General features: G+C 33.1%; 7 protein-coding genes, 1 long non-coding RNA gene and 4 pseudogenes across 21 annotated transcripts in view; 6 read left to right on the top strand and 6 right to left on the bottom strand.

Moving 5' to 3' along the window:
* Positions 1-5,788: 5,788 nt before the first annotated feature.
* Positions 5,789-8,229, bottom strand: LOC145960614 (fatty acid synthase-like). The gene is made up of 5 exons (XM_083080210.1): positions 7,590-8,229; positions 7,036-7,502; positions 6,667-6,921; positions 6,037-6,288; positions 5,789-5,946 (listed from the first exon to the last, which is right to left on the bottom strand). Exons 1-5 carry the CDS (start codon positions 7,987-7,989, stop codon positions 5,833-5,835), a joined length of 1,488 nt encoding a protein of 495 aa, XP_082936336.1. The 5' UTR covers positions 7,990-8,229; the 3' UTR covers positions 5,789-5,832.
* Positions 8,230-8,553: 324 nt separating this feature from the next.
* Positions 8,554-9,093, bottom strand: LOC145960146 (fatty acid synthase pseudogene; annotated as a pseudogene).
* A 1,076-nt stretch (positions 9,094-10,169) lies between these two features.
* LOC145960145 (uncharacterized) lies at positions 10,170-14,136 on the top strand (annotated as a pseudogene). The gene is made up of 7 exons (XR_014435267.1): positions 10,170-10,491; positions 10,659-11,659; positions 12,043-12,457; positions 12,545-12,612; positions 13,047-13,301; positions 13,681-13,932; positions 14,023-14,136. The product of XR_014435267.1 is annotated as an uncharacterized LOC145960145 (transcript).
* Positions 14,137-39,510: 25,374 nt separating this feature from the next.
* LOC145960502 (uncharacterized) lies at positions 39,511-50,032 on the top strand. The gene is made up of 4 exons (XM_083080016.1): positions 39,511-39,594; positions 40,207-40,325; positions 47,385-47,777; positions 47,895-50,032. Exons 2-4 carry the CDS (start codon positions 40,311-40,313, stop codon positions 48,156-48,158), a joined length of 672 nt encoding a protein of 223 aa, XP_082936142.1. The 5' UTR covers positions 39,511-39,594; positions 40,207-40,310; the 3' UTR covers positions 48,159-50,032.
* Positions 50,033-50,480: 448 nt separating this feature from the next.
* Positions 50,481-52,320, bottom strand: LOC145960144 (mitochondrial inner membrane protease ATP23 homolog; annotated as a pseudogene). The gene is made up of 5 exons (XR_014435266.1): positions 52,295-52,320; positions 51,545-51,564; positions 51,348-51,418; positions 50,928-51,154; positions 50,481-50,818 (listed from the first exon to the last, which is right to left on the bottom strand). The product of XR_014435266.1 is annotated as a mitochondrial inner membrane protease ATP23 homolog (transcript).
* A 4-nt stretch (positions 52,321-52,324) lies between these two features.
* On the bottom strand, positions 52,325-116,787 carry LOC145960772 (uncharacterized). 7 transcript variants are annotated; one of them, XM_083080470.1, is made up of 7 exons: positions 116,596-116,787; positions 62,227-63,078; positions 62,021-62,060; positions 61,779-61,923; positions 61,544-61,703; positions 61,218-61,449; positions 52,325-53,633 (listed from the first exon to the last, which is right to left on the bottom strand). In XM_083080470.1, exons 2-7 carry the CDS (start codon positions 62,228-62,230, stop codon positions 53,441-53,443), a joined length of 774 nt encoding a protein of 257 aa, XP_082936596.1. In that variant the 5' UTR covers positions 62,231-63,078; positions 116,596-116,787; the 3' UTR covers positions 52,325-53,440. The 7 variants fall into 7 exon arrangements, with proteins under 7 accessions (XP_082936596.1, XP_082936595.1, XP_082936593.1 ...); XM_083080469.1 differs by lacking the exon at positions 116,596-116,787 and adding an exon at positions 89,212-89,761; XM_083080467.1 differs by lacking the exon at positions 116,596-116,787 and adding an exon at positions 63,842-63,964.
* On the top strand, positions 58,812-60,390 carry LOC145960773 (uncharacterized). The gene is made up of 3 exons (XR_014435462.1): positions 58,812-59,138; positions 59,566-59,915; positions 59,988-60,390. It is a non-coding gene; the product is annotated as an uncharacterized LOC145960773 (long non-coding RNA).
* Positions 67,293-81,862, top strand: LOC145960767 (putative cytochrome P450 6a13). 5 transcript variants are annotated; one of them, XR_014435459.1, is made up of 7 exons: positions 67,293-67,395; positions 72,509-72,884; positions 73,144-73,669; positions 73,873-74,094; positions 79,221-79,472; positions 79,592-79,814; positions 80,297-81,862. XR_014435459.1 is itself a non-coding variant. In XM_083080464.1 (7 exons), the coding sequence occupies exons 2-6, from the start codon at positions 72,549-72,551 to the stop codon at positions 79,762-79,764; spliced, it is 1,509 nt and encodes a 502-aa protein (XP_082936590.1). In that variant the 5' UTR covers positions 67,293-67,395; positions 72,509-72,548; the 3' UTR covers positions 79,765-79,804; positions 80,297-81,862. The 5 variants fall into 5 exon arrangements, 3 of the variants coding, with proteins under 3 accessions (XP_082936590.1, XP_082936589.1, XP_082936588.1); XR_014435460.1 differs by having other exon boundaries at positions 80,265-81,862; XM_083080464.1 differs by having other exon boundaries at positions 79,592-79,804.
* Positions 82,726-95,878, bottom strand: LOC145960771 (prostaglandin reductase 1-like; annotated as a pseudogene). Its single transcript, XR_014435461.1, has 4 exons — positions 95,434-95,878; positions 87,252-87,545; positions 86,460-86,730; positions 82,726-86,153 (listed from the first exon to the last, which is right to left on the bottom strand). The product of XR_014435461.1 is annotated as a prostaglandin reductase 1-like (transcript).
* LOC145960770 (uncharacterized) lies at positions 102,244-110,384 on the bottom strand. Its single transcript, XM_083080466.1, has 2 exons — positions 104,602-110,384; positions 102,244-104,161 (listed from the first exon to the last, which is right to left on the bottom strand). The coding sequence occupies exon 1, from the start codon at positions 110,227-110,229 to the stop codon at positions 109,060-109,062; it is 1,170 nt and encodes a 389-aa protein (XP_082936592.1). The 5' UTR covers positions 110,230-110,384; the 3' UTR covers positions 102,244-104,161; positions 104,602-109,059.
* LOC145960768 (putative cytochrome P450 6a13) lies at positions 116,604-126,324 on the top strand. The gene is made up of 6 exons (XM_083080465.1): positions 116,604-116,754; positions 122,014-122,386; positions 122,592-123,117; positions 125,028-125,249; positions 125,431-125,682; positions 125,802-126,324. Exons 2-6 carry the CDS (start codon positions 122,054-122,056, stop codon positions 125,972-125,974), a joined length of 1,506 nt encoding a protein of 501 aa, XP_082936591.1. The 5' UTR covers positions 116,604-116,754; positions 122,014-122,053; the 3' UTR covers positions 125,975-126,324.
* Positions 126,325-140,604: 14,280 nt separating this feature from the next.
* Positions 140,605-144,179, top strand: part of LOC145960204 (putative cytochrome P450 6a13) — a 5,420-nt gene continuing 1,845 nt past the window's right edge. Inside the window, exons 1-3 of the mRNA XM_083079464.1 lie at positions 140,605-140,745; positions 141,908-142,280; positions 142,486-143,011. Of these exons, the coding sequence (XP_082935590.1) occupies positions 141,948-142,280; positions 142,486-143,011 (859 nt within the window). The 5' untranslated portion in view covers positions 140,605-140,745; positions 141,908-141,947. The remainder of the gene's footprint in view (positions 140,746-141,907; positions 142,281-142,485; positions 143,012-144,179) is intronic.

Raw genomic sequence — 144,179 nt, 5'->3', positions numbered from 1 at the left:
AAAATTTCAATTAAAGCCAACATACGTTTTGTCACATATATTATTATTTCTGGTTTCAATATTCATTACTTTTCATTCTGCTTTTAAATAGTTTCCTGAATATTGCTATTGCTATTTGAGTCAAAATCGATAAATCTTCAAACTTCGAAACGACAAACTTCAATTAAATATTACGTGAGATATAGAGGGAAAGGATATATATATATATATATATATATATATATATATATATATATATATATCAAGCGACGCGGTAGCGACGCCAAGTACATAAAAAACTGATAAAAATTGGATTCGAGCATTGAGAGTCACTGTTCTCGACGCGGCGCTACCAAGTAGCTTATCCGAAATTTTACGTTAAATGACGTCACATAAACTTTCGATTTAAATATTTCAGAAACTAAAGCCGTAATTAAAAATCTAACGGCATTTTTCTTGTATAATGTGAATACAAGCTTTCGATTGTGACCAGTTTGAATAAAATCGGTGCAGTCAATTCCGAGAAATGATAATCGCATGTCAGAATTGTGACATTTTTCATTTTCCTTCATAATAAGGTTCAGACTCATGAACGTATCTTCGCACGCACACATTCAAAGCGATTTTGTCCCTCAAGCTGCGTTCATACCGCGCATATATGATTATTCGCTTTAGTGTGCAAAAATGCTTTAAGAAACAAAACCATTTATGTACATGTGTGTGCATACGTGTGATATGTGTATATGTGTGTGTATACGTGTGAGAGATTAATTTATCGCATAACAAGTTTCAAAAACCTCTTGGAGGTAAAATCTAATCTATCTCGAAAACGGTATCACAAAAATATAAAAACTGTGCCGTTAGATAAGACTTCTAAGGAGACTAATTTATCGTATTATAACAATATTCAAAAACCACCCCTTGGGAGTGAACTCTAATATCTAGAAAATGAAACCTTGTAAAAATACGAGACTTATCCTTAGTAAAGATTTTTAAAAATGCGTATATATTTTTTGCAGAAATAATATAAATTTTTACAAAAAAAGGTGGTGATATCCCTCTAGAAACAACCTTATAACGGCAAAATAAAATACGTCAAGCACATAAAAAAATATCTTTAAAAAATCTAACATATATTTCCTGTAGAAATAATATTTTTTACAAAAAGCAGTGAAATCCCCTAAAAAAAACCTTATAAAGGTAAAAAAAGACGCCAAGTACATAAAAAAAATAAAAAAATCTAAAAGAGTGATAAAAATAAAATATTTAAAAACCGATATGAGATCAATACTATTAGCCAAGTACAATAAATTATGTGATATTAATTCGTAATCGATACTAAATGAGTTAAGATTACTTTAATTCCTAAAGCATTTTTTATATGATGTATATAATTTAAAAAAGTTTTACACAAATTCTAAATCGCATAAATGACCTTCAGGTCGAAGTAAGATATAATTTGCAATTAACAATTCCATATTTTTTTTAAAAACAACTGTATGTTTTCTTTACATCAATTGATTTCTCTCATTATTTTGTACATAAAAGTATGAAGGTAAGATAATCGAGAAATGAATATTTTACAAGATATTTTACGGTTTATGTAAAATTAAGAAATGATTTCAAGCCTTATAACTCAAAAAGTACTTCAGGGAAAAATATTTTATTATAGTGTTTTGGAAAGCCCTCGAGATAAGCTACAAGAATATGCAATAAAAAGTAGAGGGTTCCATTTAAGAAATTGAAGGTGACCTTTATGTGACCTTCAAATAACTCTTCAAGGTAAAACCAATGGTACCATGTTATGTCCCCCTAGAATCCATACAACTTTTGTCTGAAACACTTTCTAGTAAAATTTCCTTATCGAGATATTCGACCGTGTCCAGACTTTTTTAACACCCAGTATATATAGAGTGTTCGGAAATTCAAACGCCAAATTTTCAGAGATTGTTGGGAGCACCATAAGAATCATTTTTTGCAAATGAACCTGTAGTCGAAAACGTGTCATTACATCGCTACGGCATACGAAGTGTTCGAAAGAGTCGGGACCTCGAAATATCACAAAACATAGGGTTTACCTACTAAACACTAACACTACCTACAAAAAATTGTTTCAAACAAAAGTTGTAGGGTGTAAAAAGGACTATATACTGTCGCCATGTGTTTGACCTTGGATGGCGTCGCCAAGGTCACGACAAGGCCACCTTGAATTTTTAAAATGGAACCCTCCACTTTTTATTGCATATTCTTGTAGCCCTTCTATATAATATTATATTCTATATAATATATATATATATATATATATATATATATATATATATAATTATATTATATTAACTATTTAATTACTGTTTTTCTTGACATTTAGTTTAAAATAGTTTACATAGTTCACACGAAAAAAATTCGTATAAACATCATAAAAACAATATGTAAACAATTTACATGTAAATGTAATTACAAAATCTACAACACCCTGATGATTTGGAGTAAATTAGTAAAACAAAAATTACATAAAATAAAATAAAAAAGCTTAAAAATAAACATTATCAATTGATAACAATTGTTAATTATTTTGCACATGAATTTTTAAAGCCCGCATTCAGCGGACTCAACAATTGAGCAACATTTCTAGATTTTCCAATGTAATTCGACGCTGATTGGCTGGATCTGAAAGTAGAAACCAATCACGTTCGATTGGTATTTAGCGGTTGAGTCCGCTGAATGCAGCCTCTCTCTCTCTCTCTCTCTCTCTCTCTCTCTCTCTCTCTTTATCTTTCTCTTCTTTCTTTCTCTCCTCTCTCTTTCTCTCTCTGTCAGATTAATCTATTAGGACCATTTCAGAATACGTTGCAAATATCCTGTTGCCAGTTGACAAACCATTGCGATCGAATTAGCGTCAAACTAGCTTGACGTTAATTCGATCGCAATGGTTAAGCAACTGGCAACGGAACATTTGCAACGTATTCTGGAATGGCCCTTAGGGTGCATTTACACCTTGGCAACAAAACAGAAAAGCAGAAAGCCAATTAGAACTTGCGCTGGTAATAAGCAGTGTGTAAGCAACACATTAGGCAAAAAGTAGAAATTGTGACTACCAAAAATATTAAATAGATTTTTCTCAATTGAATGGGTAAATGGGAAATAGCCATTATTGCACGTATTAAAATATTTAGTGTCGAGTGTATGTAAAATAATTGTATATAGATAATCGAGATAAATATTTAATAAGAAACACTAACTAATAGATATTTTTTAAAAGCATTTTTCCTATCTTCCTTAAATATCTTCTTATATTTTTAAAATTTATTTATTAAATTTAAGGCGTTCTGCATTTATAGCAAAACATATTTTAATATTAGAAATACGTTGCACCGTAACATTACTATAATCTTACATTGTAATAATTTAACGTTGCTGCAAGCTTTTAGTAGGGCGTATATTTCAACGTTGCTGCAAGCTTCTAGTAGTGATGCAAAAACATTTCGCAACTTCTATGCAATATTACAATGTTTCAATGTTAGGTTTATGCAATATTTTTGCAATCTTTTAGTGCTGTATGGGTTATATCTTCTCCAAGTGGAGCCCTCTTCGTAGAAGAGGACATGCGTGTGTCCACGCGTGCACTTTGCAAGACGAAGCAAAGTTCATTCTCAGAATAGGTCAAGGTTAGATAGAATTTCATATTTTTGCATATCACGAGTAGAAAATAAGTCCGATATTCGTAATAAATAATATATGCAAAATCAAATGTTATTGTCTTTAAAAAATTGTATAATAAAAATATATAAAAATATATAAAACACATTCTCTTCACAATATCTATGACATTAATTTCAGTTCATTTTAAAATTTGTTGAGTTATTTCTGTAAAGTTTTCACTACAATCGCGCAATCAGATTATTCGTAAAGAATTCGCGATTTTCGTCGGATGATTCGTCCAAGTTATTGTCAACTTCCATCAAATTATCATCTTCGATAAGAATAACGAAAAATAATCTTCTGAAGTCATAATGCGGAAGTCGCAAGAACGATATTAGATGATATTCTAATGTTACAGACTTCTTTTGATTATGAGTGAATCGCGATTGCGCATTGTATCCGATAGAGACTGTATCCGATCGAGAAATATCGTCGTATTTGATCGGTAATGTGCGCAATCGGGACGATCCTTTGTATATATCCCATTATGTATTTTAAGATCACATAATCTATTACATTAATATCACATCTCTTTCTAATTAGAATATCACATTTCATCTATCTCAGCATTTCTCTAGCATCTTTAGCAGAGTGTGTTGAGAAAAGACCAAAAATTGCCGATTATTACATTTTAATTCATACATAAAGAAAAGGAAGAAATACTTAAAATAATAAATCGAATTGATAAAAAATTATTTATTTATTGTATGTATCATGAAGAACATCATTTACAACATGTTAATGCTTTATGTTAATAATTCGCAATCTACAATTGATGCGTTATTGAACGCATCACTCTCACGTATCGCCTTTATTGCATCATACACATTAGTAATATTATTGCGTTGCAAAACGATTACAAATTGTTTAAGTTTCTCATTAACAAGAGATGCACATTTTCACATAACTAGTAATACATATAATCAATACAATTTTCAAAATTAAATAAATAAAATAATATTGACGATTTCATGTATAAAAAAAAAAATTATCGGATGTCAATTTAATAACTTTTTATTCATGCATTACTTCAATTGTTAGATCTTGAATCTATAATGAAGCAACAATCGATTGTACAAGTTGTTCAATGTCCGCATCTTTCTTCATTAGCGGCTTCCGCGTTGTAATGCGTAATATTATTTGATTATCTCGATTTGATTATCTCACCGACAACTAATTCTACGATGACTTAATTCCAACTCTTATTAATTATACTTTAATGATATTCTATTCGTATAAAAAGTTTAACACGATATCTCAAAATATACGCTAATTAAAGCGTGCACGAACATTTTTAAAAATTTAAAATTTCATGAAAAATAAACCTTTTAATTGATTCTCACCAAATTTAATACCAATCGTCCTTTAATAATATTCTATTGAATTAAAATTAAAAAAAAATTAGTATGATATCACAAAATTTGCTGAAGTTAGAGTATAAATAAACATTTTTTGAAAAATAGAAACTGTCTGAAAATTTAAAATATATATATGTATACACATACTATTTAAATTTTAAAAAATGATAGTAAATAAATGATGAAATAAGAAAATGCAAAATAAAAATATGGTACTATTTTACCAAAATTGTACTGTTCTACTGTATGCCGAAATGCAGTATTCAAACAATTTTTAAGTTATAGACGTTTGAATAATATTACATACATACAGTCATATATTTTAGACATTTTTTAAAAATGTATTTTTTTCAAGATTTTAAAACATTTTGAACATTGGCATCGAAAACTAGAAAAAAATTTTTTCTACGAAAACAAAACTTTCTTTATAAGGAAGCAAAGTTAGAGAATTTAAATGATTTTAGACAATCACTTAAATTCTTAATAAAATTATATAATTATAAAATTAAATATTTCATGGCATTTTATTGGTAATATGTTGTTCGAATATACATAAAAATCGACACAGAACAATATATTAAAGTACCTCACAGTTGATCACAATTAATCGATTGATTGCACTTTAATACATATTGTTTGTTGCAGGCTTTTTGTGTATGTTCGACCAATAAATTATCAATAAAATGTTATTTTTATTGATAAAATGTCACAAAATATTTCATACAAATATGTCCTTAATTGCCCGTAGACGATTTCCTAAAAATCATTTAAATTCACTAATTTTAATATCAGTGAATCATTTAATATGATCATAGTGTCCCTCATTAATCACAGCTGCCACTTTTTCGTTTCTCAAGATCGTCAAGTGATTACCCTCGATGTAATGTACCTCCACTTTGTTTTGAGTTATCTTAAATATTATATATATTTCGTTAAACGAAAAGTTTTGTTAAATTTAATTTATTAAATATACATCTTAACAAAACTTTCTCCGAAATACCTTGTGCAGACCATAATCCTCTTCAATCATATGTACATGTGACAATGTAGCTTTTAGCAACATTATGGGTGATTTAATACTCGGTAATGTAGAAGGATTATATTGTCGAGCAATGATTAAATGTTTATACACTGTTGTACACAACGTATTCAGATTTATGGGTGAAAGTAATGTATTTATTGCTAAAAAATGTTTGGCAAAAATATTAAAGCGCTCCTTCCAAGTTTTATATTTCTTCAATTCCTGTAGAACCTGTCGAATTATATATTCCATTTTAAATGATTTTTCAAACCTTTTATAGGTTTTTAACCTCTTTCGGTTTTATGTCAAATCTAGCTTAACGTTATTTTTTGTTCCAGCTAGTACTATATCGAGTTTAATTTGACATAATAATTTATGACTATTTACAATAAGAGAAAATAGATGAATTGTACGTGAACTTCTTGAAAGGAAATATTAGAAACAGTCCGAGCCGCAAAAAGTTAGACTTTTAATTTTGATTGTTTTCAAATGATTATTGATTAAATAAAAAAATGTAAGAATCATAAGATGTTTAAAATATAAGACTGATATAGGAATAATATTTGTAACTAGAAATTATTTTTGTGTATATAAAAAAGGAGATTTTACTTTTTCACTGGATCCTGCTTTATAAATTTCCATAATAGTAATTAAAACGTCATTTTGAAGTTCTATGTCGCTAGAATTGGACATATAATGTTCGTACATTATTTGCACTTGATCCGGAGCGCCATCGATAAGTACAAGTCGTCCTTTAAAATTCATAGTTTCCAATTTTCTTGATAATTCAATTGCGATAATAGATCCGAAAGAATATCCTACCATTAAAAAATTTCTTCTATCTTTTAATCTTGAGGATATGTCCTATAAAAATATTATTAAAATAATTCAGCAAATTTTATGTTTGTCTTACGATTTTAAATTTTAATAAAAAACAATTTTTCAATCAAAGAAATACAAAAATTACAATTGCGATACCTCAAGAAGATAGTCAACCGTCTTCGATAGTGTGTTCATAGCGTTAATATTGTTTGTGTTACATTGCAACGATGTCATGGAAAATTTAACGCTTGATGCCAAGTGATTAAATACAGTTACACAGCCATCGATTCCCGGTATAAGAAATACTTGTATCGTACTTTCTTCTTTTTTAAAGATATCTAAACAAACTTTCGTCATAAAACCTTTGTCCTTTACAATACCGAATAATTTCGCAATATTTGGTTTCCTATCGATTAAATTTTCAATTTGCGTATTATTATCACCAGTGTTTGCATTGGAAATCTCATTAAGTTTTGCGAAAGTAAGATTCCGTATTTCTTGCGCAGTAAAAAAGATATCAAATTCTCGTTCCAGGATTTGCTTAATTTCTACAACCATCATAGAATCCATTCCAAGCTCAGATAAAGATGTATTTTGGCTTATCTTTTTCATGTCCTTTACATCTGTAAATATAAAATATATTAGATTTACTATATCTTATGCAAGAAATAGTTTAACACACATGAGATAGTCTGCATGCGAATACTTACTTAAAATATTAGCAACAGTTTCCACCATATTGTCAAATCTGGAAGATTCTACTTTCTTCTCGGCTACAATCATGCTACTTACGACTGGCCGGTTTTGAAGTAAAAATGTATCGAGTTCATTAAGGCAGCTAGATATCTTTTGTTGCAAAGTACCGCCGATAACGAGTTCCTTATCCTCTTCTTGCATATCAGCGACAAGACCTACGTCACCTATAGCTCCCCACTGAATCGCCAGTCCAGGTAATCCATCCCTCGCCCTTTTCTCACACACTCTCTCCATGACGGAATTAGCCATGCCATAATTGGTTTGTCCAGCGTTTCCTCTACCGCAAGAGACGGAGGAGAACATTACAAACTGCTGTAGATTAGGACAGATTTTTCTGGACAGCTCGTCCAACATTTGCGTCGCCCAGGCCTTCGATTTGAAGGATTCCGCAAAGGTATCGATGGTTTGATTTTTCAAAATGTTATCCTTCAGCACTACGGCCGGGTTGAATATTGCATCCACCGGTGCTATCTTTTCCGCAGTTCGCAAAAGGTGTTCGCAATCACCACGGTTGGCGGTATCGATATTTTTGATAATAATCACATTTACACCGTAGGATCTCTACAATTGAAATTTCATGCGCTGATAACCATTTTTTATCCCAGTTCGCGAAATCAGCACGACGTTTTTAGCGCCTCGTAGTATTAGCCAATAAGTTAACTCCAAACCGAATCCACCTAGACCTCCTAATATAATATAGCTTCCATCACTGAGACAATAGTAACAACGATGTGCGACAACAAGTTCGTTCAAAGATTGATCTTCCTCCTGAATCTTTAAAATTATCTAAAAATATATATTTATATATTAAAGAGACGCCGAGAGTAGTATTATAATATTTCAAATTGTTGTAATACCGTTTATAAATATTGTAAAATAGTTACATTATTAACATACCTTTCCTATATGTTTCCCACTTTACATGTATCTAAAAGCCGCTTCAATTTCTGATTTTGGAAAAACTTTCACCTGAAGTGGTTTAATGATCCAATTTTTCAAACCGTTAGCCATCATTTTGGATAATAGAGACTTATGCTTGTGACAAGCCAGAAATATATTTTCTAATAGAATTCCATGAAAACTAATACCTTTTTGAAACATGATCATATCTAGAGGATTGTTAGAAACAAGATCGAATTTGCCAATCTCCAGGAAACGACCATTTCGTGCTAGACAACGAACGGACGCGATTAGTTTTTCTTCTGCCAATGAATTTAACACGATATCCACGCCGTGACCGTTTGTTTGCAACATTATCATTTGTTCGAAACTGGTGTCTCGAGAATTTCCAATATACTTATCCATAATAGTCGGAAACGTTCTCTTAATAAATTCTCGCTTTTCAGTTGTACCTACGGTAGTAAACACCTCGCATCCCTCGTTAAGAGCTAGGTGGATAGCTGCTTGTCCAATGCCTCCAGTACCGGAATGTATAAGTATTTTATCGCCTTTCTTCATCTGCCCATAAATATATAAAGCCAAGTAACACGTGCTATAAACGCATGGGATTGTAGCAGCATCTTCAAATGTCCATGTATCAGGTATGTTCCAACATAAATCTTTGTCTTTTACAACGATGTTTGCTATACAGGGCGATCCTGAAAAACGTTATGTCTTTAAAATGACGTATTCCTGACACCATTCTAAGACAATTTTCCTTTACCAAAATTTGATTTGAAGCGTAGTTTTTGAATTATGAGCAAAAATAGTTAGTAAATCACGCGTCGGGTACAGAAGGCAGGCAGGAGCGGCGCGGCGTGCCGCGAGCGCGGGCGCAGCTGACCGCCCGACGGGTGATTATCACCGCATGAGTCGCTAACTATTTTATCTTATAACATAAAATTATGCTTTAAATAAAATTTTGGTAAAGAAGAAAATGTCTTAGAATTACGTCAGAAATACGTGTTCCTTAAAATAACGTTATTTTAATAATGAAAAGTTGTTCCGGATCGCCGGCCGTCCGACGTTGCAATCAGCTGATTGCTACACGCGATGTGTGTATGGCGGAGTGTGTGCGTAAGAGAGAGAGAGAAAGAGAGAGAGAGGGAGGGTAGGAGGGACAGACATTCATACACACGCACGTACTTTTTTCTCGCTCTCTTTCTCTCTTTTACGCAACACTCATACACTCTCTCATTCAGTCTCTCACTCACACTCTCTCGGTCACTCACTCACTCACTCACCTGCTTACTCACTTGCTCACTCACCTTGTAGCAGCGTAGCGAATCTTCATGCTATGTATTGTTGTTATCTGCTGCACGGTTATGATTGCTAGAGATGCGCGACACATCGAAATTTTTTCGATTATTAATCTCACACTCGATTGACACAATACAGATTACACGATAACGAGTTTACTTTACCGTCATTCTTACATTATTCTTGAATAGTAACGTTAAAATCATATGATTTCGTAATTATGTGTAATATCAAAAATATAAAATATTACAGATAGCGGAAAATTTGAAATTATTGAAAGAGATAGCGTTGTAGTAATAGGTACAGTACATATTGTATCGAATCCAGAACAAGAAATGATTCCAAACAATCTATTGCCAGAGAATGATAATGAGAAAGAACATATGACTGCTCGAGACATTTACAAAGAACTAAAATTACGTGGTTATCAGTATAGTGGCTGGTTCCGTGGATTAAAAAGCGCATCTCTTTTGTGCAACAAAGGACATATTGCTTGGACAAATAACTGGGTGACGTTTATGGATACTATGCTACAACTGCATATTCTTGGATACGATACTAGGAACTTATATGTTCCTACAAGTATTCAAAAATTAGTGATCGATCCTGCGCTTCACTCATTAAAACTGCGGGACATAGTAACAGAAGATGATAAACGTATGTTCATGGTCAATTAGAAAGAAAAATTAATAATTTAAAATTAAATACATTAAATACATTAAAATCAAATATTGCAAACATTATTCTCTTTTATCTACTACATTATTACTAATATAATGGAATCTTTGTGTAATGAAATAATTGATTGAATTGTCTCATTATAGAATTATCAATACGAATATACAAAGAAATAAACGCGATTATATCTGGCGGAATAGAGATTCGAGGCGCTAAAGCTACCGTGATTTTTCGCCGGAAATTAAACCAGGATCCCGTTATTGAAGAACACATATTTGTAGCTCATCATGATCGTGCGAAGATTTCTTTAGGCGAAACGATCCAAATATCGGTGCAGCTTGCGTTGGAAGATCATCAGAACATTAAAATAAAAGCCATTGAATTAGTTGAAGATATCGATAATGTAACATTGGAAGAATTATCATCTCCGCTGTTAATTAAAGCTTTTAATGATATGCCACTAATACAGGCAAATGTCACTTTATTAACATCATCGAGTCGTTTCAGTCCAGCAGAATTGCCACAAAATGTTACAATCGCAGATTTAAATGCATCTTTAGATGATAAAGTGTTAATAGCTGTTGGATTCAATCTTTTGACGAAACAAATCTCGTTAGAAAGACTTTTACCACTCATAAGAGAAGGTGGATATCTGTTGACACGCGAAAAGTACAACATAATTAACTATGAAAAATATTTGCAGCAATATGACTTAAATATTATTCTTGAAAAGCGGACTGATACGGAAGTAATCATACTTTTGAAGAAAAAAGTTGAGATAAAAAAAACGACTGTTGTCAATATAGATAATAACAATTTTAATTGGCTCCAAAAATTAAAATTACTTTTGAACGATGAGAATCAACTTGTTAAAGACAGTAGAATCATAATTGTTGGAGAAAGAGACTTTGAGTGCGGTTTGCTAGGCTTCATTAACTGTTTGAGGAAAGAGTTAGGCGGCGAATTTGTTAGAGGTGTACTTATTCAAGATCAGAAGGCTCCTAAATTCTCTTTACAAAATCCCTTTTATATGCAACAATTGCAAAAAGACATGACTATTAATGTTTTGCGCTCTAATAAAATCTGGGGATCTTACAGGCATTTACAATTACCGCGTCCAGAAGCTCAACTTGTACCTTCCGCTTATGTTTGTCAAATGATATATACATATTTTTGCGAAGATTTGCAAAGTTTTTTTAATAGTATATAAATACTCTCTATATGTATATGCGCAATAATAGGTAAATCTGCATAAAAGGGAACCATGCTCGTATTACTTTGACCTTGACATATGTTGTCAAGGTCATCCTCCTGAGTAATAGTCAAAAGGTTTTAGCCGTCGGTCGTTGTTTATTAAAAAGTTATTAACGAAGGAAGTCAAGATCAAAATACGAGCGAGATCTCCTTTTATGCAAGTTTACCTAATAATAATTATATTTTTGTTTTCTGTAATGTACAAATTCGCTATTTAAAATTTTACTTTACATATAGTATGTCACATATAATAAAATATTTTCTTATATTTTATAGGTTCGTGGTGATCTAAGTACATTTTGTTGGACGGAAAACGAAATATCTGCACTACAGCAGTTTGTAATGTTCTCCTCCGTCTCTTGCGGTAGAGGAAACGCTGGACAAACTAATTATGGCATGGCTAATTCCGTCATGGAGAGAGTGTGTGAGAAAAGGGCGAAGGATGGATTACCTGGACTGGCGATTCAGTGGGGAGCTATAGGTGATATAGGTCTTGTCGCTGATATGCAAGAAGAGGATAAGGAACTCGTTATCGGCGGTACTTTGCAACAAAAGATATCTAGCTGCCTTAATGAACTCGATACATTTTTACTTCAAAACCGGCGAGTCGTAAGTAGCATGATTGTAGCCGAGAAGAAAGTAGAATCTTCCAGATTTGACAATATGATGGAAACTGTTGCTAATATTTTAAGTAAGTATTCGCATGCAGACTACCTCATGTGTGTTAAACTATTTCTTGCATAAGATATAGTAAATCTAATATATTTTATATTTACAGATGTAAGGGACATGAAAAAGATAAGCCAAAATACATCTTTATCTGAGCTTGGAATGGATTCTATGATGGTTGTAGAAATTAAGCCTGGAACGAGAATTTGATATCTTTTTTACTGCGCAAGAAATACGGAATTTTACTTTCGCAAAACTTAATGAGATTTCCTATGCAAACACTGGTGATAATAATACGCAAATTGAAAATTCAATCGATAGGAAATCAAATATTGCGAAATTATTCGGTATTGTAAAGGACAAAGATTTTATGACGAAAGTTTGTTTAGATATCTTTAAAAAAGAAGAAAGTACGATACAAGTATTTCTTATACCGGGAATCGATGGCTGTGTAACTGTATCGGTGCACACTATCGGAGACGGTTGACTATCTTCTTGAGGTATCGCAATTGTAATTTTTGTGTTTCTTTGATTGAAAAATTGTTTTTTATTAAAATTTGAAATCGTAAGACAAACATAAAATTTGCTGAATTATTTTAATATTTTTATAGCACATATCCTCAAGATTAAAAGATAGAAGAAATTTTGTAATGGTAGGATATTCTTTCGGATCTATTATCGCAATTGAATTAACAAGAAAATTGGAAACTATGAATTTTAAAGGACGACTTGTACTTATCGATGGCGCTCCGGATCAAGTGCAAATAATGTACGAACATTATATGTCCAATTCTAGCGACATAGAACTTCAAAATGACGTTTTAATTACTATTATGGAAATTTAGAAAGCAGGATCCAGTGAAAAGGTAAAATCTCCTTTTTTATATACACAAAAATAATTTCTAGTTACAAATATTATTCCTATATCAGTCTTATATTTTAAACATCTTATGATTCTTACATTTTCTTCATTTAATCAATAATCATTTGAAAACAATCAAAATTAAAAGTCTAACTTTTTGCGGCTCGGACTATTTCTAATATTTCCTTTCAGCAAGTTCACGTACAATTCATCTATTTTCTCTTATTGTAAATAGTCATAAATAATTATGTCAAATTAAACTCGATATAGTACTAGCTGGAACAAAAAATAACGTGAAGCTAGATTTGACATAAAACCGAAAGAGATTAAAAACCTATAAAAGGTTTGAAAAATCATTTAAAATGGAATATATAATTCGACAGGTTCTACAGGAATTGAAGAAATATAAAACTTGGAAGGAGCGCTTTAATATTTTTGCCAAACATTTTTTAGCAATAAATACATTACTTTCACCCATAAATCTGAATACGTTGTGTACAACAGTGTATAAACGTTTAATCATTGCTCGACAATATAATCCTTCTACATTACCGCGTATTAAATCACCCATAATGTTGCTAAAAGCTACATTGTCACATGTACATATGATTGAAGAGGATTATGGTCTGCACAAGGTATTTCGGAGAAAGTTTTGTTAAGATGTATATTTAATAAATTAAATTTAACAAAACTTTTCGTTTAACGAAATATATATAATATTTAAGATAACTCAAAACAAAGTGGAGGTACATTACATCGAGGGTAATCACTTGACGATCTTGAGAAACGAAAAAGTGGCAGCTGTGATTAATGAGAGACACTATGATCATATTAAATGATTCACTGATATTAAAATTAGTGAATTTAAATGATTTTTAGGAAATCGTCTACAGGCAATTAAGGACATATTTGTATGAAATATTTTGTGACATTTTATCAATAAAAATAACATTTTATTGATAATTTATTGGTCGAACTTACACAAAAAGCCTGCAACAAACAATATGTATTAAAGTGCAATCAATCGATTAATTGTGATCAACTGTGAGGTACTTTAATATATTGTTCTGTGTCGATTTTTATGTATATTCGAACAACATATTACCAATAAAATGCCATGAAATATTTAATTTTATAATTATATAATTTTATTAAGAATTTAAGTGATTGTCTAAAATCATTTAAATTCTCTAACTTTGCTTCCTTATAAAGAAAGTTTTGTTTTCGTAGAAAAAATTTTTTTCTAGTTTTCGATGCCAATGTTCAAAATGTTTTAAAATCTTGAAAAAAATACATTTTTAAGAAATGTCTAAAATATATGACTGTATATATGTAATATTATTCAAACGTCTATAACTTAAAAATTGTTTGAATACTGCATTTCGGCATACAGTAAAACAGTACAATTTTGGTAAAATAGTACCATATTTTTATTTTGCATTTTCTTATTTCATCATTTATTTACTATCATTTTTTAAAATTTAAATAGTATGTGTATACATATATATATTTTAGATTTTCAGACAGTTTCTATTTTTCAAAAAATGTTTGTTTATACTCTAACTTCAGCAAATTTTGTGATATCATACTAATTTTTTTTTAATTTTAATTCAATGGAATATTATTAAAGGACGATTGGTATTAAATTTGGTGAGAATCAATTAAAAGGTTTATTTTTCATGAAATTTTAAATTTTTAAAAATGTTCGTGCACGCTATAATTAGCGTATATTTTGAGATATCGTGTTAAACTTTTTATACGAATAGAATATCATTAAAGTATAATTAATAAGAGTTGGAATTAAGTCATCGTAGAATTAGTTGTCGGTGAGATAATCAAATCGAGATAATCAAATAATATTACGCATTACAACGCGGAAGCCGCTAATGAAGAAAGATGCGGACATTGAACAACTTGTACAATCGATTGTTGCTTCATTATAGATTCAAGATCTAACATTTGAGGTAATGCATGAATAAAAAGTTATTAAATTGACATCCGATAATTTTTCTTTTTTATACATGAAATCGTCAATATTATTTTATTTATTTAATTTTGAAAATTGTATTGATTATATGTATTACTAGTTATGTGAAAATGTGCATCTCTTGTTAATGAGAAACTTAAACAATTTGTAATTGTTTTGCAACGCAATAATATTACTAATGTGTATGATGCAATAAAGGCGATACGTGAGAGTGATGCGTTCAATAACGCATCAATTGTAGATTGCGAATTATTAACATATGCTGTAAATGATGTTCTTCATGACACATACAATAAATAAATTATTTTTTATCAATTCGAGTTATGATTTTAAATATTTCTTCCTTTTCTTTATGTATGAATTAAAATGTAATAATCGGCAATTTTTGGTCTTTTCTCAACACACTCTGCTAAAGATGCTAGAGAAATGCTGAGATAGATGAAATGTGATATTCTAATTAGAAAGACATGTGATATTAATGTAATAGGTTATGTGATCTTAAAATACATAATGGGATATATACAAAGGATCGTCCCGATTGCGCACATTACCGATCAAATACGACGATATTTCTCGATCGGATACAGTTTCTATCGGATACAATGCGCAATCGCGATTTACTCATATCAAAAGAAGTCTGCAACATTAGAATATCATCTAATATCGTTCTTGCGACTTCCGCATTATGACTTCAGAAGATTATTTTTCGTTAGTCTTATCGAAGATGATAATTTGATGGAAGTTGACAATAACTTGGACAAATCATCCGACGAAAATCGCGAATTCTTTACGAATAATCTGATTGCCCGATTGTAGTGAAAACTTTACAGAAATAACTCAACAAATTTTAAAATGAACTGAAATTAATGTCATAGATATTGTGAAGAGAATGTGTTTTATATATTTTTTATATATTTTTTATATTTTTATATATTTTTATTATACAATTTTTTAAAGACAATAACATTTGATTTTGCATATATTATTTATTACGAATATCGGACTTATTTTCTACTCGTGATATGCAAAAACATGAAATTCTATCTAACCTTGACCTATTCTGAGAATGAATTTTGCTTCGTCTTGCAAAGTGCACGCGTGGACACACGCATGTTCTCTTCTACGAAGAGGGCTCCACTTGGAGAAGATATAACCCATACAGCACTAAAAGATTGCAAAAATATTGCATAAACCTAACATTGAAACATTGTAATATTGCATAGAAGTTGCGAAATGTTTTTGCATCACTACTAAAAGCTTGCAGCAACGTTATATTATTACAATGTAAGATTATAGTAATGTTACGGTGCAACGTATTTCTAATATTAAAATATGATTTGCTATAAATGCAGAACGCCTTAAATTTAATAAATAAGCTTTAAAAATATAAGAAGATATTTAAGGAAGATAGGAAAAATGCTTTTAAAAAATATCTATTAGTTAGTGTTTCTTATTAAATATTTATCTCGATTATCTATATACAATTATTTTACATACACTCGACACTAAATATTTTAATACGTGCAATAATGGCTATTTCCCATTTACCCATTCAATTGAGAAAAATCTATTTAATATTTTTGGTAGTCACAATTTCTACTTTTTGCCTAATGTGTTGCTTACACACTGCTTATTACCAGCGCAAGTTCTAATTGGCTTTCTGCTTTTCTGTTTTGTTGCCAAGGTGTAAATGCACCCTAAGGGCCATTCCAGGGCTAAACCATTGCGATCGAATTAACGTCAAGCTAGTTTGACGCTAATTCGATCGCAATGGTTTGTCAACTGGCAACAGGATATTTGCAACGTATTCTGGAATGGTCCTAATAGATTAATCTGACAGAGAGAGAAAGAGAGAGGAGAGAAAGAAAGAAGAGAAAGAGAAAAAGAGAGAGAGAGAGAGAGAGGCTGCATTCAGGGGACTCAACCGATAAATACCAATCGAACGTGATTGGTTTCTACTTTCAGATCCAGCCAATCAGCGTCGAATTACATTGGAAAATCTAGAAATGTTGCTCAATTGTTGAGTTCGCTGAATGCGGGCTTTAAAAATTCATGTGCAATATAATTAACAATTGTTATCAATTGATAATGTTTATTTTTAAGCTTTTTTATTTTATTTTATGTAATTTTTGTTTTACTAATTTACTCCAAATCATCAGGTTGTTGTAGATTTTGTAATTACATTTACATGTAAATTGTTTACATATTGTTTTTATGATGTTTATACGAATTTCTTTCGTGTGAACTATGTAAACTATTTTAAACTAAATGTCAAAAAAAACAGTAATTAAATAGTTAATATAATATAATTATATATATATATATATATATATATATATTATATAGAATAAAATATTATATAGTATATAATATTATATAGAAGGGCTACAAGAATATGCAATAAAAAGTGGAGAGTTCCATTTTAAAAATTCAAGGTAGCCTTGTCGTGACCTTGGCGACGCCATCCAAGGTCAAACACATGGCGACAGTAAATAGTCCTTTTTACACCCTACAACTTTTGTTTGAAACAATTTTTTGTAAAACTTCTATTTTTTGTGATATTTCGAGGTCCCGACTCTTTCAAACACTCCATGCCATAGCGATGTAATGACACGTTTCCGACTACAGGTTCATTTGCAAAAAATGATTCTTATGGTGCTCCCAACAATCTCTGAAAATTTGGCAATTGAATTTCCGAACACTCTGTATATACTGGGTGTTAAAAAAGTCTGGACACGGTCGAATATCTCGATAAAGAAGTTTTACTAGAAAGTGCTTCAGACAAAGTTGTATGGATTCGAGGGGTACATAACATGGTACCATTGGTTTTACCTTGAAGAGTTATTTGAAGGTCACATAAAGGTCACCTTTAATTTCTTAAATGGAACCCTCTACTTTTTATTGCATATTCTTGTAGCTTATCTCGAGGGCTTTCCAAAACACTATAATAAAATATTTTTCTCTCAAGTACTTTTTGAGTTACAAGACTTGAAATCATTTCTTAATTTTACATAAACCGTAAAATATCTTGTAAAATATTCATTTCTCGATTATTTTACCTTCATACTTTTATGTACAAAATAATGAGAGGAATCAATTGGTCTAAAGAAAACACACAGTTGTTTTTAAGAAAAAATATGTAATTGTTAATTGTAAATTACATTTTTTCTTCAAAACAACTATGTGTTTTCTTTACACCAGTTGATTCCTCTCATTATTTTGTACGTAAAAGTATTAAGGTAAGATAATCGAAAAATGAATATTTTACAAGATATTTTACGGTTTATGTAAAATTAAGAAATGATTTCAAGCCTCATAACTCAAAAAGTACTTAACGAAAAGGTACTTAATTATAGTGTTTTGGAAAGCTCTCGAGATAAGCTACAAGAGTGTGCAAAAATATATAGGGTGTTCCATTTAAAAAAATTGAAGTGACCTTCACGTGACCTTCAAATGACTCTTCAGTGTCAAACCAATGATACCATCTTATGGCCCCCTCGAAACCATAAAACTTTTGTCTGAAACATTTTTCTCTAAAATGCTTTGTTTCCGAAATATTTGCGTGCGTTTATTAAAATGGCTCACCCTGTATATATACAGGGTAGACCATTTTAATCAATACACGCGAATATCTCGAAAAGGAGGTTTTTTCAAAAAATGTTTCAGACAAAAGTTGTATGGTTTCGAGGTGGACATAAGATGGTGCCATTAGTTTGACCTTGAAGAGTCATATGAAGGTCACGTGAAGGTCATCTCTAACTTTTTAAACGGGACACCCTATATGCTTTTGCATATTCTTGTAAGCTCATCTCGAGAGCTTTCCAAAACACTGTAATTAAGTTAGTTTTCATTAAGTACTTTCCGAGTTATGAGGCTTGAAATAATTTCTTAATTTTACATATATCATAAAATATCTTGTAAAATATTCATTTTTCGATTATCTTACCTTAATACTTTTATGTACAAAATAATTAGAGGAATCAATTGGTCTAAAGAAAACACACAGTTGTTTTTAAGAAAAAATATGGAATTGTTAATTGCAAATTACATATTTTTTCTTCAAAACAACTATGTGTTTTCTTTACACCAGTTGATTCCTCTCATTATTTTGTACGTAAAAGTATTAAGGTAAGATAATCGAAAAATGAATATTTTACAAGATATTTTATGATTTACGTAAAATTAAGAAATTATTTCAAGCCTCATAACTCGGAAAGTACTTAATGAAAACTAACTTAATTATAGTGTTTTGGAAAGCTCTCGAGATAAGCTACAAGAATGTGCAAAAATATATAGGGTATTCCATTTAAAAAAATTGAAGTGACCTTCACGTGACCTTCAAATGACTCTTCAAGGTCAAACCAATGGTACCATCTTATGGCCCCCTCGAAACCAAACAACTTTTGTTTGAAACATTTTTCTCTAAAATGCTTAGTTTTTGAAAGAAAAGGGGTGTACTGGTGGTCTAGGACACCCTGTATATACATATAATACATACAAGTTCTCAGTATTTACATGTGCTGTTAGGGATACGTGTATTTGAATATTAAAAACTTGTATATGATACAATATTATATTTATAAAATAAAATAAAGTTTTTTCTACGTATAAATAATTTCAATTATTTAAAGAGAAAAAATTAGAAACTAAAAATTAAATATCCATAAAATGGCTTCGGAATGTCAAGGTTTGCTCACAATTTGGCGACAATTTGCGCGCAAATTGCTTATTGGGTTTTCGTTTTGTCAAAAAGATAACTTAAAAAAGACATCTTTTCGTTATCTTTTAGTATAATGTGCTGTGTGGGTATTTTTGTCACAGACATCTTTTACTGACATCGCAAGTCGACGGAAAGATGATCAAAAACCGTGTCATGATCTGAATTACCGACGAGATAATATTAAAGACCGACAAATTTTCGTGACCACTAAGTGGACTCGGTGGGCTCGGAGATAATAGAAGATTGATGATATTACCGGCCGTTTTGATTATATTAGAGACAATTACAAAAGTTATTTAAATCATACGAGTATTTTAAGTCATTCAGCTATTGTTTTATTATCGAAAATGTATAAATCTTTTATGTACCTGTCTCAAAAATGACAAATTATGTATCAAATCATTATTTTATTATCGACAATGTAAAGATTTTGTTATCTACAGCAGCACTTTGCACGTTTTTTTCTGGTCATGCTAAATCCCATAAGACCATCGGTCTTTAATAGTATCTCGTCGGTGTCTAAATTAAGTGACTTTTTAGTCTTATCCATATGATGACTAAAAGATAACTTTTGATTCATGGATATCTATATAGATTATCGACACTCGGTAATAGGAATACTTTAATACACGCAATAAACGGACTATTTCCCATTTATCCGTCTAATTTCAAGTAATCTGTTTAATATTTTGAATCCCAACAAGGAATAAGAACAAAGCGAAAAGATGTCTTTATAGACATCTTTTCGTTTTGTCGGAAAGATATCTTTTCGTTACCTTTTAGTATAATGTGCTGTGTGGGAATGCAAAGCTGTTCTTTAATTCTACATGTAATATAGACTTAATCTAACTATGCGAATATATTTATAATAAAACAAGAAGATCCTTTCTGATAAAAACAAGGAAAACGATTTTCTTTAGTCAATTATTTGCTTAATTAAATTTATATAATTGCACGCGATTTTTCAGATTCCTTTTAGAATCATTATTATTCAGAATTATTAATTTCGATATGCAGCTTGTAACAATTAATTATTTCACAAAACATAACAAACAATAATATTGTGACATAGATTATAATCCGTGACTCTTAAACTATACCGGCTTGAGAAAAGGCTGCACATTACGTGATATTACTTGAGAAAGCAGATTGTTAGCATGACATCTTCGCTAATTAGAACTTTAAGCTTGATGAAATCGCAGCCACGGTGCGATCACATTTAATTATATGCGAATCGGGGTTGAATGAGGATCCAACAAATTTTCTCACCGAATTTCAAACATCCAGATAGGAGATTTCGCAATACCGTTACGCTGGGAGAACTTGAGATATAACAGAGTGTATTTTTATATATACCTATATATTAGATGTGCACATGCATACGGATTAATCATTTTAAGAAATTTAATAAAAATTGAATAGATAATCTTCATCTTTTTGTATTTTTTTTATTTCTGGAGAAAATAAAATATCTTATATTAATTAATCTTTCAATCAAAGTACATTCTAAAGTAAATAATTAGTTGCAAGAGTTTCTGAAGAAACAGATATTTGTAAAACTGAGCGGTAGAACATTGCATAGAAAATATATTATTTCTTACTTTACAAAATATATATGTGAGAGATAATTCATGGATAAGCAATATATCTCTTTATTTAATTTTATATATTTGCATAAAGTTTAATGCATAATCCAACGTGAAAGGTACGAAGTCATATTGATTACTACACGAAGGACAAGTGAGAGCGAGAGAAAGAATAAGATGTATTAGATTATACTCTTAGAATATATTTTCGATTTTAATTTGAATAGTCTCTGAGAAATAAATCAATTTTTACAAATAAATATATAATAAACAATAATTAATAACAATTAGAAATAACAAATAATGAGATATAGTTTCATGAAAAAATAAAAGTAATCTCTCTCTTTACATTTCTCGTATATAATTTTTAAAAGAATTATTTTTAAATATATTAAATACGCGCCATAAATACGTGCTAAAAGATTATTTCTCGCTCGTAAAACGTTACAGAAATGGAAAATTATTGCCAATGCAGCTGTTTCTACATCCGACATCGGCGTGTGAAACTGCAAGCAAAGGGACCGGTGCAACGAGAGCCTGGGAGTGCCTTTTTAATGTCACGGAAGGAGTTACCTTTAAGTATTGTCGATGTCGAATCACATGAATCGTTAGATTGGGAGAGAGCCCGATAATAAGAGAGTCGGAGACAGAGACACGACATTCCTCGATCGGATTTTTGCAGGGGGACGACCCAATCGCGAGATGGGCCTCGATGCTCTTCAGGGAACGCAGGGAATGCCTACGTCCTTCCTTTGCTCGTAAGTAACGATTAAATGTAATGCTCAATCCGAGCGTGTAATCGTAATTATACGTTCTGGCTTAACATAATTCATAAACGTTAACATTAATACGCCATGCGATACCCTGCAATCACGATCGTATGCATTTCTGTAGAAAAATTCCATTACATCTCTGATTAAGCAAAAGCAAATTCTGCGTGCGATTGAAAAAAAGAAGCTGGCCATCATCGATAATTATACAGGGTCTTCAAAAAGTCCCGGAACGCTCAAATATCTCGAAAACGATCAAATATAATAAAAAATATGTAAGGAACAAAGTTGTAGGACTAAATAAAATGTACCTAATGATGATAAGAATTTGACCTTGGATGAAGTACTCAAGGTCATATGAAGGTCAAGTTGATTTTTTTAAATGAAACTCCCCATTGTTTATTGCATATTCTTATAGCTTATCTCGAAAGCTTTCCAAAACACTATAATTAAGTATTTTTTCATCGAGTACTTTTCGAGTTATGAGGCTTGAAATAATTTCTTAATTTTACATAAACCATAAAATATCTAGTAAAATATTCATTTTTCGATTATCTTACCTTAATATTTTTATGTACAAAATAATGAGAGGAATCAATTGGTGTAAAAAAAAAACATAGTTGTTTTTTAAAAAAAAGTATGTAATTGTTAATTGCAAATTACATACTTTTATCTTAAAAACAACTGTATGTTTTCTTTACACCAATTGATTACTCTCATTATTTTGTACATAAAAGTATTAAGGTAAGATAATCGAGAAATGAATATTTTACAAGATATTTTACGGTTTATGTGAAATTAAGAAACGATTTTAAGCCTCATAACTCGGAAAGTACTTAATGAAAACTAACTTAATTATAGTGTTTTGGAAAGCTCTCGAGATAAGCTATAGGAATATGCAATAAAAAATGGGGAGTTCCATTTAAAAAAATCAACTTGACCTTCATATGACCTTGAGTACTTCATCCAAGGTGAAATTCTTATCATCATTAGGTACATTTTATTCAATCCTACAACTTTGTTCCTTACATATTTTTCATTATAGTTGATCGTTTTCGAGATATTTTGGCGTTCCGGGACTTTTTGAAAACCCTGTATACATATACAATGTGCAGAAATTTTCGCTATAAAACGCGAATAAGATAAATTTAATTACATATAATATATTTATACATTACTGTATTTTATTTTAAAAAGAAGCATAAGAAATATAAATGCGCAAAAAAAAATAAAGCAAAGAAGTGAGGAGATCGACAATAGGGTAGATACAGCTTCACGAATCCTCCAACTTCCTTCTCCTTCCTCGAGAAAATGATTCGTTAATCGATCGTTAAGGGTTGAACTGGGATGGTCGCGACCTTATCGGGAATTACCATCGTCGGTACAAAAGAGGGGATTAAATCCGTGTTCTAACCTTCCTCCTCGGTGACCTTACCCAGCCACTCGTCATTCCACAGCGTGCTCCTGCCCGATTTGCATAAGAGTTACCGGAGTATGTAGTCGAGCGTTCGCCAGGCCATACTGATAGATACCTCCTATACATGCGCTTCTCAGCGGCAATATGTAGCTACATATAAGGTCTCGCGTTGCAGGCGCACGATTCAGGTAAATGCGCTTACTATTCTGCGCTCGCACAACGAGTCTGGTTCATCCGCGTCTTACAAAGATCAAATTACATCCTCCTCTTACACGTACATGTGCACTTAGAGACAGCTGCCGGAGTGATGAAGGATTTTAGATAGGCCGGAATAATTAACCAGAGTGTGAAAAAAGAGAGTCATTATTCAAGCTACTATTGCGCGTTTCGTACAAGACAATCTTCGTCTTGTAGGGTAAAGATAAATAATTTTATTGAATATGACGATTATAATTTTTATTTTGCATTTCACTGCGTTCTGTTTGGGCATAATCTTAAAAAAGCGCTCGAGCGTCTGCTTTTAGCGAAACACTTAACTCTAATTTTGTAATGTTCTATATAGAAATGTTGTAATGTAATTGTCATGCGAATGCATCGCGTTTCAAGTACGACGGTAACCGCATAATGAATCTTGCTGTCGTGAATAATATTCCTTTTGGGGTCCTCGACGACCACACTTGACGCATGTCAAGAAAGAAGGTCGCCCTTAGATGTCAACGATAAATAAATCTGTACAATTGCGTTACTTAATAATTCTCGGTAATAGATTTGCTGCGACAAGTGACACAGAGTGTGATAATTTCTCGTAAATAAAAAATCCGAGTTTTTCTTTAGTTTATCTTTCTTTATCTTGATTATCTCTATCGATCATCTTTAAACGGCGCCCTAACATCTGGGTTTTCCAGCAGTCTAAACACAATAGTCTTCTGACAGAGGTGTCTAGGAATCGTTAGCCTCTTAGACCCTCTTCTTCACAAGTGTTTCCTCATACGCTATTGAGAAAGACGATAGCTTTTCGACAGAAGGATTGCACCAAACATCTGTCATAATCTATCTGTCGATATCTCTATATCAGGTCGTTTTCAAATATGTCGTAACAAAGATCTTCAGATTCTAAATTACGGTCATAACCGAGAGAGCACGATTAATCCTTTATAGAAATAGTTTGTATGCTTATGACAATTTGAAATATAATATTAGTAGCACGCGAGATGTATACAGGGTGTCCCATTTTAAAAAATGCACCTCGATAATTCTTCAACGAAGCATTTTCAGCAAAAATGTTTCAGACAAAAGTTGTATGGTTTCAAGGGGGACATAAGATGGTGTCATTAATTTGACCTTGAATAGTTACTTGAAGGTCACGTGAAGGCCACTTTCAATTTTTTAAATGGAATCGCCTACCTTTTATTACATATTCTTGCAGCTCATCTCGAGAGCTTTTCAAAACACTATAATTAAGTTAGTTTTCATTAAGTACTTTCCGAGTTATGAGGCTTGAAATCATTTCTTAATTTTACATAAACAATAAAATATCTAGTAAAATATTCATTTTTCGATTATCTTACCTTAATACTTTTATGCACAAAATAATGTGAGAAATCGATTGGTGTAAAGAAAAACATAATTATTTTTGAGAAAATATATGTAATTGTTAATTGCAAATTACATATTTTTTCTCCGAAACAATTACGTTTTCGTTACACCAATTGATTCCTCTCATTATTTTGTGCATAAAAGTATTAAGGTAAGATAATCGAAAAATGAATTTTTTTTCTAGATATTTTATGGTTTATGTGAAATTAAGAAATTATTTCAAGCCTCATAACTCGAAAAGTACTTAATAAAAACTAACTTAATTATAGTGTTTTGGAAAGCTCTCGAGATGAGCTGCAAGAATATGCAATAAAAAGTAGGCAGTTCCATTTAAAAAATTGAAGGTGACCTTCAAGTAACTATTCGAGGTCAAATTAATGACATCATCTTATGTCTCCCTTGAAACCATACAACTTTTGTCGGAAACATTTTTACTGAAAATGCTTCGTTGAAGAATTATCGAGGTGCGTTTATTAAAATGGGACACCCTGTATATTGAATTACGTGTTGTAAAAATTTCGGACATGTATTCTGTTAATTTGTATTTTTAACAAAAAGTTTAGCCTCCCATAATTCTGTCTTAGTGCCAGTTTTAGTTAAAAATCTAAATTTATAAATCGAGACAATTTTTTTTAATAAAGTTATTTTGTGCGTGTATAAATAATTTATATTAATCGTGAACACAATAACACTAACGCGACGCTAAATCTATCCTTTATTAGCCATCTTCTCACATAATGACACAATATTTACGATCTGCAGGAGTCATAAATTCAAACGAAGTGCACGGAGTAGCAAATTGCTATGCGAATATGTACTTAACGAATAGCCGTTTGGATAATATGTGATACCAGAAGCAGCTAACGGATATTAGAGTTTCTCAACCGAAATTTCATTAAATCTCTCATGTCATGACACTAGCACCTGCGCGAAATTTAATTTTCGGACGTTTGCGACACGTGTTAATGCGCGAATATCTTGCCCTTTAACATCAATATAGACTAATATATATTCCGAATATTTTTATGACATGTAAAAGCCATTGATGTAACGCAATTGTGCATATATTCGAGAATGAAAGTTGCGTAATAGTAAATATAGTATGAAAAGCTATGAGCAATCAGTTATGTGAGAAAAAAATGCCACGATATAAAAAATAATTGATAATTGATAATTATAATTACGATAAAGGAAAAGGTATATAATTACATTTAAAAAAAGAATAATTACACATAGCATAACTACATAATTAAGATTCGAGAATAATACAGTGACAAGATCTCGGAAAATCTTTGCTTTAATTTTATTTTAACAGGAATATACTTAATAAGTTGGACTCTGCAAAATCTTTTATTGAAATGTCAAATTCAGCTTATTAAAAAATGTCCGTCGTACTTAATGCGCCCACATCGTTTGGGAAACCATCGTTTCCAATAATCTTCTTTCGTTGACATTTCCGATTGTATCATAAATCAGAGACGCGCGATTTCGTGGCGTAACGTCTCGATACGTGTAGCAAGGAGCTAATTACGGTGCAGGTCGAATCGTCAGTGTTGTATTGGCGTGTACGTATATACGTATATGCTTGTATGTGTAAGTCGAAGTAATATCGGTTGCGATCCTCCACGCGCGAACATATCCAACGTCTCCTTTTGCCGCGCGTTGAAATCTCCTCGGTAAAATTCTCTCATCTCGACTTCTCGGCTAATATCGACCGCGATTGACGGGCATCTCTAAGTTATGTTCCAGTACTTAATCCTCGCGTAAGTTTAATGAAAAGTTCGAGACGTTCGCCGCGCGTCGAGAAAGGTCGACCGGTAATCTAACTATTCGCGCGGATACACATTGTAATCTCAATATTATCAAGGAGAATTTTATCCCTCATTAAACAGGCGCCGCCAATTTATGTCCCTGGCTTAATTCCCAGTCGCGCAATCTATATTATTCCTCTCTTCGAAAGATCCTCTTCAATACAAACAAGACATCTGTCGTGTTGTCGTAAGATTTAAAAGCGTACATTGAATTTCTCATTGAGATTTCAGACTACATTTTTTTTCTAATTAATGTATAACTGATGTATTTGTAATGAATTTTATTCCTATCAAAAAAAAAAATTAATGATTCGCGTATGGATTGAGAAAATTGCAATATTAAAATAATCGATTTTGTTTTCCCATCTTATTTACTATTTTTTAATTATTTTTTTCATTTTTCTTCACATTATTTTTTAATTTTTCTTTATTTATTTTATTTATTCTTATTATCTCATTCTCGCACCCTTTTTAAACTCACAATTCAAGGAATATATTTAGGTGTTGTTATGTAAAATTTAAAAGCATTTATCTAATTTTTCATTAAAAGTTTTCATTAAAAATTTTAGATCACGACACTTTTTTTAATTAATGTATAATTCTTTTATATTTGTAATTAATTTTATTTCTATTAAATCAATGAAACGCGTATGCATTGAGAATTTCAATATTAAAATAATCGATTTTATTTCCTTATTTTATTTATTTTTTTATTTTATTAAATTATTTTGATTATATATCTCATTTTTATCCTTTAAACCCGCACTCTTTAAGATTCGTTTCATTCAAATTACACGCTTCGCGGAATCGTTACGTATGGATCGAGGACGGCGCAGTGCTAATAGTTATAGTTACGGTCGTTTAGCGTTTGGGACAGTAGATTTTGCAACCGTTGTGCATATCGTTAGTGCAATCGGCGTGTGTATTAATAGCAGATGCAATCTCGTCGAAATTCGCCGGATGTCTCGCTATGTTCTTTGTCCGTCCGCGATGAAAGAGGCTTCTCCCCCTCTCTCGTCGCTCTCCTTCCGCACTCCCTCGCATTTCGTCACAGGGCGATGGGAACAATTTGATATTTCGCGTTCGGTTTCATATACACATAGGATGTATATCCTTCCCATATTACGATATGCTACTCGGGCTAGCATTGTCAGATGATAAACTGTGCCCATATCCCGTCTAAGTGTCCCATTTCGATCCAACATGTATCACGAGATCTCTCACAATTATTAGTTGCATTGCATTCAAAGATTCTTAAATCTTACGCATTCGTGAAACAATTGAGTTTTGTAATTGCTTGTTATTTGTTGAGACTTCAAGACTTGTTTCAAGCGTGATTCGCTGTCATCGTTACAACTCTTTAATTATTGTGATTTTTTTAATTGTTGAATAAATAAATGATGAAATGAATAATTCGATCGATTAAACTGTCAAGTTATTGATATTCGACATTTACTGATACTCATCCAATCTGGCCTACTGTAAACTCGAAAGGCAAACTATGTAAATATACATAGCGCTTAGATGAAGTCATTTAATATGAGTTTCTCAGGCTTTTATGCATCTCTCAGAATGCACGTTCCAGCTATGATTGCATGTGATCGCGAGATAGCGGAATCTCATTTGTAACGATGCCAATTGCTATGATTGCAAGTTGTAATAAATTTGTAACAAAAAGCATACGAAAGAGAAAGAGAGAGAAAAATAATCTCTATAAAATTACAAACATTATGATAAAGAATCAAAATTTTACGACTAAACTTTTTATTATTTTTTTCGAATTTATTTGCAAATTAACTGCAAAATTTATTTGAAAAATAATTAAAATTTTATTATATATTTATTATATATTTATAATTTTATTATATATTTATTATATTTAATAATTATTTAATCTATAATTAAAAATTTGCAACGCACCTTCTCTCTCTCTCTCTCTCTCTCTCTCACGCTATTTAATAAATAATAATTCCAAACTTTCCCTGTTAAATGTGGCAGTACATCACGCTAAAGATAGATTTTTCAGACGAAAGATGTTTCGTAAAGTATCGTGATAAATTGTTCTCGATCTCGAATAAAAGGTTACGGTCGCAAGCTGAAGCTGATGTTCATCCTCGGTGCTTTTCACGCGCATGCAGACCTTGATCTCGCAACAGTCTGTGACCCTGGTGTCGCAAATATACCCGCAAGTACATTGAAACCCGTTGCTGCTGATGCTGTTATTGTCGTGTTTTGCGGAAAAAGGAGGATCATCATTAAGGCCGTGTGTCTCGCGGCCGATCGCGTGACTAATTTTCTCCTTGTGTTCGTTCACCGAAAGATGCCTGAAGAGATCAGACAGGCCGTCTTCTGTTCGTGCGAATACCTCACTCTCCATGTGACCTCGTACATGTCATTCACTAAAATTGATTAAGGGAATGTAGTAGAGAAGTATTTAATTTAATTCTATTCAGTTCAATCATCTTCCTTTGATTCGATCAGAAGGAAAAAAAAATAGAGAGGTAATATCTGTAAAGCTGTCTAAACAATTTAGCGACAGCTGGAAGGAACGACGGTGTCGGCAGGAGACACTTGGTTATGAGTTATGCAAAGTTATGCCGAACGATCGATTGTTACAGCTCACATCGACTTCGAGGAGCTTGCGGTATCCTCGGGTAACTCATGAGAAAGTTAATTTTCTCCTCTGACGTGAGACAAGTAAAAGTGTATTACATTCTTCGGGAATGATGTCAAGTATCATGTTTGGGGAGGGGAATGGGGGGGTGTTTCAAAAGATATGCTCTCGGACACACATATGTGACAGCGAGCGAAACAGACACATACTCGGCTCAGGTGCTCATTCAGAAGCTAATTCTAGAAGTACGCGTGCGAAGCAACGGTCATAATGGCATAATTGCAAGTTGAAGATGAGGTAATCGAGCGTGCGCTGGTTCGATAGTTTTGTAAAGTACGATTACGTCCTCGCGCGGCGAAGAGAGATTGCGAAAGATGAAATGCGGACTTGAGGGAACATGCGATTTTAATACCTTAATTCTTCTCTTAATATAGAAGTACACAATCGTCGACAATAATAGGAAGTAATCTTAAATTACGTAAAAGGATCTTCCTTTTAAATCGACAGCTTGTAAATTCACGAGACTTTCGCGCGAGCGGATTCGCACGTATCCCGATCGGTCGCGCATTTCGGATTCTCTCATACTCGAAGAACTCTGGACTTGGTTAAGCGGATGAAAAAAAAAAAAAACGATGGAAAGCGGAGAACCGCCAATTTGAGCGGTCCACTTTCCTCGAAGCGCTCGGGGAGTCCTGCGGATGCATACATATAATGCCACGGCGCCACGGTGCACCCAGATTCTTAGCAAGTAGTAGGTCATCTCTCGCGAGCAGAGCGAGGAGTTTTCACTTTCATCGCGACCGAGGGAATGCCTACTTATGTTAGATCCGCGCGCGCGCGACAGACAAAGGCATCGCCGAGATGCGGCGGTTTAAGTATGACACGCGGCTTCGAGACAAGGAGATCTCGGGGTATTCGTAACCTTCCATTGAATTCGTGCGAATTCTACGTTCCACTTGGCCTCTTCCTCTCCCTCCCCTCCCGGCCGCGAAAATATCCTCTCGACGTATTATACATATATGATAGGAGGAAGTCCTCGCGGCGAGTCCTTCCGTTCTGTCGCCCAGCTGACCTGTGCGACCTCCCTGGTGAAAATTAAACGCTTCTCGAAGTGTCAAAGAAGCGTAAACGAACAGATTAAACGCTTCTTAGAAGCTTCATTGACTTCCCATTAACTCTTCGCGATTTTGAATCTTTGTGCATATTTCTCGAACGCTCCATAAAGTGTATACGAAGCATTCCGTTACGCTTCCCTTACGCTTTAATATTTCATGTTTTCCTTTACGTTTCCCAAACGCTCCATAAAATGTGAACGAAGCACTCCAATACGCTTCCCGCACACTTCAATGATTGACATTTAGAAACTCTTCATTTACACTTCCTAAACGCTCCATAAAATGTGAACGAAGCACTCCAATACGCTTCCCGCACACTTCAATGATTGACATTTTAGGAACTCTTCATTTACACTTCCTAAACGCTCCATAAAATGTAAATGAAGCACTCCAATACGCTTCCTATACACTTCAATGATTGATTGACTTAGAAACTCTTCATCCACATTTCTTCAACGCTTAAACACTGCACAAAACATGTATGAAATACTTTCCATACACTTTAACAATTTAAAGAAATATTTTTAAGGACGTCAAAGTTTCGCGCAAGCACGCAAGAATCTGTGTAGTTCGTTCGTTTACCGCTACGCGACGTGCGATGCGCTACCTTTCTCGTATTTAAGTTTAGTTATGAAAATTATATAAAGTTTACAAAGAGTAACAAATAAGATTAAAGATATACTTCAATTTAATTTTTGATCTCGATGCAGGAGCTTCAGATATTAAACTGATTTTATAAGTCGGACAAGTAAATGTCTGGCGAATAAACGAAAATAATCCGTTTATTACCTATTTAAAATGTAAAGTGCAATATTAACGGTACAGTATAAATATAGTAGAGTATAAACATTTCATTCGTATTCGCTAATAAGTTTAATGACATTTCATTTACGTTCTTTAAAAATTATATTAGATATTTCATTCATGTTTGTCCCCTGGCGAAAATAAATATCGGAGCGTAAGTCGAATGTAAAGAAAGAGTAACAGAAGTGTAAACGAAGCTTCTAGGAGGCGTAAATTGAAACAACGAAACGTAAACGAAGCGTTAATACTTCGTTTACGTTTCGTTGTTTCAATTTACGCCTCCTAGAAGCTTCGTTTATACTTCTATTACTCTTTCTTTACATTCGACTTACGCTCCGATATTTATTTTTGCCAGGGTCGGAGAGTTCGATAACGTTTCGTTTACGTTCCTTAAGGAGTTTGATGACGCTCCGTTTACATTTGAAGGATATTTCGTTCACGCTTGTCGGAGAGTTTGATGACGCTTCGTTAACGCTTTTCTAACACTTAATAGCCGCTTTCTTTACGTTCCGATGTTTCAATTTACGCCTTTTAATAGCTTCGTTTACGCTTCCGTCACTTTTCCATTACATTAGATTTACTCTCCAATTCATGCTTTGTTAACGCTCGGTTTACATTTTATTTTCGCCAGGGCTGCGAGTAAAAATCGCCAGAATGCCTGAAGGTCGATCGCTATTTGCTGCAAAGCTACAACTTGAAATTCCGTAAGCGAATTAGGTTAGGTTAGGTTATTATAAATCGAAATCCAAAGCGGATATTGAGAAAGCGGAGAAAATATTGAGATTTCCAATATTTTTAATTATAAGTTACATACAATATATAGAATTCCCTTCCCTCTCCAATCTCCTCCGTCTCCTCTGTATGCGAGATACACGACCCAGCATCCTCCCGCGCGATTCACGCGGGGCATCCCGGCGAAAAAAGGATCGTGGCCTCCAACTACGCTCACTTCTTACGCCACGCGATAATAAGCGCGCTCGGCGTCAAATGTGCCGTCTAGGCGTTACGGCAGTTTCTCACTTGTGATGCAATGCATTCTGAAATGCATTTCTTTTCCTAGGATTTGGATCAGCCCGAGCGGGAAAGTTACAGAAACCGAAGGTTTTATCGGGACTATGCGATCGAGACTTCGAGGTTAGGTTAGATTAGGTTAGGTTAGGAAGATTAAGATTTCTCGAGGTCGCGAGAATGTCAAAGAAGTAAAAGCGATTAAGATGGGGAGATCAACATTTCAGCCGATAAGTCTCAAAATCTCATAAACTTTCTTCCTAGACACGAAAATTTAAAAATGGAAGGTAGTAGTAAATATAATTTTTCATAAATATAAAAAATTAGCGAGTAGAACAAAATATAGAATAGATAAAAATAGAAAATAGATAAAAATAGCCTCATGATGCTCCTCGACTTGGAAAGGCGTAGAAATTCATTTTTTTCACGAGATGTAGCTATTGAGCAACGTTCAGGCTTTCTTCAACGACAATGGTAATCGTAATTAGTCAAAACGTGTATTCGTATGTCTGACGAAGTTCGCTAGAAATGTTCATTACGTGCACGTATGAAAATTGCTACAAAGTAACCCACGACCGGCGAGCGCGATCTTGGAGCTCGGACCTTAAGACCGGGGAGAGAACGAAATGGCATATGAATGTCTTCGAACAATAGGGGGACGAGGGAACGAGAGAGGAAAGGACGCAAGTAGATGCGACGAGTATATCGCGAAGGAAGGCATGCCATCCCTCTATTCAAGAGGGGCACCGATCCAGAAGCTAGGCGTTAATGTCACGCACTTCGGGGCCGAGAGGTCTTATTCTCCGACGAACCTTGATCTTTAAAGCGCATCTCAGCTTCGGAGAAGGCTATTTGATTGAGCAGGAGATGCCGCTTGTCCTCGATGTATCGCGGAACCATCGTTTCATTGTCCGCCGACCAAAACAGTTCGCGCGAGGCCTTCGACTTTCGTCGCTTCATCGACCTTTCGGGGACAAGCCGCGCTTTGTTTCTTCGGAACGTTTCTTATTCTCCCTCGTCAGGAGAAGCCGCCGAAAGTAGCCGCTCGAAATGAAAGAAAAAAGGAAACGAGAAGGAGAGATACGTGCGATTCGCGCGCGCAAGATGAGGACGCGACGAGGAAGAGATGCAACATCGCGAATGTCCTCGCGGATCACATATGAATCTCCACGGATGGAAGTGGGCGACACAACTCGCGTAATTATCGGGTAATTCGTGCACAACTGCATTCCAGCGAGGCGATGCGCATTTCACAATGAGGATATGATCGAGACGCGTCTCTTTCCTTCGACGTATCTTAATTGCGACTTAAAACGCTTCTGGAATGATGGACATTGATGTTTTCTCTTTCCTTTTTTTTTAATATTGTTTTTTTTTAATATTGTTTTTTTTAATATTGTTTTTTTAATATCGTCCGGAGGCGATCTCGACGAATATGCGATATCCGATAATTCTATACATGTGCGATTTTTCCGCATTTATTTTTTATACCTTGAACGTACCGTCTCGTATATTTTGCTTTAAAAATTTCGAAACATTCGATATTATTATAATCGATATTCCGATTATACGCTATTATGAAATAAGGATTTAGAGTATCAAGTAATAGATGGTTCGATGGGGTTTTTCCTCCATCACAAATGTGTGATTCCGGATGGTTAACATAAACGATACATTTTATTGAGTTATTTCAACAATACGAATGATTGAGTAACCCGCAGGAATTTATTGCGCAATATTACGTACAATGCAAATCGAGAATTCCTCGATTTGCATCGCGTCTCTCTCTTGTCGCCATTTAATGAGCAATAAAAATTCCCTATTAAAGAATACGCGAAATACGTAATCGCTGTTTGGGTTATACTCTCTTTATCGTGGGTACCTAAACCGTGGTCTCTCTCTCTCTCCCCTCCTCCCTCCCCTCTCCCCTCTCTCTTGCCCGATCATTGACAACAACAGGTGCACAGATGTTCGATTTAATTACAGAGGGGAAGGTTCGAAATAATCCTGCCCTGACCTGCTCTTGCTGGATGAGCGTTGAGCGATCAGGAATGAGCGAGGCTGGGCTTGTGCCCACAATCGTTCGTCGAACAATCCGGATCGTGCATGTGTGCCTTTCTCCGACCGCTCGCTTTGCAAACTCGGAGATGCAAATCCCATATATATAAAAATAGATCTGTCGATGAGGCGCACTCGTGACCTCCATCCAACAACGATTGCCTGGATAAAAAGCTCTGCAATTACGATTTTCTGCGACTCGCGTCACGGCCATTTTCTTCGAGGAAACTCTTAGAGTATTATTTTTTTTACCTTCACGCATTTGCATTTTTTATTTCACGTTGATGGAGGAAGAGGGAAGTGCAATATCGATCTCGCGAAAGAGCACACCTCATTATTATCAAATTGAGATAGCATACATTTACTCTTTAATAACAGATAATAACATGCTTTGAACATGGCATTAATTTATAATGTTAGATGAGTGTCACACGAGATTTCAAGTAGAAAACTTAATTTTAATATAAATAGAAGAGAGGTATATGTGTTTGTAAATTTTTAAGCGAATAAATCATCATCAAGGGAAGTCATGTAATATATGCATGAGACAACAAGTTGGCATCCTTCTAGTAATCTTTAGGAATAAAAGTATCCATTAAAAATTATATTAGATTTTTTTCGATAGGAATGATAAAATGATATTGCAATATATTTTCAAATATATATAATCTAATATATAAATATATAAAAATATAAGATTCCTAGACTTTCTCAGACATTTTATTATTATATAATTATTGTATCATTCTTATATAAGGAATAACTTCTGTTTCCCCTTTAACCACCTCGTCAAGAAAAATCCCACGCAGAGAACAGATTTGCATATACATATTTGCAAGTACGCTTAGTGTCTAATATTTCATGATGTTACAACGCCCATGTGTGTTGATACGAGTCATTTTAAAGCTGATTCTCAGCACGAGGAAAAAGGCACGATGCAAAATGCAGAATAATTATATTGCACAAGTCTGAGCATTTTCCACGGCATGTGTGTACATGTGTGTGATGTGTATTCCACGTACATGTTCTCTTTATATCGCGTAATAAGTTTCACGCGAAAATATTTATTAGTGCGTAATATCCATTGGAAGAAATTGGCATAACACAAGAAGAAAAAAAGTATGAAAAATAAATGATATTGAACAATATTCCATATTTCGTATGCAAAGAAAATATAATTCAAATCAATTTAACGCGGAAAAATTGGCTCTCGGGAAATATAAATCAATGATTATTTTTACCCGCGTCGATAAAAATAAAGAAACAGGCGATTTCTCGAAAGATAATTCTCAAATAAAAAATGATATCTCATTGATCTTCCGTTTCGATTTTAATGATTGGATCATTTTCGTTATAGAAACGGAAAAGAAATTATGAAACAGAAAATTACTCAATGATTTATTAAATAATTTCTCAAAAATGTCTTATTATATATATATATATATATATATATATATATATATATATATATATACAGGGTGTCCCATTTTAACTTGGACAGTAAAATATCTCAAAAACTAAGCCCAGCAAACAAAAATGTTTCAGACAAAAGTTGTATGGTTTCGAGGGGGCCATAAGATGGTACCATTGGTTTGACCTTGAAGAGTCATTTGAAGGTCACGTGAAGGTCACTTCAATTTTTTTAAATGGAACACCCTATATATTTTTTTGCACATTCTTGTAGCTTATCTCGAGAGCTTTCCAAAACACTATAATTAAGTACCTTTTCGTTAAGTACTTTTTGAGTTATGAGGCTTGAAATCATTTCTTAATTTTACATAAACCGTAAAATATCTTGTAAAATATTCATTTTTCGATTATCTTACCTTAATACTTTTACGTACAAAATAATGAGAGGAATCAATTGGTGTAAAGAAAACACATAATTGTTTCGAAAGAAAAAATGTAATTTGCAATTAACAATTACATTTTTTTTTTCGAAACAATTATGTGTTTTCTTTACACCAATTGATTTCTCTCATTATTTTGTACATAAAAGTATTATGGTAAGATAATCGAAAAAAGAATATTTTACAAGATATTTTACGGTTTATGTAAAATTAAGAAATGATTTCAAGCCTCATAACTTGGAAAGTACTTAATGAAAACTAACTTAATTATAGTGTTTTGGAAAGCTCTCGAGATGAGCTGCAAGAATATGTAATAAAAAGTAGGCGATTCCATTTAAAAAATTGAAAGTGGCCTTCACGTGACCTTCAAGTAACTATTCAAGGTCAAACTAATGACACCACTTTATGACCCCCTTGAAACTATACAACTTTTGTCTGAAACATCTTTTTCTAAAATTAAAAATAAAAAAGTTATTTGGGGTGGGACATTAAAATGGGACACCCTGTATATATATATATATATATATATATATATATATTTATATACAATATTATCAACATATTATCTGCTTCACAATGTTTGTCGAATCTGGTAACTGATTTTAAATAAAAGTTTTCTAAAATTTCCAAGAATATTTTTACAATTCTCCTCATTTTTTCTCTGGCAATTAAAATATAGATTTGAAAATGAAGTTGCATTTCTTCAAATAAACATATTACATATGAATACTTGCTACATAAGTCTTATCTTATTCAGTGATTAATTTAATGGCAAATAATTAATAGAAACTGTGAACATGTCTTTAAGGAAATTTCGCGCGAGGAATGTCAAAGAGACAAAGAGTCGCAGAAAGCGATAATCTTACGTGAATCAAGGAATAAAAATATTCCGCGCCACGTAAGATTGACAAGAAACGGAAATGAAGAAATAAATAATAAGCGTACTCGGGTCATGATTTATCCGCGCGCGAAGCATCTGCAGATCGAATCGCACAACATTTCTCATGATTCACACGCGCATTTTCCATTTTTCATCGGCGAGTTATTGCCGGCCATAATCAATTAAAGGAAATCAAGGAAGAGAGAACGTCTTCCTTATGATACGTTCGGTATCATCCTTAAGCTAATGGACTTACTTTCTCGTCGGAGATCGACATTCCACAGAGTTATTTCAGATGTATCAATTGTGCATATACATATATGGACGCACACGTATGAATCTATCGCGGGTTTTAAAATTACAGGTATTTAATACCACATATATGAAAATAAATATAGAAACATGAGTATTATTAAACAAGAAAGATGCAATCATTTATTGTAATTGTGCGAAATTCGTTATAATCTCCAGCTAACTGCAATTAGCGTTAACAAGTTAATTATCTTTTTCTTCGTCATGCTTACGTAATCAAATTATTGTGCTCCGACGAATAGGCGAGCGATATAGAATTTAACAAAGTACAAGGAAGCGATTTTACGATGATTGAATATCATGCGAGAGAATCTCCCCCTCTTTCCTTCTCTCTTTCTCCCTTGATTCATGGAAGAATTATATATAGGGGTTAAACGTCATGGGAGAGGCATGAAAGATGAACTCGGCGAATTCGAAACCTCGCATTACACCATCGATTACGCGGACGGTCGTATTAGAAACTCGTACATCAAACGCTGCCGTTGTGCAGCATCGAACGTTGCATTGAGTGCCGTCTCTTTCATTCGCCTCGTTCACAGATAACTGGACGAAGATCGCCATTCACTGGTACAGATCAACTACGACGTTGAATCTCTCGATCTTGGTTTAGCAACTTCAAATGCTAACAAACCGACAGGCATCAAACGAATCCTAAGCCGTTCGTTAAAGAAGAAAATTCCGATCGCGAAATCCGGGATCCATAATCAGTTATCAATGACACTCTCGTTATTTTTTCGACGATAAAGAAAAATTATTTTTAACGATCTTCACAGATTCGCGACGACAAGAATACAACAGTCGAAAGATTAATGTAAGGCACATTATTTTACATATAGTGTATATCAAAATTTTGACTTGCTAATATTATATCAATGTATCTATTATATTTTTGATATTTATTATAAATTTAAATAATTTTTAATACAACGAGAAGTAATAGTTCTATTATAAATATATAAATAAGAGTGTGTGTGATAAATATAGCAACATAATACGCATAATATTTAACAGTCATCGAAAATTAGGAAATACCTATTGATTTTATAATTAGTGTTTTTATTTAAAAATTAATTTATTTATTTAAAATATTCAAAGATATTTAAAATCTTAATTATCCCACTTGATTCTATTCTGTCTGTTTCTATTTTAACATTTAGTATGATTCAAGTGCGTCAATTATTAAAAAAATGATTGTTATTATTAAAGAATAATCATTACGAATGAAAAATCGCGATGTGCGAAAATCTGAATTCTAATTAATCGATCATTTAATCACATGATTAGGAAATGACGAAAATTTCAATATCGGATGACACTTCGACTTTTGCGTCTCCGATCGGGAAACGTGTATGAGGGAGCTCTCTTTTTTTTTTTCTTCCAGAGATACACACTATACAGTCGATCATGTCGCGACCTAACACGAGAAACGAGGATCTCTCGCAGGCGCGCGCTTTACCCTCCCAAGCTGTAAGGCAAGGTAAGACGCAATGATGAGGCAAGGTAAGACAAGGCAAGGCAAGGCAAGATAAGGCACAGCAAGGGAGTCGGCCCCTCCGTGCGACGGGGGGCCCCCCTACTTGCCCCCTACTCGCCCCCTACACCGGGGTCCCAACACCGTTCAAGAATCGTCTTATTAGAGGCCCATGCTATATAAACCCAACGTGCCGGCATGCCGAGCAGTTACATACCGACTTTATTCACAGTCGTGCGACGGAGAGTGTGACAACAACAACAATACAACAACAATAACGACGACAATCGCATATTCTGTTCGTATATACATACGTGTGCTAACATAATCCCGCAGCTTGTCTCGTCTGTGAATACCCCCCCGAGAAAACTACCACACCCCCGGTGATATTTCATTTTGGCATTTTCGGTGATGCATCGTCACCGATCCTCGGGATCAATATTGCATCCTTCTTTTTATTGAGAATTTTTTTATTTTTCAATCAGTGTACTTTCTTTCGATTCTTTCGTTGTTGTGTTTTGAAAAACATCGAGATACTATCAGCATCAAACTTTGATAGCGGATGATACTTATGTGCGCGTTATCATTGTTGCAAAAAAAAAAGATTGGAAACGTAACGCTAATTTAATACTTTTAATATCAATAAATTTTCAAATAGCTTAGAGCTTACATATAACGGGATACATATAAAACGCATAATCTTTAACAGACGAGAGATGATATATTGTAAAAAGAGTCACTGTTAATAATGTGAAAATAATCGCCGTTCTCGCGGCATATGCCCTTTTCCATCGCGCATTCATATTTTCGCTTACGATCGTAAAATGTCTCTCGTGTCTATCTTCTTTTGCATAGCAAAAATCGCCGACCTCCCCTCAGTAGAGTGCTAACTTGAACAACTTTTTCGCAGTGCGCGTTGATTGTCCTCTAAAGGGTTGTTGTTTCACCGCTAACGGGTACGCGAGTTAGCGTGGTTCCAGCACGTCGACTTGCATCACTTAGTGTGGCCGCAAAATGTACTATCTACAGGTGAGATGAAGAAGAAAATTCAGCCTCTTCTCATACCTGCATTATTCATTCATTATATCGCAAAGTTAGTTATGCGAGATCGCGAGCTTCTCTCATATTGTGACGAATCCGCGTTATTTAGTAGGTGTAAGACGTTGCATCAGGGCTCGTTTCCGCCCACGTGTCCTGCGTCAGGATTAGCAATCAAGTAATAGAAATGCCGTCAGTTTGAAAAATCGCACAAGTAGAATTTTGCAAGTAATCTCGCGTGATGAAAGAGAATCCGTCGAATCAATCGACGAACCGGAAGTATGAATTATGGAGAGGCATCGTACGCGGCTCTTGCTTTATTGTTTACAGCCGTCTCTCCTCGTTCATTATAATTACAAACGGCGGTTTATGGTAATCTATCGCATTAAAAGTCAGCGTGGTAATTTATCGATTTGATAAAAATGTCGGCATACTTGAAACAGAAGCAGACAGCGTTACTCGTGCGTGATAGTACAAGTTCATTGATACACACGAGACATTTCAATTCCTAGTTCCCTGAGTATGAATTACCGCGACCACCGTTCGATTAACTTTGATCGAACATCGATAAAAGTATAAATATGTGTAAATGTGCAATACACGGACATACACGAGGAACTTGTTTTGCCGTATCTCTCGCGTGGTCGATTAGACAAGATTGCTCTTCCTCTTTGCCCGACGCGATCTTTATGTCGTTTGTAAAACTCCGCTACGATTCAATCCCAAAGAGAGGATTTCGATAAAACGTCTTTGTTAAATCACTTACAGCTGTCGCTCGTGTAATTCTCGCTTGATTAATCTCTTATCCGCGGCAAATCGATGATCGATTGTAAAATACTGTTCGAAAATAGCTAAGTTGTCGCGCGAATTACAACTCGACATTTCATTTTCAACAAATTTTGTTCGCGTGAGAAGAGGATATCTATTCGCTCCAAGTGTTTCTCGGGAAATATTGCTACCCATACAGCACAGAACATTGTTGTAATATTGCAGCAATATTGCAGTAATATTGTAATATTGTTGTAACATTGCAGCAATATTACAATATTGCTGCAAAAGTTGCTAAAACGACTATTGTAATATTGTTGTAACATTGCAGCAATATTGTAATATTGCTGCAATGTTACAACAATATTACAATAGTCGTTTTAGCAACTTTTCCCGACTTTAATCCCTTCGGAAGCCAGTCTACATTCATCGATAAGAGAACATCTTCTTTGTGGGTCGCAATCTAGCCCGCGTAAAGCAATGCGTGGGAAGAAGAACTTCCCGTACAGCACAGAACATTGTTGTAACATTACAGCAATATTGCAGCAATATTGTAATATTGTTGTAATATTACAGCAATATTGCAGTAATATTGTAATATTGTTGTAACATTGCAGCAATATTACAATATTGCTGCAATATTACTGCAATGTTACAACAATATTACAATAGTCGTTTTAGCAACTTTTCCCGATTTTAATCCCTTCGGAAGCCAGTCTACATTCATCGATAAGAAGACATCTTCTTTGTGGGTCGCAATCTAGCCCGATAAAGCAATGCATGGGAAGAAGAACTTCCCATACAGCACAGAACATTGTTGTAACATTACAGCAATATTGCAGCAATATTGCTGTAATGTTACAACAATGTTCTGTGCTGTATGGGAAGTTCTTCTTCCCACGCATTATTACAATATTGCTGCAATGTTACAACAATATTACAATATTACTGAAATATTGCTGTAATATTACAACAATATTACAATATTGCTGCAATATTGCTGTAATGTTACAACAATGTTCTGTGCTGTACGGGAAGTTCTTCTTCCCACGCATTGCTTTACGCGGGCTAGATTGCGACCCACAAAGAAGATGTTCTCTTATCGATGAATGTAGACTGGCTTCCGAAGGGATTAAAGTCGGGAAAAGTCGCTAAAACGCGGCTCGAGCAATTCGAGTGTCATTGTTACAGCGCGTCCCTCATTATTTCTTATTAAATATGAAGAAAAGCGATTACAACAATGGTCGGTGATATCATCGCGAGGCATAATATAAACGTCAGTGCGCGCCCACGCGACGCGTTGTATCGCGGGATGATTTAAAGGACGCGCAATGACACTGTATAGTCGCGCGACGCATATCGGCATCGATAAATCGAGGTGCTTGCAATCGCATTTATCAATATCCATAATGTAACTTCTCCACATTTCGATCGATCACTGAAGCGAAGTCGCCTCGCACAGCCGCGGGCGCAGCCTCTTTACACAGGCTCCCTCCCTTTCCACTCCCGTATTTATACTTTATATTTAATGCATAAATACATACACACACATACACATACCCTTCTCTCTCGCACCGATCGTTGCATTCTCGAAGTACAGGGTTAAGAGCATAATACAAAGGTCTTTACTGTCGCAATAGAGCACAGCTCGCCTGCCGCTTCTCTCCCAGAGAGAGAGAGAAAGATAGAGAACATGAGTTGCCGTAACCAACACTTCGCCAACATTTATTGATTCGGTCTGCTCCTCTTTCACATCGATTTTCTTTCAACGGTGCCGCGTGAGAGTTAATTGCGGCGACGAATCGCGCGTATCAATCGCGAATTGTTATTACGTCGGAGAAAAAATTATAGGAGTCCCGCGGCGCTTATCGTATGCGAAATCGCGAACATTTATGTCTTTAGTTTCTTGAAGACGCAAGCGAACGTTTCTTCACATTCGTGCGTTTTCCTGTCATTTTATTTATCGAAAAATTGTAGCAATAATCTTAATCGCTAATGTGTAAATAATGGAGATGTACTTTATACATGAGAGAAAAAGTAACAATGATAAAACAAAATGTAATTTATACAAATTTCTTGAATGCAATCTGATAGTTGATATCGTTAATCATTGCACAAAAGAAGTGTCAATCAATTAATAGTTACATTATTTTTTTCTCTTCTGACTTGTTACACGTGTCTTTTAAATAGATATTGTAATTTGTATAAAATCCAATTTACAAATTCCTCGAGTACAACCTGATGATCGGTTGATATCGTTAATCAATTGCAAAGCAATTAATAATTATATTACCTTATTATTTGTCTTTTTTCTTTACTTATATATTTTATAATTTTTCTTGGTCCAAGTAAATAGTTACGTTATTATAGTCAGTCGCGTAATCAGTCATAAAAGATTTTCTAATAAATTTTTCAGATAGCATTGATATCGATGATTATTTCTCTTCTACGTGATTAATAAAATTCAAATATATAAAAATAACGTCATTCATAAAATCCGATCAACGCTAATTAAATTTCATGCAAAACCTAAATCTCGAATTAATTTACTTCAAATATATAAAATATTTCTCATAACTTTTTTTTCTGTTACAAGTTACAAAATAATATTATGTGAATTAATACACACACACACACACACACACACACACACATATATATATATACAGGGTGATTCATATAAAGTGACCGATGTGAATATTAGCTAAAGTTGCAGAGCTATGAAAATATTTTTATATCAAAAGATGTTCAACACAGAGGGGGACATCGTATGGTATAAACGATATTTTTATAGATGAAGGCATTAAGGAGATTTCAAGATCAACTTAATTTTTTTAAATGGAACCCCCTATTTTTTATTACATATTCTTGTAGCTCATCTCGAGAGCTTTCTAAAACACTATAATTAAGTTAGTTTTCATTAAGTACTTTCCGAGTTATGAGACCTGAATTCATTTCTTAATTTTACATAAACCGTAAAATATCTTGTAAAATATTCATTTTTCGATTATCTTACCTTAATACTTTTACGTACAAAATAATGAGAGGAATCAATTGGTGTAAAGAAAATATATAGTTGTTTCGAAGAAAAAATATGAAATTTGCAATTAACAATTACATATTTTTTCTTCGAAACAACTATATATTTTCTTTACACCAATTGATTCCTCTCATTATTTTGTACGTAAAAGTATTAAGGTAAGATAATCGAAAAATGAATATTTTACAAGATATTTTACGGTTTATGTAAAATTAAGAAATGATTTCAAGCCTCATAACTCGGAAAGTACTTAATGAAAACTAACTTAATTATAGTGTTTTAGAAAGCTCTCGAGATGGGCTACAAGAATATGTAATAAAAAATAGGGGGTTCCATTTAAAAAAATTAAGTTGATCTTGAAATATCCTTAATGCCTTCATCTATAAAAATATCGTTTGTACCATACGATGTCCCCCTCTGTGTCAAACATCTTTTGGTAGAAACATTTTTTCATAGCTTTTCAACTTTGGCTAATATTCACATCGGTCACTTTATATGAATCACCCTGTATATATATATATATATAGTATATATATATATATATATATATATATATATATATATAGTATAACTGTGCGATAGAAATATCAACATCGCGATACTTTTAAACGCTAAAATTAAATCAAATGTTTATAATCTTCATATTAATTATAGGTATGGATTTTAATATAAAATTATCGCAGAAAAAGAAAATCACATTTAATTTATAGCCTCAATTTTCAATGATTTATTAAACTAACAAGTAATAATATTGACAGGAAGACATTGAGGACGATAGATAAAAAATTTTTTTATCCATTCGACACACGTTTCACAAATAATTATTTCCATCAATCTCATCAAAAGTCATAATACGCGAGATATGTTGCACCGAGGAAAAAATATTTTCCCGACGTCTTGACATATTAAATATCAAGCTATCAGCGGTAACAGAAGACACGCTTGATTTATTAAAATTACACGCTCATAATACGACTCGCGAAACGACTCGCATTTGTAACTGATAAGCGCTTAATCGCGACATAAATGTCATCCACGGGAACGATTGTTCACCGATATTTAACACCGGATCTCTGAAAGTTGAGGAGTGTCCGTTCGCGTGGAAATGTGCCGGGCATAAATCGAATAAAAGTATTCTATTGTATTAGATATATAGCATTGCGATGGAATCAAAGCTTGACGGAAACTCATGTATCCGGCTATTATACCTCCCCCCCCATTAACCCTAATAAACCTACTATTTTGATCTATTTCTATAATATTCATATACAAAAAGTTTAGACATTTCTTACGACAGAAAATATAAATAAAAATATATAATATTTTGTTTGTAATTATATGTTGTCTCTATTAAAAAAATATACTGCCTGTGTGTCATAAAATATTAATAAAATAAAATGATAAAAAGGTCTTACTATTTAATATCTTTTATAAAATATTAAATATTAAGATTAATAAAAAAAAAATTAAAAATAATATTAATAATAATATTAGGATATGAAAAGCTCTGAAGAATATAAGCAAAGCGACAAAATTGAAATTCTGCGTATAATACAAGTACATGCGATGCATAATTAAAATTGCAGATGTAAAATCCATAAATGCGCCGATTGTCAATACGCGTCTACGCTGATGGCACTAAACTGTCATCAGGTTTGCGACATCGTGGCGGCTTATTACATGCGTTCTCATATAGCTGGACCTGGACGATTTCTCGAAATGTCGACTGCTGACATATGTTCCGATTATAAAAACACGTCTTCGTCTTGCGCATTCATATTGCAAATGACGCGATGAGCCTGCATCGAGCGTCGCGAAATAAAGTAATGGCCATGTTTATAACTCGAATGTGTATTATCACATTTGAAAGCGTAACGCATTATCTCGATTTCATTTCCATTTATTCGGGAAATATGAAATTTGTGATTTAAGAACGTCGAGTAAAACTCTTCCATTGAAGTTTGGCAATATATCTTCTAAATAAATGCAGTAATGTAGCACACACAATAATTAATGAGTAATAAATATTAAAACAAAAGATAGATCGACAAGAAAGAAGATTTATTATGCGAAATTATGAATCCCCCTAATCTCTGAAATCTCGGAGAATTCACACGACTTTCTCTCGCGCGTGTAGTATAGTCAAGTGTGTAACTCCGTTCCAAGTCCTTCAAATTAATAAAAAATTACATATCATATCGTAAGAAAGGTGTTTCTGCCCCTTGCTCTTTAATAGTCACGGTGAAGAATATGTTATCTATTTATTTACGATCGAAAACCTCATAAAATACGAAGCTGATAACACAGGTCTACAAGATTTTGTTGTTGGGCAGCTGGGGGTCATTTCCGAAGTAATTTTCTGCGTAGAATCCGAATTCGAGGTCAGAATTGGCCCATCACGTCAGGATTTTGAGATATTTGAGGTTATATACTCGAAAAATGGATTTTTGGGCTACTTTTAAATCAGATTCCAGATCAGCGACCCCAAAAATCCATGTTTTCAGTTCTCAGTTCAAATTTGAACGAAATTAAAATTTTTGTCCACCATATTGGATCCGCTATCTTGAATTTTCAAAATCTGATTTCAGATTCTCCATCAAACCCATATATACAGTTTTCAGTCTAGGTTTTCAGGTTTATAGTTCAAAGTTTACAGGTTTAATGTGAATGCTCATGAGATTGTTGGACTATAACGGCGCAGGATTTGAAATTCATCATGTCATCTTAAAATGGCCGTAACTTTGCAAGGAAAAATCGTAAATGACCATTCGACAGCTCATTTTGAAGGGAAAGAGTAGTACTAAATGATGCAATTAGAAGAAAAGAGCTAAAAAATTTTGTGCGTCCTGTACATAACCTCAAAAGTAGCCCAAAAAGCCATTTTTCGAGTATATAACCTCAAATATCTCAAAATCCTGACGTGATGGGCCAATTCTGACCTCGGATTCGGATTCTACGCAGAAAATTACTTCGGAAATGACCCCCAGCTGCCCAACAACAATCATGACCCCATTTTTTGTAGACCTGTGTAATGTTTGATTTAAAAAGAACCTCGACATTCTTCTCTATTTTTCCTTTATTACAAGAAACTTTATTGATATATACAATATATTGGATGATTAAAAGCTTCTTCAGCTTAATCGAGTCAATCTTATCGACGCGAGTCCCTTTATTGAGAGTACGCCGTAATTTCTTTCGCTCGGAGAGCGTGTTTCTCAGCAATCCCGACTTCTCCTGCGCAGCTGGCCGTGCTCTGCGTGACGGTGGCCAATGTTATTGGTGATCTACCACCGGGCACGCGGCGCAACACATATCTGCCGCCAGAGCCGACGAAGGGTGGCTACTCGTACAACAAGCCGCCAGTGCAATTTCCGAAGCCCACGCCGACCTTCCCTGGATCGAGACCGACGTCGAGCTTCCCCGGACCTAGACCGACGCCCAGTGTTCCCAGACCGACGCCAACTTACCTCGAGCCTAGACCGACGCCGACCTACGGTGTGCCCAGGCCGACGCCGACCTATGGTGTGCCCAGACCGACGCCGACTTATAGCGTACCCAGGCCGACCCCCACATCTGGTTATCCGACCTATACCGGCCAAGGGACTGGTACCAGTAGGAATACTATCGAGCCTGCTGTAAGTAATACCAAATGAAATAATTTGATAAATACTTGAAGAAAGAATTTTATATTATTCTAAATACTTAATCATGTCTCATCTAACTTTTTAATTGATGTATCTCTCGCTGTACAGCACGACCATCATCATCACGAACCCGGCATGCCCTTCGACTTCAATTACGCCGTGAAGGAAGACGCTTTCGGCAACGATTATTCCCACAACGCTATTAGCGATGGCGATATCGTTCGCGGCGAATATAGAGTGCAACTTCCGGACGGCAGGACGCAAATTGTGCGATACACAGCTGATTGGCAGCACGGCTTCAGCGCACAGGTGTCTTATGACGGGAATCCCCGCTATGACATATCTCGGCCGGGAGACTTTCGAGGCTACTAGTTTTAGCGTCGAGACTAGGGTTGTCAATTTCCGTCAAATCAAAAGAGACTATAGCACAATGAATCGTTATACTCTATGTAACGACATTCTAAAAAAAACCCATTAGAGGTAACAAAAAAAGGACGTATTGTGAAAGAAAAATGCTTATGTAGCTTACATAGAGGACAAGTGCTTGTTATATATTTCTTATATCAATAACAGTATGCATGTTTCAAAATTGGCGAAAAGTTTATGTAGCGTTATTTCTTACGAAATTTTGAATGAATTTTTTCCTAGTGAAAATGTCGAAGAGTAGACTATTATCTTTCACAATTCTCCAAATTTGATCATTTGATATCTAAATATTCAAATTAAAATTCCGTCAAAGTTTACCTTTACTCAAACAATAATCTAAACATTTATTTGCATTTCTGAATTTTAATTACGCGCGTACCCAAACAGCACAAGATATCCTCAGGATGATCCTGAATATATCCTAAAAATCCTTGGGATATACGCGGGATTTATTCAGGATATAATATAAAGCCAAACAGCTCAGGATATTTTTTGGATCTCTTAAGAGAGTCCTGCGGAACTGTAGGAGATATTTTAAGGATATCCTTTTGTGTTCCTTATCTAGACAGCACAAGATATCTTCAGGATCATAAAACAGCTCAGGATTTTTTGGATCTCTTAAGGAAGTCCTGCGTGGCTATAAGAGATATTTTAAGGATATCTTTTTATGTTCCTCATTACATCCCAAATTAGTTCAGAAAATATGTAATTGATATACTATATATATATATGCTATTTGAAGGATTAATTTAGATTATATGCAGCATATATTTTCAGGATTATTTAAGAAGAAATTTAAAAAATTATATATATGCGTTGCATATACAAACATATATTCAGCATATAAACTGTCAAATCAAGCAACGCGATATAAAATATGGGAAAAAATATGCTGGATATAACCTAAATTAATCCTGAAAATAGCATATAAAGCACCTCAACAGTATATTCTGGACCAATTTAGGATGTATTGTAGACATTTCAAGAATTATAAGATTTCCTATGGACATTCTGCAAATATCTTTAGGACTTTGAAATAGAATCTCCTGAGGATATATCTAGGCTTTATGTGAGGCGCTTATTTACTATTCCTCAGGACATCCTCAGAATGTATGAGGACTACAAACAGATATCCTCAGGATATCTCCTATATCCGTGCAGGATGTCCTTAGGAGATCCAAAAGACGTCCGTGTGCTGTTTGAGTACGTGTGAGCTTTAATAATACTTTTAATACTTATAATTCGAAAACGATTAATATTATTATTCTTGTAGATTTATTCCTAATATAAATTTTATTTAAGAAATAACAATATTCTTTCTGCTAATTTTGGGGCAAATTGTTTATCAGCACGAATCAATCCCCTCTTCTCCTTTGTTTTCTTAGACTTTTAAATATAATAATAATATTGTAATTATCTGCGTTATTTAATTTGTGTTATACAATCATTATTATATCTTTATTTTGATAACAAATATTTACAGATTAGTTCATCATAAAAGATTGAATCACGCTGACCTATATTAAACTTCCTATATGATTGTATAATAAAATCATGTTTATGTTTAGCTTTGTGATAAAAATTATACAAGATGAAAGGAAATAGAGAACATAGAGAAAATAGAAAATAGATGTATAATATTCTTCATTTATGTTTTTCTGCTTTATTCTGCACACTAAAACTTGTTTTATCTTCAGTATTTGAAATCTCGAAATCAATGAAGATTCTTTAAATAATGTTAGTATAGACAATTACTACAGATTAAGACTATATATATAAAATTAATTTGCGATTGAATTATGTAATGAGGCGATATACTCAAGAAGAAAATTTTATATTATAATAAAATTTAAAATAATACTAATGTTCTCTTTCTTTGAAATTGCCGATTTATATAACTAGAAATATTTCTATAATCAACCCTAGTTTCGATTGAAATACATATAATAAAATATAAATTAAAAGAAATACTCAATTAAAATGTCAAATGCTTTTAATAAAGTCTATACCATCCATATTAAATGTATGATGTGTAAATATGATGTCAAATTTCCAATGACTATTATTCACTTGATTATTAATGAAGTTGTACACACAAATTAATTAGATCATTATAGATTCCGAAGTTTTTATTCATACCATATAGTAAAAAGTAATTGTAATATGGTATTATTGTTATATACTGTCTTAACTTACAATTTTAATTATTTAACTTTAAATTTACTAAATGTTTGTTAAAAATTAATGACCGTAAATAAAGTAGAATTTTTGTCATATAATATTGGTTTATTAATAAGTATAAATATCAGTAAATATTATCAGTAATATTATCAAACAGATTGTGTGTGTGTACATATATTTCCAATCTAATTGACTAATTTGTGTATTCTCTAGACACAATTTTTGTAAAGTTTAACAATTATACCCGTATAGATGTACTTCTGCATATGCTCTCGGCATATCATCTGAATTCCTACGAATTCTTCTACCAATTAGTTTTAGATCATTGTAGCATTTTGTAAATACTCTTTCTATGCATCTGCTACCTCTTCTGATACTGTGTGTACTGCCATTATTGACATTTTAGCTTTATGTTTCACACAATTCTGGAAAAATAACATATTACACATAAATATATATTATAAATTAAAAATACGCACATATAAAGACGAATGTATCATCCTTTTTTAAAATCAATATTTTAAAACAATTTACCTGATGCATTGCTTTTATATTAGTAAAAGACGAATCGCCTTGTAGCGTTGAACTTGTAAATGATTACAATGACCGACATTTGCTGCTCTGATTTCTGTACAGACTAGATGATCGATATTTTTCATATCTAATTTATTACGACAATAGTCAAACATGAATCATTTCATGTAACAGAACACCGTAAACTATGTTTTCACTGCGCACCATGACCTTTGACAAATAACTACCTAAAAAAGAAATCAATTTTATTCTTTACATGTATACAATATATAATAATACATAATAAACTTGTAAAATCTTAATTAAAAACACATGCTTTTTACATAATAAGTGGCATAATAAAACATTTCATGAACAAAAATATACAATATAAAATAATTTTTAATTAAATAACTTTAATAAATAACTAAATATACTCACTTAATTTAATTCGGAATCATATCCACCAGTTACAAGTGGACTGCATAGTTCAGAGATACATCGATGTATATCTATTTCATTGAAACATTATTCATTAATGATTTTTCTATACTACAATGAAACAAATGATCATAGATTTATATAATTAAATTCAAATAATAAGCTACAAACCATCCAGAACTCTTCAGTGCTCTTACCATTAATTTTACTATAGAACCTATAAGAAAATATATAAAATAATAAATTAAAGAACAATTCTTTTTATCAAAAGACACAAAATAATAAATTAAAGAACAATTCTTTTTATCAAAAGACACAAAATAATAAATTAAAGAACAATTCTTTTTATCAAAAGACACAAAATAATAAATTAAAAAACAATTTTTTTTTATCAAAAAAATAAACGTACACATTTTTATATTTATTTCAAAATTTAATGAATATTAAATACATAAATATATTAAATTTTTCTTTATAGAAAATTCTTAGATATCTTAAAATATTCTTTAGATATGTTTAAAACAATAAAACATTATTTTACACTTGTAAGAGCATGAAAATAAAAAGTTTATATCTTTACTCTTTTCATTTCACCCTTGTGCATAGATAAGGGATATCGTACTATCTTTTATGCATCTATGAACATTGTCTTCGAATTTGGCTTTATCTATCGACTCTCGTCCCCCAGCTCCAATTAACATATTAAACCAGCTACGCTTTTGTTTAGCTCTTCTCCTTTCGAAAAACATATCAGATCCTCATAAACCGTTGTTGCACGCGAATTATCCGCGATGACTGCTTCTTTGCTAGAATCATCTTCGTTTCTCTTTCCATCATCTGACTTTTCATTCTTCACTGTCATTCATTGAACTATAGAACTAACTGGAATGAGCGCTTGTGACGTCCCGCCATCTTAAACTTACTAGATTTAGTCACGATTCGCTTACCCATCTTGCTCTTTTACTATACCCATGGAATAAGAATGAATATTCAATTCTATTACTTATAATTCAATTTTTTACTCACTATTATTAATCATATTACTATTAATGTTAATTTTAATATATGCATATACGAATTCTAACATTTAATATATTGATTATAACAATTGCTTACCGTTCTTATTCTATACGATTATTTAGCCTGCTAATTAAATATGTACTCCCTCAATTAATATATAATGAGGACTTTATATGCACGCTAAAGTTTAAATTTAGACTTTAACCAAATGCGACCGAAAATAAATAATTTAGGTAATAACAAGTAAAGCATTTCAAGGGAATTGTTGAATTGACCTTAAATACGAATAACTACGAATATATTTAAATACTTTGAAATACTTTATTTAAAATTCATTATGGAATCATAACCAGTGGAAATGACTTTCTCTATACGATATAACTTAAAATTAACTATTAAATCTATTCTAACTAAATTGAGCCGTAAATTTCTGAACCTTTTTCTAAAATATAAAGGAAGTTATACATATAAAATGATTCTGTAATCCTAACACCGTTAATGATAGATATTAAATACTAAATTAAGAGCGCATAGTTTGACGCGTGAGGTGATCTAAGAGGAAGTCATAAATATATCAAGCATTGATTTACCAGAGATGTCAACAGACATCTCCGATGAATTCACATATTACTCTTTGATCACCGCCGCGCTTCTATGAAAGAGATATGTCAAAACAATTGACAAGTAATTCGGTGGTGCTTCCGAGGATGACGTAGCCCGACGTAGGGATCATCTTACTCAAGGATTCCTACGGCTAAGAGATCACGCAAGGAACAAAGAAATCACCAGTATATAAACCCCGGATTTTAAGCGCGAGCATTCATTTGTTCATTACTAATTAGCCAGTAAGACAGACTCGCTGTTAGTCGTTATTTTCGTAATCACTTTGTCACTATTTTTTACTATTCGTTAACCACTCGTTATAATTAAAAACCAACACTTTGTCCAGCAAAAATTCAAATAAAGAAGTTGTAATTGTGCAAATTCACTGTGTCAATTCTTGAAGACTCCCCCAGTGAGAAATGACAAGTCGGATAGACGTTTGTTAGACGTCTAAGATGTTTAATAAACGTCTATTGGACATCTATTAAACGTCTTAGACGTCTATTCGACTTATCATTTCTCACTGGGCCCAGACCTTGCGTAGACGAAGGCGAGCGAGACCAGCAGAAATCGACATCTGAGTGGTAAGTACAAGATTCTTTTACGCCTGTATATTTAATATCCTTAAGATAATATTCACCTCCCTCGCATTCACAACATTTCCTGAAACAAGATATTGAGGATTAAATAAATAATTATACTGTCAAGCACTAGTACGTCGCTGGCAGTATTCCTTCATCTTACTCCAGCATAAGATTTATTATAATTTATTGTTTTATTCTGAAAAGCGTCAAGCCAAATATTAATTAGAATTCCACATATCGTCCTCATCAATTGAGCGTCGTTTCTTCCCTTCTCTGAAGATTCCCCTATCTCCGGGCATCCTCTGTTATGCCGGAGACATCCACACCCTCCTACTTTTATTCCTAAAATTCATTACTACATTTTAGCCAAACCCAGGTCTCCATCGTCTCCGGGCATCCACTGTCATGCCGGAGGCATCCGACATCCTAATTCAATTCGTTTAACCGACGCTTCGTTGAATATATCAAGCGATATTTGGATCTGCATGAGTTTTCTAACATTATTATCGGCATAAACGTCTTTCCTTATACCAGAGTATAGCATCTTAGCGATGCCGTACTAAGACATTATTATCCATTTCCCCATTCTTCCGTCGCTGCCGGGCATCCACTGTTATGCCGGAAGCATCCCAAGTTCCTTGCCCTTATACACAAATTCCGCTATTATAACTTTATTCTGCCCTCAAGTTCCATCGTCCCCGGGCATCCACTGTCATGCCGGAGACATCCACATATCCTTATAATCTACTCCTTCATTGACGTTTTAGTTAAACTAAAATTACAGAATAAATGTATAATGTGTTAATGTACATTGACGCTGATTCAGTCAATAATAATAATAAGAATAAATCAAATACCAATTTCCCTAACCGATACTATAATCTACCTGCCTGAAGGAATATATATATATATATATTTCCCTTAATATTACCTCCTTAAATGGTAAAACCACAATCAGAATTTAAAAGGAAAAAGCATAGAACAGGGAAAGTAACCCGTGAATATCGTGACGCTTCCCGATTCCGTCGAATCAAGAGATTAAAATTGAACTCAAGACAATCTCGTCAAATCAGATAAAAGGGTTTTTCTTCCAGAAAGTTTTATCTCAGTTTTAAGGAATAAGGCTAAATTCCTCTTTTACTTACCGGAAAATTTTACTTCACAGAAATTTCGCCAAGTAGTTACCTCAAACATAGAATTTGACTCTTTCTATAACTACTATTTGAAAATTATACAATATAAGGATACGAAAACCCTTCATTAAAATCAATAGATCTGATAATCCAATTAAAATCTCAGTCACCGGGAAATCAACGTGAAATAGAGAATTACTTACAGACTCTTCAATGAAGCCTTCTTGTAACGATAAAGATTTTTTCGCCTTAACAGACGACGAGCAAGCTCGAATTCTTGAAATACTCTTGGAATTCATAGATCAATATCTCGCAGGTAATATCGATATCGACCAGTTAATAGATTTGATAGAAAATATCGAAATTCCATTTTTATAAATACCTTTTACATATATATATATTTCAAGAGTCACGATTCATTTAACATCATCCCATTATAGAGTTTCGCGGTTTTCTTATATTTTCCGTAATCGATAAGTCAGATCCTCGCTCTCGGCATCCCCAAGGTATAGCCGGTGTAAGCAGGTTGCCTTGAAAACAAAGAGAGCGCACTTTTCTCTGGAACTGAGGCATCTAGGGGAAAAGTTGGTCACTGAGACGTGACACGCTCCTTTGTTACGAGCCGAGCCTGCCTGTGCGACGAAGGCCATCGCTATTTGGAATCGCTTTCTCTGTTACACTAACATGCTATAGTATATTTCTCCTATAGTTTCATGACGTACTATCTGTGCCCATACCTTAGTCAGTATATGTTCGAACAATGAATATATAAAAAATATTATTGTAATGAAATGGATTATTTAAGGAAATATAATGACGACAATAAACGAAATAAAATAATGCTTTATTTTGCTAAATTTTTGGTGAAAAAAGTCTGTACACAACTTTAATGCACAGATGTATATTTTTAGCTAAGGTAATACATGAAAAAGAGAGACGGCAATACCAAATAGATACTGTCTCCCTCGGCTCGAGGTCACCGGGCAATAACAAAGGTAGCGCTCGTTCCAGTTAGTTCTATAGTTCAATGCTGTCATTGTTACGCAAAATAGAAAACCAATGTGATACGAATAAATCAATATAAATAAATATCAATCGCACTATACAACTTATATTATCAGTCAAATATTCACGTATTAATACACGACTTTGTGCCTCGTGCGGGTTTATTTCCACAGACTTCTATATATACTAGACTGCTAACTCCTTATATATAAGACGACTTCGATTTTATGTACAAATCACAGATAGGTATATAAAGGTATTCTATTCTGCGCATGCGCTCTGCGATAACGCATGTTTATATGTATATACATACGCAAGCTAGGTTAAGTATATGATATATATCTATATCGATGGTATCTGCGCATGTGCAGAATAAGTCACGTTAGTACATAAAATGTGAGGACATTTTATATAAGCAAAATATGGGGAGTTAGCAGTCTAGTTATATTAGAAGTCTGTGTTTATTTCCCAACTTTGTGAGGTTATAACAAGCTATGGGACTGTTCTTTTTAGCTGCACTACTGCACTAGTGCAATTAGTTAGAGTGAAAGAAAGTATATTTGTCTCTTTCTAACTTATTAGCCCTATATCATACACTTCACACATTGAATAAAGAATACCTAGGAAGGAGCATGAAACGAAAATTCAACGGTTTATTTACATTGGGTGCCGTCACATGCGGCGTAACTTGCGTATTCTAGTAACTTTTAATTGAAGTTACGTCATTTCGAAAGTCGGCTTTCACATGGGACGTATTGTGCGGAATGCGTAACAAATACAACCAATTGTAGATTAGATTTTCCGTTGTACACTCTAATGGAAATGCTAAGAAGATTTGCGATTGGTCTTCGTCTAGCGTCTAGCTAGCGCCAGATTATGCCCGTTTTCGCGAATCGTGATGCGTAATTCGTATAAAGCTAGCGCCAGACTATGCGTTGTCACGTCTCAGTGACCAACTTTTCCCCTAGATGCCTCAGTTCCAGAGAAAAGTGCGCTCTCTTTATTTTCAAGGCAATCTGCTTACACCGGCTATACCTTGGGGATGCCGAGAGCGAGGATCTGACTTATCGATTACGGAAAAATATAAGAAAGCCGCGAAACTCTATAATGAGATAATGTTAAATGAGTCGTGACTATTGAAATATATATATATATATATATATATATATATATATGTATATGTAAAAGGTATCTATTAAAATGGGATTTCGATATTTTCTATCAAATCCATTAACTGGTCGATATCGATATTACCTGCGATATATTGATCTATGAATTCCAAGAGTATATCGAGAATTCTCTCTCTCTCTCTCGAGCTTGCTCATCGTCTGTTAAGGCGAAAAAATTTTTATCGTTGCAAGAAGGCCTCATTGTAGAGTCAGTAAGTAACTCCCCACACAGCACATTCTACTAAATGGAAACGAAAAAATGTCTTTTTTAAGTTATCTTTTCGACAAAGCAAAAAGATGTCTTTATGGATATCTTTCCGCTTTGTCGAAAAAGACAACATAAAAAGGACATCTTATCGTCATCTTTTTTTAGTTGCTTTTCCGGTAAAGCAAAAAATGTGTGTTAAAAATCTTTCCGACCACCCATACAGCACAACAAGATTGCAGAAACATTGTGGCAACGTTTTATCGCAATATTGCAACGTTGCATAAACGTTATAAAACGTTGCTGCAAGATTACAGCAAGGTTGCAACAACTGTAAAATGTCCGCTTTCAGAAATATTAATACCGAACGTTGTAGTAATATTGCAGTAAAATATATATGTAATATTACTTTAGAAATGTACCAGTATACGATCGGATTGAATTTTTTCTGCCTAATATTTTTCGCGTGAATTTATGTACATTTTTTCTTTAGCAAACTATCCGCTGTTACTATCGGTCTTAAAGCGCATCTCAAGGTGAAGCGAGAATAGCAATCACATAAAATTTAATTATATAATTGTACTAGTTTAGCTTTAGCTTGAGATTACATTTTAAGACCGACAATAACGGCGAATTTGCTAAGGAAAAAATAATATACATAAATTCACGCGAAAAATATTGGGCACAAAAAATTATACAATTATTTTACATACACTCGATACCAAAATATTTTAATACGTGCAATAAATGAATTATTTTCCATTTACCCATTCAATGAAGAAAAATCTGTTTAATATTCTGAATCCTAACGAAGGATCTAGATTATTAAACAAATAATTTGTTTAATAATCTAGATCCCTCATTAGGATTCAGAATATTAAATAAATCAAGTCAGTTTATCAGAAATTTAACTGACAAGACAAGAAATATAATTACTACATTAGTCCTTATATCCACTTTAGATGAAAATTCGAATACGAGTTAGTTAAGTTTGGTGTCGCCACATAGCGGCAAGTAAAGAAACACATATTATACATTTTCCATATGTTAAAATGCTGCAACATTGCCAAAGTAATATTACAAAATAATGTCTCTGCAATACTTCTGCAGCATTACACTGCTATGTGCAATGTTGTAACATTGCAGCAATGTTGATGCAAGCTTCTGTGCTGTATAGGCAATTACAACCCAGACAGCACACAAATATCCGAAGGACATCCATAAGATGATCATTAAGGATATTGAGGATATCCACAGATGATCCGTTTTACGTTCTTCGGACATTCAGTGGACGTCCGTGGTATATCTGTTTATGAAATTGGTGGATATGCTTTAATCCCTAAATAATAATATAATTTATCTATTTCATATAAAATTTTACATAAAAACTTCATATAAAAATTTTATTTATAATTTATACTCGCATATTGCACTTTACATTTTAAATAAGTAATGAACGGATTATTTTCGTTTATTTGCCGGACATTTACTTGTCCGACTTATAAAATCAATTTAATATCTGAAACTCTTGCATTGAGATCAGAAATTAAATTGAACAGTATATTTTTAATCTTATTTGTTACTCTTTGCAAACTTTATATAATTCTCATAACTAAAACTTAAATACGAGAAAGATAGCGCATCGCACGTCGCATAGCGGTAAACGAACGAACTAACACATCCTTGCGTGCTTGCGCGAAACTTTGACGTCCAAGATCGGACATTTTGTGGACGTCCAAATATTGGCCGTTAACGGATGTCCCGAATCGGCTGTACGATGAACGGTCATTTCATGTCCATGGACGTGCGGACGTAAAATGGACATAAAATGAATGTCCATAGAATGTCCTGTGCTGTCTGGGAAAAAGTTATTATTTTATATTATTAATTTATTATTTATATTTTGCATCAAAACTCATATCTCGTTCGAAAATATAAAATCATATCATGCTGATAAAGTAGAATCCGTTCGTAGCCCGTGAACCAATTAACCTCTTCAAATTGCGAGTTGCGAGTTACGAGTCGCTGTGCTCAACCTCTTTGTGTCCGACTCTGTGAGAAGAAAGCACGAGGTAAAAGGAATAGAATTTTAATCTAACATAATCTTCTTTTTTACGTGTATAATTATGTACAAATATTACATAATAAATAAATAAAAATGTGATTTCATACATTTGTTATAATATTTCTTACTCAAATTGATTAATTTTTCGTAAAATTAGATATTTTAAAGTTTGAGGTTATTTTGGAAGGAAAAATTTCTTATTAAATTATTTGATAAACATTGCATAAAAAAATATATTAATCAATATTTGCTAGATTTCAATTTACTCTATTAATGTTAATCAAGCTTAATTCTGAAATTTTTACTTGCTCATTATAAGTTCATTAACAAAATCTTTATGATTGCATTACTTATTATATTTTAAACTTTAATACTTTTCTTAATTTTTTATATTTGTATTTTAGAGTCTTAATATTTCTTATCGTTTTTTCTAGATTATGTCATAGACATCTTTCCGTTACAAGTTCTGCTTCTCTCTACGCAGCAATATATGCTGATACTTTACTGTGCATTGTACTTTGTATTCGTGGTCCTGTATGCGTCTTTCTTCTTCTGCTCAGTTAAGGGAACAATATTACAGTTGAAGGAACAATACAATTATTTCGAGATAAGTTTTTTCTCTTATATAATATATTTCTCAAATGAATCAATAAATTATTGATTGTAAAGTATTTTATGTTTGTCTAATTTTTTTAATTTGTAAAATTGTTGGTAGCGCACACATGGGAAGGTCAACGTAAAACAGAAGGAATTAAAAACACGGCTTTTGCGAATATTATCATAGGTAATTGCATAAATTTATTTAATACAACTAATTTTTGAAATATGTTTGTTTTATAATAAAAATTTTTTACAGGCACTATTTCAATCATATATAGTTCATCGAGTTATTACGGCTTAAAAAATAAATTTGCAGAATGACTACGAAGAGCAGGAGATAGATACAGATACCATCAAAAAAAATTATGTCATACATAATACTTTTGTCATGACTTTGGCGAGTACCAAAATTAAAAAAACTAACTTTAAATGTTTAAAGTTTATAAATGTTTAAGTTTAAAGTTTATAAAGTTTATAGTTTATAGGTCAAGTTGAATGTATATAATTTTCTTTTTTATGTAATGCTCGACCTTTCATTAGACATTTTATTATCAGTTACTCATTAGACATTTTATTAATCAGTTACTCTTACATTATGCGCTGTTATGTAGCACGAGGAATACCTCTATAAATATATTTAATAAATTCTGTAAATATTATATTTTGTATATTTTATTATAAGCTATAATTAAGACGAACACATACCGAAAAATAAGTCTTAGAAATGACTAATAAATATCTAAAAGAGATCTTTAAAGCAACTAAAAAGATGTCTAAAAGAAGTCTTAAAGACTACTAAAGGATGTTCATGAATAGCCACGTTTTAATTATCTTATGGACAGACTAATATGTCACTGAAAGCGGGTCATGAGACTGCTTTTAGTCTTCTTTCCGTCGACTTAACGATATCACTAAAAGATGTCTGTGACAAAAATATGTCCAGTTTTAGTAGTACATTTAGACGACTTGGTGCTGTATGGGTCTCTATTTCACACTGATTCTCCGATAACTGAGATTTTAATTGAGTTATCAGATCTATTGATTTTAATGAAGGGTTTTCAATCGTATATTTATTTTTTATAGTTTCCAAATAGTAGTTATAGAAACCCATACAGCACAGAAGCTTGCATCAACATTGCTGCAATGTTACAATATTGCTCACTGCAGTGTAATGTTGCAGAAATAATGCAGAGACATTATTTTGTAATATTACTTTGGCAATGTTACAGTAACGTTTTAACATAGCGAAAAAAACGTTTTTGTACATTAATTGCAGCATTTTAATTGGAATGTGTAATTATATTTAAAGGAAGTGTTCCGTTAGCATGCATCTCGAAAGGATATCAGCACTCATATCGACCGGTGCTTAGAAATTTTCATTGTCATTAACAAATCAGGAAGGTTGTGTTCAATCGGGACATAAACAGAACAAAATAGAATAAATGCACATACACAAAACTATGCATTTCAGTATCTATTAACTAACCTGTAAAAATGTTCACGTATATCTTCGTTAACCTCCGTTCGTGTTTCCTCTGGCCGCTCATCGCTCCATAAGTCACGGTCGATTCTTCTTCCTTCACGATTCATTGTCCGGGTGTGTGGATTACACATCCTGTGTCTCAGCCTCTCTTTTGCCGTCTGGAGAGCTTCCCGAAACTGTACTTGGAATTCCGACCGAGTGGGTTTTTGAAAATGCTGGTTGGAACATACAGCTTCTAAAAAAAAAAAACGCAAGCAAAACATTATTAGTACCGAGACACGTAATAATAATTACAACAGTTATGTGTAAGAAAATGAAAAAGATTTTACCATAAATACCCATAGTAAGGCGAGCGTTATATAAAGGTCGTCCTTCCTCCCGGCCCAACCAAGTAAACGACGGTATTAAGGCATCTTCAATAGCTTCCTTGAAGCAAAGATTTATTGCTTCCTTTAAATTGAAGCTACCGATATATATTAAATAATTGACCTAAAACAAAGTAAGTCGAAATTATAAATAAAATATCATATAAATATTATGAAGAGCGTTTTTCGTTTCACTTACAGCGTCAGAATAATCTTTCTCGTTGATCCTTTCAAATCTATCCATCTCTGTTAATGTTGATATTGGAAAAATATCTGGCTTTTGTGATGGGTAACGGCGATTCTGCACGCATTTCAAAATTCTTTCCAATAAAGTATTCATTCTTCTACAAATAAAAGATAAATCAATTATCAGTATTGTCGAAAATGTTATAACAGAGATGTCACATGTATTAATAAGTACGATACACATCTGACACTTACTTCAGTTCTGCCCCCCACACGTTCACAATTGTGCGTCCTTCTGCAAAGACATGTATTGAGGTAAGTATTACTGTATTTTTATTATTACGTAAAATCTCTCTCTCTCTCTCTCTCTCTCTCTCTCTCTCTGTCAACAATTCTTAAATGTATTTATGCTCTTATTAAAAATGTATAATTACTTATTTTATGCACTTATATAAATTTACCCATTGTCTATTGTGTCTGCGTGTATATGTTGACCACGAGCTGATCTTCGGTGATTTTGTAGGATGTCATCCTGGGGAAACAATGTTTTCGTATTGTCCTAAAACTCAGATAATATATCATTACTATATATTGTTTTTCCAGTTTCTATATGTGATATATAATTGTGTGTAGGATTTATATTGGACGTCTGTGAAATTTTTGGGACAGAAATGTTATGGCGTGGATATGTTTTAATTGCGTTTGGTGTAAAATTTGTGTGTGTTAGATTGTTTGTGTCGTATAATTGAACGTTTGTGTGTGAATGTAGTTGAATGTCTGTGTTTGTTTGACTATTCATGTCGTGTTCAATATCTGTGTGTGATTGAATAGCTGTATATGCTGGACTATTTATTCCACTGTATACTTGAAAGTTTTTTTGTGGTTGAAGATTTGTGTATGTTTTATCATTCATGTTCATATCGTATGCTTACATGTGTGTGTACGATTCAGTATCTGTATGTGTTTGATTCCTAATTTCGCTGTATAATTGATTATTGTTTGGTGGTTGAATGACTGTGTGTAGTTCAACGTTTGTGAATTGGTCATTTGTATGTTTTGGAATGTGTGTGTGTGTGTGTGTGTGTGTGTATAAGATGTTTGATTTTGTTTGAGTGTATGTGATTGAGAAGAAATAATTTGTTTCATTATCCATATTTTGCGCAGCCCTCCTCAAATCGTTGATGTCCTTATCGATGTCTTCGGCAGTTGCTGATGCGGTCCTCCTTCGTTTCGGACTTTCTTCGGAAGAAGTCGTCTGGTAGCGCAATGGTTTCGAAATGATGCGCTTCGGTCGCTCTTCCATCTCCAAGTTTCTATAAATTAAACATATTAGTAAGTCATAAATTTTTTATAATACATAACGGATGTATCTTGTACTAACTCTAGTCAAATATATGAAAAATAAGTTTCTCAATGAATTCATTAAGATGTAATTTTCGTAATAAAGTTAAATATTTGTTAATTATTTCCTATGAGGTTTAAAAGACAAGCAATATTATACAGTATTCATTATTCTTATTTATTTTTCTCAAAAGGTAGCTTATAAATGCATTTTCTTTTATTTCACTATACATTGCAATATTGGCAAAAAGAGTATAAATATATTAGAATGGAAAAAATTTTATGTAATAATTCTTACCGTTCCACAAAAATATTTTATGCATTAACTCCATTGTCAAAATTTTTTTGCAAATCAACATGTTTATGTATTTTTATCGCTTCAAATGAACTGCAATCTATTTACAAAATGCTTCCCAATATCAAATACAATTTTACAGATTTTTTTGTCAAGAGATGTTATAAGATATTTAAAAAAGAGAAATTCGAACACCAAAGTGAGTTATTAAGCAAATTATTATGAAGAACATAATACAACGAGATATAGACACAATATTATCTATTCAAGGAAAAAGTAATAGAGGAGGCAATATATAATATCACATAAGAGAGTGACAAAGTTAGAAAGTAAACGAGAGAAAAATATGGAAGAAAGATGTAAATGTGGAAGAAAAAGAGAACACACGTGGCAGTCCCTGCAAGTAAATATTACAAGTTTGGAACATAGACACATCTTACATCTTCTTGCCTTGTATAATAACAGCGACGGTGTATTGCGACATTTCTGAATATTTTTCTCCACTGTCACTATCATCCGTCCATGTGCTGTTGAAAAAAGGCATCCTAATATTTTGCATGGACTTGATCTAAAAAAACATAAAAAAAGGTTCGCTGTTTAACATGGCACACTTACATCTGAAAAACCGAAGATACTAACGTCATGAATTTATAAAAATCTTTTCACACCCAAACAGAAGTAGCTATTAATTCACAACAATGTTAAAGACGATATAGATCGAGCCGAGCCATCACGGAAGATACAATTGTCATGTACATCTATACCCTAATCTATACTCTGATAATATATTTTTAAATTTTACAGTATTGAAGACAATTGCTATTATTATTATACGGCACACATACACGAACAGACGAATCAACATCATGATTATTGCTTGTTCCATAAACACTCCTATCTCTGCTGGAAAACTGTTGGAGAGATATAGTTCCTACAATATTTTTCCTGAAAATTGACACATTATTTTCATAAAAAAAATATGGAAAAGAATCTGAACAACTATCTTATATTGTCGATAAGATGAAGAAGACTGTGAAAGTTAAAAGTATGAAATGTTGCACCAAAGATTTTTACTTCTATGTAAACAAATTTTTGTAGCGCAAGTTTTGCAAAACTTAATTTGTTGATGACAATCCTCGTGCAAAAACGTGTATACTTCATTTGTGAGAATGAACACATCATAATGACCTTCATGAGATATCTCAGAAGTTTCACACTTAGAACAAGACTGACAAGACACATGGCGACAATAATTCAGATTAAAAGCTCAAGCTGTAAAACATTTTAATCGTTTGGTATTATATGTATATATATATATATATATATATATATATATATATATATATATACTGTGTGTTAAAAGAGTCTGGACACGGTCGAATATCTCGATAAGGAAAAGTTTTACTAGAAAGTGTTTCAGACAAAAGTTGTATGGCTTCGAGGGGGACATAAAATGGTGTCATTAGTTTGATCTTAAAGAGTCACCTGAAGGTCACCTCCAACTTTTTAAATGGGACACCCTATATATTTTTGCATATTCTTGTAGCTCATCTCAAGAGCTTTCCAAAATACTATAATTAAGTTAGTTTTCATTAAGTACTTTCCGAGTTATGAGGCTTGAAATCATTTCTTAATTTTACATAAACCGTAAAATATTTTGTAAAATATTCATTTTTCGATTACCTTACCTTAATACTTTTATGTACAAAATAATGAGAGAAATCAATTGGTGTAAAGAAAAAAACATAGTTGTTTCGAAGAAAAAATATGTAATTTGCAATTAACAATTACATATTTTTTCTTAAAAATAACTATGTATTTTCTTTACACCAATTGATTCCTCTCATTATTTTGTACATAAAAGTATTAAGGTAAGATAATCGAGAAATGAATATTTTACAAAATATTTTACGGTTTATGTAAAATTAAGAAATGATTTCAAGCCTCATAACTCGGAAAGTACTTAACGAAAACGAACTTAATTATAGTGTTTTGGAAAGCTCTCGAGATGAGCTACAAGAATATGTAAAACCATATAGGGTGTCCCATTTAAAAAGTTGAAGGTGACCTTCACGTGACTTTCAAATAACTCTTCAAGATCAAACCAATGGTACCGTGTTATGTCTCCCTCGAAGCCATACAACTTTTGTCTGAAACACTTTCTAGTAAAACTCTTCCTTATCGAGATATTCGACCGTGTCCAGACTTTTCTTACACCGAGTATATATACAGTGATGGGAAAAAGTTCCGGAACGGTTGAATATTTCATAAACTATGCACTTTAGAAAGAAATGTTTCTGACAAAAGTTGTATGGCTTGAAGGGCGCCATAAGATGGCGTCATTGGTTTGACCTTGAAAAGTCGTTTGAAGGTCACGTGAAGGTCACCTTCAATTTCTTAAATGGAACCCCCTATTTTTTGTTACTTATTCTTGTAGCTTATCTCGAGAGCTTTCCAAAACACTATAATAAAGTATTTCTTCATTGAGTACTTTTCGAGTTATGAGGCTTGAAATAATTTTTTAATTTTACATAAACCATAAAATATCTAGTAAAATATTCATTTTTCGATTATCTTACCTTAATACTTTTATGTACAAAATAATGAGAGGAATCAATTGGTGTAAAGAAAAAACATAGTTGTTTCGAAGAAAAAATATGTAATTTGCAATTAACAATTACATATTTTTTCTTAAAAATAACTATGTATTTTCTTTACACCAATTGATTCCTCTCATTATTTTGTACATAAAAGTATTAAGGTAAGATAATCGAAAAATGAATATTTTACCAGATATTTTATGGTTTATGTAAAATTAAGAAATTATTTCAAGCCTCATAACTCAAAAAGTACTCAATGAAGAAATACTTTATTATAGTGTTTTGGAAAGCTCTCGAGATAAGCTACAAGAATAAGTAACAAAAAATAGGGGGTTCCATTTAAGAAATTGAAGGTGACCTTCACGTGACCTTCAAACGACTTTTCAAGATCAAACCAATGACGCCATCTTATGGCCCCCTTCAAGCCATACAACTTTTGTCTGAAACATTTCTTTCTAAAGTGCATAGTTTATGAAATATTCAACCGTTCCGGAACTTTTTCCCATCACTGTATATATATATATATATATATATATCTATATATATATATATATATAAGAATTGTTTCAATCCTGTCAATTCAAAAGTTAACTTTAGAATGATTAAAAAAGACATAAACGGTAAGTCTCATGTACATGCATATAAAATATAAAATGTATTAATTAAGTTTGAAATGTAAGTAAAATAATTAACAGAACATATGATTGACAAATACAATGATGGATACAATGTAATTCACAGTAATATTATACTTTATTATATTCTTAAAAAATTTATTTTTATTAAAATTCATTTCCAAAGAGCTATTTTTTTATAGTTTATTTACACAATACGTTATAATCTAGTATAATCCAATTAATGTAAATTCTAGTTAAATGGTTAATAATTAATTATTTAATTTATTATAATTAATTTATAATTTTATAATTTATAATTAATTAATTAATAATTATTTCAACATATATGATATAATATGTATGGTATAATGTATTTTATATTTCATGTCTTACACAGTCAGATAATTAATTATAATCAGCGAAAAATAATCAACATCTTACGAGTTGATTTTATTAATTTCAGTGTACATATGTTATAGCATATAATATATAGTATTATTAAGAACAGTTATTAAATCAGTTACATTTTCTCGATATCATGATATGAGAAGTCATATATTCGATTTTGCATCTGAGATAAATCTTGATGATATAGTTTTTGCAATTCATCGTGAGTCATCTCTTTATTCACTTTATCTTTAGCAGTGGCGCATACGCTTTATAATTCGATCAAATCTAGACTAGCCAGTAGTATTTCCAATCACATAGTAGTAAGTTGGTCGATTGAATTCCGGATGTGTCAGTTGGTGTAACCATCAATTACGTTACCGAATTCAAGTACGTTATATTCATCGTTTATTTGGATGTTAGCTATCACAAAGCTTGCGAATCGCGTAAAATGGAATATTTCAACTATTAAACGAATAATAATATTTTGAAAAATAATTTCAAAATGAATATCTATTCTCTGTCTCGTCAAAAGAGAATGTCTTCAATTTTCATATTTTATCAGATCCTTCCAAGGAAATCGTTCACTTGAGAACAAAAAAAGTGTGAATTATTTATAGATAATGACTTTGCATATCATATTGATTGAAAAGATGATATAATTTGTTTCTATTCATTAATGTACACAATCGCACGATAAACAACGTCAGCTTGATGTCAGATACACATTTGTGATTTTAAGATAGTGAAAATATTACTGATTTTATTACGTCGCGTTAATATGGACTTGTAACTTGTATGCGAGTTACTATTTTTGAAGCATAATATTGAAACACGGTTTAATCCCAAATTTCATACAGAATGAGTGTCATATGCGTAGTTGATTATCTTTGAAAATTTTCCATGTATATCGTGTCCGCTCCTGCCTGCTTTATTTCCACTTTGTTAAATACAATATTCTTTCATTTTCATGATAGAATATATGGATAAACTTTCGAAAACGACCCACGCTCGATTGTTACCAATTTTAGAAACACTGTAAATAATGTCAAATGAATCTCCTTAAGCGGATTTTTACCGATACAAACATTTAATGCTAAAAATATTTGGTAATTATTTACTTATACGGACCACCTCCCGATTTCAATAATTCTCACATATGTTATCAAGATCATCACTCTGAGTAATGTTGTGAAGGTTTTAGTCGGCGGTCATTGTTTATTAAAAAGTTATAAACAAAAAATGTCTAATGAATAATATGTAATTTTATGACACCGTGTACAAACTATGTTGTCGTTTGACGTTGTTTATCTTTCTTATATTGAAATCAGATAGTGGAACAATGATAGGCTTCTATGTTTTTGATATTTCTTATGACTTTGAAAATATTTAAGAAAAGGTGAGTTAGTACAAAACAGATGTACAGTTGCAACATGAAGTTCTACGAGTTTTTCGCTTTAACAACAAAATATGATGAGTTATTAAACTATTTGTGCGCGAAAAATGTTACATTTGTAACTTTCTATGCAAAGTGAAGTGTATCCCGCCTCACAAACACGGGTTAGGTTAGGTTATATCTTCTGAAAGTGGTGCCCCCCGCAGGGGACATTACTCAGAGTGATGATCTTGATAACATATGTGAGAATTATTGAAATCAGGGGGCAGAACACACTGTCCACACATATACTTTCCAAGATGAAGCAAAGTTCACTTAATCTTGACCTCCATTAAGAGTAAATTTTGCTTCATCTTAAGAAGTACATACATAGGTACAGTATGTTCCGCCCCCCTACGGGGGGCTCCACTTTCAGAAGATATAACCTAACCCAACCCGTGCTTGCAGGATACACTTCACTTTGTATAGAAAGTTACAAATGTAACATTTTTCGCGCACAAATAGTTTAATAACTCATCATAAATATATAAGTAAATAATTACCAAATATTTTTAGCATTTAATGTTTGTATCGGTAAAAATCCGCTTAAGGACATTCATTTGACATCATTTACAATGTTTCTACAAAAATTCATGGCAATCAGGCGTTTTCGGAAGTTCAGCCGAATATATTAAGATGAAGGAATGAAATTTTTCATTTAGTTAATTTCACTTCATTTAGTTAATTTCACAGTCCGGGTCTCACTCACCACTCCTTACCCACTCACCGCTTCGCCGCGCGCCTAGTATAAGGTTACAGTGGGACGACTCTCGTCGTCGCGCGCTTCTATTCACGCAGATTGGCCGATCTTCTCTCTTTAATTAATTTTTCGTTCATTATTGCAAATATCGCAAAATAATATAGGACTTTCTTTCTTAATTTGAGAATTACCTTCACACTTCGGGATTGCGAAAAGTTTTGAGACACCCTGTATATGTATGTATATATTCTGTATATATATATATTCACAGAATATACAGGCTGTCCTAGACCACCCGTACACTCCTTTTCTTTCAAAAACTAAGCATTTTAGAGAAAAACGTTTTCGACAAAAATTGTATGGTTTTGAGGGGAACATAAGATGGTGTCATTGGTTTGACCTTGGATAGCATCGTTAAGGTGAGGTCAAGGACACCTTTAATTTCTTAAATGGAACCACCTATTTTTTATTGTATATTCTTATAGCTTATGTCGAGAGCTTTCCAAAACACTATAATAAAGTATTTTTTCATCAAGTACTTTTCGAGTTATAAGGCTTGAAATAATTTCTTAATTTTACATAAACCATAAAATATCTAGTAAAATATTCATTTTTCGATTATCTTACCTTAATACTTTTATGTACAAAATAATGAGAGGAATCGATTGGTGTAAAGAAAACACATAATTGTCTCGAAAAAAAAAAATGTAATTGTTAATTGCAAATTACATTTTTTTTTTCGAAACAATTTTGTGTTTTCTTTACACCAATTGATTCCTCTCATTATTTTGTACATAAAAGTATTAAGGTAAGATAATCGAAAAATGAATATTTTACTAGATATTTTATGTTTTATGTAAAATTAAGAAATTATTTCAAGCCTTATAATTCGAAAAGTACTTGATGAAAAATACTTTATTATAGTGTTTTGGAAAGCTCTCGACATAAGCTATAAAAGCTATAAAAATATGCAATAAAAAATAGGTGGTTCCATTTAAGAAATTAAAGGTGTCCTGGACCTTACCTTAACAATGCCATCCAAGGTCAAACCAATGACACCATCTTATGTTCCCCTCAAAACCATACAATTTTTGTCGAAAACGTTTTTCTCTAAAATGCTTAGTTTTTGAAAGAAAAGGGGTGTACAGGCGGTCTAGGACACCCTGTATATATATACAGGGTGACCCATTTTAATCCATCCAGTCGAATATCTCGAAAACCAAGCCCGGGAGAGAAAAATGTTTCGGACAAAAGTTGTTTGGTTTCGAGGGGGCCATAAGATGGTACCATTGGTTTGACCTTGAAGAGTCATTTGAAGGTCACGTGAAGGTCACTTCAATTTTTTTAAACGGAATACCCTATATATTTTTGCACATTCTTGTAGCTCATCCCGAGAGCTTTGCAAGACACTATAATTAAGTTAGTTTACATTAAGTACTTTCCGAGTTATGAGGCTTGAAATCATTTCTTAATTTTACATGAAATATTTACGTAAAATATCTTGTAAAATATTCATTTTTCGATTATCTTACCTTAATACTTTTATGTACAAAATAATGAGAGGAGTCAACTGATGTAAAGAAAACACATAATTGTTTCGAAAGAAAAAATGCAATTGTTAATCGCAAATTACATTTTTTTTTTCGAAACAATTATGTGTTTTCTTTACACCAATTGATTCCTCTCATTATTTTGTACATAAAAGTATTAAGGTAAGATAATCGAAAAATGAATATTTTACAAGATATTTTACGGTTCATGTAAAATTAAGAAATGATTTCAAGCCTCATAACTCGGAAAGTACTTAATGTAAACGAACTTAATTATAGTGTTTTGGAAAGCTCTCGAGATGAGCTATAAGAATGTGCAAAAATATATAGGGTGTTCCATTTAAAAAAATTGAAGTGACCTTCACGTGACCTTCAAATGACTCTTCAAGATCAAACCAATGGTACCTTCTTATGGCCCCCTCGAAACCAAACAACTTTTGTCTGAAACATTTTTCTTTCCCGGGCTTGGTTTTCGAGATATTCGACTGGATGGATTAAAATGGGCCACCCTGTATATATATATACAGGGTGTTTCATTTTAATCCGACCAGTCGAATATCTCGAAAACCAAGCCCGGGAGAGAAAAATATTTCAGACAAAAGTTGTTTGGTTTCGAGGGGGCCATAAGATGGTGACAATGATTTGACCTTGAACAGTCATTTGAAGGTCACATAAAGGTCACCTTAAATTTCTTAAATGGAATACCCTATATATTTTTGAACATTCTTGTAGCTGACATCGAGAGCTTTCCAAAACACTATAATTAAGTACCTTTTCGTTAAGTACTTTTTGAGTTATGAGGCTTGAAATAATTTCTTAATTCTATATAAACCGTAAAATATCTAGTAAAATATTCATTTTTCGATTATCTTACCTTAATACTTTTACGTACAAAATAATGAGAGGAATCAATTGGTGTAAAGAAAACACATAGTTGTTTTGAAGAAAAAATATGTAATTTGCAATTAACAATTCCATATTTTTTCTTAAAAACAACTATGTGTTTTTTTTACACCAATTGATTCCTCTCATTATTTTGTACATAAAAGTATTAAAGTAAGATAATCGAAAAGTGAATACTTTACAAGATATTTTACGGTTTATGTAAAATTAAGAAATTATTTCAACCCTCATAACTCAAAAAGTACTTAACGAAAAGGTACTTAATTATAGTGTTTTGGAAAGCTCTCGAGATAAGCTACAAGAGTGTGCAAAAATATATAGGGTGTTCCATTTAAAAAAATTGAAGTGACCTTCACGTGACCTTCAAATGACTCTTCAAGGTCAAACCAATGATACCATCTTATGGCCCCCTCGAAACCAAACAACTTTTGTCTGAAATATTTTTCTCTCCCGGGCTTGGTTTTCGAGATATTCGACTGGTCGGATTAAAATAAAACACCCTGTATATTCTGAGGAATAGAATACAGATCGCGAATGAATCGATAAGTCTCGCAACGTTCCTTTGATCGCGCTCGTCATCTTTCATGTGTTACATTTCTCAATGACTAACGCTCGACCGACACATTAATTTGTCTCCGGGATCAATCCTTTTCACAAGTGATCGTAAATATAAACATTCGAATATAGAATATTCTTGAATCGGAAACCGTTATATAACGGGTGATTCATCAATATAATTTAAGTCCCTACAATATCTATAAGCGATCTATCAATATTGATAAAATGCGATTGAAAAATTAATTGCCATAAACTTATATTTCATTAAATATGCGTTTGGCTTATCAAATTTTTTATTAAATTTTAAATTTTCTAAAACGAGGTTTTTTATTGACAAAGTATTATTTTTTTTTTTAGCAAACGTCGCTCAAAATAATTGATTGGTAGCTAAAGAACAATGGGATTTTTTGAAATACTATGCGTTATTGTTACTATATTTCTCGCTGTTTATTATTATTTTACATCGAACTACGACTTCTGGAAATCACGTGGTATTCGCGGTCCAAAACCGATACCAGTTTTTGGTAATTTTAAAGATGTTATGCTTAATAAAAAGTTCACAGGAGATTATTTAATGGAAATATACAATGAGTATAAAGATGAATCCGTGATTGGAATATTCACTGGAATGACACCCATTCTGATTGTAAAAGATCCAGATTTAATTAAGGATATTCTTATCAAAGATTTTTCCAAGTTTGCCGACAGAGGATTTCCTCTTGTCAGTGAAAAAGTATGTGCAAATATTTTAAATTGTATTATAATATTGTATTATAATATTCGAATTACATAAATGTATTTCGAATTATATAAATATGATAATTTTATATACTTTACTACGATATTTTCTAATGACCAATTAACATTTTCTAATAACCATTATTGAAAAAAAATATTAGCTTTAAATAGTGAGTATCTTCAATCAAATTGTTATAATTTAATAAAAATGAAAAATTTATTCGATTATAATTATGTTTTTTATTATATCGTAGACTGATCCACTGTCGCAACATCTTTTCGGTTTAGAGTCTAAAAGATGGCGACCTTTAAGGATAAGTTTGTCGCCCGTTTTTACATCTGGTAAACTAAAAGAGATGTTCTCATTAATATCGAAATGCGCTCATCATCTTGAACAATATATAGAAAAATTAGTGAGCAAAAATGAACCTATAGAATGTCGCGAGGTAATGGCAAAATATACGACCGATGTAATCGGTACTTGTGCTTTCGGCATCGAGATGAATGCTCTGTCGGACGAAGACAGCGAATTTCGTAGGATAGGAAGAATGGTCTTCACGCCAACCTGGAAAAGTATTTTACGGTCGAGAATGAGACAATTCATGCCACGGTTTTACGAAATACTCAGCTATATAATACCACCAACGGGGGTTGCCCAATTTTTCACACGCGTTGTCATAGAAACAATGAATTACAGAGAAACCAATAATATCACTAGACATGATTTCATTGATATTCTGCGCGAATTAAAAAAGAATCCAGATAAAATGGGCGACATCGGTGAGTGACGGTTATTTGGTATTGTAAAAATTTTGTGTGATACAAGAACTTTTTAAACAAAAAAATTTATGAGTTTTTGCAAATATATATAAATTTGTAAGCTCACTATATATTAATTGTTAAATAATAAATATCTTTTTCATAATTGTTAATATTCGATGAAAGTTAAAACTAATAGTAAAAGAAAATATATCACATTTCAGAGATGACCGATGGCTTGATAACTTCTCAAGCGTTCGTATTTTTCCTTGCCGGTTTTGAAACTTCATCAATGGCTATGAGCCATGCACTTTATGAATTAGCATTAAATCAACAAATACAAGACATGCTACGTGAGGAAATTGATCAAGAGTGTACTAAGCATGGTAACAATTTAACATATGAGAAAATTAAAAAAATGAATTATTTGGATAAAGTTTTCAAAGGTACGTCATTCAAAAAAAAAGTTTAATAAAAGAAAAATATCTTATTGATTTTCAGTGCCACCATAATATCAACAGCCCGAGAAAAAAAGTTTATATCTAATTACATATAATTATATATGAATTTTGACTTAATCTAATCATATACAGGGTGAGCCATTTTAATTAACGCACGCAATTATTTCGGAAACAAAGCATTTTAGAGAAAAATGTTTCAGACAAAAGTTTTATGGTTTCGGGGGGGCCATAAGATGGTATCATTGGTTTGACCTTGAAGAGTTATTTGAAGATCACATGAAGGTCACCTTCAATTTCTTAAATGGAACCTACTATTTGTCATTGCATATTCTTGTAGCATATCTCGAGAGCTTTCCAAAACACTATAATTAAATACCTTTTCGTTAAGTACTTTTTGAGTTATGAGGCTTGAAATAATTTCTTAATTTTACATAAACCGTAAAATATCTTGTAAAATATTCATTTTTCGATTATCTTACCTTAATACTTTTACGTACAAAATAATGAGAGGAATCAACTGGTGTAAAGAAAACACATAGTTGTTTTGAAGAAAAAATATATAATTTGCAATTAACAATTCCATATTTTTTCTTAAAAACAAATATGTGTTTTCTTTACACCAATTGATTCCTCTCATTATTTTGTACATAAAAGTATTAAGATAAGATAATCGAAAAATGAATCTTTTACAAGATATTTTACGGTTTATGTAAAATTAAGAAATTATTTCAAGCCTCATAACTCAAAAAGTACTTAACGAAAAGGTACTTAATTATAGTCTTTTGGAAAGCTCTCGAGATAAGCTACAAGAATATGCAATGACAAATAGTAGGTTCCGTTTAAGAAATTGAAGGTGACCTTCATGTGGCCTTCAAATAACTCTTCAAGGTCAAACCAATGATACCATCTTATGGCCCCCTCGAAACCATAAAACTTTTATCTGAAACATTTTTCTCTAAAATGCTTTGTTTCCGAAATAATTGCGTGCGTTAATTAAAATGGCTCACCCTGTATATACAGGGTGTCCCATTTTAATCGATCACCCCGAATAACTTTTTTAATTTTAATTGTAGAAAAAAATGTTTAGACAAAAGTTATATGGCTTGAAGGGAGCCATCAGATGGTAGCAATGATTTAACCTTGGAGAGTTATTTGAAGGTCACGTGAAGGTCACCGTCAATTTCTTAAATAGAACTCTCTATTTTTTATTGCATATTCTTGTAGCTTATCTCGAGAGCTTTCCAAAACACTATAATAAGATATTTTTCCCTCAAATACTTTTCGAGTTATAAAGCTTGAAATCATTTCTTAATTTTACATAAACCGTAAAATATCTTGTAAAATATTCATTTTTCGATTATCTTACCTTAATACTTTTATGTACAAAATAATGAGAGTAATCAATTGGTGTAAAGAAAACATACAGTTGTTTGTAAGAAAAAGTATGTAATTGTTAATTGCAAATTACATATTTTTTCTTAAAAACAACTCTGTTTTTTCTTTACACCAATTGATTCCTCTCATTATTTTGTACATAAAAGTATTGAGGTAAGATAATCGAAAAATGAATATTTTACAAGATATTTTACGGTTTATGTAAAATTAAGAAATGATTTCAAGCCTTATAACTGAAAAAGTACTTGAGGGAAAAATATCTTATTATAGTGTTTTGGAAAGCTCTCGAGATAAGCTACAAGAATGTGTAATGAAAAATAAGGGGTTCCATTTGAGAAATTAAAGGTAACTTTCGCGTGATCTTCAAAAGACCATCCAAGATCACATAATTGTCACCATCTTATGTCTCCCTTGAATCCATATAACTTTTGTCTGAAACATTTTTTTCTACAATCAAAATTAAAAAAGTTATTCGGAGTGATCGATTAAAATGGGGCACCCTGTATATATACAGGATGTCCCTGAGCACTACCTCACGCACTTGTGAGGAGGTAGAGCGCAGTAAATTAAATAAAGAAGTTCTATTCCATGTAACGATTTTTGCAATAATAATAGAAATATTAATTATTGAAATCGGACGAATGAAAAGCGCTCGACCGCTCGAGCTATAGCACGGCCCACCGTGTCAAACATTGCCTGCCGGCGCGCGGCGAGGGGAGGGACAGCGTGCCGCTATCCATGGTTACCGCCATCGCCATTTTCACGTTTCGCCGCGCGTCGGCAGGTAATGTCTGATACGGTGGGTCGTGCTACAGCTCGAGCGGTCGAGCGCTTCTCTCATTCGTCCGATTTTAATAATTAATATTTCTATTATTATTGCAAAAATCGTTACATGGAATAGGATTTCTTTATTTAATTTACTGCGCTCTATCTCCTCACAAGTGCGTGAGGTGCTCAGGGACACCCTGTATATATGGATTGGTTGATATTCTTTAATTAATTTTTCTCGTTAATCATTGTGAATATCACAAAATAGTAGAGGACCTTCTTTCTTAATTTGAGCCTACCTTTTGAATCCATCTTCACATTTTGGAATTGCAAAAGTTATCAAGCACCCTATATATATAGGGTGTCCCATTTTATTTTTGTCAGTCAAATATCTCGATATTACTTAGAGTTAGAAAAAAATTTTTCAGACAAAAATTATATGGCTTGAAGGGGGCCATAAGATATTGTCATTGGTTTGACATTAAAAAGTTGTTTGAAGGTCACGTGAAGGTCACCTTTAATTTTTTAAACGGAACTGCCTACTTTTTATTACATGTTCTTGCAGCTCATCTCGAGGGCTTTCCAAAACATTATAATTAAGTTAATTTTTATTAAGTACTTTCCGAGTTATGAGGCTTGAAATCATTTCTTAATTTTACATAAACCGTAAAATATCTTGTAAAATATTTATTTTTCGATTATCTTACCTTAATACTTTTATGTACAAAATAATGAGAGAAATCAATTGGTGTAAAGAAAACACATAATTGTTTCGTAAAAAAAAAATGTAATTTGCAATTAATAATTACATTTTTTTTACAATTACATTTACAATTTATTATTAAGCATTATAGAAAAAAATGATTCAGGACTTTTCGACTCGATTTTTAATCAGGAATAACGCTATTTGCTTCGTGGGCGCTTTTTTAGTTACACCCTGTATATATATATATATATATATATATATATATATATATATATATATACAGGGTGTAACTGAAAAATATATTATATACAGGATGTCGCAGACCACCCGTTTCAGCCGAATATCTCAAAAACTGAGCGCGGCAGACAAAAATATTTCAGACAAAAGTTGTAAGGTTTCAAGTAACGCATTACATGGCTGTATCAGTATGACCTTGAAGAGTGTTGTCAAGGTCACGTGAAGGTCACCGTCAATTTCTTAAACGAAACTCCCTATTTTTTATTGCATATTCTTGTAGCTTATCTCGAGGGCTTTCCAAAACACTATAATAAAATATTTTTCCCTCAAGTGCTTTTTGAGTTATAAGGCTTGAAATCATTTCTTAATTCTACATAAACCGTAAAATATCTTGTAAAATATTCATTTTTCGATTATCTTACTTTAATACTTTTATGTACAAAATAATGAGGAATCAATTGGTGTAAAGAAAACACATAGTTATTTTTAAGAAAAAATATGGAATTGTTAATTGCAAATTACATATTTTTTCTTCAAAACAACTATGTGTTTTCTTTACACCAATTGATTCCTCTCATTATTTTGTACGTAAAATTATTAAGGTAAGAATCAAAAAATGAATATTTTACAAGATATTTTACGGTTTATGTAAAATTAAGAAATTATTTCAAGCCTCATAACTCAAAAAGTACTTAACGAAAAGGTACTTAATTATAGTGTTTTGGAAAGCTCTCGAGATGAGCTACAAGAATATGCAATGACAAATAGCAGGTTCCATTTAAGAAATTGAAGGTGACCTTCATGTGACCTTCAAATGACTCTTCAAGGTCAAACCAATGATAACATCTTATGGCCCCCTCGAAATCAAACAACTTTTGTCTGAAACATTTTTCTCTCCCGGGCTTTGTTTTCGAGATATTCGACTGGATGGATTAAAATGGGCCACCCTGTATATACATATATATATATATATATATATATATATATATATATATATATATATGAGTATAACTATAGGTGCTTTCCATTTATCTGAGTTTTGATGTAAATGGAAAGCACCTTATATATACAGGGTGTCTCAGATCACCCGTACACCCCTTTTAAAATAAAAATAAATGGCTTTTATAAAAAATCGCGAACAATTTTTAAGTAAATCGAGTACGCTCTATCAAATGGTAATATTTTCAACTTTTGATTCCGACCGGAAATACGCCATCCGGAAGTTAAATTCTTTTAGAGGAACATGGTATTTTTTATTACAGATTTGAATTGTGCGTGAAAAAATAAGAAACTTTTGTATCAAACGTTTTTTCAAAAAGTGCCTCTGTCAATCTTAAAATTGATCTTGAAAGTAACTGTGATGTTAACTATAAGATTGTAATTACAGTTTCTCGAATAGAAACGAAAATGTAATATTTTCATAATATTACCGAGATATTACTGAAATCTTTAAATAAGATTGCATTTAAAATAATTACGGATATTGAAACATTGCAGAAATGTTGCAGATATTGTCGTGAGATATTTCTGTAATATTGCTAATATTTCAAATGGAATATTGCAGCAATGTTTCAGAAATGTTATGCGCGAGTGAGTTATATAGATGACATTAAATTGATTGAAATTTGACTTATAATCACCATAAAATCGATTTTTAAGTCGACTTATTAACTAACTGACAGTCAACTATAGTCAAATCATTTGTCGGCTGTTAGTCGACTATGGCTGCGTTCCAATATTTACTGCCAGTACTGAAAATCTATAGTTTACTTGACGCACACTATAGATTTTCAGTACTGGCAGTGAATATTGGAACACAATCTACAAATTAACATTCAGTCTGACTTTAAAGTCGACTTTAGACTTCTTCTACCGATTGATAGTCAACTAACAGTCGACTTGATGCTGTTTGAGTACATACATTTTGAGTATATTTAATTTTAATTTATATTTGACAAATAACTTTTCAAATAATTCTTTCTTACATTATTCTTAATATATGCAGAGACTTTACGAAAATATCCGGCAGGGCCAGTTCTTTTAAGACAATCGATGTCAAGTTATACTTTCGATAATACCACATTTAATATACCAAAAGATCAAAAGATATGGATTCCGATTTTCGCGATTCATCGAGATCCGGATATTTATCCGAAGCCAGATGTTTTTGATCCAGAAAGATTTAATGACGAAGCAGTGCAAGCTAGACATCCGATGCATTATTTACCTTTTGGTGATGGACCGAGAAATTGCATTGGTAAAATGAAACACGCATAGATTTAAATACATTTCCTTCAACTTCTGCTTGTTTTGATTTACATGTAACATTATTTTAATCGAGAAACTTTTCTTATAATAATAATTTTCTATTTTCAGGTGCTCGTTTTGCCATTTATCAAACAAAAATTGGTCTTGTAAGGATACTACAAAACTATAAAGTTGAGGTTTGCGATAAAACGCAAATACCCTACATAATTGATCCCAAAGCATTTGTGTTAGCACCAAAGCATGGAATACATTTGAGGATAACTAAAATTAATCGGACTTAGTTTAAGCTTTAATACTACTCTCCAGAAGCACTCCAAGCAGGTAAAAAAAGGTGAAGAAATATTATTATTATTCTATAAATTAGAATAATAATAACTATACAAGGTCTATTATCATTCGTAATCGAAATTTTAATATATTTATAATTTTAATATATTTAATATATTTCTGAGCAAAACCTAAGACGAAAATTCTAATACAAATATGTAGAGACTGCAATAGTTTTTGAGTTATAAGTGATCAAAGTTTGCCAACCGATTTACACCGATCATCTATTATTGATTTTTTCATATTAGGTAGTATTGATCTACTGTACAGTTGATTGCACGTTTAAATATATGTATAAATTACGGATTTGAGCGCGCGAATTCTACGCGATATTATTTGATCGCTTATAACTCAAAAACTTTTGTAACGTCAACATTTTTATATTAGAATTTTTGTCTTAGTTTTTGAAATATGTTATTAAAATTTTGATTGTGAGTAGTGATATATCCTGTAGATATATAGGGTGGGCCAAATAAAATGTTACAGCTTATTGTCTTTGAAATGGATGGATGGATTTTAATATTCTTGGATTCAATTTTCTCGATTCGATATGCCCTTTCATGTGAACCAAAACGCGACGCGCGGCGCTTCAGCGCTTTTTAAGTTTAATGAGCATCCCATCGCTTCGCCGCGTGTCTAGTCAGGTTGCAATAGGATGACTCTCTTCGCCGCGCGTATTTGTATTTGCACGAATTGGCCAATCTTTTTAAATTAATATCTAAATAATTATTGTAAAAATGATACAGGATTTTCCCACTCAATTTAACCTACTCTATTTTCTCACAAACGTTTGTATATTAGCGTTCTGGGACATCTTGTATATATGTCCCGATTACATCAGTATGTATTTTATCGATATTGTTATATTGTAATATTTTATGATGATATGAAATACACTACTCAAAAGAATCTAGGGAACACTTTTCATATCCTAAAAATTGGGCTATTTTCAAACCGCTGAAACTCGTCGAAAAATCATCGTAGAAAAAAAATTAAAAAAGCATTTTGAAGCATGAAGTTTCAACTTTAACGTGCTATCGGTGGTTTTTTAAAAATCTTTTATCTTCCTTATTCTGCGCTTTAAAAAGGAACACACTGTTTAGTTGCTTAAAATTATGTATTTTTAACACGCTGCAACTTGATGAAAGAATTAGTTTCGAAGTTATGTAGCTCGGTCAAAAAAAATCGTAGGAAAGTTTTTAAAAAAGCGTTTTGTAGGTAAAATGTTGTAGTTTATGGATCTTGAGTTGAATTTTTTGAGAAAAATTTTTTTATCGAACTGCAGAGTGTCAAAGAAACGTAATTTTAAGGAAAAACACAATGTTCTTTTCTAAAGCGCAGAAAAAAGAAGATACAAAATTTTTAAAATCTAACGATAGGGCTTTAAAGTTGAAGTTTCAAGCTTCAAAATGCTTTTTTTATTTTTCATCTACGATGATTTTTCACCGAGTATCGATATCATATCTAAAAAATACTGGTTTATTTTCAAAATCGCATTACTCGGTCAAAAAAAATCGTAGAAAGATTTTTTAAAAAGCATTTTACAGAGAAAATGTTGTAATTTATAGAGCTTGAGTTGAATTTCTCGAAAAAAATTTCTTTCATCAAGTTGCAGCGTGTTAAAAATACATAATTTTAAGGAACTAAACAGTGTGTTCCTTTTTAAAGCGCAGAATAAGGAAGATAAAAGATTTTTAAAAAACCACCGATAGCACGTTAAAGTTGAAACTTCATGCTTCAAAATGCTTTTTTAATTTTTTTTCTACGATGATTTTTCGACGAGTTTCAGCGGTTTGAAAATAGCCCAATTTTTAGGATATGAAAAGTGTTCCCTAGATTCTTTTGAGTAGTGTAATTAATAATTCGATTTAATTATTTTCAATTTATGTTGTAAACATGTTATGTTGCTACACATGTAATATACATATAACCTGTTTAATTTTAAGTTTTAGTTAGATACACATATATATACTGCACATTGAAATTGAAATATATGTATAATAAAGTAAATGTATAAAATATTGACAAATTGTGATGTAAGATATTTTTGAATACAAAATATTTCTTTTATAAAAATAATAAGAAAGTTTATAAAACTATTCATTAATTATCTCTTGAATTAAAACATCTAAATAAGAAATAAGAAATACTAAAATAAGAAATTTTTCGCTAGTTAATGTAACATATAAATACTATTTTAGAGATTATTTTCAATAAATTATTTTGCGTATATCAATTATGCATATGTCATATATTTGATGAAATATATGATGTACTTAAAATTAAACTTCCAAGGTATTCTTTGTTAAAATTCCTTTTTAAAAGTTTAAAGTTATGATCGAAGATAAAATATAGTTACGTTTAATTAAGAAAAAACCAATTACATTAATTAAAGTTATCCTTAAAAATTCGGATAAAATTTTACAAATATATGATAACATATGAAGAAGAATGTTGCAACATATTTTTATTCATCAAGTTTCAGAACATGTAAAAAAGAAGAACAAATTGCATAAATTATTTGCATGATCTCGACACATATTTAACGTTTTCTTACATTATGCACGAATATTTTGAGATAATGATATTATTTATTTTTATGAATGAAATCGCAAGATACATAATTTTTCTAGATAAAGTAAACTAAATGATATCTTTTTAAACTTGTTTTATTTCTCTATCTTCTAGAATGAGATAAAATTATCAGTTGATATACAGTTTAAAATACAATATATTATGAAATTCAATTTTCTATTCAATTCAATTTAATATTTGCAATATATTTAAACTTTCATATATGTATTGGATTTTTTTAATATATTTAAAAAAAAATATGTAGAAGAAAAAGAGATCCGGATAAATTATAAAATTGATAGAATAAAAAGCTAAGGAAGAGATGTTAGGTGTTGAGTACGTAAAAGCGATTTTAATGTGCTAAAAATAACATTTACAAAAAACTTTAACAAAGCACATGTTGGAAATAATAAATAATTAAAAGATAAATATTTCGATTCACTTCGAATCCTTATCAATGTCGTTTATAATAAATCTTAAATTAATGTAAATCGAAGCTGTCGAACGCAAAAAAACGTCGTGGTAAAAACGCATAGTAAAATAGCAGAAAGAGAAACACTATCAAAAAAACGATCGCATAATTCAAAAATCACAAAAACCTCGAGAAAGACGAAGATGACGAGAAAAGGGAGATCCCTCGCGCGAAGAATCATTGGAAAGCCAGTCCATCCAGAAATTAATGTCTCGAGGATAAAATGTGTACAGTTAGGTGGTAAATCCAACAATCAAACGCCAGAGACTCCCAAACATCTCAAATGTTAAAATCACGTTGTTAAAATAATAAAAATTAATAATGTCTGAAATTAAAAAACAAAGTAACAGAAATGAGAAAATATCAATCTGAGTCCAAGCACAAAAAATCCGTTATAGAATTATAAAAATTATTGATAAAAACACTATACCTGTCAAAAGGAAAATAATATCATTCAGCAGAACAGGAAGACAACAAATAATACACGCGATAGAATACGAACGCTGACAAAGGAATCATAACGGACACGGGATACAAGGAACACAGGTGGTGAGAGGGATAGATAACGTACTATGAACCCAGTAAACATGATGACGTCTAAAGACGGCTTAATAACGTTTTAATGACGTAGAATACGTCATGAAGACGTTTTTAGACGTTATCATGTTTGCTGGGAAGAGAGAGAAGAAAGATATTTCGTTGGAGCTTTCAAGTGTCGGTGGCACTTTTTAATGATAGGAAGGTACGACTTATCTACCCTGGTGAAAATTAAACGCTTCTCGAAGTGTCAAAGAAGCGTAAACGAACAGAATAAACGCTTCTTAGAAGCTTCATTGACTTCCCATTAACTCTTCGCGATTTTAAATCTTCATACATATTTCTCGAACGCTCCAGAAAGTGTATACGAAGCATTCCGTTACGCTTCCCTTACGCTTTAATATTTCATGTTTTCCTTTACGTTTCCCAAACGCTCCATAAAATGTGAACGAAGCACTCCGATACGCTTCCCACACACTTCAATGATTGACATTTAGAAACTCTTCATTTACACTTCCTAAACGCTCCATAAAATGTAAATGAAGCACTCCAATACGCTTTCCGCACACTTCAATGATTGACATTTTAGGAACTCTTCATTTACACTTCCTAAACGCTCCATAAAATGTAAACGAAGCACTCCAATACACTTCCCCCACACTTCAATGATCGACATTTTAGGAACTCTTCATTTACACTTCCTAAACGCTCCATAAAATGTAAACGAAGCACTCCAATACGCTTCCCGTACATTCAATGATTGACATTTTAGAAACTCTTCATTTACACTTCTTAAACGCTCCATAAAATGTGAACGAAGCACTCCAATACGCTTCATATACACTTCAATGATTGATTGACTTAGAAACTCTTCATCCACATTTCTTCAACGCTTAAACACTGCACAAAATATGTATGAAATACTTTCCTTACACTTTAACAATTTAAAGAAATATTTTTAAGGACGTCAAAGTTTCGCGCGAGCACGCAAGGATCTGTTAGTTCGTTCGTTTACCGTTACGCGACGTGCGATGCGCTATTTTTCTAGTATTTAAGTTTAGTTAAGAAAATTATATAAAGTTTACAAAGAGTAACAAATAAGATTAAAGATATACTTCAATTTAATTTCTGATCTCGATGCAGGAGCTTCAGATATTAAATTGATTTTATAAGTCGGACAAGTAAATGTCTGGCGAATAAACGAAAATAATCCGTTTATTACCTATTTAAAATGTAAAGTGCAATATTAACGGTACAGTATAAATATAGTAGAGTATAAACATTTCATTCGTATTCGCCAATAAGTTTGATGACATTTCATTTACGTTCTTTAAAAATTATATTAGATATTTCCCTGGCGAAAATAAATATCGGAGCGTAAGTCGAATGTAAGGAAAGAGTAACAGAAGTGTAGACGAAGCTTTTAGGAGGCGTAAATTGAAACAACGAAACGTAAATGAAACGTTAACACTTCGTTTACGTTCCTTAAGAAGTTTGATGACGCTCCGTTTACATTTGAAGGATATTTCGTTCACGCTTGTCGGAGAGTTTGATGACGCTTCGTTAGCGTTTTTTTAACACTTAATAGCCGCTTTCTTTACGTTCCGATGTTTCAATTTACGCCTTTTAATAGCTTCGTTTACGCTTCCGTCACTTTTCCGTTACATTAGATTTACTCTCCAATTCATGCTTTGTTAACGCTCGGTTTACATTTTATTTTCGCCAGGGAAGAAATTTATATATCCAATGATTATTTAAATATGTAATACAATTATAATTAATTGCCATATTATGTTATATTACAAAGTAAAATATTTTATTTCAGAGTCGAAAAACAAATAGATAAATATATTTTTTAAATTATTATTCTTTATATTATTTGCATTCTTTTAACATTACACAATGTTTTTAGCATTACAATGTGAACATGCAACGTGTATATAATATACATATACGTTTTTTCCTCTTCTTCAAATATTTTTTTTCGAAAATAAAAAAGTTACTCATTATAGGAACTAATTGAAAAATAAAAACTTAATAAACTTTGTTATATTTGTATCATTTATCTTTTTCGAAACGAATCAAATTCTTGTGTTTAACACATTATTTTTTAAAATGCCATTTAAAAATACCTTAGGTCCGACTACATCAACATTATTTCCTTAAACGAAATTTAAATATGTGTTTATTTAAATATTTAAAAAGGAAGATAAAAATAAATACATATTTATTAAGTTTCGCTCAAAATTCAAAATAATGTTGACACAACTCTTAATCTGATATTAGTGCACAGTATGCAAGATACGTTAAAGTTCACGGAAAATACAAAATTCGTATTTTTCTTAATTTTTCAGAAATATTCAGAAATATATACTTGTATAGGATGCATTGCACGACGATACTCATGACTCGTTAATCCTAAACCTGGACGACCGCCTTCCCGAAGTTCTTGCCGTTCAACATATCAATAAATGCGTCAAACATATTTTCGAAGCCTTTGGTCACAGTCTCTCGATAATGAAGCTTGCCCTCGCGGATCCATCGCAGATTCTGCTCGATTCCTTCGTTCCAACGTTTCACCCAGCGCCAAATGATAAAGCCTTCCATTTTCAGTTGATTGAATAGTATCACAGGTTGCAAGACGGTGGACTTGGGTAAGGATGAAGAATCCGCATTGTAAGTCGAGATGCTACCGCACACGGCTATCCGACCGAACAGCCTCATCTGATATATAACTGTAGTAGAGATGTCCCCGCCGACCTACAATTTCATCGCGATTTTATTCACGATATTCATTGTATTTTTAGGGAAAGAAGAATCTCTTCAAATTTCAATTAGACTTGAACAAAAAGAATAACTGGCACGAATAATGCATAAGAAAATGAGTTTTAACAAATAGTGATCCTTTTTGTTTAAAAAAATATTAATTTATATATAATTTACGCCAGCTAAAAGACATTTAAAGAGAGAAAATACATATTCAAAAAATGAACAATTTATACACACGGAACAGATAATTGCAATGTATTATTTATAATTTGCATATATGTATATTGTTCGACGCACATTATCGAAATAACAATCTATGCCTTGCGGAGCGACTTTACGTAAAGTTGTCGCGATCGGTGCGGTCTTGTAATTAATGGCAGCATCGAAACCCAATTCCTCGAGCCATTTGCATTTCTCGTCGGAGCCGCATATACCGATGACAGTAAGGCCTAGATTCTTGGCAATTTGGCCCACGTGAGCACCAACCGCACCGGCGGCTCCACTAATGACAATTACCTCACCAGGTTTTGGTTTGCATATATCCATCAGACCAAAGTACGCCGTGTTGCTATAAAAAAACGCGAATTGGATTTATATTCATAATATAAATATGTATACAATTTATTATATTATTTTTTTGGTATATGATATGCATATATTTTGAGAAAAAAACAAGTTTTACTTGTTAACCTTTCAGAGAGAAGCTAAATTGATTAATTCCATTCTCTTCGTCAATTTCTTAATTAAAAAAAAAAGAATTAATCAGTGAATTCTGAGTTCATATCCGTATTAAACATTAATCTCTATATCAATATATAAGAATAGATACTTACACTCATAATTTACACAAATATCAAAGTTTAAATGCAAGTCAATGGCAAACGAAGACCGCAAGAGCGCTTTGTGTTTTCTTTTCTAATTTTATATCTTATCTAATCTATCCACACACACACACACACACACACACACACACACACACACATAATTTTATATCTGTCTTTTCCATCACGAAATGATAAGAAGATGCATCTTATTAAAAGGCGCATTAGAACAAATCATAATCGCATTAGAAAATTTTCTATTTTTTACCCTGGCATTCCCAAGGCACCTAAAGCGAGAGACGGTGACAGATCACCTATATCCGGCAGAAAATATGGTGGTAGGATTATTTCCTCGGATTTACTTTCCTCGACCTTTGGATTGATAATCGTATGAGTTCTCCAGCCAAAATGCCCGACAAGTCTTCGGCCAACTGGATAATTAGGGTTTTTGGATTCCACAATCTTAGCGACCTGAGTTCCGATCATCGTGATTCCAATTGGATATTTTTGTACGGTCTCATGTACGGATCTACGGAGAGGTATTCGGCTTCCACAAGAATTTCTATAAAGAAGAAAGAAAAAATATGGTCCGATATAGATGACTTAACGACTTCGATGATATTAAATAATACCAATTAATATATCGATAATTGCAAGGGAATTAATTTGCCGAAATTATTTCGTCATTCAATCGTCAATGTTGCATTATTAAACAAAGATGAAATTATATATTCTTAATAGTAAATTTATTATTTTTCTTTATTTTCTAGACGGAAATTACCGGCTATTTACGCAGTGATTGATTGTCTACTATAATTTGCATTTGCAGCGTTTAACTCATTACGAAGTCTAAATTAATATATGTTTGAATTTGAAACATTATTTTCTAAAAAATACCTAGATTATATTTATATAATTTATTTATAATAATAATTTTTATGACGGAATCATGTATCATACATATACAGGGTTTACCAAGAGTGTGGAAACCCCTTAATATTTCGAAAAATACGCATTTTTTAAAAAAATGTTTCATACAAAAGTTATAGGGTTTTACGTGGCGCATTACACAGCAACATTATTATGACCTCGAATAGCGTTGTCAAGGTTATGTGAAGGTCAGTTTCAATTTTTTAAATGGAACCCTATATTTTTTATTACATTATCTTGCAGCTTATCTTGAGAGCTTTTCAAAACACTATAATAAAGTATTTCTTCATTGAGTACTTTTCGAGTTATGAGGCTCGAAATAATTTCTTAATTTTACATAAACCATAAAATATCTAGTAAAATATTCATTTTTCGATTATCTTACCTTAATACTTTTATGTACAAAATAATGAGAGGAATCAATTGGTGTAAAGAAAAAACAGTTGTTTTTAAGAAAAAATATATAATTTGCAATTAACAATTACATATTTTTTTTTAAACAACTGTTTTTTCTTTACACCAATTGATTCCTCTCATTATTTTGTACATAAAAATATTGAGGTAAGATAATCGAAAAATGAATATTTTACTAGATATTTTATGGTTTATGTAAAATTAAGAAATTATTTCAAGCTTCATAACTCGGAAAGTACTTAATGAAAACTAACTTAATTATAGTGTTTCGGAAAGCTCTCGAGATAAGCTGCAAGATATAATGTAATAAAAAATATAGGGTTCCATTTAAAAAATTGAAACTGACCTTCACATAACCTTGACAACGCTATTCGAGGTCATAATAATGTAGCTGTGTAATGCGCCACATAAAACCCTATAACTTTTGTATGAAACATTTTTTTTTTAAATGCGTATTTTTCGAAATATTAAGGGGTTTCCACACTTTTGGTAAAATGTATAATTATATATTCATATTCAATTATATTGTTGCGACGTAAAAACAGTGGGCCCACTACAAAGCCTCGCCGAGCGAGATAATCGAGACAAGATCGCGCTCACATTTTTTGTCTCGCCGCTTTGACAAAGCAAAACGCCGCGTTTGATGTATGCGAGCACCGACGAATGCGATTCCGAAAACCAATCGGAAACATCCGTGCAATAGTAACCTCCCTTACACGGGAACCTTCTAGATCCGAACAGCGTCATAAGCGCACAGAAAGAATTCGTCCGTCGTAGCGTTAAGACCTCATCATACAAATAGTGTTGACGGATGTAAAATCGTATATACAGTGAATAAACTCTAATTCGAAAATAATATGTGAAATTAATTCTCACATACCTACAACATTTGGTGCCTCCTGTGAGATTGTTTGCGGTGCAAATGCGAACGACCGTTGAACGATTAGCGACCTGAACTATAGTGATCACGTCAAGGCGAACACGGATTCGGGACTATAAAAATCAGCGGCTCTTCCAACCAGCCACGTCAGTCCGAGAACTGAGCCACACGTTGCGAGACAGGAAGACGGGATCACGCAGCGAGAGACAGGTCAACGGCAAGTACATTCCACGTATATATCAGGTTGTCGATTGAGCAATTTTCCATCCTTTACCTTTTCCGAATTACATCATGGCTGATCGAATTAAACTTCTCGTTCAGAAACGAACGTCGCTAAAGTCGCAAATTACTAGTCTAACAAATCTTGTCGAACGGGAGCCGTATGATAAAACCGCGTTAAAATTACGCATGACTCGCATTACGGAACTTTATCACGCGTACGAAGAATTTAATGACGAGCTCATATTGTTAGATCCGAACAGTCATCATAAGGACGAATTTGCGAACGTTCAAGAAAGATTTTATTCGCTAGCGAGCAAAGTCGAAGATATAATAGATTCTACCGCATCGACCGCGAGCGCCAGTACCTCGAGCAACGTAATACAACCCGGCGGCTCTGGGACTGCAGTGATTATGAAGCAGCGAGTAAAATTACCGGAAGCGTCTTTGCCTAATTTCGATGGTCGCTACGAGAATTGGGTGTCGTTTAAAAACACCTTTCTCGCTATGATAGATACACAAGCGGATCTATCCGATGTAGAAAAATTACAATATCTAAAATCGGCATTGAAAGGCGAGGCGGCTAATAAATTAGAAGATTTTGTCAATTGAAGGCGCAAATTATCACAAAGCGTGGAAGTTGTTAACACGGTCTTACGAAGTAAAACAGATTTTGATTTCACGCCATCTTTCGTTGCTATTAAATTCGCCCGTTTTAGAAAAGGAAACGACCGACGGTCTGTCTAAACTTGCTGACGACGCACAACAGCATGTCGCATCTTTGGCCGCGCTGGGAGTCAATGTAGAGTCCGAAGTACTCGTAAACGTACTCGAGAGTAAATTACTAAAAAATATAGCCGAAAAATGGGAGGAAACGTTAGATCGAGACGAGTTTCCGAAGATCGACGATCTGTATGAATTTTTGTATAAAACCGCCGTTCGCGTGTCTAAGCGTGCCCGAGAAACCAAACGAGACGAGGACAAATTTATACCTCCCTTTAAAAGGGGACGAATATCTAATAAGGCATTTGTGACTGACGTAACAAAGGATTGCACAGCTTGTAAAAATAAACAACATCCGTTATTTAAATGCATTAAATTCAAGCAGTTGACTGTGCCTAAGCGTATTGAATTCGTGAGAAACGCGATGCTTTGTTATAATTGCTTACGTTCTCATCGAGGTAAAGCTTGCAATTATACTAATTGTACTATTTGTCAAAAACGACACAACACACTTTTACATCTCGACAAAAACGCGGCCGCATCGACAACGACCAACACGACAGTAACAAAAGAAGCGCAAACCGCATGACTAGAAAGGAACGGCGATAAGGCGTGTCTTGCAGCGATTTTACCTGCTTTTACGCCTCAATTAATGATGACCGCGACGATATTTGTACAAGATCACGATCTCAATAGGATTAAATGCCGCGCATTATTAGATACATGCGCTACTGCCAATTTTATTTCGGAAAGACTCGCGAAATATTTGAAGCTCCCTATAACATCATGCGCACTACCGGTCGGTGCAATTAACTCTATGAATACGATATCAAAGGGTGTCATTCAAATCACCATTCAATCTTTACACAATGAGTTCCGCAAGGAGTTATTATGTTTATCGATCCCGACGATATCAGATTTAGTGCCATCCGAGATTTTCCCGCGACATTCCATCAAAATACCGTCGAACATCAAATTAGCCGATCCGGAGTTCCATCTACCACGTCCGATTGACTTATTAATCGGCGCCGGAACAACATTGTCGCTATTCTCAATCGGTCAAATTAATCTGTCTCAAGGAAAGCACGATTTATATTTGCAAAAGACTCGCCTCGGCTGGGTCGTCGCGGGCGGAATGGCATCGCGGAATAGTCCGAAAAATGTAATATGTCAATTATCTAGCTTGGAACAACAGATCACTAAATTTTGGACGATCGAGGAACTAGTAATCGATACACCGAGATCTACCGAGGAGCTCGAATGCGAAGCGCATTTTGCAAAAAACGTAACCCGCGATAGCAGCGGCCGCTATATGGTGCGATTGCCATTTCGTAAGGATGATAAACGCCTCGGTGACTCGCGAATCGTTGCACTCAAACGCCTGAATTCTCTCGATCGAAAACTCGATTCAGACGCGATGTTAAAGACCGCCTATTCATAAACAATGCAAGAATATTTAGATTTAAAACAGATGTCTCTGATAAATGATCCATCTGACGACGGGTTTTATATGCCGCATCACGCAGTTATCAAATCTTCGAGCAACACTACGAAAATCCGCGTGGTATTCGACGCGTCGGCGAAGTCAAACATTGGCAGGTCTTTGAATGATATGTTAATGATAGGCCCGACTATTCAAGACACATTGTTCACGCATCTCATTCGATTCCGCACATATAAATACGTTCTTACCGCGGATATAGAAAAGATGTATAGACAGATATGGTTACACGAGGATGATCGAATATATCAACGCATACTCTGGCGTCAAAATGATAAAAAAAAAACCTTCCAACTTAACACTCTCACATTTGGCGTACCTTCATCGCCTTATCTTGCCATAAAGACGATTCAGAGACTTGCCGAGGATGAGCGCGACGCGTTTTCTATGGCCGCCCGAATTCTTAAAACACATTTATACGTGGACGACTTATTGACCGGTACGAATACTATCAGCGAAGCTCGTGCGTTACGGGACGACATAATTACATTACTTTCTCGGGGCGGCTTCAATATTCGGCAATGGGCGTCGAACGACCAACGTATTATCAACGATTTAGCACCCGATGCGATTAATTTGAATCTTGTACTCGATAAAGATAATTCTTTAAAAACACTAGGCATAGCGTGGCGCGCATACGACGACATGCTACGCTATTCAGTGCACTCGATTAATTGCGTCGAAAAAATCACGAAACGAATTATTTTTTCTGAGATAGCTAAGATTTTCGACCCGTTAGGTATACTAGGCCCTATCATATTGCATGCCAAAAAATTAATGCACAATTTGTGGCGGTGTAGATTAGACTGGGATGAGTCTATTCCACCTAGTATACACACTGCATGGACAGATTTCGCGACACAATTAGATTCACTTAAAGAATTATCTATTAATCGTCAAGTATTGATTCCCGACTACACCGATATTCAAATTCACGGATTGTGCGATGCGAGTAACGTGGGTTACGGTGCTTGCCTATACATTCGTTCGAGCAATCAATACAACGACATACGTTGTCGCCTACTTTGCGCTAAATCTCGAGTCGCGCCAATAAAACCTGTGACGATACCGAGGCTCGAACTATGCGGCGCATTTTTATTAGCCAAATTATATCGCGAAGTACACCGTGCGTTGGGACTCTCCCTTAACAAAACAGTACTATGGAGCGACTCGACGATTGTACTACATTGGATTAAAACTTCACTTCGTCTTTTAAAAACATACGTGTCTCACCGCGTGACTCAAATCCAAGAAATTACTGATTTACAAGTTTGGCGACATATCAGATCGGAAGACAACCCAGCCGATGCACTATCGAGGGGTCAATTGCCGAACGCTTTTCTCGACAATCGGTCATGGTTCTCAGGACCATCGTGGCTGACTGGCGGGGAAAGCGAATGGTCCGATGAAGGCCTAAAATTAAGCGAAATACCAGAACTAAGAAAAAACGCGTGTTTTGCAACGGTTCCTAATGATTTAAGCATATTTGAAAAATATTCGTCATATTCACGATTATTAAGAGTTATCGCGCTGTGTATGCGTTTTCGACTAAAGAACACATATCACGGTCAGTTATGTATAAAGGAGATAGACGAAGCGGAAACTAAAATAATAAAATTAATTCAAGCTTCTTATTTTACACGTGAACTGAAAGAACTTATAAATAAACGCTCAATAAATAAGAGTAGCGTTGCCGCATTGAATCCATTTATCGACGAAAACGGTATCATTCGCGTCGGCGGACGCCTCAAACTGTCAGAATTAACCTTTGCGCAAAAACATCCGATTTTGTTACCAAGTCATCATTTCTTAACGGATCTAATTATTAAGGAAACGCATGAAAAATATTATCACACAGGCATTCAAACGACTTTATACACGATTAGGCGCAAATTCTGGCTACTTGATGGTCGAAATCAAGTCCGTAAAGTCGTGCGGTCATGCATACGTTGTTTTCGCTTTCACGCCGATACAACCGATTATAAAATGAGTAACTTACCAAAAAATCGGGTGCGTAACACATCTCCGTTCACTCATACGGGGATCGATTATTGCGGCCCGTTTTATATCAAAGAAAAAAAATATCGGAATCGAAATAAAATCAAAGTATATGTATGTGTATTCGTATGCATGGCCGTCAAAGTGGTACATTTAGAGGTCGTGAGCGATCTAACCACCGACGGATTTTTAGCCACTTTACGGCGTTTTATGTCGAGACGAGGTATTCCGACACATGTTTATTCAGACAATGGAACCAACTTTGTGGGAGCGAATAATCATTTAAGAGAATTATATGTTCTTTTCAACTCCGATGAACATAAAAATCAGACGAATCGGTTCTCTACCGAACATCATATCACGTGGCATTTTATACCTCCCATGGCTCCACATTTCGGTGGATTATGGGAATCCACGGTGAAGTTATTTAAACACCATTTTAAACGTGTCGTCGGAGAACTTCTGTTTACGTTCGAAGAACTGAATACATTCACGGTAGAAATTGAAGGAATCTTAAACTCGAGACCTATATCCTCTATCTCCTCCGATCCTAATGATCTATTAGTCCTAACACCTGCGCATTGCTTAATCGGTAGACCATTAATTAATATGCCGGAGCCTGATCTCTCGTCTGTCCCAGCCAACCGTTTGTCCACCTGGCAACATATAACCAAGGTGCGAGGATTTCTGGGCCCGATGGAGCCTGGAATATCTAAATGAACTTCAAGTTCGACGTAAATGGATAAGGAACGGAGAAAACATCGACCTCGAAATGATCGTGCTCATCAAGGAGAAGAACCTCCCGTGTACGCAATGGGCCTTAGGCAGGGTCGTGGAAATCCATCCAGGAGAAGATGGAATAGTGCGAGCCGCTACCGTTAAAACTACAATAGGAACATTAAAGCGAGCCGTAAAATATCTATGTCCACTTCCAATCGAACACTACGTACAGAACGATAAGACAAAAACTGTATGAATTGTAAACAACTTTATTAATGTAACATAATTATGGATACATTGCGATTGATCGGTACCCTCTCAACGGGGGGAGTATGTTGCGACGTAAAAACAGTGGGCCCACTACAAAGCCTCGCCGAGCGAGATAATCGAGACAAGATCGCGCTCACATTTTTTGTCTCGCCGCTTTGACAAAGCAAAACGCCGCGTTTGATGTATGCGAGCACCGACGAATCCGCCGATGCGATTCCGAAAACCAATCGGAAACATCCGTGCAATAGTAACCTCCCTTACACGGGAACCTTCTAGATCCGAACAGCGTCGTAAGCGCACAGAAAGAATTCGTCCGTCGTAGCGTTAACGTTAAGAAGCCGAGCCTTGAAGCGTTATATTACGAGATATCTTTTATTACGAAATAAAGGCCGAGACCTTTCGAACAAGAGGCCGAGACCTCATCATACAAATAGTGTTGACGGATGTAAAATCGTATATACAGTGAATAAACTCTAATTCGAAAATAATATGTGAAATTAATTCTCACATACCTACAACATATATATTCATTAACAAATCATGTATGTGGTTCTACGTCTATAGTACAAGGTCAGCGATAATTAGTAAATTGTACATAATGACGATGCGATTAAATTGATCAATTATTTGTAACTTGTATAATTTAATTAAAATTATAATTTTTTCACGGAATTATGTATCATACATATATAGTTTATTAAAGAAACTGTAGTTGCGTTTGATTCCATGCCCATTACAAGATGACTCAGCAATCAATGATGCACACGGCACAATGCGAATAAATTAATCAATTACCTTCATTCTGTAGAGGCGGCAACTCTTCTTCTACCAATTGCAGATCCGTCGGTTGCGGATCGTTCACGAAATGCTTCACTAGCACGTACTTTTTTGCCTTTACCATCTCGCTTGATTGCGTTGAATTCTTTCGAATCGAAAAACCGGTCGAGTCGAGTCTCTTCGCTCGCTGTGAGTCTCTCACTGTGTTATGATCAGTTATATAGCGTGCAAAGACGATCACGATAGTGATAATCATTCTTCAACGATAACACGCGATATATTACTCTAAACATGCCTGATTGGTTTTTATAAACCTTATATATAGAATACACATGTGTAAGTTCTTAACTTTGGTGTAAGTTCTTAACTTTTCTTCCTTACTTTCCAATTCACGCATGATGCGCATAAAGTGACAGAAAATGTATAGTCATGTCACGTTATGAAACTCACTCAAAACTGTTTGTCATTTCGATAACTTGTGCAGTTAAAAGATTTATACTTATCATCGAGGATACTAAACAGTCTAGATAAGCTGACCATTTACAAAATAATATTCCACCACTGCAAATGAATACGCACGTATAGACAAAGTAAAAAGCAAGACAATTAAAAAAAATAAAATATAATTTATTCAAAATCCCTGGTGAAAATTAAACGCTTCTCGAAGTGTCAAAGAAGCGTAAACGAACAAAATAAACGCTTCTTAGAAGCTTCATTGACTTCCCATTAACTCTTCGCGATTTTAAATCTTCATGCATATTTCTCGAACGCTCCATAAAGTGTGTACGAAGCATTCCGTTACGCTTCCCTTACGCTTTAATATTTCATGTTTTTCTTTACGTTTCCCAAACGCTCCATAAAATGTGAACGAAGCACTCCGATACGCTTCCCACACACCTTCAATGATTGACATTTAGAAACTCTTCATTTACACTTCCTAAACGCTCCATAAAATGTGAACGAAGCACTCCAATTCGCTTCCCGTACATTCAATGATTGACATTTTAGAAACTCTTCATTTACACTTCCTAAACGCTCCATAAAATGTGAACAAAGCACTCCAATACGCTTCATATACACTTCAATGATTGATTGACTTAGAAACTCTTCATCCACATTTCTTCAACGCTTAAACACTGCACAAAACATGTATGAAATACTTTCCTTACACTTTAATAATTTAAAGAAATATTTTTAAGGACGTCAAAGTTTCGCGCGAGCACGCAAGGATCTGTTAGTTCGTTCGTTTACCGTTACTCGACGTGCGATGCGCTATCTTTCTAGTATTTAAGTTTAGTTAAGAAAATTATATAAAGTTTACAAAGAGTAACAAATAAGATTAAAGATATACTTCAATTTAATTTCTGATCTCGATGCAGGAGCTTCAGATATTAAATTGATTTTATAAGTCGGACAAGTAAATGTCTGGCGAATAAACGAAAATAATCCGTTTATTACCTATTTAAAATGTAAAGTGCAATATTAACGGTACAGTATAAATATAGTAGAGTATAAACATTTCATTCGTATTCGCCAATAAGTTTGATGACATTTCATTTACGTTCTTTAAAAATTATATTAGATATTTCCCTGGCGAAAATAAATATCGGAGCGTAAGTCGAATGTAAGGAAAGAGTAACAGAAGTGTAGACGAAGCTTTTAGGAGGCGTAAATTGAAATAACGAAACGTAAATGAAACGTTAACACTTCGTTTACGTTTCGTTGTTTCAATTTACGCCTCCTAGAAGCTTCGTTTACACTTCTGTTACTCTTTCCTTACATTCGACTTACGCTCCGATATTTATTTTCGCCAGGGTCGGAAAGTTTGATAACGTTTCGTTTACGTTCCTTAAGAAGTTTGATGACGCTCCGTTTACATTTGAAGGATATTTCGTTCACGCTTGTCGGAGAGTTTGATGACGCTTCGTTAGCGTTTTTTTAACACTTAATAGCCGCTTTCTTTACGTTCCGATGTTTCAATTTACGCCTTTTAATAGCTTCGTTTACGCTTCCGTCACTCTTCCGTTACATTAGATTTACTCTCCAATTCATGCTTTGTTAACGCTCGGTTTACATTTTATTTTCGCCAGGGTAATAATTCAGTATCATTTTGGATGTTCAAACTATTTTTTGGTTGATAAATGTGGAGCATTTCAGCTATTAGTCTTTTTTTATAAGAACGTTCTTCTTCTAACAAGGGGACATTACGACCTGGGAATTTTAGTTTGGGACGAGACTTCGTGTGGTGATAGTGTACCCTTAGTGTGTTAATATACTTAAATACTAGGGCGCACTATTCAGCCAGTTTCAAGAAAAAACGGTCCAAAGTTTTCGAGCACCTTACATACGGAAAAGTTTTTCCTTTTTTCAAGTGGTCCGGCGGCTCAGGCGGTAGTGTGCTTGCTTCACGAGCCCGAAGTGACGGGTTCGATTCTCGGCTGATGCAACTTTTTTTTTTCTTATCTTAAATAATTATTTAATGTATTTTATTTAAAAATTTATTTTTGGAAACCGATTTTTTCACGAAATTTTCAATTTCTAACATTTTCTAACATTACCACCACACGAAGTCTCGTGCCAAACTAAAATTCCCAGGTCGTAAGGTCTCCTTGTAAGATTAAAGTTTTCTCCCAGTCAAATTCGTGGCCCTCAAGTCTGTGGGAAGATACCACTGAAAGCGAATCTAACGGTGTATTAATGTTGAATTGTTCTTTAATCCGAGTGGACAACTATCTGCCTATCTGCCCCACATAAGACGTCCAACATTCTCGTCATCTTCGCTTTTCACGAGATTTTTTGCGATTTTTTAATTACGTGACCGTTTTTTCGATAGTGTTTCTTTTTCCGCTATCTTATGCATTTTTACTGCCGTGTTTTTCTTGCGTCGATTTCAGCTTTGATTTACATCAATTTAAGATTTATTCTAAATGACATTGATAAGGATTCGAAGTGAATCGAAACGTTAACGTTTGTTCTTTAATTATTTATTATTTCCAACATGTACTTTGTTAAAGATTTTGTAAATATTATTTTTAGCATATTAAAATCGCTTTTACGTGTTAGCGAAAATGTTGGCAAGATATCATTGTATCGACCGTTTATTTTGAATCAAGAGCACCTTGTCCCGTCTTGAGATAGATGTAGTCCGCTCGAAAGAATCGAAGGAATCGAAATAAACAGAATATTACTCCCACTAGTGTATCATCGACCAATGATAATCGCATAATAAGGCAATTCTCTCAATACTCGAAAGCAGGGAGATTATTCTCAGATTTCTGTATTATATATATGTAACGGTAATTCGGAACGAATGAGTAGTCCCTTAGAAAAGCCCTCGTCTGTGTGTGTGTAATTCATGCAAGAGGTGGTCACACACACTATTAATACAGTGTGTACTCTCTACAATACTCTCTCTCTCTCTCTCTTTCTTACATACACACACACACTCGCGCACAAATGTACGCATAAGGAGGGTTTGGAGTCATGAAATACCGTGGAGCTGACGAGCCACGGGGTCCTTATCCTTGAGGTGAACACACACGCACACAAACATACACGCACACAAACATACACGCACGCACGCACACTCACTAACATATATACACACACACACACACGTGCGCGTGCGCGCGCATGCACACTCACTAACACACATACGCACACAACCACGAGTACGGTTTGGAGTCTTAAGATACTGCGGTACTAGCGAACCACGGAATTTTTATTCTTGCAATTCGACGTTGCTAAAAATTCAAAATTGAATATCTCAGCACCTAATGAAGCTGGAAGAATTTTGCAGAAAGCATTTTAAAGATTCGTATTTTTAATTTTCGAAATTTTATATCGCAATTTTGTGCGACAATTTTTCTGAAAATGGCGGATGACAAAACGAGAGCATGCAAAATTGAAAAAAAATGGCCTGAGTTCGCCACGGCACACGGCGAGAGTTTGATGTCGCAGCTCAATGAGATAAAACGCATATGATAGTATAGAGTCTCCTTTTTAAAATGCTTTTTTGTTCGTCTCGATACAATGATTTTTGGGAGAGTTATTCGCATTTAAAGTAAAAAGCTGCCTTCTTATTCAAATGTGAATGTCTCGGGAAAAAATCATCGTATCGAGATGAATGAAAAAGCATTTTAAAGGAGAAACTCTGTACTATCATATGCTTTTTATTCCATTGAGTTGCGACATTTGACTCACGCCATGTGCCGTGGCAAACTCGGACCATTATTTTTCAATTTCGCATGTTCTTGCTTTGTTATCCGCCATTTTAAATAAATTTATCTCGCAACATTGAAATAAATCGATTCTTAAAGTAGGGATTCCAAGCTTCATTTTCATTTTTTTACAGACTTTTCTATCTTTATTATTTACGAAGTTATCGTCATTTGAAATTTGGTGATTTTTTCCCAAATTTTAAGTGTACCGCTTTTTTTGGACTTAGTGTATATATATAGGAATAAATCTAATCTTAAATTTACATTTTCTTCGTTATATTTTAAATCACTATTTTTTACAAAAGAAGATCTTTAGTGTAATATATATTTACTACATTGTACAAACAACTGCCTGCAAATTATGAACGATTTACGTAATATAAAAAAATCAATTTTTAAAATTAAATTAATATTATTTAAAAATTTGGTTTTAAAAAAATATTTCGAAGAAAATAATATTAATATTTTAATAAATATTTACTATATTTAACAAAATATTTGTTATAATTAATGAATTATTTATTTTATAGAAATATCATTTTCTTTACACAAACAAATTTAATTGGAAAAATAGAGAATAAACATTATAATTCAATAAACATTGACTGCATTGCATGAAATAGCTTTAATATTTAATAAATGATTTACTTATTGAAAGAATTACGTTTTACAAATAAATAAATAAGATTGCTTATTTTAAAAAAATGCGTTCACAGTTGTATGCAAACACATGGTTTATTAAAATTAAGGAAATTTTTTTTCTTTTTAGTATATTTTTTCTCAGTGTACGATCGAAACTGCATCAAGTATATACAATCCGCGAGACGAAAATTGCTCTGAGTCCGTACGACGACAAACGGTATATCGTACCCGAAACCACTGATATTCTATCGTGGGGACATTATAGAATACCATTGTAAATAAATGTATATTTTGTTTATTATTAAATAATTGTATATTTTATATATAACCATGTATATTTTATTTATTTATTTCATATTTTATATCTTATATATTTTATATGTTTTATATTTTATATTTTATATTTTATATTTTATATTTTATATTTTATATTTTATATTTTATATTTTATATTTTATATTTTATATTTTATATTTTATATTTTATATTTTATATTTTATATTTTATATTTTATATTTTATATTTTATATTTTATATTTTATATTTTATATTTTATATTTTATATATTTTATATACATATATATATATATATATATATATATATATATATAAAATATATAAAATATAAAACATAAAATATAAAAAAATATAAAAAAAAATGTATTGTAAATATTATATAAAATATAATATTTACAATACATTTTCTACGAGATATACGTCGGGATTAGCGGTGCGTTGTAATTCGTATTCGTAGAATCCTCCAGCTACGGGATTTCCGCGTGAATCTTCGAGTATAAATGTCGGGATTAGTTTTCTGCAACTCGACAATCTTAAAAACTTCGGTCATTCAATTTGGCGTGAAACCTTTTTCAAAGATGGTCTTGTATTTACTCACGCGTACCGAATCACCTACTTTATATCTTGCCGGAGCTGCGATTTTCACGTTGCTATACACCGTATTTAAAAGTTTTTCAGCGATCGCCGGAGTAACGTCGACAGGTCTCATATCGATGGTGCGATGTTTTCGCGTATTGTACTCTGCAACGAATCGAGATAGTTCGTCGATCCATTTGTAATTTTTATTGAACGTAAACATTTTCCACATATTGTTTTTTAAAATACGGTTGAATCGTTCCACGACCGAAACTTTCATAACGGAATACGTTGAGTAATGATTAATGTTGTGTTTCTTCATGAGTTTCTGCATACTCGCGTTGTAAAATTCTTTTCCTTTGTCGGTTTAAAAATTTTTCGGGCATCTTTTATCGTCTCCAATAATCTTTGCGAGCGTTTCGGACATTTCGTTTCCGCTCTTACTCTTAAACAGTACGGCCCATGCATACTTGCTCAACACATTGATAACTGTGAGTATGTATTTATCCTTGTTGAGTCGACAAAACGAACGCATGTCGACCACGTCCGCCTACCACAAATCGTATCCGCGTACAATGACGCGTCTTCGTGGAAAATTTCTTCTCGCCAAAGCATGTAATTCCTCAACTAGTTGTTGCTTTTCGGAGACGTTTTTCTTCTCTCGCACGTTTGATCGAGGCATAATTAATATTGCGATATTACACAGAAAAAAAATAAGTGTCAAATCAAAACTTATATACTTAAACTAATGCGTTCATTGTTTCGTATATACACAACAATTTATAAACTTCTTAGAAGAATTTAATAATTTCAAATTTCAACAATTTTATAGTCTTATTTTAATATTGTAATTGTCACTTCAAGAATATATAATTATTTAATTCTACTTTAAGAAAATTATAATATTTGATTTAAAAATGTTATTTTCTATCTAACATTGTTTCTTTTCCATTCAAGAAAATTAAATCTTAAATCATAAGAATATATTTTTCTTGATTGAACTATATAAAATGGCTTCATTCAAGTAAGCAATTATTCAAGCAATTATATTTTTCTTTAATTAACGCAAAAAAACTTCATTTCAAGATTTCCATGTTAAAACTAAATATATTTTCAAAACAAGAATGTCCTTTTTTTCTGTATAGTATATCTGTATATCTCGCTTACTGTGCTGAGTCAGATGTTCCATATCTCAGCATTTTTCTGATCTCGTCTATCATTATTCGCAGCGCCTGCACGTTTATTTCGAGCGCGATAATTTTTTGCTCAATTTCTTCTTGTCGATCTCCCAAAAGTTTTTCCACGTATCGTTTGTTGACCGCATCAGTATCAGCTTCCGGTTGTGCTACGCGTTGAATCTTGCACGACCTTATGTTAAATCCGGTAGTAGTCTGGTAGAGAACGTTATCGCGAACGTAATTTCTCAATAATCCATTCCATTGATAGTACAAATTATTCGACGTTTCGAGCGATAATCCAAATTTATTAATCGACATTTCGGTGCCAGCAACATTGACCGAATGACACGTATCATCGACGCATAGTTTAATTTATAATAATGCCTTGCGAAGTTCTTCGATAATTGACAAGATTCATTGTTGTGAGCATTGTTGCCGGCTCGACGCGAGACGTCCAGCAATCGCAAACGATCTACCAATTCGTTGGGATCGTTCCAATGCATATAATCGATCTTGTTGTCGCTTAGCGTCATGGTGCGCGGCGCGTCTATACCTCTTCCCACCTTTCTATCAGGGAATATATATAATGGCACAATTATATATTTATACTTATATCCCTTATTACTTTTAGGAATTAGATTAGGAATAGGATTTTCTTATTTAGGAATAGGATTATTAACTTTGTTGTCACGTTTATGCGGATTTGTTGCTTTTAATATACTTTGATATTTATACAAATCATCTTGAGTGTATTTTTTATGATTGGGAAATTTTCTAAAAATCAAATCCTAGATATACCTTCGGTTCCCGTATATTTTATTCCGTCGATAATTATATTATCTTCCTTGTCCACATCGAAACGTTTATCACCGAGCATCATTCGTTAGTATATTTAACACCGTAGACGTAATCCATACTCTTATTTTTATCAACACTCATAATAGCTCCTATATATTTTTGCGCTAGTAGATCAAAATGATCTCGCAACGTTTTCTGACCTTCGGACGTTTCTAATTCGTGTCGGACCGACGTTACAAACGAGTCGGGTGTGGTCTCGTAAATTTCTTCGACGGACGGGGACGATATTATTTGACGCGGTTGTACTTCTATCGGAGTAGAAACAGTAGCTATATCAGAAAATTGCTTCCTTCGCTTTGATCGATTTGGTGTCGAATATATCGGTGAATCGTTCATCGGCATATTTATCCGTGCTCGCTTTATTCCTTGCTTTGACTCTTTTATTTTTTCCTCGTGCTTCTCTTCAAACATTAATCTCAAAGGCTCGATTTTCGGCGCATCAGATTCCACAGTATTTTCGATAAGCTATTTCAAAGGTTCGGTAATTGTCTTTCCAATGCAACGTTTTCCTCCATTTTACCAGTTTTCAAAGCGCGATATTTTTTGCGAATTGATTCGTTCGTTTTTTGCAATATCCCTTGCAATCTTTTCACGATCGCCGTTCATGTTGCGCTCGAATGTTGCTCAATCGATGTGTCGATGACGATTGATCGCTTTATGGTATCGCGAAATCATTAAATCTTCTTCTATATAGTCCATTGATCAACGTACTGTCTTTATCAATGATTACGAAGCCATATTTGCGTTGCCAACATTTCTGACACAATGCGCGGAAATCGTCGTAAGACATGTCGGTATTTACATGATCGTTGTACACATGTTTCAAGTTTATACCGTCTTGTTTAAATAAAATCAAAAGATTTACATTGTCGCATATAAGATGCTTAGGTATCTTGGCGTACGTTTGACAAAGATAGAAACAGTCGATGCTCGAGTGTCGACCCATTGCAAAGTACTCTCTTATCGTATCTTGCACTGAAAAAAGAAATTAGTAGTAAACACAAGTATTATTTGATAAGTATTATCAGATGTTTGGTAATTATAACTAAATCATGATAATGAGAAATTAAAAAATCTGGTAATTGTAATTAAATGTTTGATAGTAAAAAATAATATATTTGATAAGTATTATCAGATATTTGGTAATTATAACTAAATCATCTTAAAGAGAAATTAAAACTGTGATAACTATTACTAAATGTTTAATTTAAAAGAATAAGCAATTTTATAATAGTTAATAAACATTTAATTACTAGAGCTACATATTTAATTAAAACATATTTAATTAAAATGAGCAATTTACTTACTATCACTAAATATTTAATTGAAATAAATAAATGATTTGATAATTATTAATAAATATTTAAATAAATAATATTTTTAAAATTATATAGATTTTCTTTTGCCAAACCTACGTGGGAATCGATGGGATGCATACGAAAAAAACTAGAATAGATTTTATATAACCTTAAAGAACAAGAATCTTTATTTCGGGTTACAATCACGTGTTTACGCGTCGGCCGCAAAGAATATACTAACTCCATCTCCGCTCTAACGCGCACAGCACGCTCTAGCTTTTTCTTATCTCTTCAACAAAGGAGTGCATTAGCGCTGCGCCCTCTACGCCGCTGCGCTCACTGTCTTCGACCCTACATTCGGCCGTCCTGCTCTCTCATTCGCCCTCGAATGAGCGCCTTCATAACCAGGTTCTTCATCTTCCGATTCGGTGTAGGTTTCCCAGGGTTTATGGTCAGCAGCAGTAGACGTCTGTCCTGGACCCTCATGGTCTCCCACCTTTCTTACCAAATATCGGTCGTTTCTTAGAATATGGGAAATCTCGTAAGGGCCGAGAAATTTTGCAGCGAATTTTTGACCTGGACCTCGTTGCGTCTTCTCGATGGCCACAAGATCTCTTTCCTTGTATTGCCGAGCTGATTTCCGTTTCCGATTATAGCCTTTCCTGTTTTCCTCTTGCGTCTTTTGTATACGATCTTTTGCACGCTCTCGAATTTCGTCTCTGTCGTTCTTGAATGATGACAACAGCTCCTTATCTATCATCTCTTTCAACGACAGATCGTCGCGTATGCGTGGGTGAGTCCCGAACATTACGTAGAATGGAGTAGCGCCAATGCTTCGATGGTACGTCATATTGAGACATTGTTGCGCGATGCCGAGGTGTTTGTACCACTCTGCCTGGTTTAGGTGCCGTCAACTTCGTGATGAATGGAATCAGGACGCGATTCACGCGTTCAACTTGTCCATTCGCCCTTGGGATTCCAGTCGTCGTAAGGATATGCTCTATCCTTTCGTCTTTACAGATTAGATAGTTTATTGATTCCCCTTAGGGTTACAAGGCGCTTTTGCAAGGAGCGTACCCGAATCTTTCACAATCCAAAAAATTTACATCCCGACCTGACCCTTGTGCGACCACTACATTCTAATTTCCCACACCCTCCCTGCGTACCCTTCCCTTCCTTTCTCTCCATCCCTCACCTCCCTTTCCACTCTCCGGACCCTTCGCCTCCCAATCTGTGCTTCCTCTCATGCCAGCACCGCTTTCCATCTTCCTCTTCCTCCTCTCCCTTTCTCCTGCACTTTGCTTTCCCTATTCTGTCTCTCTTCCTTTCCTGTCTCCGTTTCCTTCTGCTCTAATCCTTCCTTTCCATTCCCCATCCTGTATCGAGAGTAATTGCAAACAAACGAAAATTAAACAAAAGCACAGCGGTTATCTACTCCTCCTCTCCACTCCCTCCACTTCTTCCATTTCCCTTAACTCCCTCTCCTATCTTTCCTACCTTTCCTCCTCTATCCCTATTCTCTCTCCCTTGTCCCTACTTGTCCCCCCTCTTCCACCTCCTACCCTTCCCACTCTCCATTCCCTACTTTCTTCACCCTCTTTCTCCTCTCTCCTTTTCCACTATTCATCACTTTCCTCCTCCGTCTCCTCTGTTTCCTCATACCACCTACTTCTTTCCACCGCTTGCCCCTCCTCTCTCCATCACCAGCTCTCCTTCCTTCCACCGTCCTCTCTCTCTCCTTCCTCACCTCTACTGCTTTCCACTTCCCTATTGTTGACTCCTCCACCTTCCTGCCTTCCTTTCCTTCTCTTCTCTCTTCCTTTTCTCTCTTCTCACCTACCACCCTACTCTCCTCCTCTGCACCTTCCCTCTCCAACTTAACCTCAACTCCCACGCTCCACTTCCCTATCGTTGATTCCTCCACCTTCCTGCCTTCCTTTCCTCCTCTTCCTTCTTCCTTTTCTCTCCTCTCACCTTCCACCCTACTCTCCTCTTCTGCATCTTCTCTCTCCGTCCTAACCTCAACTCCCATGCTCTCTTGACCGACCTCCTCTCTCCTCTCGATTCCCCTTGTCAACTTCCTTAACACCAACACCAGCTCCACCATAACCTTCCTCAGTTCTCTGATCTCCTCCACAGTCCTCCACTTTCCATCTTTTTATCTATCGTTCCAACTTCCTCACTGTAAACCCCGTACTCTCCGTCTCTCTTTAATCGATCCACGCATCGATCTATCTACCGCTCGCTTCCTTCCTCCAGCCTCTAGCGCCATCTCCACTCTCCATCTCTGCTGTTCCACTCGCTCCTTCCTTCGGCCTCTAGCGCCATCTCCACTCTCCATTTCCGTCGTTCCACTACTCCTCCTCTTCCCGCCTCTCCCTCCATCCGCCATTCTTCCCAACTCAGCACTTTTACTCCAACTTTTCTCTTCCAAAAAACTCTCTATCCGTTCTCTCTCCGCCTCCACGTCCTCACAACCCTCCGGTATACCTCCACCTCCTCCTCCGTTCCCAGCTCTCATCTCCTCTCCCAACCATCCCCTTTTCCTTCTCCTTTCTGCCTCCTTTCGTCTTTACAGTATTCTCGGAATTCATTGGCGGTGAATGCGGTACCGCGGTCCGACACAATTCTTCGAGGATTACCGGAAATAACTGCTTGCTTCCTTAGCCGATCAATTACTTCAGCTGTGCTTGTAGATCTTGTCGAATATAATCACGTGAATTTGGTAAAGCTGTCGACTATCACCAAGATATGTCTATAGCTCTTCTTCATCGACGCAAGTGGGCCCAAGTGATCAATGTGGAATGTATCTAGAGGCACAGCTCCTTTTGCAATCGAGTTAAGGTATCCTTCTTGCTTCCCTTCTTTTCTTTCCGCGACAATGCAATCGACGCAATTTTGTACAATCTTAGTTATCTTCTCACGCAAATTAGGTATCCAATAATCTTTCTTCAAAATAGCCTCCGTCTTCGCCGTGGAAAAAAGGCCTTTCTCGTGCGCCTGTCTTATTATATGAGAGCACAGAGCTCGCGGAACTACCAGGCGAATATTATCTTCCACCTCTTTGTATAAAAGGCCACTTCGCAGGATGTACGCGTGTCGCTTGCCCCGTTCAGTCTCGTCGATGATTTTCTTTATAGCGTCATCTTCACGTTAAGCTCTTCGCAGACGAGCCGCCAGTCCATCTTCGCAACTAGTTATCAGCATACAGATCGGTAGCGGATTTCTGCTTAAGGCGTCCACGTGCATCATACTTGTACCCGGACGGTGCTCTACCACATAATCAAACTCTTCGAGAAGTAGCACCCATCTGGCCACTCGCACGCATAGGTCTTTTTTGTTCATTGTAAGCGCGAACGCGCGACAGTCTGTAACGATTCGGAATGGGATTCCTAGCAAGTAGACTCTAAACTTTTTAAACGATTTTAAAATGGCCAACACCTCTAACTCATAACTGCAATATTTTTCTTCTGCAGGGGTTGTTTTTCCGCTCGCGTAATAAACTGGGTACCATACGCCATCGTCTGCATTTCGTTGGACAAGTATTGCACCATACCCGTGTTTCGAAGCATCCGTGTGTAACTCAGTCTCGGCGTTAATGCGATATAGGTTCAAAACGGGGTGACTGGTTAAAGCAATCTTCAGATTTACGAACGCGTTCTCTTCGACCCTCTTGCTTCATCGAATCGAAATTCGACTCCGGCTTTTAAAAGGTTCGTCAAGGATCGCGCTATTATTGAATATTTTGGAACAAACTTGCGGAAATATCCTGTTAATCCCAGGAAGGCTTGGACTTGCTTTACGTTGACTGGCTTTGAGAATTTTTTGACGGATTCAGTTTTTAGTTCGGATGGTCGTACCTTGCCATGACTGATTACATGCCCTAAAAACTACTGTGTGCTGCAAAAATTTGCACTTCTTCCAACTGAAGGTCAATCCAGCTTGACTTGCGGTTTCGAATACGCGTCTTAAATTTTCTATGCCGCTGTCGAGATCTTTCGAAGGTATTATGAGGTCGTCCATGTAGGTCAACACGATGCGTTCACGGACGAGACCCTTGAAAACAGCATTCACGAATTTTTGAAAAACAGCTGGAGAATTACACAGACCGAATGGAACCTTGCAAAATTCGTATTGTCCGTCGGGTATCACAAAAGCAGTGTATTTACGACTTGATTCTTCGACCGCGACGTGAAAAAACCCGTTTTTCAAATCTAGCGTTGTAAATATTTTTGCGTCCTGTAATAGATCTAATTGATCTTCGATCAATGGTAAATGATACCGGTCCTTCATGATTTTCTTGTTTAACAGTCTATAGTCAACGCACAATCGAGTGGTACCGTCTTTTTTCTTAACCATAACGACCGGGCTAGCAAAATCCGAGTTAGATTCCCGTACGACCCCGTCTTTCAGCCATTCATCTACCTGTGCGTTTACCTCAAGCTTTTCGGCCTCGCTTAATCGTCGCGCTTTTTGATACATCGGTTCGTCGTCGTACAAAACAATAGACATTTTCACTCCGACTTCGCGAGTCTTATCGGGTTTGTACGCAGCTATCATGTTCGTAACTTTCTCTCAGTACTTCGCGTCATTTATCATTGCGACGTCAGCTTCATTCGTATCAATCATTTGTATTCGCAAAACTTCGGGGACTACATCGTCATCACTTTCGTTCTTTAGCGACTTGATCGTGCACGTGTCTCGCGTTCTAATAAGTTGCACATCGTCAAGGAAATCCGTGCCTAACAATAGTCGTTGATCTAACGAGTCTTTCTTAACAACGTATACACGCACTTCATAATTATTATCGTCGACTCGCAGCGTTGCCTCGAAAAATCCGATTGTTTCGTTCAGTTCTTTTCCGACGCCTCGGAATGGTATCGACTTGGAGGTGAGCTTTGATAAGCTCATTTCGGCATATTGGTCGTCGCGCATGAGCGTCAAGTCGTTCGCGGTATCCATTATGGCGTCTACAACTTGACCATCGATATGAATTCGTTTTACGCGTTTTGTCGGAGATGGCTCGACAAGAAGACAAGTGCTTCGCATCATTTTCGGGTTTTCTGGACATTCCACCGCGATGTGGCCATGACCGCCGCACTTAAAACATTTTCTTCCGCGTTCTTTCGTCGGACAATTCGCGCTTAGGTGCTCTATCGATCCGCAGTTAAAACATCGTTTACCGTTGCCACGATCTTTCTTATTTGCTGAACTTTTCGAATTACGCGACGCGCTCACTTCGCCCGATTCACTTTTCGCGTCTTTAGTCGGTCCACGTTTATCACTATTCTTCTTATCAACGTTCTCACGGTTCTTTGTAGTCGTGCCGCTCTGGTCCTGCAATGAGATTCCCTCGAACGCCAACAAAAGCTCTTCCTTTGCTTTAAACGCATGCGTTCTCGCCAGATTTCTCAAATTCGAATCGGAAATGCCGTCGATGACATATCCCAACAGTTCGTCCTCTTCGATAGCGATCCGGTTTCCCATGATCGTCTTCTTATGTACGTACTCGCAAAACGTTTCGGTTTTCTTCCATGATCGTTCCTCGAAACGGCGTCTCAACGTGATTTTGTTCGTTCGATGAAAGAACATTCCTCGTAGGCTGGCCAATAGGCTATCCGTCGGCAGCTGAATGTATTGCGGGACCGAGTGGAACCACTCGAGCGCTTTCCCCTTTAGTCTCATCCCTATCAGAATCTTCGTCATTGCGTCGTCTAGCTCGTACGACTCTCGTAAGAATAGCATCTGTTTCTCCCATGTTTCGAAGGCCTCAGCGTTCCCATCGAAAGAATTTAGGAGGTCCGCCACGGGTTGTTTTTAAGAAAAAATATGTAATTGTTAATTGCAAATTACATATTTTTTCTTAAAAACAACTATGTTTTTTTCTTTACACCAATTGATTCCTCTCATTATTTTGTACATAAAAGTATTAAGGTAAGATAATCGAAAAATGAATATTTTACAAGATATTTTACGATTTATGTAAAATTAAGAAATGATTTCAAGCCTCATAACTCGGAAAGTACTTAATGAAAACTAACTTAATTATAGTGTTTTGGAAAGCTCTCGAGATAAGCTACAAGAATATGCAAAAGCATATAGGGTGTCCCATTTAAAAAGTTGGAGGTGACCTTCACATAACCTTTACAACGCTATTCGAGGTCATAATAATGTTGCTGTGTAATGCGCCATATAAAACCCTATAACTTTTGTATGAAACATTTTTTTTTTAAATGCGTATTTTTCGAAATATTAAGGGGTTTCCACACTTTTGCTAAACCCTGTATACTATTCTCACGTGGCAATTCGATTTCATAAGCTTTAAAATGAGTATCTAAACCTAAAGTAATACACTTTTTATATACAACATAAAAAAATTCTCTGCTCTTTAAAATAATACATTGCATTATCTCGAATGACAAATTATTTTCATCAGCATTAGAAATGATCACATATTTAGGTCTAAAGACAACGCTGTTATATAGAATCCATGCAACTTCCATTAAAATGTTATCATCTACTTGGGATACATTCCAAAATTGAGTTGAAACGAGTTGCCAATATCTTCCTACGAATGAGTGTTATTAAATGCGCATCCGAAACACTTGATACTCATTTAGATCTATCATTTCTAGACCTATTTCAATTATATCGTTAAGCTCTTTTTTACAAAGAAATCTATAACAAGAATACACTTGCAATTTGATTGCTAATGTTAATGTTATATTTTTCCTTGATGTTACGATAGACGCATAATTTTTCGAAATTTTATGAAATCCCTCATATCGAATAGAAGATATACTTTTAAGAGGTCCCATTCTTCGAATAATTTCTGAATAATGTACCATAAAATGAAAGAACAATGCTGAAAAAGGGCCAAAATTTGCCTGTAAGGATTGTATGAAATCGGTATATCTTTATGTTTTTGAACCTGCTGAACTCGAAAATGAAGCTTAAAATTGTCCAAACACCGGAGAAAATTGTGAAAATGCAATTTTTTTTACAGAAAAGCCACGTTTTACAGCAAATGTTTTTTAATGAAGAAGTGGCAATTGTAAACGAAAAATGTCTTATTTTATTAATGTTTTTGAGAAAAAAGGGAGAGAGAGGAAGGTTGTGAATACTCATTTTAATTTAATTAAAAAAAACTAATACTGATACTGACTGTGATTTGTGATTTATATCGTAAGACGTAAGTCAATGTCTGAGCGCTCCTCGCACATTTTCAAGAATACGTAAACATTTTGTACTAAAAAAATCTCTTTTATCTTTTTTGTATATTATAAATAAATAAATAAAAAAATTAAAAATTAAAAAAATTAAAAAAATTAAAAATATTAAAAAGAATAAAAAATAACAATATACCATATTAGAGATTAAAAATAAAAAAAGAGCTATTGCATTAGAAGATTGATTACGTTCAAATAACACATTCTGCATACTATTTAAAAAAAAAAGACTATTTTTGTTTACAATTGCCATTTGTTCATTAAAAAACATTTGCTGCAAAACGCGGCTTTTCTGTAAAAAAATTGGATTTTCACAATTTTCCCCGGTGTTCGCACAATTTTAAGCTTCATTTTCGAGTCCAGCAGGTTCAAAAACATAAAGATATACCGATTTCATACAATCCCCTTACAGGCAAATTTTGGCCCTTTTTCAGCATTGTTCTTTGGGTTTTAGATGATCATTGAATAGTCGTATATACATTTCATGATGAGAAATTATTAACCCTTTAAGGAAATTTATTTGAACGTCTGATATAATTATATCTGTTACGATATTAATAATTTCACAAAGTATGACATAGAAATCCCAAACTTCATTATCATAAGGAATTATATCTCCTATAATAAAAGTTAAGTAACAAATCATCGCAGACATTTCTGATGCTGTCATTATTAGATATCCTTTTTTTAAGTGATCAATTTTTATCAATGGCATTTTATTTCTTTTATCGAAATTTGATTGATGATTAAAGTATTTAATTCTTTCATTTAAATGTTCTATTGTGACAAAATTCTCCGTTAGGAAATACTGTATTATTTTCGCAAGATCATTAACACTGTAAACACCTTCGAAAAGATGCATTATATCGCAAGTTATATTTATCGAGCAATCAAAATGAGGGATTTCATTGAATATATACTCCTCGTTTACGCCGTATGCCAATTTTGAAACATCGCAATAATTTTGTGAGGTACGTATTAATAAACTTTCGTCTTCGAAAGTTGCAAAACGCGTATTTGATTTTACAGCATTTACACGATAAATTCTACAAAAATAACCACTGGAAAAACTCTCATTGAAACCTAAAAGACCATTAAGTCCCAAATTATCACCTAAAAGTGCTATCATGACAAAATAAACAATATGTTCAGAACCATTTGTATCACGAATAACAATTCCTTCATTACTTAAATATTTTAATTCCTCTATTACATATTGAAAACATTTTGCGTTCCCGAAATACATACGATCTGATGAATTTATCAGTTGTACTAAAAAAATATTTTCTAATAATGAAGCATATTGCGAAGGCAAAATTGCGATTGAGCAATAAAGTCCTCCTACTTTATAAATCCCTGCTGCAGATCCTAAAAGATTATTCGTTTCGAAATCATCATAGTATAAAAACAACGGTATAACTGTTTTATTTGGATAATGTTCTCTAATAGATTTCCAAATAGTACCATCGCAAACACTTGTATATGTCTTATCAATGTATGTTGCAGCGATATTTGTTTTAAGAACGGATAATATTTTTTCATAGAAACCAGGTAATTCTAAAAGGGTCTTTAATGTTTCACGTAGGTATAATTTGACCTTCACATTTTTGAACAGTGAATTGTGTTTTGCTCTTTTCTTTTATTACTATAGTATTCTCCGATAAAGAATGATTGTGGAGAGATAAAATACTTTGATTTTCGGAGATACTGGAATCTTTTATATTCACTATCAATATTTTCCAATATAGATATCTTACAATTATCAAAATTGTATAGAAGATAATTGTGATTTTAATTGTTGAAGAAAACAATATTCAGAAACATTCTGAATTGTATCTCGAAACTCTTCTATAATTTTTTGAACTATTAATCGGGCAATAGGTTTCTGATATAATTGAGCGACGAATTTTAGCACACAATTTTCAATATCGTTAGATGAAATATTTTTTTCAATTATAAAATTATTTGTATTATTAATTGAATTATTTTCTGTTATGTTTTCCATTCTAAATATTACAGACGTCTGTAATGATGAATTATCTTGTGCCTTATTATCAGAGTCTTTGATGCATTTGAAATGACCATCTAGCATTCAAGTGTCTTTGTAATGAAAAAAAAGAAGAAAATATCCAATAACATTTAGGATTAATACATTTATATGTCATCTCAAATGGATGATATGATTTTAAATGTTTAATATATGCTCGAGTATCTCCGAAAATCTTTTTTAAACAAATTCAACAATCCATTTTTGGCTAAAGCAATCTTTTAAAATGCGATGTTAGTATTTGAAAAATTATTATTTTTAAGCGTAATGTTTCATGTTTCAAAAAGGCAAGAAAATTAATTGTTACTTATGAAAAAATCAAATAATAAGAGCTAATACTAAACTAATAAAACCTAATACTAATGGGAAAATAAGTTCGGTGGAGCATATACTATATATACAAGGTGTTCCATTCTAACTTTGCCATCGAAATACCTCGTCTACAAGATACGAAAAAATGTTTCAGACAAAAGTTGTATGGTTTCGAGGGGGACATAAGATGATGCCATTAGTTTGACCTTGAAGAGTCACCTGAATGTCACGTGAGAGTCACCTCCAACTTTTTAAACGGGACACCCTATATGCTCTGCATATTCTTGTAGCTCATCTCGAGAGCTTTCCAAAACACTATAATTAAATTAGTTTTCATTAAGTACTTTCCGAGTTATGACGCTTGAAATCATTTCCTAATTTTACATAAACCATAAAATATCTAGTAAAATATTCATTTTTCGATTATCTTACCTTAATACTTTTATGTACAAAATAATGAGAGGAATCAATTGGTGTAAAGAAAACACATAGTTATTTTGAAGAAAAAACGTAATTGTTAATTGCAAATTACATATTGACAGTTACAAAAAGCAGAGTAGGTGAATCTGATGAGATCTGAGATTTTGTGATGGTGAAAACGAATCTGGCCGCAGAATTTCCTCAGCGCGTCAGGTTTTTGAACAATTTGTAGTTGAATGGCTCAAAAATCGCTATTTTGGTCAATTTCATGAATTTATTGTGGGGAAACTAAATTTTTTAATTAAATTTTTTTATTTCTGTTAATGGCATCGTATAGTACTCACTTTTACCTTTCAAATCCACTTTCGATTACCACCGCACGATTTTGTTTCGCTCAGATATACAAGTTATAAAATCGGTCATGCACAGGGATCCAATAAGCCATTCTAAATCAACCGTGCCACCTCTCTATCTCACTACGAATCAAAATTAGGATAAAAACATACATTTTTAATCTTCAGTCATTTTTTGAAATAAAAATGGCTCATCCAATATGGCGGATAGCATCACAATAAAAGGGCATAAAATTTAGAAAAACTTATCAAAATGTGTAACAACTGTATTAGATGTTTCTTTTTCAATACTTTTTGGGCAACCGAACCTGACATATATCAATCTTTTCAAATTTCAAGATGATGAATCTACCATATTGATGCCTATGTAAATTATTTTTAATATAACGTTTTCTTATAACTTCATACTTATACAGGGTGTTCCATTTTGTATAATACGCTCAAATATCTCCGAAACGGTGCGTTAAATAAAAAAATGTTTCAAACAAAAGTTATATGGCTTGAAAGGGGCCATCAGACGGTGGCAATGATTTGACCTTGGAGAGTCGTTTAAAGGTCACGTGAAGGTCACCTTCAATTTTTTAAACAGAACTTCCTATTTTTTATTAATTATTCTTGTAGTTTATCTCGAAAGCTTTCCAAAACACTATAATAAAGTATTTCTTTATTGAGTACTTTTCGAGTTATGAGGCTTGACATAATTTCTTAATTTTACATAAACCATATAATATCTAGTAAAATATTCATTTTTCGATTATCTTACCTTAATACTTTTATGTACAAAATAATGAGAGGAATCAATTGGTGTAAAGAAAAAACATAGTTGTTTAAAAAAAAAATGTAATTGTTAATTGCAAATTATATATTTTTTCTTAAAAACAAATATGTTTTTTCTTCACACCAATTGATTCCTCTCATTATTTTGTACATAAAAGTATTAAGGTAAGATAATCGAAAAATGAATATTTTACTAGATATTTTATGGTTCATGTAAAATTAAGAAATTATTTCAAGCCTCATAACTCGAAAAGTACTCAATTAAGAAATACTTTATTATAGTGTTTTGGAAAGCCCTCGAGATAAGCTATAAGAATATGTAACGAAAAATAGGGAGTTCCATTTAAGAAATTGACGGTGACCTTCACGTGACCTTCAAATGACTCTCCAAGGTCAAATCATTGCCACCGCCTGATGGCCCCCTTCAAGTCATACAACTTTTGTTTGAAACATTTTTTTATTTAAGGCACCGTTTCGGAGATATATGAGCGTATTATTTAAAATGGGACACCCTGTATATCTCAGCGAAAAAGAACGTGCGGCGGCAATCGAAAATGGATTTGAAAGGTGAAAGTGAATACTATACGATGGCAGAAATATTTCAAAAAATTTGGTTTCCTACAATAAATTCATGAAATTAGCCAAAGTAACGATTTTTGAGCCATTCGACTACAAATTCCTGACGTGCTAGGGAAATTCTACGACCAGATTCATTTTTAGCGTTACAAAATCTATCAGATTCACCTACTTTGCTTTTTGTAACTGAACCTTGCAGGACTGTGTAATTAATTATAATTACCGACCGAAAAATGACTGACAATTATTTTATAAGTTAACTTTCTTAAATGCAGAGTATTGTATGCAATAGCATATAGCGTTTTTTCGTTATTATAATATGCGAAGTCATGTATTCGACATTCTGTATTTGAGATAAATATTGATCATGTAGTTTCCGCAATTCATCGTGACTTACCTCCTTTCTCGTACATCTTTTGTGGTGGCGCTTTATAATTCGATCCAACTGGACCACGACAGCCAGTATCATTTCCAGTCACTTCGTGACAAGTTGGTCGGCTGAGATAGCTCCGGATGTGTTAACTGCTGTAATTTTCCATTACGTTACCGCATTCAAGTACGTCATATTTATCATTTATCATTTATTTGGGTATTGTCTATCATATGTCTTCTGAATCGCGTATAACGAAATATTTCTATTATCATATAAATAATACATTTTCAAAGATTTTCAAAAGAATTCAAGAATTTCAAAATGTATGTCTCACACACACACACACACACACACACAACACACACAACACACAACACACACACAGATGGACAGACAGACAGAGAACGTCCTTAATTCTCGTATTTCGATCACAGATTTCTTTGCGGAAGTCGTTCATTTGACGACGAAAAGAATGTGAATTATCAAAATCATAATTGATTTGAGAAAGTGATGCAATGTGTCTCCATTCATTAATTTACATACAGTGACTCGCATTAATATTCGGACACTATGATGTGCGAGATATTGCTGTTATATTTGCTTACATAATGTTAACGAGGTAATTGTGGTATCATGTATTAAAGTGAACATCGTAGTTGAAAAAAACATAAATTTTATTTATTTAATATACATATGTTTGTAAATAACAAAGTATAAGTGAAATAATATACAAATTTCATGTCGCAAAAATATTCGGACACTAAACAAATTACATTAATTCCGTATGAAATATGCTTATATAAAAAATATTATAGTGAATATTAAGAGGATGCCGGAGTCGCAGCCGAACTGTGATGGGAAAACGCCCTCACTTGAACATAACTAAAAGTGTCGGTACATTACCAACACTTATAGTTATGTTACCGACAATATTATCTAATATAAAAAGACATGTATATTTTAGAAAGAGCAATGTGACAACTTTTCTTTATATTGTTAATTGTGTTTATTGAAACAAAAAATATGTTGCATTTTTACTGCTCTATCGTCTCGCACAAGCAACGATTGTAGAGCATAGATCTGTCTTTATTGCGTACATATTTAAATATAATTCTAATATCATTGCTCTCATTTAGCTATGTCTCTTTATATATATATATATATATATATATATATATATATATATATATAATAAAAATATATTGTGAAAATATTTATAAATATTATATACTTATAAATTTTACGAATACGATATTACATCAAACAATTTGCATAAAACATTTTATATTGTTAGCTTTTGATTATATCGATTTAACAAACGTCATGCATAAATTGTAATTTGTAGAAAGTTATATGCAAATATCCTTTTTATTGTATATACAGTGTCGCAGAGTACTATACATATACAGGGTGTCCCGAAACTAATGCTTGATATTTTAAAGGCAGATTCTCTGGCCAATTTAAAAACGATTTTTCCTCAGCGAAAATGTCGAGGGAGATCATTATTTTTTGCATATTCCCAATTTTTGTCATCATGTATCTTTCTAACTAAGCCTTAAATTAAAATTCTATTAAAGTAAACTCTACCTAAAATTAACTAAAGAATGTGACTTTATTAATATTTTATTCCCATAAGCCTTAGTTTGCGAAAAACCCTTTATTTTCAATCGTTTATAACTCGAAAACTATTAGTGCCGCGACATTTTCGCTGAGGAAAAATCATTTTTAAATTGGCCAGAGAATCTGCCTTTAAAATATTATGCATTAGTTTCGGGACACCCTGTATAAGCGCTTGTGAGGAGCGCAATAAATTGAAGAAAAAAGTCCCATGCATTTTACGATTTTCGCAATAATAGAAATTATAAAATAAATAAATTATATAATAATATTAAATAAAATCGAACGAATGTGTATCTACATGTGTGTTTGTGTGTGTGTTGAGAGAGAGAGAAAGAGGGGGAGGGGAGGGAGAGAGAGAGAGAGAGAGAGAGAGAGAGAGAGAGAGAGAGAGAGAGAGAGAGAGAGAGAGAGAGAGAGAGAGAGAGAGAGAGAGAGAGAGAGAGAGAGAGAGAGAGAGAGAGAGAGAGAGAGAGAAACGCTCGGCCGTTCGAGCTATTGCATGGTTCAGCGTGTTAGGCATTTCGTCGGCACGTGGTTTACGTACGGTTTTCTTCGAGCTATTCTGCCATTGTATCCATGGTTTTTATATATAATATTATCAAGACAATGACCCGAAACATAAATCAAGAATAGTACAAGAGTATTTACTATATATAATTGTATGTATAATAAATGACATATAAACATTTAAATTGCACGAATGGTAATTTACCGCGTTGTTACGGTCTGCCGAAGATCCATAAGGACGGTTTTCCGTTAAGAATTATAGTATTCGCTCTTGGAAGCCCGGTATACAATATCTCAGGTTACATCCACAATATTCTGTACAAATCGTTAAAGAAACTGAATTCATATATTAAAGACGGTTGGTCCTTTGTTGAAAATATTAAGAATACAGATATCAATGAAGACATCATTATGATCTCGTTGGATGTAACCTCGTTATTTACAAATGTTCCCAAGGAATTGGTTGTAAATGCCATAAAGAAGCGTTGGGACGATATCGCAAAAAACACGAAATTTAATTTATCTCAATTTATATATGCAATAGAAGCGATTTTGGATTCAACTTTCTTTTCGTTTGACGGACGTTTTTATGAGCAAATCTTCGGCACCCCATGGGTTCTCCGCTATCACCTATCCTAGCAGATATGGTGATGGACGATCTGGAGACACAGTGCTTAAATTCACTGAGTTTTACCGTTCCTATTTACTATAGATATGTAGACGACGTTTTTGCAATAGTACCACGCACAGGAATGGACGAAATTCTAACGACGTTTAATAATTACCACGAACGCTTGAGATTTACTTATGAGATGGAAGTTGATTCGTCGATTAGTTTTCTAAATGTTAAGATCATTCGGTCGGATAACAGACTCATTACCAATTGGTTTAGGAAACCCACATGGTCTGGGAGATACATCAACTATTACTCGAACCACCCGTTAAAATATAAAATCAACACTATCTACAATTTAGTTGACTATGCAATTTTATTATCTAACGACTGCTTCAAGCAAGATAATATCAAGCTAGTACATGACACCTTAATTAATAATTGTTTTCCAGAACATATCATACACAGACACATTCAAAAAAGAATCAATTTTTTAAAAAATCGCGACCATAATGATACGGTTGACGTGAATCCCACTCGTTTAGATAAGACTCATTTTGTTACAATACCATACGTAGATAATACGAGTCACGACCTGTACCGTCTATTGCGAAATAGTGGCTTTAATGTCGTCTACAAAATGACCAAAAAACTAAATAATTTAATAAGACGCGGGAAAGACAGCTTACATAATAATGATAAGACAAGTGTTGTATACAAATTAAACTGTAAGAATTGTAATTTATCATATATTGAGCAAACAAAAAGACATTTACGTACACGAGTAAAAGAACATTAATAACATAAAGTAATAACATAAAGTTACATGAAACCAATCACTCGGTTATAAGCAAACATAGATTGGAAGCCGGACATGATTTTGACTGGTTGAATCCTAATATTTTGCATAATGAAAAATATGTTCGAAAGAGAGAAATTGCTGAGATGTTCTATATCAAGAAACTCAATAACTTAATAAACCTACAGAAAGACACTGAGAATTTAAACAACATTTACGACAAAATAATAAAGGTCACTTAGTTTCGTTGTTCCTCCCGATGTATTTAGTTTCTTGACGAAGTCCCACATGGACACATCAATTTGTCTCTAAAGTTCAAATCTAGTTAACGTTTTTTGCAAATGTGACTTGTGCAGTTCACAGAATTATCGTCTATGCCTGTCTCCTGATCGGTATGAGAATTGTTCACACCTTAATTCGTGAGCTTACTGTGTATTCTAACCGTTAATTAATTAATTATAAATCTTTATTTCAGTATATACTTGATAAGGACCACAAACATATGGTCGAAACGTTGTATTAATAAACAAAAAATTTCTGGCTAGTTTGGTCGAATACTTTATTTTAATTGATCCGTTCATATATAATTGTCCTAAAGTGCTGCACCCACCACCTCAATCGCCGGATTTAAATCCCATTGAAAATTTATGAGATCAATTAGATCGTAATATTCGAAAAATGCCTAAGAACAATATCAGAATTAAAACAATATTTAATAGAAGAACGGAACTGTATTACGCAGGAATATTTAGAAAAAATTATTTCTAATATGCCAAAGCGATTACACGAAGTTATTAAACAAAATAGTTTTCCAACAAAGTATTAATATTCACAATATTTTTCAAATAAGCATATTTCATACGAAATTAATGTAATTTGTTTAGTGTCCGAATATTTTTGCGACATGAAATTTGTATATTATTTCACTTATACTTTGTTATTTACAAACATATGTATATTAAATAAATAAAATTTATGTCTTTTCCAACTACGATGTTCACTTTAATACATGATACCACAATTACCTCGTTAACATTATTGTAAGCAAATATAACAGCAATAATATCTCGCACATCATAGTGTCCGAATATTAATGCGAGTCACTGTACAATAACAAGGACGTCAGTTCGACGTCAGATATGTTTACATTTTGAAGTGATAAACGGTATCACTGATTTTATTATCATCGCGTTAATACGATTGTAGCAGTATGCGAATTACTATTTTGGAAGCACAATATTGAAACACATTGTTTAATCCGAAACTTTATATAGATTGTATAGTTCATTATCTTAGCAACTTTTCTACCTATGTCATTTACGCTCCTGCTCACTTTATCTCCACTTTGCTACTAATTGTAAACACGCTCGACAGCATTCCTTCGCGATTTTATGATATAGTATATTGATATAGAATACAGTATATTAAAGTGAAGGAATGAGATTTCTCATTCGGTTGATTTCAACGTGGTAAATTTGTGCTAAATAGGCATAGAATTATATTTTTAATTAAGATTATGTATTTATTAAAAGCATAAAATAAAATTTTACTTATTATTGCTTATCTTTAAATTACATTAATAAATTTTAAATGAAAGTTAATTTGCATGTCATAATTTGAATGCGTTACATTTTACGAAACTGCATCATTCTTTTCTTAACAATTTGCAAAATTACAAATTCTTACAAATTCTTACAATTTACAAATTATTTACATTTATCTATAAGCGACCTATCGATTATTCCGATATCGATAAAACCCGATTAAAAAATTAGTTACAATAAATTTATACTTTGTTAAATATGCATTTAATGTTTATTAAACCTTTTTATTAAATTTTGGATTTGTTGAAATGGATTAAACAATGAGTTTTTATGATGAAATATTATTTTTTCTTCTTTAGCAAACATCGCTCGAAATAACTGATTGGCAGTTGCAGAACAATGGGACCTTTTGAAATACTATGCGGTATTGCGGCTACATTTCTCGCTGTTTATTATTATTTTACATCGACCTACGACTTTTGGAAGTCACGTGGCATTTGCGGTCCAAAACCGATACCAGTTTTTGGTAATTTTAAAGATGTTATGCTTAATAAAAAGTTCGCAGGAGATTATTTAATGGAAATATACAATGAGTATAAAGATGAATCCATGATTGGAATATTCACAAGAAAAACACCCATTCTTATTGTAAAAGATCCAGATTTAATTAAGGATATTCTTATCAAAGATTTTTCTAAGTTCGCCGATAGAGGACTTCCTGTCAGTGAAAAAGTATGTATATAATTTAAATTTTATTATAATATTCGAATTATATAAATGTGATAACTTTACATATACTACGATATTTTCCAATAATCAAAATTATTGAAAAGATTATATTAATTTTAAATAGCCTTGAATTTTTTCAATCAAATTATTATAATTTAATGAAATTGGTAAATTTATTCGACTATAATTGTTTTTTATTATATCGTAGGCTGATCCACTGTCGCAACATCTTTTCGCTTTAGAGTCTAAAAGATGGCGACCTTTAAGGATAAAGTTGTCGCCCGTTTTTACATCTGGTAAGCTAAAAGAAATGTTCTCTTTAATATCGGAATGCGCCGATCATCTTGAACAATATATTGAGAAATTGGTGAGCAAAAACGAACCTATAGAATGCCGCGAGGTAACGGCAAAATATACGACCGATGTAATTGGTACTTGTGCATTCGGCATCGAAATGAATGCTCTATCAGACGAAGACAGCGAATTTCGTAGGATGGGAAGAATGGTCTTCACGCCAACCTGGCAAAATATTCTACGGATGAGAATAAGACAAGCCCTTCCATGGCTCTACGAAATGCTCAGTTATATCCTACCACAATCGGAGGTCAACCAATTTTTCACACGTGTTGTCACAGAAACAATGAATTACAGAGAAACAAATAATGTCATTAGGCATGATTTCATTGATATGCTGCGGGAGTTAAAAAAGAATCCAGATAAAGTGGGTGATATCAGTAAGTAACGACTGTATACTTTTATGAAAATTTTGTGTGATACAAGAAATTTTTAAAATGATAATTTTTTAAATTTTTGACAATGTTTACACTGCAAATCTTAATATGTTATATTTACACGTATAAATGTGTAAATTAGCTGAAGCTCTTTTTATACGTTTCCTGCTGCATAACTTATATCCACTTGATATATTTTAATTTAATTCATTAAAACGTGTTAATTAATCATATTTAAATGCATTAATTTAATATATTTAAAATGTATAGGTTTCAAATTAATGGTGCATTACAATAAAATGCTTGTTTGAAATTTATAAAAATATATTTATAATTTTTACAAAGAAATACACATTATATATTTTTTCTTATTCTAAATAACCTTATCATTTTATATCTAACTTTGGAATTAAAATTAAATGATTATTATTAGAGAGAAATAGAAAAATTAAAGTTAGAAAAATAAAATAACAAAATATAAAAAAAGAATAAAATGTTCATAAGATAAATTTTTTAATAAAGGACTATATAAAATTAAAAATTTTATTTGTATTTACATGCATATTAGAACATGAATGTTAAATAGATGATGATTTATTTTACATTTTTAATATATAAAGAACAGATCATTTTCGTTTATTCGCCGGACATGTCCGACTTATAAGTATGATTTAATATCTGAAATTGGTCTATTGAGATTATATCAGAAATTAAATCGAAGTGATACTTTTAATTTTATCTGTCGTCTTTTGCAAACTTTATATAATTCTCATGACTAAAACTTAAGTACGAGAAAAATAGCGCACCATAGCGGTAAACAAACGAACTAGCGATTACTGATTTTGCGAAATTTTACTTCCACTGACTATAATTAATGAGATATAAGATAAAGTAACAAAAAATAAGCGTTTCTACTAGAGTTTAATGAAATACTGATTCTTAGTGATCTTATTCATATATCTGGAAATAGAAATTAATATAGTTTTCATAATTATTATATATATATATATATATATATATATATATATATATGTATATGTATGTATGTATGTATGTATGTATATGTATATGTATGTACATATGTATGTATAGTTCAAAATTAATTTGAAATTAATAAAAATTAGTTTTTATTTTGTCCATAGAAACGTGAAAAATACATTTCCTTAACTATGGTTTTAAAAGCGTTTCTATAGGAACGTTTCTTATTAATGCTTTACGGTTAAAAAGTATTGGATACGTTTAAGAAACGTATATAAAACGACCATGTGCTACCTGGGTTTATTGTTATCATACATGACAAGAATATAATATTTAATAAATTATTTGTAAATTTATTATAAGTAAACATTAATTTAAAAAATCAAAGCAATATAATTTATAATATTAATATTATTAAAAATTTATATAATAATATTATATAATAATATTATTAGAAATATTAATATATACATTAAAAATTTTACATATATGTAGTTTCAATTTGTATAATTTTGATATCTGTGTAAGTCATTAAATGTGTTAAGCTGCTGAGGCGTGTAAATCAAGAACAAACGCCTCTTTATAACACGTCCTAAACGTTGAATAAAGAAGTATGTTATTTTTTTATATGTTTCCATACATATTCTCATTATAACACGTAAGATTCGTATAAAATTAATACATTACACAATTATATGTATTTGAATAACATGGACAAACGTGTTTTCTGGAAATTACACAAATGAAATGAGTTACATTAACACATTGAGATTTGCAGTGTATGAGTTTTTGTATATATAAATTTATAGATTAATTGTATTATACATTAATATTATACGTTAATTGTAGCCTAATAGTATATTATTCATAATTTGTAATATTCGATGTAATATTCGAAAAATTAAAATTAATTGTGAAAAAATATCGTATTTCAGAGATGACCGAAAGCTTGATAGCTGCTCAAGCGTTCGTATTTTTCCTTGCCGGTTTTGAAACTTCATCGACGACTATGAGTCATGCGCTTTACGAATTGGCATTAAATCAACAAATACAAGATAAGCTACGTAAGGAAATTGATCAAGAGTACACTAAGCACGGTAGCAATTTAACATATGAAAATGTAAAAGAGATGAATTACTTGGATAAAGTTTTCAAAGGTACATCATTCAAAGAAAATAATTTAATAATTTGCTATTAATTTTCAGTAGCATTATAATATCAATAGTTTTATTGCTAATAAATTAATTTTTAAAACATATATGTACATATTTCGATAATTTATATTTCACAAACAAATTTTCAAATAATTCTTCCTTACATTATTTTTAATATATGCAGAAACTTTACGAAAATATCCACCAGCGACATTTCTTATGCGACAATCGACATCAAGTTATACTTTCGATGGTACTACACTTGACATATCAGAAAATCAAAAAGTATGGATTCCGATTTTCGCGATTCATCGAGATCCGGATATTTATCCGAAGCCAGATATTTTTGATCCAGAAAGATTTAATGACGAAGCAGTGCAAGCTAGACATCCGATGCATTATTTACCTTTTGGTGATGGACCGAGGAATTGCATTGGTAAAGTGATATACGTATTTTTAAATACATTTCTTTCACATTTGTTTGTTTTGCTTTTACATGTAATATTATTTTAATCGAGAAATGTTTCTCATAGTAATAATTATTTTTATTTTCAGGTGCTCGCTTTGCTGTTCATCAGACAAAGATTGGTCTTATAAAGATACTACGAAACTATAAAGTTGAAGTTTGCGATAAAACGCAAATACCCTACATAATTGATCCTAAAGCATTTCTATTAGCACCAAAGGATGGAATACACTTAAGGATAATTAAAATTAATCGTACCTAATTTAAGCTTTAGTACAATTCTTAAGAAACAAAGGTGAAAAAGTATCTATAAATTAGAATAATAATAGCCATATCCCGATAGCATCAATATATATTTTACTGATATTGTTATATTTTCATATTTATTATGGTAATATAAAATAATTAGTAATTCGATTTAATTATTTAATTTATGTTGTTATATGCGTAATATGGATATAACCTGTTTAATTTTAAGTTTTAATTATATGTATACATTGCACATAGAAAGTGAACTATATAATGTAGATATATGAAATATTGACAAATCATGTAAAACAATTTGTATGCAAAATATATTTTGTTAATAAAAATAATAAAATTTTATATAAATATGTTATATAAAATATATTAAAATACATAAAAAATATATATGTTGTATATAAAAATAATAAAAAATGAAATAAAACTAAAAATATTCATTAATGTCCTTCAAGAAAAATATTCATAATTATGTTTTGAATTAAAATATCTAAAATAAAAGATCTTTCGCGAGTTAATATATCATATTAAAACACTATTCACAGGTCACTTCTAAAAAATTACTATGATATCATTATCAATTTTAAATTAAACTTCTAAGATATTTATTGTTAAAATAATATAATAATTATGATCAAAGATAAAATTGAGTTATATTTAGCTAAGAAGAAATCGATTACGTTAATTTAGACTTTATTTTTTAAAATCTTGACGAAGTTTTACTAATGTATGATAACATAAAAATATATATGAAGAAGTATGTTGAAATACTTTCCTTTTCAGATTTTAGAACATACAAAAATAACAAAAAAAATAACATAAGTTATATGCACATTTTCGACACACATTTAACGTTTTCTTAATGTATAAACATTTTGCGATAATTGATATATTATTCATCTCTATAAATAAAACTACAAGAAAATCACAAGACACGTATATAATTTTTCCAAAAAAACGAATTAAACGATTTTTAAACTTCCCAATTTTCTACAAATCACAGATAAAACGTTATCAGTAAATAGAATTAAAACAATATATTACAAAATTCAATTTTTTGATTTTATTTTATATATTTTGTAACGGCAAGGTTACTATTGAGGCCTCGCAGACCGGACATCCGTCTGCAAGATATAACAATCTTATTTATTTTTATTCGTAATGTTGACAATGGATAGAGGTTGAGTCTAATCATATTAGAAATTAATTAAAAAATATATATAATAATAATTCGCTATATCTCTTTCCGAAATAATGACTTATCTTCTTACTCTTTGAGATGTCTCGTCTGGTGTCCCTCATAGGCTCTCTCACCTGTTCCGGGGCCTCGAATTCCTTCTGTATTTTGTGAAGAAGACTGTGCGAATTATGAAGATGTTGGCCAGATTTCACTTTCTGGGTATTCACTTCTTCTATTTCCTTCTTCTTTCCAAATGGACAGATCAATGGAATCGTCGATTTCTCGATGTTTGCCGTGCCAGGGCCTCAGAACGAAAGAAGATGATCAGAAACTAGGCTCTCACACTTCGATCGTTATAGATCGATAGGCATGCGCGTCATATCAGTTGAATATTCGCATGCGTCAAATTGAGGGAAACAAAGTTTGCCTTTAAAGGCGACAGTTCAAGTTTGACAATCACTTGTTATAATTCTTCCCCTTTTATACAACACACTAGTGATGTGTTCTCTAAAAGTGAATCAGTGTATTATCACTGTAATCAGTGCTGTACTTATAACTGCTTGTAATCAGTGAGTATTTACTGTTTTTCCGTGATAATACACTGATTCACGCTAGTGAAAGTAGTATATATACTGCTTGTAATCAGTGAGTATTTACTGTTTTTCAGTGATAATACACTGATTCACGCTAGTGAAAGTAGTATACAGGGTGATTCAAAATAACCCCAGTGTCCTTGAAATGACACATTCTTCAATTCTAAGACGATTTTTCCTTTGGCAAAATTTCGTCCGAAGCTTAGTTTTTGAATTATTAAAGGAAGTAGTTAACGTATGACGGGTCGGATACAAGAGGCAGGCAAGGGTGGCGCGATTCACCGTCAGACGCGGGTGTTTACGCGGGGCGCCTGCTGCGATCAGCTGGTCGCTATACACATACAGACACACATACATTCTCTCTCTGTCTGTCTGTCTGGCTCTCTCTCTCTCCCTCCCTCTCTCTCTCTCTTTCATTCGCTCACTCACCTGTAATTTTTTTTTTTTTTTTTACGAGAGACGGGAAAATGCAATTTATGCATACTCACCGGTCGATCCAGTGAGTTATGTGGGACTCGAGTACCAAGTCGAATTACCAACTCGGTACTCCCTACCCACTAAAAACCCCTCTCTTTTCACGAATTTCCTTTGACACACTGTCCCTCTGACTTCCCGAGATCTGTTTTCACATAACGTCAAAAAATAGTTATCATTACCTTATTTGATAACTTTTGATGTATTGCTGTAATTGCTTGAAGGAGAAATGAATTTTCCGATAGATCGTACGTTCTCAAATTTAACGTAGATATCACGTTGCAAAAGACAAGAATCCACACTAAATTATTAACTGAAAATTTTTCTTCTTTCATGAACTGTATTTTTTTATAAACTTTAACGTAATTACATTTATTTACTCACTCGATGAGACGAGAAAACTAATTACTCTATCACTAATCACTATTAATCACTGTCGAATAATAACTGTTGGCGATTAAAAATCACTCGATGAACGAAACACGCGCGGATACGTTACTACACGACGCGACGACGCGACAATGCGACGATAATTATTCGGCGACTGCAAGCAATTTTTTGTCATGGTAGGTTGAGGTAGGTTAAGGTACTACTAGCGCTATCGAACGCGATCATGTGTTCGATTGAAGAATGCGGTAAACATAATAAATATTTAACATATTAATATTATTATTATCATGAATGTGTGTGATATCCATACATCGTATGATATCTGTTTAAAAATTAATTAGATTAAATAAGTGTTTTTAAAATATTTATTACTTTTACTATTATCATGTAAAATATTAATATTAAATATTTATTTAACTATTTTATCTATTTATTTATTTATTTATCTATTTCACCTATTTATTTTTAACTATTTATTGATAAGACTTTATTTATTGACTAATGACCGATTTTCGATCATTGATAATATATAGTTAAAAATAAATAAGTGAAATAGATAAATAAATAAATAAATAGATAAAATAGTTAAATAAATATTTAATATTAATATTTTATATGACAATAGTAAAAGTAATAAATATTTTAAAAACACTTATTTAATCTAATTAATTTTTAAATAGATATACGATGTATGGATATCACACACATTCATGATAATAATAATATTAATATGTTAAATGTTTATTATGTTTACCGCATTCTTCAATCGAACACATGATCGCGTTCGATAGCGCCAGTAGTACCTTAACCTACCGCAACCTACCATGACAAAAAACTGCTTTCAGTCGCCGAGTAATTATCGTCGCATTGTCGCGTCGTCGCGTCGTGTAGTAACGTGTCCGCGCGTGTTTCTTTCATCGAGTGATTTTTAATCGCCAACAGTTATTATTCGACAGTGATTAATAGTGATTAGTGATAGAGTCATTAGTAAATTTCTCGTCTCATCAAGTGAGTAAATAAATGTGATTACGTTAAAGTTTATAAAAGAATACAGTTCATGAAAGAAGAAAAACTTTCAGTTAATAATTTAGTGTGGATTTCTTGTTTTTTGCAACGTGATATCTACGTTAAATTTGAGAACGTACGATCTATCGGAAAATTCATTTCTCCTTCAAGCAATTACAGCAATACATCAAAAGTCATCGAACAAGGTAATAATAACTATTTTTTGACGTTATATGAAAACAGATCTCGGGAAGTCAGAGGGACAGTGTCTCAAAGGAAATTCATGAAAAGAGAGGGGTTTTTAGTGGGTAGGGAGTACCGAGTTGGTAATTCGACTTGGTACTCGAGTCCCACATAACTCACTGGATCGACCGGTGGGTATGCATAAAATGCATTTTCCCGTCTCTCGTAAAAAAAAAAAAATTACAGGTGAGTGAGCGAATGAAAGAGAGAGAGAGAGGGAGAGAGACAGACAGATAGAGAGAGAATGTACATATGTGTTCGCATGTGTGTCTGTATGTGTAGAGCGACCAGCTAATCGCAGCAGGCGCCCCGCGTAAGCACCCGCGTCTGACGGTGAATCGCGCCACCCTTGCCTGCCTCTTGTATCCGACCCGTCATACGTTAACTATTTCCTTTAATAATTCAAAAACTAAGCTTCGGACGAAATTTTGCCAAAGGAAAAATCGTCTTAGAATTGATTCAAGAATGTGTCATTTCAAGGACACTTGGGTTATTTTGAATCACACTGTATATACTACTTTCACTAGCGTGAATCAGTGTATTATCACTGAAAAACAGTAAATACTCACTGATTACAAGCAGTTATAAGTACAGCACTGATTACAGTGATAATACACTGATTCACTTTTAGAGATAAAGACATTTTCGTTATTACCTCATTCTACATATCATTTACACATATCTACATCAATATTATTAATAAAAATATATACACACACACACACACACTTACTGGAATCATTAACAATAATTCAAAAGTAGTTTAGAGGGAAACCAAACATATACGCGCTTTCTCACTTTTCTTGAACATTATCTTTATCACTGTAATATTTTCGGAGATTGCGACGATTATATATGCCTATTTCCCTTTGTTCATTTTGATGATTAACTAATAAAAGCGCATTTTCAATATACTGAATTATTTTATACGGATCTTCAAAAAGATGAAAAAACTTGTCAACTACCTTATCAAAGGCATTGGAGAGATGTCTTATCCTTAACAGAATCAAATCTCCAACTGATAATTTAACCTTCGAAATATTCTCTTGTTGTTTTTTACGATATTTGAAATTTTTTTTAAGCTCTCTCAGCCATCGTAATGAGATATTTGTGCGAGGGTTTTTCGTTTTCCGGAAATTGAATAAATTTGAGGATTTCATCTTGAACCGGTTTACCAAAGTGTAATTCATAAGGCGTGAGACCTGTACCTGTACTCTGAGATAGACCATTACATTTAATAAATTCTCGATTATCGGAACTAATTCAACTCATTTTGTATTGCTTTTCCGCTCACAAAGTCCTAAAAAATCGACTCAATTCGCGCATCACCCATTCTGTAGGATTAGATTGAGGGCGCCTATTCGAACTATACAGGGTAGGCCATTTTAATCTACGCACTGAAATATCTCAAAATCCATAAGTTTAAGACAAAAATGTTTCAGACAAAAGTTGTATGGTTTCAAGGGGGCCATAAGAGGGTACCATTAATTTGACCTTGAAGAGTCACCTGAAGGTCACGTGAAGGTCACCTTCAACTTTTTAAACGGGACACCCTATATGCTTTTGCATATTCTTGTAGCTCATCTCGAGAGCTTTCCAAAATACTATAATTAAGTTAAGCTTTCCAAAATACTATAATTAAGTATAATTAAGTTTGAATGAGTTCTTTAATAAACAATATTCTTGGTTACGCAAGTTAAAAGAGTTAGAGTTGGTCAGAATTAATAAAAAAATCTCTTGGTTGAGTAAAAAGAATTTTACTACAGCTTTGAGAATACCTTCGATTACATATTATTGTACGATTGCACCTCTCTCTGGCTTGAAAAATCTCAGATATAATTTGCGGTCGACTTCAAATTCAGTCTTGCAGAATTCAGACCCACCACAATTTTCGGTTTCTTCCATCCCTCATATTCCATCTAATTCTTCTTATAATATTGATATTAATCCGGATAATTATCTTTCTCATTTGAATGTTGCACACTTGGATGTATTAAATAATAAGTGGTTTATAAATTTGTCTTCTATCAACATTCCTGATCAGGTTCAATACCTTCTTCAATTGGGGGAAAAATTTTGCCTCTCCCCTCAACGTAATCGGTAGCGTTTAGTTTTTAATTTTATTAAGAACATTGAACATAATATTATAAAATTTAATTCGGAGGCCACCACGAACATTAGAAATCTTTCTATCCAGACTTTAGATAAATTCCTCTCCTCTCCCCCCCCTTTCTGAAGTTGATCGTCGTTTGATAAAACGTTGTACTTTAACCATGAAATTCATTAATGAACATCCAAATTTACTAATTACTAAAGGTGATAAAGACAATGTTATGGTTGCGTTAGATCGGGATAATTACATAGAAAAAATGGAAGCTTTATTATCTGATAATAGTACTTATATCGTTATGAACAGGGATCCAGTTAGGAAGATTACTAATGAGTTGAGAAATTTGTTAACACGTTGGTGTAAAAAAGAATACATTTGTAATAGAACGATGAGATCTCTTTACGTGAGTGATGGGATACTGCCTCGAGCGTATGGCCTACCAAAAATCCACAAAATTAACCATCCGTTACGTATTATTGTTTCTTCCATCAATAGCCCACTATATTTTCTTGCATCTTATATTCATAATATCCTCTATGATAATTTACCGAGGGCTAACAGTCATGTCTCTAATAGTTTTACTCTTGTTGACAAATTAAAAAACGTTTTTATTGATGATCATATTGATTTAATTTCTCTTGAGGTAACTAATCTTTTTACTAATGTACCACATGACTTGATTATTGGTGGAGTTGCAAAGAGATGGCATTTGATTGAACATAATACGAATATTCCTTATAACGAATTTTTGATTGCTCTGAAACTTATTTTAGATTCTACTTTTTTTAAATTTAATGGTGTTATTTACAGACAGATTTTTGATATGGGGTCCCCTCTCTCCCCCACGTTAGCCGATATAGTTATGCAGGATCTAGAAAATAGGGCTATTCTCTCTTTCCCGTTTCATTTGTCGTTCTACTTTAGGTATGTTGATGACATTTTGTTGACAGCTCCTTCTCTTCATATTCCTCATATTCTCCAAGTTTTTAACTCTGTCCACAAAAGATTACAGTTCACCATCGAATATTCCAATAACAGCTCTATCAATTTCTTGGACATGACTCTTACTATTAGAAACAATTTCTTAGAATTTAACTGGTATCGAAAACCCACGTTTTCAGGGAGGTTTCTGAATTTTCTTTCATATCATCCGATATCACATAAAAAGGGTGTTATTATAGGTCTGACGGATAGGGTTTTTAAACTTTCGCACCCTCGCTTCCATGAAGATAATTTAAAATTTGTAATAGAGATTCTTATTAGCAATGATTATCCGATTGATTTCATTTTTAGGAACATTGGGAACAGAATTAGATCCTTAATTTCTAACAACCACATTGTGGTTTCTGATTACACTCAACCTCCGTCTACCTCTCAGTCATTTTTTGTGGTTCCTTTTATTAATACTATTCCCTACAAATTTCTACCGTTAATTGATTCTTATAATAAGAAACTAGCTTTTACGGTCAACAATAAGTTAAATTTCTTTATAAAATTATACAAAGATCCTATTGACAGATTGAGCCATTCAAATGTAATTTACAAAATTTGCTGTAAAGAATGTGATTCATCTTATGTGGGTCAAACTAGTAGAAAATTATCCACTCGGATTAAAGAACATAAGGCGAATATTAATAGACCATCTGAACCACTCTTTGTGGTTTCTGGTCATAGATTAGAGGGCCATGAGTTTGACTGGGATAATATTTTAATTTTGGACGAAGAACCTTCTTATATAAAAAGGTTAATTTCAGAGATGCTTCATATCTCTCAACAACGTAATGGTCTTAATGTTCAAAGTGATACGGATATGTTGGATAAATCATATATACCGTTAATTAAGAAATGTCAAAAGTGAAGTGTTAAAGCTCCCGCGAGATTTATTTCTGTCCTTGTTGCTTATCCTGCGTCATCTCTCCCTTCCATAATTTTTTCTTTGTTGTTACCTCTTTTTGTACTGCCAACGTTCGTATTCCTAGATGGATCGTCTCAAATAATATAGTGTTTGACCCTTGCGGTTCGTTGTCTGTGAATTTTCGAAAATACAATACGTTGTGATTTATTACATAGTTTGCATCTCTTAATTATGTTGCTTTTGTGTTGTTCTCTTGATTTGTTCCTTGAAAGAGATACTCTGTGCTTTTTTATAAAACTTTCAGGCCTCCTTGGTACGTCATACCGCTTGATCGCAGTATTTTATCCTCTATCATGGAATTTTTTGCACTGCAGGAGCTTTTTAATTTTGGATCTTATTATTAATTTTTGGGATGACTACAGAAGGATGGTATTAGCTGTGGATTGCTTTATTCCTGGCTTTTTTGGATGGCTGTGATAACAGGTGAACGGCTCTTTCATGGAATGCCCCGGAGGCGGACAAATAATAATATATTTTCAAATAATTCGCGGATTTGCGTTGCATTTGCCGAATGTTTGTAATTAATCGATCATGATTTGCGATTTTCATATGTATTGGCGATCTTCGAGCGATTTATCATGCGTTTTTCCATATTTCCGTGCGCTTATATTTACCGACCTTCATGCGTTACGGTTTTATATTCACAGAGTCTATTCTCCAACGGTTTTAATTTATATTTAATTTTGACATTGAAAAGAACTCGAATTGAGTCGAAACGCGAGCGTTTGTCATGTTCGTTTTAATGTATTTTGTATCTTTCTGATATTTTATTATGTAATTTATTATGTTTTTGTAATATTTTCACGCATTAATAACTGGCGTAGGTCTTAAGCCTTTTAAACGTATTTAAATTTGTGATAATTAAGTTAGTTATCATTAAGTACTTTCCGAGTTATGAGGCTTGAAATCATTTCTTAATTTTACATAAACCATAAAATATCTAGTAAAATATTCATTTTTCGATTATCTTACCTTAATACTTTTATGTACAAAATAATGAGAGGAATCAATTGGTGTAGAGAAAACACATAGTTATTTTTAAGAAATAATATATAATTTGCAATTAACAATTCCATATTTTTTCTTAAAAACAGCTATGTTTTTTCTTTACACCAATTGATTCCTCTCATTATTTTATACATAAAAATATTAAGGTAAGATAATCGAAAAATGAATATTTTACTAGATATTTTATGGTTTATGTAAAATTAAGAAATGATTTTAAGCCTCATAACTCGGAAAGTACTTAGTGAAAACTAACTTAATTATAGTGTTTTTGAAAGCTCTTGAGATGATCTACAGGAATATGCAAAAGCATATAGGGTGTTCTATTTAAAAAGTTGGAGGTGACCTTTACGTGACCTTCAGGTGACTCTTCAAGGTCAAACTAATGGTACTCTCTTATGACCCCCTTGAAACCATACAACTTTTGTCTGAAACATTTTTGTCTTAAACTTATGGATTTTGAGATATTTCAGTGCGTAGATTAAAATGGCCTACCCTGTATAAAACTTTTTAATATTTTCAGCATTTAAACGTGTTGTTACATCCAGACCCTTGAAAGGTCGGGCCATCTGGAAGGACGCAACTTACTTACCCGGTGACACACTTTTCGGGCGTGTGTACAGATCGGGTCGAGCGCACTGTCAGGGGCCTGGCACAGGTCAGTGACCAGAATGGTCCCTTTAACTCTGTGAGTGTCCTAGGTCGTCCTAGGACGTCCTCGCTCGTCGGTCCCTTTTCGGTAAGAGAATCGAATCTCTTTTACCCGGGACGGGACCCTGTGCGATTTCGGACTTCAAGGAATGAGAACGGGTAGAAAATAAATGAAGATTTTGTCATAAACTAGAATTTATTCATTAATTAATTATTTATATAAAACTTTTTTATAAAAAATACAAATATAATTGAAAAATTTTTTGTGTGTTGTGTTGTATAAGTGAGGGAATTTCCGCGGGTGTTACATGAGTTCGGAGGACGTCAGCCAGGATAAAAAAAATGGGAAATCTGCTTTAAGTAATTAATCCTGGCTGGAAATTATTACAATCTGTTTCTTTTTAATTTAAAATTTCCTATCTAAACATGTGTATTATAAATAAAAAGGGGAGGGGACAAGGGGTCAAAGGTCGTCAAACTGGATGGTGGACGGAGGGAATTTCCTCCACAGGGCTTGGATAGGAACTCCTAATGGAAGGTGGGAGCCAGGGAGATACCAAGCAATTATTGCATTGGAAGGGGCAGTAGTTAAGTAGTGAAGGAACTCCTCGTGGTCCACAGGACAGGGACCCACGCGGAAAGATCCTTCGGGAAGTCGAGGAGGGGAAACTGAGATAGGAAATAGCTTAAAGGGTGAGAAGGGGGAGGTTCAGGAGTTTCAGAAGTGTCAGGATGTTCCAACGGGGAATCGGGAGGAAAGTCAAAGTCGGGGGAATCTTCTTCAAGATCGGGAAGATCTCTCGCGAAATCTCCCAGAGCCTCGCCGAATTCAGAAATCTCCGAGGAGGTGGAAGGGGAAGGAGGGCCTGAATCAAGAGTGATAACAGGTATGGGGGAAGGAGGGGGAGATTCTAAGGAGGGTGCGGGAGAAGGTGAAGGAGAGGGTTCGAAAACAAGGGTAGAGGGAGTAGCTGGGGAAGGAGAAAGTTCAGGTGGGGGCGGGGTATGAGATCTGGGGGATGAAGCAGACGACGGCGCGGGGCCCGGAACAGGTGTACCGGGGGAGGTCGAGGAATGCCCTGGGGACGAGATTGGAGAATAATTCAGGATAAGGGGTGAGGAAGAGGGGTTAGGAGGATGTGTGTTAGTGTCGAGTTTATTAGTGCTTATACTAGTGGTTAAATGATTTACTGGACCGCCGATAATGGACTCTGATATAACTTGAGCCACCCCTTCTCTTAATCGTTTGTTCCGGCGATTCCGCCAACGCCTATTGTTTGATCGCGAATTGTGAGGCGACATACTTATTGAGAGAGTTGCAATACGTAAACAAATTTAGTCCGGCCGGACCTGGAGGCGCAGGTGTCTAATTGGTGGTTGGTGATGAGGAAAGGCTCGGTTGATCCGCCGTGTACCTCACTCACTTCACTTTATTCGCACGTGAAGAGTTTGTTCACCGATAGGTCGCACTTCTAGAATATATATATATTCTTTCTTTTTATTGTATGTGAACTGGAGAAAAGTATAACCGGCGAGAGAATCTTTCTAGTAAGACTGTGAGTAAAGACTCTGAACTACACGAAGAGCTGGCGTGATATATTTTTTTTTAAAGAAGGAACTGTGAGTCCGCGTCTTCGGCTCGCGAGTTTTAAGGATTTTACTCCTCCTCCCTTCTAGATGGTGGGGAATCTTTTTAGGCGAATAAAATAATTTCTATTACTCCCTTCCTAAGGTCAAGGAGCTTGATTTTTTAAAAGGAGAGGGGTCTCTTAAGATTTTAATTGGTTAAGCCCTTTGGCTCGAGACTTAGCTCCATCCAGTAGAGAGTGGGAGTGAGCTGATTATCTTATCGCTTGATGATTTGGCGATTCGGAGAACGCTCGAGGGTGGTCTGTCGAACGAGCGCACGTGCACTATCAATTTCAAGAATATTGCTGTATGTTTAGATTTTGACAATCTTCCCGAGAACCAGATCTTTATTTTAAAAATTCTTTAGATACAGAGGCTTCGAACATAAAGCCGTACCAATAGATACGGGACAGTTAGAGTTTCTCATAACAACTTTTCATCATATAACTCGCAAATTTATTTAGAGCTTCGTTAACGCTATCTCGACTGGCCATTCTCAGTATTAGATTTGTTAAAGTTTACCCGCGGGTAAGGTTGCGTTCTTCTAAGTGCTATCTTTATTCCTAAGAAGAATCGCTTTGCATTCTGAATGCAAGTCGACCCTTGATTTCTTACTTCCACGAAATCGTTTCGAGGAAAGAAAAGAATCGTGGAGTCCACCGGACGTAACAGTGTTTTCCATAATGCAGACGTGAATTGACTACCATGATCTGATAAAATGCGTATCGGCTGTCCAAATTTTGGAATAAACCCACATAGAAATTGGCATCCAGTGGATGTTCATTAAACCACCATAGCTCCATAGAACATCTATCTCCATGGTGGAAGTCAGATAGACGTCTATTAGAGATCCATTAAACCGCCATAGCTCTTTGGGATGTTTACATCCACGGTGGAAATCAGACAGATGTCCATCAAACATTTATCCTACCTCCATAATAAATATCCTCTACAAATCTCTTATAGACGTCCATTAGACAATAATTATGAATAACAGATTTATACATAAATAAATAATATTTAAGTAGATAATTAATATTATCAAGATTAATATTTGTTTTATCATTAATGAAAATTTTAAAAAATTATAAATAAAAATAAAAAATTTTCAGCTAATTTTTAAAGTACATTTAAACATTTACAATATTTTTATACACATTTTTAAATATTTATAATTTAATTTATAAATAAAATAAATTTAAACTGTACATAATTATATTAATTATATAATAATATTATATTATATATAATTATATATTAATTATATAATTATATATAATAATAATTATATTAAATTAATTGTATAAATTACTTTAGATCTATTAATATAATTATCCAAGCTTTTATTAGAAAGAAAACTGATGAACTGATAAGAAAATGATAAACGTCCAATAAAAATCAAATATATACTTCTAATGGACCTCTATTAAATGTCTTTAACTGACATTGCGTGGATCATTAATAGAGGGCTCACGGAGCCTCGGTGTAAGGCCGCGGCACAGGTCCCACGAATCACGGTTTATCGGTCAAAGAGAGCGGACTATTATAGCCTCATCTCCTATAGCTTTACAAGGAGCTTCAGAGCTCCATATAATTAACCACAGACGGTCAATTTTTTTTTAATGCCATCATATATGTATCTATATACAGAACATTAAATGAATATCCGTCCTAAAATAAATATCAATATCTACGTAATAAAAAATGTATTTATATATAATAAATATCCATCGAATGTTGTACAGATATTAACAAGTTATTGATTTACATATCCTGTAGTATTTATGAAACATCGAATTGCGAACATTTGGATATCTACAGCATCTATAATAGCTATTTTTCATATATTCGTGGATATTCTTAAGCCTATGAAGAATATCTAGTGGATATCTAATACCAATTATTTTCCGTTGGGAATTAAATCGATCAAGTTTTTGAGAAATGACATTAAAATAAAAATTTAGTAGTTCATGCACATGATTGAAAATTAACTTGACTGAAAGTTGACTTATAATCGCCATAAAGTTGACTTTTAAGTCGACTTATTAGCTGACTGACAGTCGACTATAATCGAGTCATTAGTCGACTTTAAGTTGACATTCAGTCTGACTTTGAAATCGACTTTAGATTTTTTCTGCCAACTGACAGTCAACTAACAGTCGATTTGGTGCTGTTTGGGTATACAAAACATTACGTGTAATCTAGTTAAAAAATTAATTGTTAGTTCAATATATCTCATAAAATATATTTTATATTTTATGTCTTACACAGTCAGATAATACAGGCCTGCGAAATTTGAGCTTTTGTCAGTTACAAAAAGCAGAGTAGGTGAATCTGATAGATTTTGTGATGCTGAAAACGAATCTGGCCGCAGAATTTCCCCAGCACGTCAGGTTTTTGAATAATTTGTAGTTGAATGGCCCAAAAATCGCTATTTTGGCCAATTTCATGAATTTATTATGGCGAAATCAAATTTTTAAAAATATTTCTGTTAATGGCATCGTATAGTACTCACCTTTATCTTTCAAATCCACTTTCGATTACCGCCGCTCGATTTTCTTTCGCTCAGATATACAAGTTATAAAATCGGTCATGCACAGGGATCCAATAAGCCATTCTAAATTAACCGTGCCACCTCTCTATCTCACTACGAATCAAAATTAGGATAAAAACATACATTTTTAATCTTCTGTCATTTTTTGAAATAAAAATGGCGCATCCAATATGGCGGATAGCATCACAATAAAAGGGAATAAAATTTAGAAAAACTTATCAAAATGTGTAACAACTGTATTAGATGTTACAATACTTTACAATACTTTACAATACTTTTTTGAGCAACCGAACTTGATATATATCGGTCTTTTCAAATATCAAGATGATGAATCTACCATATTGATGCCTATGTAAATTTTCTTTAACGTAAATTTTCTTATAACCATATTTATACATCTTAGCGAAAAGAAAAACGTGCGGCGGCGCAATCGAAAATGGATTTGAAAAGTGAAAGTGAATACTATATGATGCCATTGGCAGAAATATTTCAAAAAATTTGGTTTCCCTACAATAAATTCATGAAATTGGCCAAAATAACGATTTTTGAGCCATTCAACTACAAATTCCTGACGTGCTAGGGAAATTTTGCGACCAGATTCGTTTTTAGCGTCACAAAATCTATCAGATTCATCTCTGTTTTTTGTAACTGAACTTCGCAGGACTGTGTAATTAATTATAACTACCGATCGAATAATGACTGACAATTATTTTATAAGTTAACTTTCTTAAATGCAGAGTAATGTATGCAATAGCATATAGCGTTTCCTCGTTATTATAATATGCGAAGTCATGTATTTGTCATTCTGTATTTGAGATAACTATTGATCATATCAGTTTTCGCAATTCATCGTGACTCATCTTCTTACTCACACATCTTTTGTAGCGCGTACGCTTTATAATTTGATCCAACTTGAACCACGACAGCCAGTATCATTTCCAGTCACTTCGTGATAAGTTGGTCGGCTGAGATAGCTCTGGATGTGTCAACTGCTGTAATCATCCATTACGGTACCGCATTCAAGTACGTCATATTTATCATTTATCATTTATTTGAGTATTGTCTATCATATGTCTTCTGAATCGCGTATAACGAAATATTTCGATTATCATATGAATAATAACATTTTCGAAGATTTTCAAAAGAATTCAAAAATTTCAAAATGTATGTCTCTCACACACACACACACACACACACACACACACACACACACACATACATACATACACAGACAGACAGAGAACATCCTTAATTCACGTATTTCATTATCACAGATTTCTTCGCGGAAGTCGTTCATTTGGCGATGAAAAGAATGTGACTTATCAATAGATTGATTTGAAAAAGTGATGCAATGTGTATCCATTCATTAATTTACATACAATAACAAAGACGTCAGTTTGACGTCAGATATGTTTACATTTTGAAGTGATAAACGGTATTACTGATTTTATTATCGTCGCGTTAATACGATTGTAGCAGTACGTGAATTACTATTTTGGAAGCACAATATTTTTTGAAACACATTGTTTAATCTGAAACTTTATACAGAGTGTATAGTTCATTATCTTAGCAACTTTTCTACCTATTTTCTACTATGTCATTTACGCTCTTACTTTATCTCCACTTTGCCACTAATTGTAAACACGTTCGACAGCATTCCTTCGCGATTTTATGATATAGTATATTGATATAGAATAAAGTATATTAAAGTGAAGGAATGAGATTTCTCATTCGGTTGATTTCAACGTGGTAAATTTGTGCTAAATAGGTAGATAGAATTATATTTTTAATTAAGATTATGTATTTATTAAAAGCATAAAATAAAATTTTACTTATTATTACTTATCATCAAATTACATTAATAAATTTTAAATGAAAGATAATTTGCATGTCATAATTTGAATGCGTTACATTTTACGAAACTGCATCATTATTTTCTTAACAATTTGCAAAATTACAAATTGTTACAAATTCTTACAATTTACAAATTATTTACACATATCTATAAGCGACCTATCGATTATTCCAATATCGATAAAACCCGATTAAAAAATTAGATACAATAAATTTATACTTTGTTAAATATGCATTTAATGCTTATCAAACCTTTTTATTAAATTTTTGATTTGTTGAAATGGATTAAACAATGAGTTTTTATGATGAAATATTATTTTTTCTTTTTTAGCAAACATCGCTCGAAATAACTGATTGGCAGTTGCAGAACAATGGGACCTTTTGAAATACTATGCGGTATTGCGGCTACATTTCTCGCTGTTTATTATTATTTTACATCGACCTACGACTTTTGGAAGTCACGTGGCATTCGCGGTCCAAAACCTATACCAGTTTTTGGTAATTTTAAAGATGTTATGCTTAATAAAAAGTTCGCAGGAGATTATTTAATGGAAATATACAATGAGTATAAAGATGAATCCATGATTGGAATATTCACAAGAAAAACACCCATTCTTATTGTAAAAGATCCAGATTTAATTAAGGATATTCTTATCAAAGATTTTTCTAAGTTCGCCGATAGAGGACTTCCTGTCAGTGAAAAAGTATGTATATAATTTAAATTTTATTATAATATTCGAATTATATAAATGTGATAACTTTACATATACTACGATATTTTCCAATAATCAAAATTATTGAAAAGATTATATTAATTTTAAATAGCATTGAATTTTTTCAATCAAATTATTATAATTTAATGATATTGGTAAATTTATTCGACTATAATTGTTTTTTATTATATCGTAGGCTGATCCACTGTCGCAACATCTTTTCGCTTTAGAGTCTAAAAGATGGCGACCTTTAAGGATAAAGTTGTCGCCCGTTTTTACATCTGGTAAGCTAAAAGAAATGTTCTCTTTAATATCGGAATGCGCCGATCATCTTGAACAATATATTGAGAAATTGGTGAGCAAAAACGAGCCTATAGAATGCCGCGAGGTAACGGCAAAATATACGACCGATGTAATTGGTACTTGTGCATTCGGCATCGAAATGAATGCTCTATCAGACGAAGACAGCGAATTTCGTAGGATGGGAAGAATGGTCTTCACGCCAACCTGGCAAAATATTCTACGGATGAGAATAAGACAAGCCCTTCCATGGCTCTACGAAATGCTCAGTTATATCTTACCACAATCGGAGGTCAACCAATTTTTCACACGTGTTGTCACAGAAACAATGAATTACAGAGAAACAAATAATGTCATTAGGCATGATTTCATTGATATGCTGCGGGAGTTAAAAAAGAATCCAGATAAAGTGGGTGATATCAGTAAGTAACGACTGTATACTTTTATGAAAATTTTGTGTGATACAAGAAATTTTTAAAATGATAATTTTTTAAATTTTTGACAATGTTTACACTGCAAATCTTAATATGTTATATTTACACGTATAAATGTGTAAATTAGCTGAAGCTCTTTTTATACGTTTCCTGCTGCATAACTTATATGCACTTGATATATTTTAATTTAATTCATTAAAACGTGTTAATTAATCATATTTAAATGCATTAATTTAATATATTTAAAATGTATAGGTTTCAAATTAATGGTACATTACAATAAAATGCTTGTTTGAAATTTATAAAAATATATTTATATTTTTTACAAAGAAATACACATTATATATTTTTTCTTATTCTAAATAACCTTATCATTTTATATCTAACTTTGGAATTAAAATTAAATGATTATTATTAGAGAGAAATTGAAAAATTAAAGTTAGAAAAATAAAATAACAAAATATTTAAAAAAAATAAAATGTTCATAAGATAAATTTTTTAAATAAAGGACTATATAAAATTAAAAATTTTATTTGTATTTACATGCATATTAGAACATGAATGTTAAATAGATGATGATTTATTTTACATTTTTAATATAGAAAGAACAGAACATTTTCGTTTATTCGCCGGACATGTCCGATTTATAAGTTTGATTTAATATCTGAAATTGGTCTATTGAGATTATATCAGAAATTAAATCGAAGTGATACTTCTAATTTTATCTGTCGTCTTTTGCAAGCTTTATATAATTCTCATGACTAAAACTTAAGTACGAGAAAAATAGCGCACCGTAGCGGTAAACAAACGAACTAGCGATTATTGATTTTGCGAAATTTTACTTCCACTGACTATAATTAATGAGATATAAGATAAAGTAACAAAAAATAAGCGTTTCTACTAGAGTTCAATGAAATACTGATTCTTAGTGATCTCAATCATATATCTGGAAATAGAAATTAATATAGTTTTCATAATTATTATATATATATATATATATATATATATATATATATATACACATATGTATATGTATGTATGTATGTATATGTATATGTATGTACATATGTATGTATAGTTTAAAATTAATTTGAAATTAATAAAAATTAGTTTTCATTTTGTCCATAGAAACGTGAAAAATACATTTCCTTAACTA

Source organism: Camponotus vicinus, unplaced genomic scaffold (genome assembly GCF_025532165.1).
Source record: "Camponotus vicinus isolate PSW18456_S1 unplaced genomic scaffold, iyCamVici1.0 SCAF_10, whole genome shotgun sequence".
NCBI lineage: Eukaryota > Metazoa > Arthropoda > Insecta > Hymenoptera > Formicidae > Camponotus > Camponotus vicinus.
Note: the sequence above shows the minus strand (reverse complement) of the source record. Positions and strands in the feature narration are given on the sequence as shown.

Coding starts and splice junctions, on each gene's coding strand:
- LOC145960502 (XM_083080016.1), top strand. Junction 47,778..47,894: donor GGAATACTATCGAGCCTGCT/GTAAGTAATACC, acceptor CTCGCTGTACAG/CACGACCATCATCATCACGA.
- LOC145960767 (XM_083080464.1), top strand. CDS start 72,549: ATGGGATTTTTTGAAATACTATGCGTTATTGTTACTATATTTCTCGCT. Junction 74,095..79,220: donor TTTGGATAAAGTTTTCAAAG/GTACGTCATTCA, acceptor TAATATATGCAG/AGACTTTACGAAAATATCCG. Junction 79,473..79,591: donor TGGACCGAGAAATTGCATTG/GTAAAATGAAAC, acceptor TTCTATTTTCAG/GTGCTCGTTTTGCCATTTAT.
- LOC145960768 (XM_083080465.1), top strand. CDS start 122,054: ATGGGACCTTTTGAAATACTATGCGGTATTGCGGCTACATTTCTCGCT. Junction 122,387..122,591: donor GACTTCCTGTCAGTGAAAAA/GTATGTATATAA, acceptor ATTATATCGTAG/GCTGATCCACTGTCGCAACA. Junction 123,118..125,027: donor AGATAAAGTGGGTGATATCA/GTAAGTAACGAC, acceptor ATCGTATTTCAG/AGATGACCGAAAGCTTGATA.
- LOC145960770 (XM_083080466.1), bottom strand. CDS start 110,229: ATGCTATTCTTACGAGAGTCGTACGAGCTAGACGACGCAATGACGAAG.
- LOC145960614 (XM_083080210.1), bottom strand. CDS start 7,989: ATGTTGGACGAGCTGTCCAGAAAAATCTGTCCTAATCTACAGCAGTTT. Junction 7,503..7,589: donor AACTGTTGCTAATATTTTAA/GTAAGTATTCGC, acceptor TTATATTTACAG/ATGTAAAGGACATGAAAAAG. Junction 6,289..6,666: donor AAGCAGGATCCAGTGAAAAA/GTAAAATCTCCT, acceptor ATAATTCGACAG/GTTCTACAGGAATTGAAGAA.
- LOC145960772 (XM_083080470.1), bottom strand. Junction 61,704..61,778: donor AGAAAGATTATTCTGACGCT/GTAAGTGAAACG, acceptor ACTTTGTTTTAG/GTCAATTATTTAATATATAT. Junction 61,450..61,543: donor CCTTACTATGGGTATTTATG/GTAAAATCTTTT, acceptor TTTTTTTTTTAG/AAGCTGTATGTTCCAACCAG.